The sequence below is a fragment of the Haliotis rubra genome, unplaced genomic scaffold (assembly GCF_003918875.1).
Source record: "Haliotis rubra isolate DU_JTF1 unplaced genomic scaffold, ASM391887v1 Scf627, whole genome shotgun sequence".
Classification (NCBI taxonomy): Eukaryota; Metazoa; Mollusca; class Gastropoda; order Lepetellida; family Haliotidae; genus Haliotis; species Haliotis rubra.
Window position 1 is genome coordinate 396,605 of NW_025767332.1, and position 128,896 is coordinate 525,500.

At 39.9% G+C, this 128,896-nt stretch overlaps 2 protein-coding genes across 2 annotated transcripts; both read left to right on the plus strand.

The window, feature by feature from the left end:
* The first annotated feature begins 7,804 nt into the window (after window positions 1–7,804).
* LOC124256394 (reversion-inducing cysteine-rich protein with Kazal motifs-like) lies at window positions 7,805–90,682 on the plus strand. The gene is made up of 9 exons (XM_046690400.1): window positions 7,805–7,942; window positions 10,162–10,220; window positions 32,199–32,273; window positions 37,266–37,302; window positions 70,490–70,572; window positions 87,022–87,106; window positions 89,312–89,392; window positions 89,592–89,786; window positions 90,621–90,682. The coding sequence occupies exons 1-9, from the start codon at window positions 7,888–7,890 to the stop codon at window positions 90,680–90,682; spliced, it is 732 nt and encodes a 243-aa protein (XP_046546356.1). The 5' UTR covers window positions 7,805–7,887.
* On the plus strand, window positions 90,621–114,377 carry LOC124256398 (reversion-inducing cysteine-rich protein with Kazal motifs-like). The gene is made up of 16 exons (XM_046690402.1): window positions 90,621–90,752; window positions 98,474–98,611; window positions 98,932–99,040; window positions 99,900–100,076; window positions 101,463–101,559; window positions 101,699–101,835; window positions 101,969–102,109; window positions 102,421–102,618; window positions 103,712–103,828; window positions 104,715–104,796; window positions 106,388–106,536; window positions 107,302–107,435; window positions 108,054–108,183; window positions 108,788–108,892; window positions 109,559–109,767; window positions 110,955–114,377. Exons 1-16 carry the CDS (start codon window positions 90,747–90,749, stop codon window positions 111,174–111,176), a joined length of 2,151 nt encoding a protein of 716 aa, XP_046546358.1. The 5' UTR covers window positions 90,621–90,746; the 3' UTR covers window positions 111,177–114,377.
* Window positions 114,378–128,896: the final 14,519 nt, after the last annotated feature.

Here is a 128,896-nt window from a genome sequence, read left to right on the forward strand (position 1 = left end):
ATATGTGATATTGTTGATTACAGATCGTTGTGATATAACTGTGATATTGCTGACTACAGATCGTCGTGATATAACTGTGATATTGCTGACTATCGTCGTGATATAAGATCGATATAACTGTGATGATAATCTCGTGATATTGCTGACTACAGATCGTCGTGATATAACTGTGATATTGCTGACTACAGATCGTCGTGATATAACTGTGATATTGCTGACTACAGATCGTCGTGATATAACTGTGATATTGTTGATTAAAGATCGTCGTGATATAACTGTGATATTGCTGACTACAGATCGTCGTGATATAACTGTGATATTGCTGACTACTGGATGTCGTGATATAACTGTGATATTGCTGACTACAGATCGTCGTGATATAACTGTGATATTGCTGACTACAGATCGTCGTGATATAACTGTGATATTGCTGACTACAGATCGTCGTGATGTAACTGTGATATTGCTGACTACTGGATGTCGTGATATAATTGTGATATTGCTGACTACTGGATGTCGTGATATAATTGTGATATTGCTGACTACAGATCGTCGTGATATAACTGTGGTATTGCTGACTACTGGATGTCGTGATATAATTGTGATATTGCTGACTACAGATCGTCGTGATATAACTGTGATATTGCTGACTACAGATCGTCGTGATATAACTGTGATATTGCTGACTACTGGATGTCGTGATATAATTGTGATATTGCTGACTACAGACCGCTGTTATTTAAAGTGATATTGCTGGCTAGATACTGTCATTATATAACTGGTTTCTCATCGTGACCTTTGTGGTAATATCTATGCACGGACACGAACCAGCACTTGATTCTACCAAGCTCTCTGAACAATATCATCCTGTTCAAATAGCATCCACAAAATTTATTCAGCGTCCTGGAAATGTTATCGGACTTGAATTTCGCCTTTAATTCCCAGTCTCCCAACGCTGTCTTTGTTATCGTGTCCTGTCCTTGATGTGTCTGAACTGTAATATACTCACCAAATGTCTCACTGCCGTAGTCAGGACATTGTTTGTAGGCGTTTGTCTCTACAAACAAACAAACAATGGGACGAAAAGGAGTGATTTGCTACAATTAACGCGCGTGTGCGATCACCGAGGTCAACACGTCAGTAAGCGGTATTGGTCCCACAGGGATAGCTAACAGTAGGAAGCCAGTGTTCTATTTGTTGAGAGCGATAGTATAAAAATGTCATATTTGCTTTCGATTTAAATAAATCCTTTGCTCAGTCAGTTAAACTAATTAATCTCCACATAAACATGTCTTACTGCAGAATGAATGTACAACGGGGCCGAAAGAGAGGAAAATCAACACATTTATCACGGCGATTTAAACTAACCGTTATTCATCCCACGGTGGAAATTCCTCCGACACTTTTTAAACAATTTTTCACAATCATTTCGAGATTAGATATCGAATATCCATTAAACTTTCCAGTTAGTCTTGATCCGCCTCATAATATCGTCACCACGTACTCGATGCCTCGAAGGGCGGCTTGGATCAGTGACGGTCCAGCATCAATAAATCAGATAACTCCACAGAGCAACGGGATGGCTGGAAGAGCAGGTGTTACTGGGCAGAGGGCACGGTCCGGAATGGGGGAGTATATACATGTATATATTTATTTTTATTATTTTATTTATTTTATTTTTTCGGGGGGTGTGGGGGAACACAAAAAACTTTGACTGACTGAGTGGTCATTGGGCTGGTCTGTGCAGTGGGGAAATATGATACGTGTTGAGAAACACTAAAGCCTAAATATTGATTTATCCTGTAGCCTTTATCTGTTAGTCTCTGTCGTGTTTAGATATACATGATGTATCATAGTCGTAGAGGTAGACAGGAGACACGCCACGTGTTTAGATATACATGGTGTATCATAGTCGTAGAGGTAGACAGGAGACACGCCACGTGGTTAGATATACATGATGTATCATAGTCGTAGAGGTAGACAGGAGACACGCCACGTGTTTAGATATACATGATGTATCATAGTCGTAGAGGTAGACAGGAGACACGCCACGTGTTTAGATATACATGATGTATCATAGTCGTAGAGGTAGACAGGAGACACGCCACGTGTTTTTTTTATATATACATGATGTATCATAGTCGTAGAGGTAGACAGGAGACACGCCACGTTGTTAGATATACATGATGTATCATAGTCGTAGAGGTAGACAGGAGACACGCCACGTGTTAGTCAAACAGGTAGACACACCATGTGTAAGACAGACAGACGGACAGACACATGCGCACGCACGCACGCACGCACGCACGCGCGCACACATATACATAGACTAACATCTAGTCTTTGAAACGAACATATTTTACAGGAAAAAATGTTCCTAAATAATACCAATAAAATATAATAAAAAGGCGCCCAGAGACTTTCTCCATTTTCTGAATCCCAAACTGTGGAAATCTAGACTTGCCACATACTCTTGACTTACATGGGTTCTCTTAGATATATTTGTTTCAAACCAACACACACACGCACGCACGCACGCGCGCGGGCGTCACACCACGTGTCCGTAGATACTTAGACGGAGCTCACACCTAGACAAACGCTTAGTCTCTGAATACATATAGTTTTGACAGTAACACATACATCTATTTCAACTGAAAAGGAGCTCCAGTAATATTCAGAGGAAATCTAGACTTGCTGCATCTAGGGCTTTAACATTGCAGGGAGGGCTAAGCAGTAGATATATAGGGAAAATAATGTGGTTCAGGGACTGTGAGACAGACTTCACTCGCACCATGAGACAGTCAAACCATTAGACGGGCGTTTACGTTTCTTACAGAGTGAAATCAGTTTCGGTCGCGCGTTTTACGTCAACCACAAAATAAGCCTCAGATTCGCCCGTGCCTATGTTTAATGTGCTCATCGTCTTTTACTGAATGTACACAGGATTACAGATCCCAAACATGACCGGTGGGCCTGGACACCTCATCGGACTGGTTTCTACCGAAGGTTATGGGTGCGTTATCATTTCCGATCAAACAGCGTTTCGTTTCATTTAAGAAATTCCATTATCCGCACATCAACTAATTATTAGTTTAGTTCACAGTTCACTTAATCTGCGGAGTGTAAGTTGTTGTTTTTCTCAATTATTGTATAGGAAAATATTTAATTTTGGGGAACATTTTAGTTTTAAACCTGGTGTCTGACTGGTACGAAGCGACCTTGCCGCTTTGTTTAATATGTGATCAGGCTCGCTGACTTCATTGACGTATTCCAATTGCTCAGATCGATGCTTATGATGCTGATCACCGGATTGTCTGGTCCAGACTCGAATATTTACAGACCGCCGCCATATAGCTGGGACATTGCTGAGTGCGGCGTTAAACAACAAACAAACAAAGGTAAGAGGCGACTAACAGGATCGGGTGGTCAGGCACGCTGACTTGGTTGACACATGTCATCGTATCCCAATTGCGCAGATCGATGCTCATGCTTTTGATCACTGGATTGTCTGGTCCAGACTCGATTATTTACAGACCGCCGCCATATAGCTGGAATATTGCTGAGTGCGGCGTTAAACAAGTATCAAATAAACAAAACTATAAAAAAATGTTTATGAAAAATGCGATATAAACCAGAATTGAAACAAAAGTATTTAAAAAACACGTTGTGATGATGAGCACGTATAACACGAGTGCGTTACCTGTTAATTGCCGCTCAAACCAACATGTCTGACAGATAACTTACTTAATAAATTCCTCGATCCGGTATTAATTACTACGGTAATGTTATACCGTAGTAAGTAATATATTACTACGGTAATTAACCAATACACATTCAAGGGTATTGTAAACTCGCAGACAGCTTCCTGACCTTCTCTCTCACCACGCAATGCATACTTGTCAAATTCACGAAGCGGGATATTGCACAAGCGAACCCGCGCTAGATGGTCCGATGATGATCAGGTGAAAAATGTCCCTGTCACTTGTCAATTTCATTAGCGTGTTGAAGCATCTCACGGGTGCTGTGGCTGTTTACAGTTAGGGTGGACGGTGAGACAATTAGAAGTAAACACAAACAAACACACACACAATAACACGTTTAATAGAAAACTGGTCTAATTCTCGGCCGGTGCAAACATATTGACTTCAAGCAGCTCGTTACGCAAATGTTTGCCGGTGTAGGTAAATACACCCTATAACCTTGGCGGAAAAGCGTTATCATTCGGGTGTTGATTTAGGAAAAAATCGCGATAAAACTCAACATGTGGTGTTAAATATGAGCATGGCGTGGTTATGAAAATAGCCATTCTTTCAGCAAAAATCCTTGACATTCCAGCCATATGAAAAAACAAATCTTGCAATATCTGAGGCCTATCGATAATTTTCAAAACTGTGTGAGGGTGTTGGCCATGACATGAGGTAGTGTGTATTTGGAATGTTGAAATACAAATTGAATCATGTTTTACATATAGTCGAATGTTTCTAAATTCACTCGCCAACTTCAAGAATGCCGATCCAATATTTAGAGTGAATGTTGTCTTCTTACTAAAACAGACGGGTAGACTAACATCTAGTCTCTGAAATGACAGAAAAGAAAACGGTTCATAAATAATAATCATAAAATATAATGAAAAGGAGCCCTGAAACTTTCTACATTTTCAGAAACTGTGGAAATCTAGACATTGATACCCAGGCGAGTCTGGGGTTAGAGCCCCACCGTCCACCCCTCCTCTTTCAACGTCTCCCATCTACACGCCCACCCACCCTATACCCAGGCGAGACTGGGGGGTTAGAGCCCCATCGTCCATGCACCCCTCGTCTTTTAACGTCCCCCATCTAGACAGGCGAGTACGGATCAGAGTCCCCTCGTCCACCCCTCGTCTTTTAACGTCATCCATCTAGACATCCACCCTCCCCACCCAGGCGAGTCGGATCAGAGCCCCCTCGTCCACCCCTCGTCTTTTAACGTCACCCATCTAGACACCCACCCTCCCTACCCAGGCGAGTCCGGGAGACTCGGCTGTACCGAGGAGTGTCAGTCAAGTGAAGAATAGAGCCGAGAGCTGTATAATGAGACCCTTTTAGTACAATGGTGATAAAATGTGTCCACGCCGTACTCTCAGCTCGACTCACATACACAGCACAAATTCAACTCTGAAACGAATGATTACCCTGCACTTACACAGGCACTCGAGCGGCCAACACCCGCTTGTCAGTTGTGGTCGTATTTATCTAAGTTTTTAATTCTGTAGTCTCAAACCTCTAATTGCCCCTTCCATAGCGGAAAGTGGTTGGCGTGTGAGAATAATAACACTTTTGATATCAATTTATAGTGGAATAGTGTAGTGTGTTTCCAATACAAGGGACACTGTCCGGCCCTTACAATCAGGGATATTTCAACTTGGCTTAAATCAAGACAAGAATACATGATAGGGGCACTAGACTAACATATACATAGCCCCGAATGTATGCATACATAGTTATGTGTAAATAAATTGGAACGGTGCTAAAGAAACCCTTGAGTATTCAAGAACCCTCAAGTCTCTTAATTTTCGGCGATTGGATGAATACAGATAGGGGTGGAATTCGGGTGATTGGTTAATTAGATATAACCTCTATGTCTCCTAGGCCCTGGAGAATGAAGTAAGGACTGTCCTTAGTGCCATCTGGATTTTGCAGATATATACTTTTAAATAAGATAATTATATTTCTGGGATTAAATGTCAGCCTGCGCTCGGGTCTGTAACAGAGTTTGTTATACTGCTTCGGCGATAACAACTGTTTCACTTTGATGAATTATATACCTTATTTGTACCAGGATCCGATGAGCGTTGTTAGAATCCAATATAAGGTTCGGACCATACTTGTGATACTACAATATATTGACGTTGGTAGTAATCATTTGGACACCAGTTACGGAATTATTGGGGTTAAAAATATAGTTCGGTGAGTTGTGTACCTTGTCGCACCAGGATTCGGAGATAGTGGGTTCGAATAAAATAGATTCACGTGGAGACCGGCGTGTTCGGAATACAGTAGTGATACTACAATATACTCGTCAACGTTTGCTACGGATATTACACGTGTCCCTCGAAGGGACTAAATGGATGGTTGTTTAAGGTTGTATATAATATTCTATGTTGCTATGGAAACGACGAATTTCAATAGATGTGGAATTAAAGAATATGTTTTTCAATATTTTGTTGTCATTAGAGTTTTGTAACAGTTTTTCCCGTTATGGTTCTCAGATATAATTAGTCCCCGCGATGTTAGATGTGTCATCCCGCAGTTAAATATACTATTAAAATAATTATAGAACATCCTATTCTAACGTAGCCTAATACTATAGTTAATCTGATGTGACATATTGGCTACAGCCATACATAAATTTCTTTGGAGATGTATAGTTGGTAGTAACATAGATTGAAGACTGTCGGTCGTTTCACTCACTCGTACAAGTACGACACATAGTAGTATATTGGAATTGTTATTTGCTATTTGCATTAGGAAAATTATTCCGGAAATCTGGACAAATAAATCTGTCTGTGGTTTTACAACAAAATATGGCCACTGGACGTATTCGATTCCAGAATTTAAAAAAAATAATAATTCAGAAATAATTTCACAAATGTGCACAATGGCAGATTGCAGTCATCAATATTAGAGAGGAACTCATGAAGATCCGGGTGAGAATTGTTTTCAGCAACCCAGGCGTATGGGGGGGATACGGGATCTCATTGGATTGTCGAATGCAGAATCGGATGTCCACAGACCACCGTCAAACATCGTTGAGTGCAGCGTTTAACATCAATCAATTTGAGAGAGAGAGAGAGAGAGAGAGAGAGAGAGAGACAGAGAGAGAGAGAGAGAGAGAGAGAGAGAGAGAGAGAGAGAGAGAGAGAGAGAGAGAGAGAGAGAGAGAGAGAGAGAGAGATTTACGCCGCTCTTAGCAATATAGTGCACGAAAGATTGGACCGTTAAGCGAGTAAAGTGTGATATAAAACAGTAAGCGAGTTGGTGGTGTGTGTGTGTGTGTGTGTGTGTGTTTGTGTGTGTGTGTGTGTGTGTGTGTGTGTGTGTGCGCACTGCAGTACTTCCACAGACAGAGTGGGTACAGGGATGTGGGGACGATGGGAGGGTAAACACTAGCCCTGGAGTAGCTCGTTAGGCCACACTTGGTTCTGTCACGGCCGGATTCAAAACGACGACCAGAGAGAAAACTGCTTAATGAATCAACAGAGATCTACAACATAGAGCCAGGCCTGAACAAACAGACACAGGCCACTGGAAGCTGTATTTGAAAAAAAATTCCCAACGGATACCATAGGCTGGTACTAGTTTCTCAGGGTGGAGGAATGGAAATCGTGTAATAAAACTACATTAAAAATGCACTTTTCTGCACTGGGTAATTTGAAAATTGTAAGAAAATCGCGCTGCCATTTGCTTAATGCGAAATGTTAAGCCCAAAAGACAAATCACATCAGGCTGATGATATTAATGAGAAGTGTCTAGCCCGGCGAATTGATTTAGAAGTAAACAGAAACTGGAGAAAAGTACATGTTTTGTAATTTGGCCTCCCCCTATTCGTCTAACTGGCGTGCTTTCCACCTCAAGCGAGCTAATGACAAAGGGCCAGTGAGATCTACCAATAAAATTCCATTTCCATCTGTCTGTCAAGTTTACATAGCGAGAAACAGCGAATTCCTATTGCAAGAAAAGTTCCGAGGGAGGAAAATAGACCAGCCTGGGAAGCCGGTGTGTGGTTAGCGGAGGAGGAGAATGGAACAGCCTATTGTTGTGTAGGATGTAGGCGCTGGTCGGGTCTAGTGTGAGAAGTCAGTGTTTCAATCATGTCCACGGATGTACTAGGACGTACTTTTACTCCAACATGAATTTACTCTATTTTTCTGTGCTTCTACTTGTTGCCTGCGCCGATTCCGAAGGTAAGGTCAGATGTTGGTACCCTCAACACACGCTTTCTTTGGACTCCCTTTGCTCGCGAAGCGCTTCGGCGTTTTTGTAATGGCGGATTTGTTTATCATTGACGGCGCATTATATAGAAGGATATGTTCGCTTTGTTGCTAGTAATCCCCGTCGCCTGAATTGAATCGGGGACGTCACATTTGTGGTTCCTTTCTGTGACATTTTGTTGGCCTGAACTGTAGTTTCTGCACCTGTTACGACCCGTTGGCAACCCTGTATCGGGACGACTGTTGTAGCCCTAACACTCGGTTCCTGCAACCCTTCATGCAGTGCCGATGTCTTTTTCTCATCAAACTTGTCAATTTCCACTACCACAATCGACTGACTGGCCGACTTCCGCCGATCGTGTCCCTCTCAACGGCCTGGTATGTTTACTTCCGCGAATTGCGATCAAAATTGTCTTTTCCCAACACAACAATTTCAACGTGATTTCGGCTTGACATTACAGAGTGTGTGTGTAGAAGAGCATGGCACCATAACACAAACGCTCACACGTATACCGGTGCCTCAACAACGCCTTACCTCTACCTCACGGTCACAATGCCGAGATTGTTCTTCGATATACTATCCAATTAACATTCATTAGTGAGCAAGACAACCACCAGTCACCTCGTACACTGACAGTACAGTACTTCGATAAACAGGCCAATTAACGTTCATTAGCAAGCATCACTACGTATCGTTTCTTAATCAATCAAGCAAACAAACCCTCTTCAGATACATACTAAATAATCTTCATTAGTAAATGATGCTACTGTTTTCCTTTTCATCAATTAAATGACATGCCTAGTCTTTCAATATACAGATAGTTGGCATTCATTAGCTGACAATGCAACCAGTGATTTCCCCGTTCAATGCTGAATCAGATAACTCTGTTTCAATACGCTCTCAAATTTATTAGTTTAATATATTGCGTGACATGTCCGCTAATTAATTTTGTAATCCAGTATTTTGATGATTCAGATAATGTTTTACCAGATAGTAGTAGGGATGTGATATTTGCATCAAATTTCACTTTTTTAATTCAGAGTGTCAAGGATTTTTAGTTATGTTAATATATGTCATTCGATTCAAGTTATAGGAATTGTATTTGACATGCATATTTTAAAATATTGATAACTTCATTCATATGACATCCAAGAAAAACTGGGATAGAAGCCACATGTATTGCTATTTCAGTATCCAACACCACTCTCCAAATTCTTTAGCAATCATGATTTCTGATGACTTAATAATCTCGTGATGAAACAAAAATGTCCTCATTGTTTTGAAAAAATTACAACAAAATACTAAAGAGAAAGTGTAGTCCTAAGGGTCCGCTCAGAATTTATGGCTAGAGGGGTGATGATGATTTTAAGGGGGTGTGTCACCCATTTTGTTCTGGGGAGGTAGGGGGTTTCATCAATTTTGTACACATGTACCTGGGGGTCATCAATTTTGTACATAAATATAATTAAAAATTATGCATGAAAAATATCTGAAGGGGGAAGGGGGTCATTGATTTTGTACATGACAAGCAGGGGGGTCACTTTGTGCATAAATTTTAGGGGGGTTCATTCACATTGTACATGCTTCTCCATAAAAATCATCATCACCCCCCCTAGCCATAAATTATGAACGGTCCCTAACTAAATTTATGTCATATTGTATGCTCATGAAAGTTGCGTTTTTAAAAAACCCAACTTATTCTAAGCTGAGATATATTCCTTCCAAAAATTATACAAATGTTCATTTCTCTTAAAATAGTTGTGATTTATTGACAGTTTTCGAATGTACTTCAGTATTGTGTCCACATTACCGGTCTACCATCAGGACAGGAAGAATGTTTTAAACTGACCATAAATTAGAAATTAACTTACTCTCATAGCAGAAGAATCCAATAAAAAATCATTTTAAGGCCCCTTAGTTGTTATATGGGGCATATTGTTTACTCTACCATGCTGATATGTGTTTTTCGGTTTGTGGTCGGACTTACAAAATGATCATACCCAAATGTCAGTCACCTGGCAATGTACATACATCTCCCAATGTGAACAAACTTGTGGGCCACTCTCCTAAGTAATATAAATGGTTGCGAGGGCCGTATGACCCTAAGCCTGTAATGGGGAATTGACACGAGGCTGTTTATGGCCGTGTAACTAGGAGAGAGACTTAGACCTGCTGTTTTATTGTTTTTTAGCACCGGTGTGCTGCTCGAACCTGGGACGTCACACAACATGCAAGTACTATTGTCAGCAGGTAAGATTTCTCGTCTTTTTACTGTTACAACAATCGGGCGATTCCCAGGGATGTTTGCGATGCTCAATGAAGCCCGAGAGTTTAATGCTTTGATTTATGGGTTATGAGCCCGTGTATCTCTCCTATCTAACACCAGCTTTGCGAATCAATTATAGCCTTATGCTGTTGATATGAATCAATTTCTGATTGCGAGTTGCCCTTGCGGCCACAAGACAAAGACAATGTCAGCTGACTAGCCTTGAGGCAGTCCCTGTAGATCGAGGCTGTGGCTGACACTGTATATATGATTTACTGCCGACATTGGTAACACGTACACCTGAATACCGACCTTTATGGCAGTTGAAAATGCTCTTGTTTCCTTCGTCTATTGTGGGGAGTTGTGTTCGGCAGTGTGTGGGAATTTAATGTAGTCATACTTCTCTGAGAGGTTTTTGAAAATCCATGGTATTATTTCTGTTGGGATTGTGTTTTATTCCCACATTGAACTCTCAGTGGTTTTACTACATGTTGGTCAAGCTTGTGGTCATGACCCTTGGGTTAAAATTTCTAACTTATCACTTTTGTATTTTTCATTAAAAAATATATTGTGGAGGAAAACAATTTTTTATTTTTTTTAATTTCAATTTTGTATACTTTTTTTCCTACATATTTTTCATATCCCTATCCTAAAAAAATTTGCTCAAAAGGGAAAGAAATATCTGTCATGCCTAGAACCCTCTTGTCATCAGGTGTTTCAGCTCTTTAATCTTGTATGGTTCAAAGAAAGAAGACAAAATACCCTTTCAAGTTAAATATCTGTAAAATATCATTACTTTGACTGGTCTGAAAGGATGCCTCCATAAATATGAGCCCTTTTGCGGACACAGTTATATTTTCCCACAAGAACACGTTGTTTAAAACTGTCATTCCAGTTTGACATTTCTAGAGCTGGTTATTAAGTTGTCTGTTTGAAAATCGGATCTTCGTGTTTCGATGAATGAAAGATTTAACATAACCATTGAGAAACTAAGTTCGAGTTTAGATGCATTTAAACAGGAGTGATAATTTAATTAAAATTCTTTATTAGATAGTATGTATAAATCTTTGTAATTTTAATTAAATTTTGGAAAATTTTATGAAATGAAATTTATATGTACATTTTATGAAACATAATTTATAACTAACCTTATTTAGTTTATAATCTTTAACAGTGGTGTTATGGTGTTAGATGCAGTAGTTTTATATTTGTTTAAATAAATTCATTTCATCTCTGTGTATTTTCTGGAAGTTTAAAAATAATTTTTCATGTTTAGAATGTACAAATATAGACACAGAAACAGAGCAGAATCAACAAATGATGTTTACACATCTGGTTCACTGATAAGCATCCTTGCAAGAGACGCATGTTGTTATATTTTATACTCTCTAAGGCATATTCTAATCACTTTTCATGAACTGGAACTTGCCATTGCTTCTAGAAAAGAGAAATCAGGAATATCATAATTAATTTCCTGGCTATTATAACAGAGGAATTCATACATCTACAATAAATTTAAACATGAAAATATCTTAAAGGATATTATTGCTTTTGGTTTTATTGTGGATTGAAGTTTTTACTCGAAAATGCTAGGGTAGAGAGTGTATGTGGTATTTCTCACTTAGCATGTTTAGGCCACAAGAAAATTATTACATAGTTAGATCTGCATCAAATTTTGAGGCAGAGGGTGTTCGATTTTTTAATGTTTTAAACAAGCATTTAATCTATCTGTGTATATCTATTGTGTACTGGGATGTTTGACATGTAGAATTATGTTTGGTAGTTATTGGGATGTATTTCATCAAACAAAGAAGGAAACACATGCAAAAAATTAATTCGTTTAGATAATACAGTGTAGTATGGTGTGATGGTGGCTGTATGGTAGTGGGGCGGTTGGGTAGCCTAGTGGGTAAAGCGTTTGCTCGTCACGCCGAAGGCCCGAGTTCGATTCCTCACGTGGGTAAAATGTGCGAAGCCCATTTCTGGTGTCCCCCGCTGTAATATTGCTGGAATGTTGCTAAAAGCGGCATAAAATCAAACTCACTCACTCACTCACTGTATGGTAGCCTTGCTCCAAGGCTGTACTGAATGCTGAGCCCATGGATGTATAGTAACTCAGTCCTCCAGAGGCAAGTCTAGATAAGAGGACAGTCTGTTAGAGGAATATTTATAATTTTTAGAAATTATCATTTAAATAATTATTACCTTAGAGACTTGTGCAAGTCTAGTTGTAGACGTGGTGGAGAGAGTTGAAAAACTGAATATTTTTACACTGCTGTTTTTTTGTAATTTCACAGAAAAATACATGTGCAGCAGTGATAAAACTGTGGGATGTCTACTATATTTAGGGTAGCATGTATGGACCTTGTATTTTCTTATCTATCCTAAAACAGTGGGCAGGCACATGAACTGGAATTATATTTTATCTCCATTTTTTAACGTGTTAGTTTTGTCAGTGAAATCTGATTGGTCAGATAAATCCGAAGAGAATCAGTTATGTCAACCTCAACTTTATGAAGGTCCTAGATAAGATTGATATCCTGTCTCCCACTTTTTAATGGATTCAATACACACAGATAATATGCAACAATGAATAATTTCTGATTTGTGTAAAATATGCAAACTAAACCCATTATCCACTTATTTGGTTTGGATAACTTCTTTGAGTGGCATTCTAGAAGTTGGGAAGTACAATACTGACAAATTTATGGATTATAAGGGACCATTCATAATTCATGGCTAGGGAGGGTGATGATGATTTTAATGGAGCAGCATGTACAATGTGAATGACCCCCCTAAAATTTATGCACAAAGTAAGTGACCCCCCTGCATGTCATGTACAAAGTCAATGACCCCCCCCCTTCAGATATTTTTCATGCATAATTTTCAAATATATTTATGTACAAAATTGATGACCCCCTAGTACATGTGTACAAAATTGATGAAACCCCCTACCTCCCCAGAACAAAATGGGTGACACCCCCCCTTAAAATCATCATCACCCCTCTAGCCATAAATTATGAACGGACCCTTAGGACTACACTTTCTCTTTAGTATTTTGTTGTAATCTTTTCAAAACGATGAGGACATTTTTGTTTCATCACGATATTATTAAGTCATCAGAAATCATGATTGCTAAAGAATTTGGAGAGTGGTGTTTGATACTGAAATAGCAATATCTCTGGCTTCTATCCCAGTTTTTGTGAATGATCCCCTAAATTTATGCACAAAGTAAGTGACCCCCTGCATGTCATGTACAAAGTCAATGACCCCCCTCCTTCTTTCCATATTTTTAAAGCGTAATTTTTAAATATTTTTATGTACAAAATTGCTGACCCCCCTAGAAACATGTGTACAAAATTTATGACTCCCCTACCTTCCCAGAACCAAATGGGTGACCCCCCTTAAAATCATCATCACCCCTCTAGCCATAAATTATGAACGGTCCCTAACTTCCTTTATTTTGTGACTGTGATGACAACCATACAAGAATCTGTACTGAAATGTGGCCCTCACAAAATAGAAGAAGTTGTTATCCATAAATTTCTAAGTATTATTTGGATTTGAAAAATATTGAGCATAATCAGGCCATGTACGTAATGCAAAATTTAATTTTTGCTCGATGTAATAATTTCAGCTTACATGCCTGTATTTCTCAATAGATCCTTATTAACTGATCGAATGTGCTCATCACATGCATGAGCACTACTATATTGAATAAAGAACAAAAGCACGACATCGCCTTATTGTTACGTAGAAATATACAACAAGCGCTAGCACATTATCTGATGTAAATTACACTTCACATGAAACAGGTAAGCAGAATAAATAAAGGCCTCATTGTTCTATAAACAGATAAAATAATTTTTTTGATACCTAAATGAAAATTGTCAGTACTCAATGAGAATAACAACGTGAGCAAATACTCAATAGTTTGAATAAATTTCTGGAGCCCTGGTCGAGTGCCGTGGTATGTGTTTAGTATTTGATAATGGTCAGAGCTATTTAATAGTTACATGAGTGAGTGAGTGAGTGAGTTTGGTTTTACACCGCACTCAGCAATATCCCAGCTATATGGGGGCAGGCTGTTAATAATCGAGTCTGGACCAGACAATCCAGTGATGAACAGCATGAGCATCGATATGCGTAATTGGGAACCGATGACATGTGTCAACCAAGTCAGCGAAACTGACCACCCGATCCCGTTAGTCGCCTCTTACGACAAGCATAGTCGCCTTTTATGGCAAGCACATGGGTTGCTGAAGACCTATTCTACCCCGGATCTTCACGGGTCTTTTAATAGTTACGAACGAATGCCGTTAAAATTAGTCAGCTGTGTAGTAAGATCAGGATTAATTTAGTGGCATTGTTGTGCATTTCCTACAAATTTCCCCCAAATAATCAGGAATAACAGTAAGTGCTTATTAAAATGATAGTGAGTGAGTGAGTTGGGTTTTATACTGCTTTTAGTAATATTCCAGCAATATCATGGTTGGGGGCACCAGAAATGGGCTTGTACCCATTTTGGGAATCAAACCTGGGCCTTCGGTGTGACAACCGAACACTTTAACCACTGGGCTACACCACCACTCCTATTAAAATGATAGCTATGGTAAGCATGGAAGAATATTTTGTCTAGAAATAATGTACAGTGGATAGGAAGGTGGAACCCATTTTAAAATTTTGGTTCTTTGGCAAGGGGTACGAAATGTTGACAGCAGTACCATATAATCATTGTTGATGGGGATGGTGCGTTGTTTGGCAGCGTCAACATTCTTCTGAAGTTGTTTGGGACCCAGAATTCAAATAATCCCAGAGCAGCTTTCAAAGATGTGTTTGGGATGTCTTCTGTAAGACCTTCATCAGGGTACTGCCCAGTAAGCATCACAACCAATTTTCTCAGCACTTTCTCTGACAGAATACTTCAGTGATGATGAACATATAAGATAAGACTGTTTGTTTTTTGTTTGGAAAGAGTTCATCAAAAAGTCCCAATCTACGTCTGGAGATGTTTACGTCTGACTTGCTCAAGATGAAGTCAAGTTAATAACTTGGTGTTCTCGGAAAAAACGTCCTGATGTTCTGTTTGTCTTTGAGGATAAAACATTCCCTATGGTAGTGATGTGTGATGTGTTTTGTCAAAGGATCGGGAAGTCATCTGATATGAAGCAGAGGATGTGTACTCATACACCAGACCAGTTCCCATCACGCAGTTGTCATTTTGTAGTATACGAGACATTTTTTTCTAATTCGTGCAGTTACATGGTAATTTGAGAGGCAGTGCAAACAAGTGAATAATGGCCATGTTGAGTTCCCCTTGAAGATGAATGTCATCACTTGGGGGCCTTAGTCTGGCTATCTGCAACTGTGAAACGTCCAGCATTCTTTCAGACTTAGATCAAATCTGTTTACAACCGAAGCTTAGTGGTGTGTATTCTTGGAGACGTAGTGACTATGAGAGCTATGTCTACAAGATGGCTGAACGAGCTGTATTCCAGGTGACTTTACAAACATATTCTTATGTATCAGGACACTATAGCATGAAAGTTATACACTAAGAGGCTTTAAGAGCTGTAGTCCAGGTGACTTCATGAACGTATTCTCATATACCACTTAACTAAAATATGAAAGTTATTTGCCAAGTGGCTCCAAGAGCTATACTCCAGGTGACTTTATGAACGTATTCTCATATACCACTTAACTAAAATATGAAAGTTATTTGCCAAGTGGCTCCAAGAGCTATACTCCAGGTGACTTTATGAACATATTCTCATATACCACTTAACTAAAGTATGAAAGTTATATGCCAAGTGGCTCCAAGAGCTATACTCCAGGTGACTTTATGAACATATTCTCATATACCACTTAACTAAAGTATGAAAGTTAAATGCCAAGTGGCTCCAAGAGCTATACTCCAAGTGACTTTATGAACATATTCTCATATACCACTTGACTAAAGTATGAAAGTTATATGCCAAGTGGCTCCAAGAGCTATACTCCAAGTGACTTTATGACTGTCTGGTGCAGACTCGATATTTCCAGACCGCTGTCATGTGCAGGATACAGCTGGAATATTGTTGAGTGCTGTGTTAAACAACAAACCAAGCAGGTGACTTTATAAACCATATTCTTATATACCTGGGCCCCGTTTCACAAAGATCTCGTAGCACTAAGACTATCGTAAGTCAATGTTACAGTGTGGGAGGTACGAATGCTACGAGAAAAGTTACGAGATCTTAGGCTTATGAGAGCGTTGTGAAATGGGGCCCAGGACTATATGGTATGAAAGCTATATGCCAAGTGGCTTTAAGAGCTATATGCCAAGTGGCTTTAAGAGCTATATGCCAGGTGACTTTCAGTGAGTGAGTAATTCATGCCTAACGCCGCATCAGCAATTTTGTAGCTATTCGCTGCGATGAGACTTTATGAATCATATTCTTATGTACCACTATAGTATGAAAGCTATATGACAAGTGGCTTTAAGAGCTATACTCCAGGTGACTTTCCGAACCATATTTTCAGGTAGTATATGCATTCTGAGATAGTGATATCTACATATAGTCACTATAACAGGTTGTATATGCATTCTGAGATAGTGACATCTACATATAGTCACTATAGCAGGTAGTATATGCATTCTGAGATAGTGACATCTACATATAGTCACTATAACAGGTTGTATATGCATTCTGAGATAGTGACATCTACATATAGTCACTATAGCAGGTAATATATGCATTCTGAGATAGTGACATCTACATATAGTCACTATAACAGGTTGTATATGCATTCTGAGATAGTGACATTCAAATATAGTCACTATAACAGGTTGTATATGCATTCTGAGATAGTGACATCTACATATAGTCACTATAACAGGTAGTATATGCATTCTGAGATAGTGATATCTACATATAGTCACTATAACAGGTTGTATATGCATTCTGAGATAGTGACATCTACATATAGTCACTATAGCAGGTAGTAAAGGCATTCTGAGATAGTGACATTCAAATATAGTCACTATAACAGGTTGTATATGCATTCTGAGATAGTGACATCTACATATAGTCACTATAACAGGTAGTAAAGGCGTTCTGAGATAGTGACATTCAAATATAGTCACTATAGCAGGTAGTTTATGCATTCTGAGATAGTGATATCTACATATAGTCACTATAACAGGTTGTATATGCATTCTGAGATAGTGACATCTACATATAGTCACAATAGCAGGTAGTATATGCATTCTGAGATAGTGACATCTACATATAGTCACTATAGCAGGTAATATATGCATTCTGAGATAGTGACATCTACATATAGTCACTATAACAGGTAGTATATGCATTCTGAGATAGTGACATCTACATATAGTCACTATAGCAGGTAGTTTATGCATTCTGAGATAGTGACATCTACATATAGTCACTATAGCAGGTAGTTTATGCATTCTGAGATAGTGACATCTACATATACTCACTATAACAGGCAGTATATGCATTCTGAGTCTTTGACAAGTATATGTAACTATTATAACAGTTAGTATAATCACGTTGCGTTTATAATGGCTTGTATGGAGATAACAGGAAGTATGTGAAAACTAAGATTGGGTAGGAGGGATGCCGATTTCCGTACCCAGTGACTTAAAGGGGTCATTCAGGCCATGATGTGCCTGACTCATTACGAGTTAGGGGACCCATCTGGTGCGAGATTACAAGGACGCCACGATGGAGGAGACGGTGAAGTCTCATTCTATCCCAGAATCAAAGACTCCCATCAAGTTGGGAATCAATCACAGGGATTGGAATATATGATTGCTCATTAGACAGACGCTCTGTGAATGTCAGTTGTGCAACTTGAAATTCTATCGGTAACTGAGCCATGGTTGGATGTAGGAACAGGCATTGGAACATCTGACATTGTTGTCACATTCCCAGGAGAGTTTGATTTCATTCATTTTTGTATCAATTGCAGTGTCGACTGGCCCCCGTAGGATTAAGATGTTAGGCATGAAAACAATAAATTAGAGATGGATATTGGCCTTACTTAATTTTGCTGTATATTTATCGTTGTACCACGACATATTGCATGTGTCCTCTTACCTGTAATTTGTTATGAAGCTGAATAAAATTTGACCCATACATATTTTGGCCCAGTGATTCCAAGTGAGGAAATTTAGTGTGTAGAGTTTCCTCCCTTGTGTGTTCCAGAATCCTATGATAATGAGTTTGAACATGTTTCAAGGCTTGTGACAGCACCAAAGGGGTCAGTGGATAACACTTACATCACTTCATTCCTTACTCACTCACTCACTCACTCACTCACTCACTCACTCAAAAACACATTTCGTTTCTTATTGGACTGATGCTTTGAAACGTGAAGCATGGCCCTAATTTTTCTTGGTTCTTCAACTTTTTGTATTTAACAAATCAAAACACACTTTTATAGGAGCTTGAAACAGTACACCCTGTTAAAATGGTCAAAGATGTCCAATTTCATGTGAGAGCTGGTGTTAAGAGTACACAAAATTGAATTTGAATTTTCGTTTTGCATTGCTCAATTGAACGTTTGACAAACACGGTCTTGCATCTGGTAAATTCTTGCCGAGGATGATGTACGAGTTGTAAGTCTGACTGTAAGACACATCAAACATGGCGTCCTCATTGTAGCAACCATGGAAACACGTTCCTGATGTTTTAACATTTTCTGGATTTCGGACGAGTTTTTATTCCATCTCGTTATTTACAGGTTTTGTAGTGCAGACTGACAGGTTGAGGACTTGTAAGGAAATCTCGCCTCATAAATTATCTTTAAGTGTGAAACTACATAGACAGGGTATAAATATATACCAATAATTTGTAGTTCAAGTTGGACAAGGATTCGGAGAATGTTCTCACATCCTTTATGAGTTGTGTGATAGTTTATATGAGGGAAGACGTAGTTTATCTGAAGCGACAGTGAACTGGAGCATTCATCTGTGGCACTCACGGAAATGTAGATTTCATCTTTTCGCTGCCTGTCAGTTCAAGGGCATCGGGTAGGTGAGTCGTGGAAGTGTAAGGTTGCTATGCTGAAGAAATGGTTTCAAATCTCCTTGTGCGTTAAAATCTTTGAAGCCCTTCTTGTTGGTCTCGTCTGTCATATTGCTGGAATTTTACTAAAACTGATGTGTATCCAAGGACGAGACTCACATTAAAGGGTGAGTGAGAGAGTGAATGTTATTTTACGCCAGTCAGCAATGTCACATCTGCTTGAAATAAACGAGTATCGTCCACACAAACCAGTGATTGACAGCCTGAGTAACAATTCACACATTATTTGTGATCCACCTGGCCTGTGTTTTTTTTCCAAAGCAAGGGATACCGACTTGGATTTCGACAGGTAGACAAGCATGGGCTGCTGGGAATTTTATCTTTTTCCTTTATACTGTCAAAGCAGTCTTTAATGTATAAAAAGCCTTATTCTCATTAGTTTATTTTCAATCTTTTAGTTTGCAGATCCACATTCCAAACACAAACGGGGCGGTGGGGTAGCCTAATGGTTAAAGCGTTGGCTCGTCACGCCGAAGACCCGGGTTCGAATCCCCACATGGGCACAATGTGTGAAGCCCATTTCTGGTGCCCCCACCGTGATGTTGCTGGAATATTGCTAAAGCAGAGTAAAACTAAACTCAGTCAGTCAGTCCAAACACAAACACTGGTATATAGACTTATTCTGTCACCGATTCCCAAGTGAATCAGATAGTCCAGACTGCATGAGCTCCAGACTGAAATTAAGAACTGTTCAGGATTTCTTTTGGATTCTATTTATTTGTTGACTTTTAGATTGATATTTCAAATAAGATCATTTTATTTCTGGGACTGTATGTCAGTCTAGGCCAGACTATATCTTGGGATAAAGCCATAAGTCTCTAAGATTTTCACATGATCTTGTGGCCATGTTTCTTGAAGATGAGGTTCAACCATGTTGAGATAAGACACAATAGAGGTGTTTGATAAGCTAATATTGCCGCTATTCCTTCAAGAAGAAAAGACATTTGTTTCGATGCCCTTCATCCGCAAGTCACTGTTCCCCAGTGGGCTGTTCCATCCCATACTTGTTACAGCAATATAGAAAATACATATTGATTAATAACATTTTCATTCAACAAATACCGCAAGATAACGCATAATTTCAGTGTTGACAAATCTTAAGTAAACGAACGAGTGTCAATCAAGAGCGTCATTCTTCAAACTGAGCCTAGGCTGACATCTTAATGAGATTTGGCCCGTGACAAACGGGAATCTTCCTTGGTTAGAAAGGCATCCTGATTGGCCAGAGCACAATGGGATAAAATGCAGTATTGCAACTTACGATATTAGCATTACTGAGAGTCATTATCACTCGTCATCCGCCTTTGAAGGAATCCATATCGGAAAAGAATAGAAAAGATGGGACAGAGGAGGTTGAATATGGCAGATAACCACTGACACCAGAGGGCGTACGTGTCACTTTTCATTATTACAGATATGTTCGGTATTAATCAGTTGCCGCAGGACGAAATGAAAAATTTAATAATCTCTGGCGTCCACCGATTTTTACATGGTCGTGAATTCCTTTAGTGATGGCATGTGCATGTTACGACCTCGATGAGATCTGAAGGACATGTTCTCTTCCACGGGTTGGTTGGGTATGTGTGTGGAGGTTGTGGGGTGGGTGGGTGTGTGTAGGTGTGTGTAGGTGTGGGTGTATCTTGGTGGTGGGTATAGGGTGGAGGGGTGTCATCTTAAGATTGTAGTAACACGTACACAGTTGCCTTTGCTGTTGTTGGGAGGAGAGGAGACAGGGAAAGAAATTTTTCAAAATTTTCCACTAGACCAGTGAGTGGACAATAATTAGTCGTCCTGTCTATACTTCACTGGTCCAACATAACATTGGTAGATTTACTTAACTATCAATGCAAAATCACTAGCCACCAGGACCACTGCAAACTTACCATTTAGTGGTCCTGATGAATTTTTACTAGCCACGGACCACAGGGCCAGCATAAATTTGGCACACTGGGAGAGGGTCAGCTTCAGGGTTGTGTGAAGGTGTACAAAGTTGCCTTTTCTTGAGAGGCATTGGTGTTGGCTTTGGAGTCATGTTAAGGTAGCCAAGGCCGTCTTCTGTAGCGGTTAGGGTGGGCTGGTGTCAGCTTTAGGGTTAGGGTGGGCTGGTGTCAGCTTTAGGGTTAGGGTAGGGTGGTGTCAGCTTTAGGGTTAGGGTGGGCTGGTGTCAGCTTTAGGGTTAGGGTGGGCTGGTGTCAGCTTTAGGGTGGTGTGAAGATACGTAGACAGTGCTAATGATAGTTTTTGTCCTTGGCCATTGTGACAGAAAGATACAATAAGGTCACAGATCACATGATTAGATTTCATAATGCAGGCGGAGTTCCCTGCCCCTGGTTCTATCATGTCTTTTGAAATTGTCCAAATTCTTCCGTTTGGATCATACTTCAGAAACCTTTGTTTTTTGACAAATCGGCAGTTTAATTTCAGTATGAAACAATCTATGACCAACCCACCTCAACAATGAGTGATCTTAGTGCCTAGTTCCATTAGTGCTATTATGTGAAACTGAGACGAAATAATTTCAGGATATCCATGTATTGACAGATCAGTGTACATCACCCAGTTTGAAGTATCATATAAATGGATGGTTTAGTGTTCTGGAGCACCTATTGATGCTCATGCTGTTGATCACTGGATTGTCTGGTCCAGACTCGATTATTTACAGACTGCTGCCATATAGCTGGAATATTGCTGAGTGTGGCGTAAAACTAAACTCACTCACTCACTCACTCTGAAGCACCTGAATCATATTACCTGTGACTGCCAAATTCCTTGAGCAAAGCCCCCCTTTAAGACCATCGCTGTTGTTGAATATAGATAACATGTTGAGGGACTTTCTAGTACATCATTATCATTAATGGGACACATCATGTTATTGAGCCAGGATGCTTATTACTGGAAGTCAGACACTGTGTCATTGGTTAATCTTGTGATAATGAAGCAGCAGCAACAACAGCAGCAGCAACAGCAACAACAGCAGCAGCATTATGTATTCCATCTGTTGTCATCAGTATTTTGTTACTGACTGAGTTAACACGAGAGGGGAAGAATATCTCTTCATTATGCAATGTGCGTTGGGTTTGGAGAGTATTTCAGTTATGATGTCAAGGCCTGTTAATCTTACTTTGGACAGAACACTGAGTGCAGGTCACGTGTTCACTGATAATTCAGAAAAACGTATTTTGAGAGAAATTTCGATTTTTCCTCATTTAGAAATTTCAAAGACATTGTGTATTTTCAAGAATCTCAAAAGCTGAGATCAAGATAATATGAAATGACAATATGTATTTTTATGAATGAGAATTTTCAAGAACAGACGAGATTATTCAGAACATAATTGTGTTTTCAATTTAATTAATCAGAGAAATTTTAATTTGTAACTGTTTAAGACATGAAAAGGGGCGTGGGGTAGCCTAATGGTTAAAGCGTTGGCTTGTCACGCCGAAGACCGGGTTCGAATCCCCACATGGGTACAATGTGTGAAGCCCATTTCTGGTGTCCCCCGCCGTGATGTTGCTGGAATATTGCTGAAAGCGGCGTAAAACCAAACTCAGTCAGTCAGTAAGACATGAAAATATGCCTGATATTTTTTTGTTTCCAGGAATAAAAAATTGTATTTTCATGAACTGTTCAAGAAATCCAGGTCATGTTATAAGTTTGAAAAGTAGGATCAGGACATATTTTCCATTAGCTGAAGGGATTATATTTTCCCAAGCCGGACACCGCGCTATTTATAATGAAGGTGAGGACGTCCTAGGCGTTCTGACAGAAGCATACAAGAGGCTCTGGTGCTGCTCTGTGTCAAATCAGTAGGTGCCCTTGTTACAGTTTACTGTCCTGAGAAAACTCTGGCCAAAGACTAATTGGCAGGTATTGATTCGACTTTTTGTCCCAGTGAGAGGCATTGTGCTGGCCATGTACCCTGTAGACTCGGGCAGGGCCGGCTTTTGATGGTGGATTACCACGTGTCGCTTTTCACAACTCCGTGCCCAGGTGCCTTGTGCTAGCAAAACCTTCAGCATTGTGGTTTGAAAACACTGAAAGCTTGTTTCTGTAACCTGTCCAGTAATATATAGCACATTGGTTATAGTTTGTTTCAGTAACCTGTCCAAAATGTATTGGTCATATCTTGTTTCTGTAACCTGTCCAAAAGGAATATAGTTCAGAGGAACAGATAAGCTGCGTATCTGCGTAAATTATGCAAATATTCATGTGAAAACTCAATTCCTATAACGTCTATTGCGTACATGTACGCTTGATTTTTTGTAAATATTCAATACATTTGATCTTACATGCGTACACACAAAAATGTTAAGGTATATTGAGAGGTTCTATTTCAGCACATGAACTCGGCAACTTGCAGTCTTTCTTATCGTTTCTCAAATTACTGTTCAAATATAAACAACAAACACCTAAACCAACATTTAAACTATGTTATATTTTTACAATTAATGGCAAATGACAAAATACCCGATTGAGTTTGAGTGAGGTGGGTACAATGTATTTGGTTACTCAAAGGAAAATTAGGATACCCAATTGAGATGAACACAAGCGAGTACATAACTCAATGACAGTGACCCAAAATGTTATCTGTAGCTCTGATAGTTTATATCTTGTTTCTATAACCTGTCTATGGGGTAGCCTAATGGTCAAAGCACATTGTGTGAAGCCCATTTCTGGTGTGCCCTTCTATGATATTGCTGGAATATTGTTAAAAGTGGCATAAAACCTTACTCACTCACTCGTTCATTCGCTAGCTCACTCACTCACTCACTGTAACCTGTCCAGTCATATATAGTACATATAGGTTATATCTTGGTTCTGTAACCTGTCTAATCATATATAGTACATATAGGTTATATCTTGGTTCTGTAACCTGTCTAATCATATATAGTACATATAGGTTATATCTTGGTTCTGTAACCTGTCTAATCATATATAGTACATATAGGTTATATCTTGGTTCTGTAACCTGTCTAATCATATATAGTACATATAGGTTATATATTGGGTTACCTATCTAATGTTATATAGTACATATAGGTTATATCTTGGTTCTGTACCTGTCTAATCATATATAGTACATATAGGTTATATCTTGGTTCTGTAACCTGTCTAATCATATATAGTACATATAGGTTATATCTTGGTTCTGTAACCTGTCTAATCATATATAGTACATATAGGTTATATCTTGGTTCTGTAACCTGTCTAATCATATATAGTACATATAGGTTATATCTTGGTTCTGTAACCTGTCTAATCATATATAAAAGGATAAGAATATAGGTACCAGCAACCAATACTCGTTGTAAGAGGTCACCAAATGGATCAGATGGTCAGACTGCGTCACAGTTGCACCGATCAGTGCTCATGATATTGGTCACTGGATTATCTGGTCTAGACTGGATCATACACAGACTTCCATCATGAGTTTTATTTGAAATAAAAAAGACACGGGCATATGACCTAAAACATATCTTTGTCGGTTGTCAGAATTTATGGTTGAGTATGAAAATTACTGAAGTTTTATTGAACCATTTTCAGTTTTGGAATAGGCCATGGAATGTAGTTTTAACTTATGTTTCAACAAGATGAGATGTTGACCTTATCTAGTTGACAGGGAAACCACACTTAGAGATTGGCCCAACCCATGAAGAACTGTTTTGTTTTGTATATTCTAAGTCCCAATCATATAGTAATTAAGAAACAAACTTCTCATATTCTAAGCTAAAGAGCACCTCACATTCACATTATGGGCACATTTGGAACAAAACATGTTAAGCTGTTTGCAGAACTGGATACTATTTTCCCCTCAACAAATATCAGGTAGACTTTACCACATGGGGAGCATCTGTTGAATGAGTTACGTATTGTACGTCCATGTATTTCAGCCCCGACTGCGGAAAGATTTCCGATATCTCCGAGTACTAATGTTTATTCCAAATGGCAGTTCTTTGCAGTCTCCTGGGATATGAACTAACAATTGTAAGATGTGAACTATACTGTTTCTCTTGATAGATTTATATTCTATGAGACTCACGTTGAGCGTTAAACATGTCCAGTCATCAAAACACCCAGGTCGGCTTCCAGACCATCCATTCTTGCAACTGATGAATATCCAAAACTTGTTCCTGTTTATGCTAGTACATAAGGGTTATAAAAACTAGCTGCACGACTTAGATTTAAGAGATGCAGCATACATCAAGGCAATCTATCTCAATAAGATAAATGCTTACATGTTTTTGACGTCAGAATGAGCAAAAACTTTAATCTGTTTGCATTATTTGTTGTGTCAGTTTCTCTGTAAAGTGGAGGAATATTGTCTTTCAAATTTAAAAATTGTTTTGAGCATGGTACATTTTTTATCTATTGTCCTTGTATAACTATGTTTGAAAATTTTGTTTTTGAAAGCTAAGCATAGTTTATAGGAAGAGTGCTCGTTTTAAAACATAATTTCTACTGCAGTTTTTCTTTTTACAGTTTTGAAATTCACACTGTTTTTTTTAGATAAACCTTTTTCAGTGTACGTCTCATGTAGAACATTTTAATAATTATGAGTAGAAAATATGAATGTTTTATTCCTACTCACACCGTACTTGAATCCAGCACATACTGACCCATTTTTTTAATGTTAATAGATAAATGGACTGAAAGTCTATATTTTCTTTGAAGTTTCATCGACTTCTAAAACAAAGGCAATTTGATACCCTTGATCAGAAAGGGGAAAAAAGAGTTGTTGGATAAAGTCAAGGTAGGCCAACCACATAAACCTCTTTGTATCACTGAGACTAAAATAATATATACAAAGGTTTGGATTTCCTTTCTACTGTCAATTTGTATGAAGACCTTACAGTATTGTTGACCTTTCTTGTGAAATGCTAATGAAGGGGTCATTTTCACAATGAAATGCCCTTTTCATTTCTAACCAATGAAAATGTTTTATCTTCTTTTTTTATGTACTTTTGTTGTTTTTCTGGTTTAAATTTCTTTCCCTCATTTTGTTTAAAAATCATAAAAAAATATTTTATTTTATAAAGAGTACTCCTATTTAGTGCAAGATCACACCACTAAATTTTCTGATTTGATTATTTTCTTAATTCCAAGAAAGGAATGAAAATCGAAGTTAAAGGATTATTCAATTTTTAAACCTTTTGCCGAGCCGTGAAGTTCATGATTGTGTCGTAATCGCTCCAATTATAGGGCTGAGCTGCCTGATCTTCGGAGAATCATGCCGATCATCGGTTGTTTCTTTCAGGATGCGAGGGAATTCTGGGAGTATCTTCTGACACCAAGTGTGACTGTTGTGACTGCTAGTCAGATTACGCTGGCGGGTAACCTCGCACCCGGAACCCCGCCACCAATATCTTAGCTGTTGCCATGTAATTTGATCCCCACCAAGGTCATGTGATCCATATCAAGGTCACATGATCAATTGCCTTTTGGTCTTGAAGTGTTGGGAAGAATACATTAGATGTTATCCCTTGCATCAGTGTAGCCCTTTGTTCAACACAACACTGTGCTCGGTAAAATATTGTGGGACCTTTCGGATATGGCTTTTCTCAACAATGTCGGGTCTAAGATGTGGAGATCTGGACGGAATTAATGTGGTGTGTGAGAGACAGTGCCATGAATCAAGACACGAAAGAGTGATGGCATTTGAACGACCAAACATGACTGATCGAATATTGTTTTAAAATTATGAGTCAGCACATCAGGGATTTGTGTGCCTCCTATTAAGGGGTAGAAATATGATAGACAGACTACCCCAAGAGGTTATATGAACTCAGCCAAGAGCTTGAGGTGGCACAAGGGGCACAGTTGTTGTAGACCCTGTAGCTGAAGGTTTCATCACTTAGGTGTGACAGACTTTTACTTGGGTTCGAATCCCAGATTCACGATGATTTGCCTGAATCTGTCCTCAACAGGATTTAATGATGCTTTGAATCCCAGATTAACTTGAAACCTCAACCTTTACATGATCTAACATAATAGCAAGGTCAAGGTTGTTTGGGGGATGAGTGAGTGAGTTTAGTTTTATGTTGCTTTAAGCAATATTCCAGCAATATCACGGCAGGGGACACCAGAAATGGGCTTCACACATTGTACCCATGTTGGGAATCAAACCCGGGTCTTCGGAGTGACGAGCTAATCCTTTAAACACTAGGCTACCCCACCGTCTCCTTGGATGATGAACATTACTTGATGTCAGTTTGAGGGCTGGGAGGTGTCTAGTTGGGTTTGTAAATAGTTTATATGTAGATGAGCTGGTTTAGAAGTGTTTCTCACAGCCTCAGACTAACATCTAGTCTCTGAAATGAACATAGTTTACAGACAAAATGGTTCCTAAATCAGAGGCCCAGATAAGCTGCGTATCCAGGTAAAATATGTATAGAAAATTTTCAATTATGCATTGAAATATAATTGTTGCGTACCAATTACGCATTTAAAATGTTAGATACGAAAAAAGTTTAAAACAAATGCGTACAGAATATATTTATAAAAATCGCTTGCGTAATGAAAAAGACATCGATTGCTATGAAGTTGTACTGTTAGTATAGGAATAGTGTTGTACTGTCAGTATAGGATGAGTGATTTTTTATGGAATCATTTCCATTATATTTAAGTTGGTTTTGATTAGGTTTGACATCAGGCAGAACATACCTGCTTAGTAAACTTACCCAATGACATAATACTTAGGTGAGTAAAATGACTGAAATACGCACATGTTTGAAAGCAGTGGGTAACGGAAAATGAAATACCAACTCAACATTCATAATACCCACTCCAAAAAAATATAGTGGGTACAGTACCCACATGAGCTAAATCTTATCGGGAGCTCTGCCTAAATTAAAATCATAAAAAATGATGAAAAGGAGACAAGAGACTTACTTTGTGTTAATCTGGACTTAATTCTTGACTTGCATGGGCTGTATTGGGTATATTTGTTTCCGGGTTTGTAAGACAGGGACATTAACATACTGTTTTCTTCCTTACAGGTGTTTATGACACCTGTTGTACTGATGTTTCTCATTTAGACTTGACAAGAAAATGTGACATTTAGAAGATGTAACTACTTTGTAAGGGATTTACCCAGGGCTCTAAACGATGGACCACTGTCAGACAATTTGAAATGATGTCCAAATTTGGAATTTTTTAATGTTCATATTTTCCCAAAATTTACTGCAGTGAAACTGAGCAAAAGGTGTCCTCTGTATTTGTCCTGGTGTCAGGAAATACAAATTACCTGTATAAAAACATAGCATTAGGTAAAACGTTATTAATATGAAATAGAAAGGTTTTTTTAAAGACATTTTACTGGCAGTTTTTGTAGACTTAAGAATGAAATTTTTAGTATCTGAGCAGGTCTAAGTAAGACCTTCTCCTGCCTTGGCTTGTAGTGGCCCATTGCATCTAACATTACCTGGAGAATGTGTGTAGGTGACTTATACACACCTACTTTAAACAAATAACTGATTAACTACAGAAGAATATAGTCCCTAACAGCCATAAATATAGGTACAAGTGGAATACCAGCAGCCACTCGTGGTTTTATGGTCTTCCCGTTCGTATTCCCTGGTCATGGCGTTTGTAGCTTGAGGGTAGAGAACGTCAAACAATTCTGTTGGTTTGTTAGCTAAGTCTTGGTATAGACATCGATCAAGATAAAACTGTGTGATGTTGACTCTCGAAGGACATTTGTGGCTGGTGTATCAGATTACAAGAAATCAATTGTGTAAGTTTAAGACTCTACTTATCATATTTCGTCTCAGTCACCTGTGAACTCGGATCAAAATGATTTATTTGCGGAGGCCGTGGCGAGCTGTAAACATCCGCGATTGATGTTTATTAATGAAATGTGTGATTTTAGAAGCATTCATCCATGCTGATAAGACCCTCGTTTCATGTTTGAAATTAAGGATGAATATTCCAGTTATTCAAAGCATTGTGTCACTGTATAGTTATACAACCACAATACAACAAAAGAAAATTATCCAATTTATTGCAAAACTGGTACTTTTTTGACAAAATCAAGTTTCTTGTATTTCCAGTTTGAAATTCCAAACTGGAATATTCATAACGTTCCCATAATTGTGTTACACTATTTCCACATTAACCTGCTAACCCTTGTAATGGATTTCCAGACTTTGTGATCAAAGATAGGCCGGCTCCACCATAGGAATCAAGGGGATGAAAGGGTTAAGTTTCTTTGCCCCACCAGACTCAATCTTAGGAGAGGCATTTCACCCTACTTGCAATTCTAATTGATCCGCAGTGACCCCTGGTGGCAGTTTTTCAGTGTCTTATCTTGGGGCCAGGATTTGGTGATAATAATTAATACAGGCTAGCACAGTCTGCAAGCCCTATCATTTCTTAATGATGATAAATGAAAGTAGAGAAGCCACTTCAAAGAGCTTGAAGCCTGGAACGAAACAACCATTTCTGTCCCAGTTGTTGGGGGTTGTCGCAAGGTGCCCCCTCAATATAACACAGAATTCGGTAACTGTATATTCTTAGATAGGCTCTTGTTGTTGAAACTGTCCACCTGTCAAGACATTCATAAGATATGAGTCCAGGGTTTAAGTTCATTTATTTGTGGCTGAAACCATTTTTAAATCTTTTTATGTTGATTGGCTTTATAGTGAGGAGATTAAGAAAGTTGTGGCTGAGATGTATGGGTATGTTGTTAGAAGAAGACAGGTGGAGATCTACCTGAGGTGTTAGTAACTGAACAAAATCAGGCTTTGATATATAAGTTGGTTTGTGATGTGGGAGTCGGCATTGTTGCAGACATCTACCAGCCTCGGTGTTACTCGCAACTTCGTTTACGATATCCTGTGTCAGGCGCTTCCTCTTGCCCATAGATTTGGCCATTGTTATTCTTGGCTGGGGGTTTTTGTTACAAAAGAAGAAAGTGAAAGGTAATTACTAGTGGAACAAAATGCATCTTGATGTTTGCTAGGGACTTTAAAAAAACAGACAATTTTCTGATGGGGGTCGGAGATGTGCGCACTGGTGGATCAATATCAGTTTGTGCAGTATTTATTTACTATGTTTATATTTTTATATCAGACTATATACCAGTATATATACTACTAAACTAAAGTTTAGACTTACTTGGAAAAATGTAGCCACTTACTTCAGTCAACAGTTCTAAACTAGATTTTGCAAGATATTCCATAGTGTTTAAAGCTACTGTTTACACATGAACTGATGTATTGTGAAACAAATTTGTAACGTTGAAGGATTGTTGTCATGAGTTCAATAAATGATGGAAATTGGTGAATTCTTAATAAAAATTTACACCAAAATGCAGCTGTTCACATGCACGATATTTGCACATGCTTTTCAGCAATTTGATGCATGATCCTCGTGCAATTCATCTGCATAAGGTTTGCAGTTGGTTCCCCCAAGTTAGTGGAGAAATTAGTCTTCGATGTAACCATATAGACATAACATATAGTGAGTGCTTAAAGTGAGTATAAACTGTTGATGGGTAGTAATTTACCTTCAGCGACAACAATTTTGTAATAATTTGGGTATAGTCACAGCATCATAGATGATACATGGTATAAAAACTGTCTCATATCGTCATGAAAACTGAGGCAGTGAGGTAGCTTAGTGGTTAAATTGTTTGCTTGTCTCAAAGACCTGTGTTAGATTCTCCACATGGGTACGACATGTGAAGCCCATTTCTGGTGTCTCCAACATGATATTGCTTGGATATTGCTAAAATCTACGGAAAACAACTCATTCACTTACTTAATGAAAACCATTTTTGTGACTAAAAGACTTTTATCATCTGATCATCACCTTTCCCTCGAGCTAGGAAAGGTATGACATTCCATGGCTGATGAATGGTTTGAGAAAAATAATGAATGATTGAATGAATGTATGGCAATTGTTTTAAAGTCGTGTCAGTCTGAGAAAATAAAGAAAAAAGAAAATTGAAATATGACAAGTCGAGAACTACTTCCCTCACAACTGACCTTTGAAGTATTTTTGTCATTCCTGAAATTAGTTAACAGGTTTGATGGAGGGAGAGGAAAAAAAGAGTTCTGATTGAAGTAATTTCAGTTCCCATTTGTGAAATTTTGGTAAGGGTCCTGTTATCCATGTTGAGTAGTGAAATCATTAAAACAGATTTTTTCATTGAAATGACAGTCAGTGTAACATTTTACAATCGTTCATCATCAGTAACATGAATTACATTGTTGAACTGTTAGATATGGATTATTTATGAATATAATGCTTACAAAATTGGAGGTTAAAAAAAAATCATAATGTGAGTGAGTAAGTTTGGTTTTACGCCACTTTTAGAAATATTCCAGCAATATCACGGCAGGGGACACCAGAAATGGGCATCACACATTGTACCCATGTGGGGAATTGAACCCGGGTTTGCGGCATGACGAGCGAACGCTTTAACCATTAGGCTACAACCCCCCCAAAAAACAAACAAACACACACACAAACACTCACTCACTCACTCACTCACTCACTCACTCACTCACTCACTCACTCACTCACTCACTCACTCACTCACTCACTCACTCACTCACTCACTCACTCACTCACTCACTCACTCACTCACTCACTCACTCACTATTGACACTCACTCACTCACTCACTCACTCTATAGTTTAGGACACCCGTAAAGGTTCGGGTTGGAATATTGACCCGTAACCCAGTAACTGCTGAGTGCTGTGTAAAACTAAACTCACTCACTCACTCACTCACTATTATTAAGGAACTGCAGAGACTAGCTGTTACTTAGTCAATATATAATTTTGTCAAATCAACTTTTCCTGGTGGTGGAAGATGAATGGCATGTGTGTTTTAGTGCTGATTTTGTGCTTCTTGTTGCAGTTGCGGAGGGAGGGGACGTATGTCCAGCAGATGAAGCAGGTGTTGACGGCGGCGGAGCACTGTCCCTATGACCTGGTGAGTGGGGGTGGGATCTCAGGGGTAGGAGGGGTGTCAGGAGCCAGATCTTGTGGTGGGAAGATTGTACTTTCTGGGGTGGGATCTTGTGGGTGGATGACTTTCTGGGGTGGGATCTTGTGGGTGGATGACTTTCTAGGGTGGGATCTTGTGGGTGGATGACTTTCTGGGGTGGGATCTTGTGGGTGGATGACTTTCTAGGGTGGGATCTTGTGGGTGGATGACTTTAGGGGGTGGGATCTTGTGGGTGGGGATGACTTTCTAGGGTGGGATCTTGTGGGTGGATGACTTTCTGGGTGGGATTTTGTGGGTGGATGACTTTCTGGGCTTGCTGGATCTTAGAGGACTTTCTGGGGTGGGATCTTGTGGGTAGAGGACTTTCTGGGGTAGGATCTTGTGGGTAGAGGACTTTCTGGGGTAGGATCTTGTGGGTAGAGGACTTTCTGGGGTAGGATCTTGTGGGTAGAGGACTTTCTGGGGTAGGATCTTGTGGGTGGGAGGATATAATGCGATGGGGGGCGGTGGGGTAGCCTAGTGGTTAAAGCGTCTGCTCGTGACGCTGAAGACCCGGGTTCGAATCCCCACATGGGTACAATGTGTGAAGCCTATTTCAGGTGTCCCCCGCCGTGATGATGCTGGAATATTGCTAAAAGCGGCGTAAAACTAAACTCAGTCAGTCAGTCAGTCTTGCGATGGATCTTTTGAGGGTGAAGAGGATGCATGGCGACACTAAGCCCTGTATCTTCAGATCTGAAAATGTTGGAATATAGATTAGAACATTGTTTAAATCAGGACATTCAGGAATAAATTCAATATTTTATATTCAAAGATGTTCTAAGCTTATAATCTTTTAACTGCAAGAATCAAAATGGTGGTTGGCTGATTCAAAGACACTGACCGTTATGGCGGAACAGTTTTATTGACCCAAGTTGTCTGCATCCTGATTGGTCACACCTCCCTGATTAGCAGTAAGCCGACTTGATCCCTTCTATTGATTGGTCAATATCATTCAGAGCTCCTCACTCTTGTAGCTCCTCGAGAAGTTGCTTGTTACTCGGAGTTATCTCGAGATACATCTGCCGTTTAGGGTAATTGTTAAATGGAAATGGGTTTCTACCATTATTGGTGCCAGGGGAGCGCCGTTCCTGGGGGCTCAAGTCTATGTCCAGCTGCTAGCCAATCTAGCATGTTTCTTGTGCATTCACCTAACTTCATTTACGCGATACAATTACTTCTGTGTACATTTCCCATCTAATTCTGCGTCAGTTTAAAGTAGTTTGTATGTTAAGAGGTTTGAATTAAGATCGTCACGTTTTCTATGTAGATGGATTTTGTAGTGCCTCTTGTTGCATGGTTGAGAGGGTACATGTGAAGTAAATAATGATTGATGGCTGCATTCCGTTAGCTGATTAAAAGACATAATCATAAGGGATTTATTTGTACTTGAGTATGTGATTTGAAATCACCAAAATTGGTTACGCTTGAGCTGTCATTAATATTTCTGTCAAGGTCTTTGCAATGTTCCATTAGGCCTACAGCCAGAGGGATTTTGAAGCTAGTTTGTAATTGTATAATTCTATTAGGAGGATTCTATTCAGAGATGAATGCTCAGCCGGGGGTTTTGTAACTGGTATCATGAAAGCATTTTCGATCAGCCAACAATAGAAAAAAAGGTCTAAAATCATGGCGATTAATTCAAAAAGGTTAAAAGCTTGTAAGTCCATATTGTATGGGGTATTGTTCCAGTATATAGCATATTTATCATTAAATGTTTTAATAGCTAAATAATAATAATAAATACAGTGTACTGAATGGCAGTAAATACCATATTTATTTGGGTATTATATTTATATTGACATATAGATATTGTCGTGGTTGTATACATGCGATTGACGTATAGGGTCTGGGTAAGACTTGGTTTTCAAGCCGTGTTCTGATAACGCAACTGACGAGATCTGGTGAGAACATTTATCATATCCCAGTTGCATGCTCATGGTGTCAGTTAGTCGATTGTCTGGTCCAGCTTATGGCTGGAATATTGTAGAAAGTGGTTTTAAATAACAAACAAATGAATAATCGAAATTCGAGTAAACTGTTGAATGACTCGAAAAGGCAATTGTTTGTTTGCTTGGTTAGCGCTGCACTCAGCACTATTCCAGCTATATAATGGCAGTCTGTAAGTAATCTAGTCTGGACCAGACAATCCAGTGATCAAACAAACATTTCCCTTCTGGAGTCACACACCGGGGATTCAAGGGATACAGACAGTGTATCATTTATTGGATTATTATGGAGTATTAATTCATACAAAAATTCATTATTCATTATTACCACTACAAGCGATATATATGTCAGGGTAGAGACTCTGATTCTACCAGTAGAGATTGCGATCGGAGTCTCTACCAGTAGAGATTGCGATCGGAGTCTCTACTGGTAGAATCTCTGATCCAACTAGTAGAGATTGCAATCGTAGTCTCTACTGGTAGAGACTACGATTATATGGAATAACCTATGCAAGCAAGTGCAAGCTTATGCAAGCAAGTATAATAAGTGGGGATAATGTTTTCCTATTATTTGCCAGTTATATTTGAACTTATTTATTGTTATCTTGTTAACTTTATTTGTTAAGTCTGTTTTGGAGTAAGGTATTTTGTTTATGTTTTTTGAGTGGAGTCCAAATTTGGCAGCTTGGTCTCATGATGTAAATACAGTGCTACAAACCATTTGTATTTTTTATTTTGATATTGTTTACAGTGAGGTGTTTTAAATGTTTGTTATCAAAGTCTCAGTTAAAAGTAGGAAGTTCATTCAGATGTATTTCAAAACTTATGATCAGTAATTGTTATAAAAAACACTGCTTTCCAAAGAGGTGGGGAAATGACCAGGTGGGGATATGGCAGATGGGGTAATGACCTGGTGGGGAATTTATAAGCTCGCGTCATTGTTGAGGCAATGCTCGACCTTTACTTTAGTTTAAGTTTGAGTACATATTGTAATTTATTGTTGTTTAAAACTACTAAGTTTAATGTTTGCCAGTTAACTGCTTAATATATATGTAGAAGTGGAAACAGTCTAGTGTTATATCTGAATAAAATGCATAGTACTGTTCAGAAAAGGTGTCTTTGTTGTTTACCCACAGATCACTCGAGTTTCTACCAGTTGAAGACGATTGCAGCCTCTACTAGTAGGATCAGAGTTTCTACCAGTAGAATGGGAAAATGTACTGGTAGAATCTCCGATTCAACCAGTAGAGACTACGATCACAATCTCTACTAGTAGGATCGAGATTCTACCAGTAGAGACTCCGATCGCAATCTCTACTGGTAGAGACTCCGATCGCAATCTCTACTGGTAGAATCTCCGATTCTACCAGATCGCAGTCTCTACCCTGACATATATATTATTATTCAAATATTAGGAAAATATAAATACAGAATATTAGTTTCATCATGATCAGTAACAGCTTTGAGGAAGACACCAGTTTAAAGTAATCAAAATTCTTTTCACAGACGTAAAGGTATAAGTTACAACTGCATAGTTAAATGATTATCCAAGATCTGTTTCACATGATGCACTTTTCATGCAGCATAAGCTTAGTTATTGTTATGTTGATATAGTTTTACTGTTATATTCAGCATCGTTATTGGGAAAGCGAGGTTTTATGTTTATGTTGCTATTTCCACGCTTAATGTGGGCGGGGTGGTGGGGTAGCCTAGTGGTTAAGGCGTTCGCTCGTCACGCAGAAGGCCCGGGTTCGATTCCCCACATGGGTACAATGTGTTAAGCCCATTTCTGGTGTCCCCAGCCGTGATATTGCTGGAATATTGCTAAAAGCGGCGTAAAACCAAACTCACTCACTCACTCACTTAATGTGGGCTTTTCTGCATTTTTCTACACAGTGGCAAAGTTTTCTTTGGTAGGCCTGGTGACTGTTTCTTGTCATGCACTGCACTGATGAGAATGGGTTAAACCATTCCAGGGTTTTACCTCGACTCACAAACATGGGGGTCCCAGAGACCCCCAGTTATTAGTTTTAAGGGTCCTTGCAGGCAATGTAAGGGTCCTGTGAAGTTACAGTGTAGAGATAATTTTGATAATTTCTTTAGAGCCTGGGATAAATCATTGATCATGTGGACTGGTGGGTGAAATGATGCATGTAACTGCTCTGAAAGAAACAACCAAATACTTAGCAAAGTCAAAGATGTGTTGTGAGTACAGTGAATAATGTTGTGTGTCCCTCTGGACTGGACGCACATTTGCGCATCGCATAAAACCCTGCCATTGGTTGGACGCACATTTGCGCATCGCATAAAACCCTGCCATTGGTTGGACGCACATTTGCGCATCGCATAAAACCCTGCCATTGGTTGGACTCACATTTGCGCATCGCATAAAACCCTGCCATTGGTTGGACGCACATTTGCGCATCGCATAAAACCCTGCCATTGGTTTGGATCACATTTGCGCAGCGCATAAAACCCTGCCATTGGTTGGACGCACATTTGCGCATCGCATAAAACCCTGCCATTGGTTGGACGCACATTTGCGCATCGCATAAAACCCTGCCATTGGTTGGACGCACATTTGCGCATCGCATAAAACCCTGCCATTGGTTGGACGCACATTTGCGCATCGCATAAAACCCTGCCATTGGTTGGACGCACATTTGCGCATCGCATAAAACCCTGCCATTGGTTGGACGCTACATTTGCGCATCGCATAAAACCCTGCCTTTGGATTTCTTCGGATGTGTGTTAAGAGTAGCTCTCTTCATAACCTTGTTTTTAATAGTCCTTTTTCCAAGTACACATAAAAGCATTCAGCGAGAGTTACAAAAGCAAAAACATGATTTTAACTGTTAATCACATTGTCAGCAGGCTCGGACCTCCCGATGTATGTTCATGTTTCAACAATGGTGATTATATAATTATGGACGAACATATACTTGATGTATTTGGGGGTTTTACTCAAGTTTTAATTTGTTGCTTTCAGGATGAGTTTTGGCAGTGTGTGAACATCAGTGTACCAGGTAAGTGAATTTATTTGATGATTTATTTGACATTTCCATCTGCACGGACAAATGTCAAAGACTTGACTGAAGAAATCAATAAGTCCAAATACCATCTCTGAATTTCTTGCTTTGTAAACCACTAATGTAGGTTCTACCTTGAAGCAGTACTGACAACCATCTTCGTCCTCGACCCACTTTCATGTCACCTGGAAGTCCGGTCTAAATCCCATAATGTTCGAGTCGTCGCCTGACTCTGATAGACTAATGCTTAGTCTCTGAATATATATAATTTTGATAGAAACAAACAATTCCTTTTTAATTGAAAAGGAGCCCCAGGGAGATGGGACCTGAACCTGAGGAAATCTAGACTTGCTTCACTTAGGGCATGAGCATTGCAGAACGCTACCAGAAGAGAAAATAATGTGGTACAGGGATTGAGAGACAGACTAGGCAGTAGGGAAAATAATGTGGTACAGGGATTGAGAGACAGACTAGGCAGTAGGGAAAATAATGTGGTTCAGGGATTGAGAGACAGACTAGGCAATGTGGTTCAGGAATTGTGAGACAGACTAGGCAGGGGGAAAATAATGTGGTTCAGGGATTGAGAGACAGACTAGGCAGGGGGAAAATAATGTGGTTCAGGGATTGTGAGACAGACTACATATCTGACTATAATGGTGATCAGAAGCATGTTTCGTGTTCGTGGTTTGGTTACAGAATATTGGTAAATTTACTTTGATGCGAGCATGAGTAGGTACTGTTAGGCAATTACAGCACACGAGGCTAATATTCCACAGTATCTTTCATATGTTGACCCTGTTATTCAAAGCTATCACAGCACAAAGACTTTCCTTACCCTGGAATAAGGTATGGGACAATGTCTCAGCACCAAGATCTCTTTGGAACGGTCCCTGGGAGAGTTTCTACATCTATATAGTAGCAAACAAGGAATGGTACAAGATGTCAACACACATTCAGCTACAACTAATTTGTTTATCCAATCTGTCCAATATTCGGGTTCCTTACTGGTGCAACCTTCACAACACTTTGTATGGTACAAGGTTTGAGTGAGTGGGGTCAACTGTAGTAGCACAATTCAAATACCCTTCAAGAATGTCTCTTGTGGAGACTTTAAGAAGTCTTGCCTTGTGATACTTGTCACTTAAGAACCAGCGCCTAACAAAGTGGAATGTCCGGCTTAGAAACTGTACACATGGATTTAGATACAGTACACAATGAACATTTGAGTGGATTCAAGTAGCCAGCTAACTTAGCGTCCTTTCATTTAGTATTTCCGTCAAAACACAGAGTTTTAAGTACGTGCTTGACATTGTATTATAACTGTAGGCATTTAGCTGAATTCAAAGAGAACTCAGATGTTTAATGTAAGGTTTATGTTTGTACCATTTGTCAAAGGAAGCAATTAATATTCTGTTCAGGAATATTATTAATGTTCGTTGTCTTGGATATGACAGGAATTCCGTTTGAAGAGACAGTGCTTAAGGAAACAATTAAAACAATCATTCTCAGTTAGCCTCTTTAATTACTGTCGTTGAGAAATAGCTCATGTAAAGTATGGGAAGGTGTATCAGGGAGCTACGACATTTATTCCGCGTGTGCTGCGACTTCATGATATATGATGACCCAATTGTATATTATTCATGGGGCTTCAAAGAGGAAACAACTGACTCAAGACTGTTGACTAGCATTAGGTTAAAGAAAATATAGTCTTATTTAAAAACATATTTCAAAGAAATATATTCTTATCTCAATTTATTAGAACTGAGGAAATGTAGACTAGCAAAATCATTCCTGACTTTGATTCCTGAGTTGGATTCATATATTTATTGATTTTTATTTCCAAAGGTCTGAGAGACAGACTATCAAAAATGTTTCAACCTTTATTTCTCCTTATAACTCACCTTTGATGTAGGTTATTTGGTGGCTTTGACATTTAGAAACAACATTTAGATCCAACATTTCTTCCATGGTTGGGGGCGGTGGGGTAGCCCAATGGTTGAAATGTTCAATCATCTCGCCGAAGACCCAGGTTCGATTCCCCACATAGGTACAATGTGTGAAGGCCATTTCTGGTGTTCCCTGCCGTAATATTGCTGGAATATTGCTAAAAGCGGCATAAAACTAAAACTCACTCACTCACTCTTACATGGGTGATGACTGTGGTATTGCACTCAAGTGTTGTTTATCTTGCGGCATCCTCGATAACAACAGATTTTCTCTAAACAGTGTTTCAAACTGTTATACCCACAGTAAGTGTTGGGAACTGGTTAAAATCTAATAATTGATGATTGGTCCATTACAACCGATCAATCATCGAAAATAATTGGTTAGCGTCATTTATCAAATGTTCCTGTTATTTTTGTTAATGCACAAAAAAATAAAGAAAAAACGTAGTAATTTGGTGGGTTTTTTGCAAATTGCATAAAGTCCATTTGCAAATTTTGCATATTTAAATGATGATTAGTATGTTAGGAACACATATTTCCTGGATTCTTTAAGATAAATTCAATCATGACTTGGAACGAGCTTGTACATGTAGTGCTTATGAAATGTAAATTTAATGACACAGACAAAACCAGCCTTGTGAAAAATATTGTTAATGCAAACAAGTGTTCCAAGATTGGTCGTGTTCGATTATGAGAAAACATGTTCGATTGCTTGGTCGTTTAGTCACTGCGACCAATCTTTGATTATTTCAATTAATCGGACCACCACTACTGTGAGTAACTGATGGTGATGTGACTTGATACATCTTGGGAGCATGGCATGTGTCAGTGTGCTTCTATACCAGTGTTTGCCGAGTAAGTTACTGGCTTTTTTGTCCACTGTGATGTATGTGCATATGGCAGAACATCGTCTTCTTCGTGTTCTCTATAATGCATCTGGTGTACCTGTCAGTTGAAAGGAAGGAGAAAATGTTTTTAATCCATCCTGTTGACAATGTCCATTTTTCAAAGTTGCCTTGAAATTTTTATAAACCTCTATCGAAAGAGAGGTTTAGTTGTCCCTGTGGTCCATTGTGGTGTAGTTGTTTCCTTTTGTGCTGCAGGATCTGCTGGTATGAGTTCAGATCCCTGAATCACTTTAATAAGAATCTTCAGTCGAATGTGTGCGTGATTATGTGTTTGACCTGCATTTCTTAAGGAATTCGGGGCGGTGGGGTAGCCTAGTGGTTTAAGCATTCGCTCTTCACGCTGAAAGCCTGAGTTCGATGCCCCACGTGGGTACAATATGTGAAGCCCATTTCTGCTGTCCTCCGCCATGATATTGCTAAAAAATTGCTACAAGTGGCATAAAACCAAACTCACACTTTCACTCTTATGGAATTCCTTCCTCTTTATCTGACATGCTGTTATATGACTAAAATAATGTTTAAAGTAACTGCAAACTCAACCGAGTTAGATCCCAATGTTAAAGCGAGTTTGAAGAAAGTGTTTCCCAGGTGTAAAATGCTCCTTTAACCATGCCACTCTGAGTGGTTTTCAAGAAAACACTCAGGATTGCTGCGACTGTCAAAACCTATGTTTAAAGGAAGGAGTTTTGACAGCTGGAGAGATGAGTGCATTTTTGGAAACAGGGCTTTTAACAAAGTGTTCCAGCTATGAACACTGATTGGAAGAAGTCTCTGGGCTGAATTATGTTTACACTATCTTCCGACAGGTGTATCTGTGATGGCCATCAGCCCCATGTCTGTCAGTCATGTCAGTCTGAGTGTATGTGTACCTGCTGCCATGGTTTACTAACACAGGGGGCAGTGTTCGGCCATCTTGTTGTCTGTCTGTGTGTCTTGTCATCATCCATCTTGTCTGTCTGTGTGTCTTGTTGTCATCCATCTTGTCTGTCGGAGTGTCTTGTTGTCATCCATCTTGTGCCATGCAGACTGTGAGTGAGTGGCACATATGTGCATTGACAAATGGAGACACTTCCAAACATAGCAAAAAACAAATTGAAGCTTTTGTAACATGTCATGTTCCCACTTTTTTTAAATGTATTGGCTTTGATTTGAGGGGCATATAATTAGGACACTGTTTAAAAAGTATGTAGAATTTGTAGTTTACCTTTCTGCTGACAATTACTTCAACTCATATTGAAGTATGAAGTATTACTGTGCATGAAAACATAATTGTTCATTTTCTCACCAAAATATATGTTACAAATTATACTTTGAAATTCTGTTTTTTGATGCCAATGACATTGCCAAAATAACCTCTGAAGAATTTAATCATGATATGATCTTCAAAAATATTAATGAAACATTTTCTGTACTTCATGTAAGTAGTGTAAAAAAAAAGTGACTGATGGAAATTATTGGTATGTATCACTTATGTGCCGGGTTGATATTGATAAGAAATCTGTTTCATTGGTTATGTTGCTCATGATTTCACTCACTCCTCTGTGTCTCTAGCCTCAATAAAATGATTGATAAAGACTATCATTATGTGCTATGTGCTAGAATGGTCAAGACTTTTTATTCACAAGCCAAGATGATATATACCACTCCAAATAACTGTGAACACCTGATTCTTTGATATTATTTTAGCTAATATGTGGTTTCATGATTCCTTCACACTGTCATAGTTCATCTTTCATGCCAGGATGTATGAACTATACTGATATGAAAGTTGTTGAGTTGTTGAGTTGAGTTGAGTTGAGTTTTACATCACATCAGCATTATTTCAGCCATATAGCGACGAAACCAAGTCCGCAAACATGGACTTTCTGATATGAACGAATCGGGTAGTCTCTAAGTTCTTTTGGGCATAATAGATGGAATTTTGTGGACTACGACACCAGCTCGCTCACTCACTCACTCACTCACTCACTCACTCACTCACTCACTCACTCACTCACTCACTCACTCACTCACTCACTCACTCACTCACTCACTCACTCACTCACTCACTCACTCACTCACTCACTCACTCACTCACTCACTCACTCACTCACTCATGGAAGGTCATTGTGAGGAGATTCCTCTTCTGTACATTTCTTTTTATCCTCTCATGAATCTGCCATAGAGAAGACAAACGAGTTAGCTTTTCCCTGACTTGTAGATATTTGTTGGTTGACACATGTTTGGTGGTATTGTTTCTCAGTTGGGTTTGTGTGTGATAGGGAACGCGAGACGACTGGTCCGACCCGACAGATCTCTAACAAATGTCACCTTACTGTTGAGGAAAACAGCCCTATGTTGTTCCCTGATGTTGAAAAACCTCACAGAATGTGTGTTGATCATTCACAACAAAGTGTGAAATTCTGGTTTTGAAAAACGTTTTGACTGATGTCCTTGCGTTTTTTAGTTTGTAGCTGGTAGGGTTTCGATATGTTCTGAATCATTCTGTTAGTAGCTTTGTGAATTTTTTTTTTTAATCTTTAATGGACTGACTTTTCCCACCTGCCATTGTTTTGTATTCTGAACAAATACTGGGAAAATGTGTTAGTTCAAAAAAGTTGTGCCATTAGAATAACTTGCCTGTAACCATTTTGTGAAATGGACGAGGGAGGTGGGACTTTTGAAATACTGATTTTCTCCAGAAAAAAACAACTAGAAAAAGATAATTAGTCTTCATGTTTTGCCCCAAGAAAAAACTCTCATTTCTCATGATTTTTTTCATTAAAAAAGGATGGGGGTAGCCTAGTGGTTAAAGCGTTCGTTTGTCAAAAACCTGGGTTCGAATCCCCACATGGGTACATTGTGTGAAGCCCATTTCTGGTGTCCCCAGATTATATTGCTATAAGTGACATAAAGCCACTTAATGAAAAAAATGTTTTTCAGATTTAAAAAATTGTCAGGTCATCCCTTCATAGAATTTTTTGTATGTTATGAATTGTGGACTTAATAAATTCTCTGTCTGGTGGGTAACTATGACAGAAGAAAAATCTCAAATCCTAGATTGGAATTAATTTAGAAAATGCAGAATGCAAAATCCGGGCATGTCAGTATTTTCCCTGTATATATTCACAGCTATTATAACTAGGAGGAACCTGCTGGTTAAGAAACCAGTTTAGTCTCAATAAATATCACCCACAAAGTAGAAACACACATCGTTTGTCGAGTATTGTGGAGGTTCTGATAGCTACCTGTCTGCAGGTTTACTCGGTAGATTGAACTTACCCCACAACTAATCTCCTGTACAATACAGTCTGGAGCTGAAATCCCTGAGCTACTGAGCACGTTAAACGGCGGTTAAAGTGTGTTGTCACAGCAGTGAACGATGCCTCTCCTGTTCTGCACGCCTGTTGACAATGTTTTCATATCGCACGATCAAATTTCCACAAATCCAAATGCAAACAGGTCTAATTGAGACCACTAATCGCAGCTTAAGAGGTCCGCCTTCTGTTTGTAAAAGTTTAAAATGGCTGACTACAGTAACATGAGGAAAGTAGCGTTGTGGGGGATTACGACTGTGTTAGATGACCACTGTGTGTGAACACTGGCTTTTTACTGGCCGATTGTCCAGTGTCCGGGTCACGTGACCCCAGGTGAAGATGTTCGGTGTTTACTTAAAGCATTGCTACACCTTTGACTTCCCTAGAAGTGTGGTAGGCTTTGGAGTGCTTGTGTCGCTATCGCTAGCTTGTCTGTGTAAGAGACTTGGTTTTTTCGGGATAAGAGGGTAATTTTGTGTCTGAACTGCTCTTATTTTGTAAGTTTAAATCAATTCTTGAACAGTTAAAAGTTTCAGATCTAGCATTCTACAGTATGTGATTGTAGCGAGTGTACAATGCATATACTACAGTATGTAGCAATGTACTGAGTAAATACTACAGTATGTAGCAGGTGTACTATGTAAATACTACAGTGTGTCGGTGTAGCAGTTTTGGAGCAGATAAATAGGACAGTCTGTGGGTGATATTCACTGAGGCTGAATCTCACTAAATAATGTCGCCATCAATCATGTCTGACAGCAGTGGCTTGTTGGAATACTCAACTTGTGTCTAGCACTGTCCTGGCTCTCAACTACATTATGTATACTACATATATATCTTAAATGCTGTATGTATACACCATATATACACCATATGTCATACACCACATATACACCATATGTCATACACCACATATAAACCATATGTCATACACCACATATACACCATATGTCATACACCACATATACACCACATGTCATACACCACATACAAACCACATGTCATACACCACATATACACTATATGTCATACACCACCTATACACCATATGTCATACACCACCTATACACCATATGTCATACACCACCTATACACCATATGTCATACACCACATATACACCATATGTCATACACCACATATACACCATACGTCATACACCATATGTCATCCACTTCCTGTATACCGTACATCATACACCACATATACACCATATGTCATACACCATATGTACACCACCACTACATAAATGGAATATTGATGAGTGCAGCGTTAAACAACAAACCACATATATACTTTGTCATACACATAATATACACCATGTCATACACCACCTATACACTATGTCATACATCATATATGCACCATATGTCATACACCACATGTACACCATATGCAAATCATACAGCATATATAGCATGTTATACACCACATGTACATCATATGTTATATACCTATAAACTACAAGTCACATGCACACATGTCAAACACAATACATACACTCCATACACCATATATTATACACCACATTTATGACATCATACACCACATGTACACATATCCCAATGGCAGATTGATGCTTATGATGTTAATCACTGGATTGTCAGCTCTAGACCAGATTATTTACAAACTGCCATCATAAGGCTGTATGAGTGAGGCGTTGAACAACAATCAAAATCACAAATATGTCATACACCATATATAAACCATATGTCATATGCCACAGTCACCATATGTCATACGTGATATATATACATTACATATGCTGTATGTCAAACACCAGATATACACCATATGTCATACATGATATATATACTACATATGCTGTATGTCAAATACCAGATATACACCATATGTCATACATGATATATACACTACATATGCTGTATGTCAAACACCAGATATACACCACATGTCATACATGATATATACACTACATATGCTGTATGTCAAACACCAGATATACACCATATGTCATACATGATATATACACTACATATGCTCATCACATGATATACACCACATGTCATAATGCGGATATATACACTACATATGCTGTATGTCAAATACCAGATATACATGCATGATATATCACTACATGCTGTATGTCAAACACCAGATATGCATATGTATGTCAAATACCAGATATATACCATATGTCACATGATATATATGATATATACACTACATATGCTGTATGTCAAACACCAGATATACACCACATGTCATACATGATATATACACTACATATGCTGTATGTCAAACACCAGATATACACCACATGTCATACATGATATATACACTACATACATACAAACATATCAGATACATTGATATATAAACTACATACATCATATGTCATCATATGCTACATACATCATATGTCATAACATTGATATATATATACTACATCATCATCATGCGTGATATATATACTACATACATCATATGTCACGTGATATATATACTACATACATCATGTCATACATGTCACATCATGATATATCACTACATACATCATATGTCATCGTGATATATATACTACATACATCATATGTCATACGTGATATATAAACTACATACATGTCATATGTCATACGTGATATATATGCTACATACATCATATGTCATACATGATATATATACTACATACATCATATGTCATCATTGATATATATATACTACATGCATCATATGTCATAATGTGATAATATATACTACATACATCATATGTCATCATTGATATATATACTACATACATCATACGGATCGATATATATATAAACTATCCATCATATGTCATACGTGATATATATACTACATACATCATATGTCATACGTGATATATAAACTACATACATCATATGTCATACGTGATATATATACTACATACATCATATGTCATACGTGATATATATACTACATACATCATATGTCATACGTGATATATATACTACATCACTACATGTCACATGATATATATGCTACATACATCATATATGATATATATACTACATACATCATATGTCATACGTGATATATATACTACATACATCATATGTCATACGTGATATATATACTACATACATCATATGTCATACGTGATATATATACTACATACATCATATGTCATACGTGATATATATACTACATACATCATATGTCATACGTGATATATAAACTACATACATCATATGTCATACGTGATATATATGCTACATACATATGTCATGCATTGATATATATGCTACATACATCATATGTCATACGTGATATATATACTACATACATCATATGTCATACGTGATATATATACTACATACATCATATGTCATACGTGATATATATACTACATACATCATATGTCATACGTGATATATATGCTACATACACTGTTTGTCAAACCCCAGATCTATACACTGAGACTGGAATACAGTACAGAGACTTTGATATCAACCATCTGTGCTGATCTAGGAACATGTTTGACCAGTGTCTTATTAATGGATTACATTACACCACATGGACCTTCCCGAGGGACCCATACAGGATACAAACATATGATACAGGATACAAACATATGTCATCACCCTCCAGACCCTGCAGACAAACATCTGCGACGTTTACAAGTCCTTTATACACCAAGGGGCTGGCCCAGTGGTCAAAGTTTGCTTGTAAAACCTGGAGCCTCATGCCACACAACAATCTTAGACCTGAGGCGATTGTAACTTGATATTTCAATGACTTTTAACAGAAATACAGCTAAGATCAGTTTTTCAAATCGGCTCGGGTACACTTGCTCAAAACCATCTTAACATTCTGACTCTCATAAGTGTGTGTTTGAATGTGAGACTATTGATTGTTGCAACACTAAGATAGCTTTGTTGAAGAGACCTAAGGTCCGCTTGCTCAAAGAGATAGTAGGCTGGGGTAGCCTAGTGGTTAATGCGCCGCTTGCGACACGCTGAAGACCCGGGTTCGATTCCCCACATGGGTACTATGTGTGAAGCCCATTTATGGTGTCCTCCACCGTGATATTGCTGGAATATTGCCCAAAGGGGCGTAAAACCAAACTCACTCACTCACTCAAAGTGATAGTACGTCTGGTTTTCGTTAGGCTGTGTTAGAGTTATGAGAGATATGAATGTTATAGCGCTAAGATCAGTTGGTGGAACAAGACCTTGGGCCCACACGTGTGAAACGATCTTAACATTATGAACATTGCAAGTGAGTGTTAGAATATGTGAGTTTTGATTGCTGTAGCACTAAAATTGCTTTGTGGAAACAGCCCTTGGTGCCGTTGTTCGAGGAAACCTTAGAGCTATGAATGTCATGAGCCTATGTTAAGGTATGGGAGATAGAATAACCTTAGTGTAAGATTGCTTTTCATAACGAGACCTTGGGCTTACTTTTACAAAGTGATCTTAGTGCAAAGATTGTATACCAACTGCGTAGATCGATGCTCATGCTGTTGATCACTGGATTGTCTGGTCCAGACTCGATTGTTTACAGACCGCCGCCATATAGCTGGAATATTGCTGATTGCTGCGTAAAACAAAACTCACTCACTCGCACCCTGGTGGTTAGATTATTGTAAATCTGTTTTGGGGGAATAAGAGTTTGTCATGCTAAGATCCTTAAGTGATGGATTTCCCAGTTGTCACCGCTAAGTGAAGCCATTCATGGTGTCTTCTGCGATATTGTCAGAAAATTACTGACTTGCACGGAACAGAATTACTTTATTAATGTTGTTCATCTTAATTACAGTTTGCATGAATAGAAATCCAATCTTAAGAATATACATGAGATTGTGCAAGATTCATCAAGCCACCCAATAGTGTGATAATAATTATATGACGAAAAACTCTGACGTTGACGTATAAGTATCTGTTTTTATGAGATGTATTATATAGATTGAAGTACTGTGTGATGGATGGTGGTTGTCTGTTCCAATGTGCTGCTTGTGAAGATGATTAATAGCCTAATTAGTGGTGATGAATGACGACGTACGTAGTAGCAATGATGAATCTCAGATCAGTGATTGTACATGGCTTTATTGCATTATTTCATCACATGACATGACGTTTATATGTATTTGGCCATGATATAGCGTAATAGATGTTTTTCCATCAGAAATAGATTTCGGCAAAGGAATTAATTATTTTTTGTTGTTCAGTTGTGTGAAAAAAACAAGGGATCGTAATGTTTTTATATAAAATTTTTTGTAATAAATAAAGCACACAATTTCAGAAACAAATTCCGAAAATTATTTTCTTTATTATATCGAGATAAAAATATAGAATAATTGTTTTTGAAAATGTTAGTTTTGAAATAAAATCTATCTTAAGGTATGATTTGGAATGTAGAATTGTTATGCGTCCAAACTAGATACAGATGCAGCCCAGTATTACTTTTGTTTTAAATCAGAAGCAGTGATTGGACGAGGATGATCTAATAAGCACCATCCCCAAGAATTTATTGAAACAGTGATCCTGTAATAAGGATGTTGTTGCTAATTGTTCTAATTACAGAGTGTCACGGATATAAACTCCCCTTATCATAGGTCAGAGAGATCATATGACACCGTGTGTATGCTTGATAGCGCCACCTCTTGAGAAAAATAGCAAACTTTGGCAGAAGCAAATTTTGGTTTGTTATTGGATGTTGGATAAAGGTTAAACATGGCTGCAAAGGGCTTCCAAAATGGAAGACTCTTGTTATCAAGCTGTGCTAATGTTATCCTGCATGGAAATTCTAGCTTCCATCAGAGTGAAGCTGTTCACTTCAGCTGACAAATGTTCGTAAATTCGGCAGCCGCCTGGTGAAAATTGCCTCCATCACTGTCAAACTTTATCGTGTCAGTTTTTTTATTAAGGGCAAACAGATTTGTAAGAATTGAAAACTCATGATTTGAAAAAGCTTCCAAGACTGCAGTATGATGCAATAAAAAACAAGTTGGTAGTGTTTTTTTGTTTCAGTTGACAAGGATTTGATTGTGACACATCAGTCCCTGGTGAACCGTTTTCTTTTATCTTAAGTCATAAAACTGTGATTCTTTGAAGGTCTCAGGTTCAGTCTCCAATAAAAATATTTCAAGTGAATCCGTATGATTTGATTGGTTAGCAATGCTGTTTTTGTTTTTAGGCTTGTGTTAAAAAAATCATACGTGTTGTATCAGCTGACTACAGTTTGGTGATTGGATTTGGATAGATTCGTCTTATTATGCTAAGTTTGGTTATGTGTTCATGGTTAAAAAAGTGTCTTTGATAGTTTAAAATAGTAACAAATATTAAAACCAGTTTACAAACAGTATGTAAGTCTGATTTTCACACAGCATATTTATTCTGATTTCATTCTTATTTTGTTTTGTTTGTTTGTACCGTGAGTTTCATCTTACTGGAAAACATCGAAGACTTGATGACTTTCTTCTGCCATATTAGCCTCCCATGCCTTGGTAGTGGGGTGGCCCAGTAGACCAAGGTGCTACAGAAACCTTTGGTTGTGGGTTCACCTCTCAATGTTTCTAGGTTTGTCAGCTCCATACCCATGTTGGTGGCTTCACGTAAGTGGTAAATGTTGAGACCTTCAGCGCTGCAGGCTTTCCATGTTGACAACACCTCATATTTTATTGGAATACTGTTCAAAGTGGCCTTAAACCCAAACTCACTCACTCACTTCGCTAGATCACTCACTCCCTTGCTCAGCCCTAAACCCAAACTAACTCGAATGAACACTCACTCACTCACTCACTCACTCACTCACTCACTCACTCACTCACTCACTCACTCACTCACTCACTCACTCACTCATAAATTGAAGAAATGTTGGAACTTTAAGAAGCAGTCCACCTCTGACATTTCTTCGCTCGCAGTTTACTTATGACATTTTAAGCATTCGTGAAAAATACTGTGTACCTTGACAGTTTACTCAAACATTTTTGTACCACTACATATTCTTGAAACGAAATAGAACCGACAGATTCAAATCATTCGCCTCCAGATTGAAATCGCCAAATGGTAGTTCTGGCACCAGGTGGCAGCAAGGGACTTGGGGAGGTGTTGCTTGGCCTGTTTGTGAGTTTTGGTGGTAGTGTTAACACACTGACAAGCAACATGGCCGACATGTCAGGCCCTCTGACCTTTGTCAGCATCCAAGAAGCTGTGAGAGGGGGGCTTTCTTCACCAGGTGTGTATGGAGGAGAAAAGCACTGATTAAATCGGTCGTCAATTAACCTTTGCTTGAAATCGTGTGAGGGGGGGTCTGTTTAGGCAGTGGAGAGAAAAATAGATCCTCGATGGAATTTCCCTGTAGGCAGAGCTTCCCTGTGTTAGTGTCTGCAACAAAATAGGCTTGATCAGCGGCGGGATATGTCGAGGGGTGCCGGCAGAGGAGGGATTGATGCCGGCATCCGTAGGAACTGGAGCAGTAAAGAGAACTCTGAATGTTTGGAATGAAATTAATATCGTATTAAGTGATTTCATGTAGTAGACTTCTTGTTTGTTTCTTCTCTTCTTTCTGTGGGGATTGAAAAGTGACGTGTGGATTTTCATGTATTTAATTCATGTGTATGAATATCACTGTAACACTGTAACTGTAGTGTTAGTATTGTTACATATTTAGAAGATCAGAACCCTCTCAATTGTGGTTAGGGCTGGTGGGGTAGGCTGATGGCCAAAGCATTTGCTCATTATGCTGAAAACCCGGGTTCGATTCCCCACATGGTTACAATTAGCCTATTTCTGGTGTGCCCCGCCATGATATTGCTGGAATATTGTTAAAAGCGGAGAAAAAGCATACTCCATATTGCTGGAATGTTGCTAAAAGAGGAGTAAAACCATACTCACTCACTCACTCACTCACTCACTCACTCACTCTCAATTATGGTCTCTTATAGACATGGGTGATTATGTATTCCTAAGGGAGCTGAGAATGAAATTAAAAAAGCACACTTATCTGTGTCCACAGTAATATAATGTCATACTCGGTCACTATTTATTGGAACAAGAAAGTATTATAAAGTTGCCTGTGTGGTTACTAGTGTCAAGCAAGGATACATATAACATTATGAAACCTGATTCAAGCCTTTTACATCCATAGAGGGGACGTAGGGTAGTGGTTAAGGTGTTGGGTTGTCTCATCCAACACTGGGGTTTGATTCCCAGCATGGTTCCATGTATGAAGACCATTTCTGTTTTTCTGTGTAGGGATGGAATTTGTCTAAAAGCAGTGTAAACACCACCATCACCACCAGCAACTCAGGCACTTACATTCCCAGTCACGTGTATGCAGTCACTCACTCACGCACGCAGGCACTCACTCACTCACCCACTCACTCACATCACTCACATCACTCACTCACTCACTCAGTGGGTATTGGCCACCGTCTGTTGGAGTGACAAGACACCATATTAGAATACCAATCACAGGTATATTTTTAATCCACTCCAAACCTCAAGATCTGTAATATCGTGATGAAAAACAAAATTTACTCAATCAAATTTTGATGGTTTAAATTCAAAGCATGCAAAGTAATAAAAATGACATTCACAAGTTTAATATGCGATCACATTCAAAATTAGAAATAAAAAAAAAACCAGGTCTAAATTGATTACAAACTAGAAGTCCTGGGTTATGTATCAGAGTGTACCCTTCACCATGGGAGGCAGGTCGTAGTTCATGGTCTGAGAAGGCAGGCACGAGTGATGCTATGTAGAGAATTTTCACTTGTTAGAAAAACAATCACCAACATCACCCAACTTGTCAATCTCCATGGAAACCAGAACTGGCACTTACCAGGGGTATCAGTTGGCAAACTTGTTCCATTTCGATGTAAAAAAAAAAATGCAATAACAGCACCATAAACATGGAAGATGATTACCATTTTTTATCTTCAAGGTTAGGTAAATACAGGTTAGTTATCTTTTAAGTAGATACTGAAAGCGAATTCATTTTGTAAAATTGCATTTTAAAAGTTAAAAATATACTTTTTGTAGAATTGTTATGATTCAATTTTATATTTTTTCAGCAAAATTTCAATAACATGGTGACGAGTTTAGAAAAAGGTTATGGTCAAGCTGAAACATATTTACGCAACTGCCAATGGGATGTTTTTTCTCACTGCAGAGAAAATACCGTTTGTGGGCTGTTCAGGTATTTAATGAGAAATCAGACATTTTTTTCTTCAAGACATTCAGATATATATGCCTTTTTTATGCAGTTGTTAATTGGTAATTAAATGTTTCGCCAGCTGCGGGGATATTAAACCGCCGAGTGATTAAAACATCTTGATTTGAATGGGATTTGTTCATCAGTTCATGCAATTGTTAATTGGTAATTAACGTCTTGGCCAGGTGTGAAGGTTAAAACCTAACGGATGTGATGTAATGTTTTGCCGACGATCTTGGTTGATCTGCTGTACAGCTGAACAACATGGGGGGTCCTAGACTCTTATTTTCTTTGTTTTTTTGGTTCCTCATTCGGCAACACACTTTCCCCATCTGAAAATTGGCTGAAGTGACTGAGTGACATTTTACACCTGTCAAACAACTGCCACTGATAACCTTCTTGGCATTTGCATCATAATTGAACACTTTTGACCCTGATCGCAACCAATTTTGAAATTATCATCCCAATAACAGACAGCCTATGGTAAAACACATGCTTGCTCAGATTCAATTAGTCTAGTCTGTCACTTTTTTCGGGCAGTGGGGTAGTCTGATGGGTAAAGCATTCGTTCGTCACGCTGAAGACCCGGGTTCCATTCTCCACATAGGCACGCACAATGTGTGAAGCTCATTTCTGGTGTCCCCCACCGTGATATTGCTGAAATATTGCGTAAAATCTTACTCACTCACCACATTTATAATAATTTCCCCTTCACCCAAGCCCTCTCTGCAATACTAAAGCCCTAACCGGGTAGAATAGGTCTTCAGGAACCCATGTGCTTGCCATAAAAGGCGACTATGCTTGTCGTAAGAGGCGACTAACGGGATCGGGTGGTCAGGCTCGCTGACTTGGTTGACACATGTCATCAGTTCCCAATGCGCAGATCGATGCTCATGCTGTTGATCACTGGATTGTCTGGTCCAGACTCGATTATTTACAGACCGCCGCCATATAGCTGGAATATTGCTGAGTGCGGCGTAAAACTAAACTCACTCACTCACTCACTCACTCACTAAAGCCCTAAATGAAGCAAGTCTAGATTTCCTCAGGCCCAGGAATATCTTGTCTCCCTGGGGCTCATTTTCAATTTAAATGGGTTTCTTTGTTACTATCAACATTATATATATTCAGAGACTAAACGTTAGTCTAGGATTCAACTCTCAGTTCGTGCTGAGAGTTTTTTTAATCCGTCTTTCTCAAACGATCTGTGCAGTAGGTTCATTTTTGGGTTGCTATTTTTGAAGCCAAGTATGTGTTCAACTTTTACAGACTCGGAGATTGGATTGCGATTGTTTGTTATTGCAGTGGTTCGGTACAGGTAATCTACAAGAGCCTAGCATAACTCATTGGCCTATGACGGAAACAAGACAACTTTCCTGAATACTATACACATGTTTTTCAATGCCTAGAGATGTCTTCAAATACCATTGAGAATTGTGGCTGTTTTTTCTTCTGTATAAACACTTTTTCAACTAAAACATGTACGAGAGTGATACATGTCTATATATATCAGATTGACATGGCCTTTCTCAAAGCAGGATCTGATGTACTACTGCTTTCAAAATTCATGCTGGTCTGCTAGCCCGTGACTACTGATTGTGCTGAGGTCAAGTGAAAATCTGATAGTGGTGATCCTGATTGAGGAGCTATTTGAGGGCTATTACTCTTATGGTTAAGTCGCAATGGTTAAGTTTTCATGTCAATTAGAAGTGAATAAAACTGACAGGAAGTGTAGGAATCGTAACATTTTTGTCTTGTTCAAATGCTGAGAATTTGTGAAATGAGATTTACATCTTTATTACTTGTCTTTAATTCAGAAGCAGATTTCTGTGGCTTAATTCTGAGGAATTTATAAGTTAATTAGAAACAGTCATTGCTTATTTGTGGGGTAAGAGCAATAGGAAAACGTGTTATGTCATTATAAGGTCAGTGTAAATTATGACTTCTTCCTCCTCCTCCAATACCAAACTACCAATGTTTTTTATGCTCCAGTTGTTGTTTTTGTAGCCTGATCTATGACAGCTTCTGTAAACAGAAAATTTAGTTACATTATTTTGGTAAATCAGCAAAACTGCAAAATTTTGTATATTTCAACTTAATTTGTGTTTGATTTTTAATCCTGAGATTAAAATGATTTCATTAGATCTTTGTGACCATGGATAGTTGATTTCAGGCCTAGAAAGACTTTATTAATTTAAATGCATTAAACGTCTTGACGCATTCCGCCCTGAAGTTTAGTTTTTATATTACCGAACTGTAGAAAAGCCTTGTTGTAGCATAGGTAATCTAAAATGAGTTATATTAAAAGTTGCTCAGTGCTCCGATAAGCAGAATGCATTCTTCCGCCAGTACAGGCGGAGCGCCATGAATAATAGCCTCACACATTACACCCATTTTACCCCACATCTGTCCAAAAACTGGCTTTTTGCACAATGCATGTTTTTCATATCTACCAGAGTTAAGGAACAGGAGAAGTTTTGATTAGAATGTTTATTTTCAAAGTGAAAGCACAAACAAACAGCTGGCAGTAAGGAATTCACTCTGTATTTCACCAAATGCTAAAAAACTGCCTGAACAATCAACAAAATAGCTGGATTTATTTGCAAATCTGGATTTCATTTCGCCAAGGCGGTGGGCTGACGTGAGGTATTAAAAGCATATATGTGCCATATTTTGAGATTGGCTGAAACCTTATGGTAGTCAGCTCGCAGGGAAAACAAATTAAGCAATGGACGAATTAGACCGGGGTGGGAACTTCCTCCCGTAATGCTTGTTGTTTTGACACGGGGTGCAATCTCATTGTAATTTCACTTCATTCTAAGTTTATAATACTGTATTAATATTTTGTAAAAAAATTGCTGACTGCCATATTTGAGACGTTGCCCACTCCCACACTTTGACGTATCGCTGCTTGAATCTGATAGGCTGGTTGGGGAGTCATGTGATGGTGTGACTTACGAAGGTTAGAGTGTTCGGGGTAAATAGTTACACGTTGTTTCCTTGAGTCATGGGTCAGATCCGTACTGTATAAACAGGTTCAGGTTTTGTGGTTTCTTTTGGGTGAAGGTGGTATTTTTCACCCAGAAATGTTTCTTTCAGTCATATATGGGAACTAATTTGACCCTTATTGTGCGATTTTTGAGTTTTTGAGGTGGTCTGTTGATGATGGTTGAACACCTCCTGGACCTATAGGGGCGGTAGGGTAGCCCAGTGGTTAAAGCGTTTGCTCACCACGCCGAAGACCCAGGTTCGATTCCCCACATGGCTACAATGTGTGAAACCCAGTGTCCCCCTCCGTCCCCTAATCGCCAGCACATAAAGTCAGACGCCTAGACTGCTCAGCCACCGCGGCTTCCACAAAAATGGAAGTCGGACAACTGGTAGTCTAGCCTGCGGATTTTATGTACTCCTCTGATAAGTGTTTATTGATAATCCAGCGATTAACATCATGAACATCTATCTACGCAAATGGGATACGATGACATGTGTCAACCAAGTCAGCGAGCCTGACCACCCAATCCTGTGAGTCACTTCTTACGACAAGCATGGGTTACTGAAGACCAGTTCTAACCCGGATCTGATAGTTGTGACGAGTGAGTTAATAGTGAGATGAAACCGGTAGGGTCCAGGATGGCAGGATGATGACGCGATGGTACGATGATATTAGTTGGTGATAAATTATGGCGATAAACTTGATTTAGATTAATGGCAGTCCACCATGGTGATGGTAGTGATAGTGCTTTGTACAATGATGAGATTGAAGACATCATCTCTTTGTTCATGCCAGGCTTCATTATAGTGATTCCGGATGAGTTCTCTTGAGAATATTGCAATACTCTGATACTGACTACTGCACAACAGTGATCCCAGCTATTGTGTTATTACGCAATAAGAGCTAATTATTTTATAACACAAGGAGTGTTGATATTCATACTAATAAATAACAGACCCTCCGATATGCTGTTACATGTCATGGTCGATTTAAACAAAATACAGCTGAGCGGATGCATGAGCGAAACATGCACGTGAACGTGCTAGCGTTCGTCGTCTTCATCGTCCACACTCTGCTGCACTTGTACAAATCAAACGGCAGACGGGTTGGCACATTGGAAGCAGTTGAGAGGAAAATAGCTTTGATAAATGATGCAGTCACACGATGGGCTCAGAGGCCAAGATTTGATGGATAGGAAAATGTTGATATGCATGTATGATGGAGATGGTCATGCGGAAAAAGACGGGAATATAATGTGATATGACAGACAAAGTGATCAAGACAGATTGAAATTGCATGGAAATTGTTATCAATGGGGCATGTGGAATATGCTTACAGTTAAATCCTGCATCTGGTAATTGTTGATCAAATTAGTCATGTGGAAAGTAATATCAGAACAAGTGAAACATGGGGAACATTGTGCGTGTCAGAAAGTGAAATTGCCTAGAAATATCGCCAGAGAGATTGAAGGGATAGAGGCAAGGTTTTCAGTGTGAGAGTGAAGACGGAGGACCAATCCCTGAAGTGTTGGGTTACAGGGCACTGGGACGGGACTAGAAGGCAATGTTACGGATATAAGCGGATGTTTTAGAGATTTAATGATGTGTAAACTCAATACCATGTTACACAGTGAACTATGAATAAAACCATGAATGGAGGCTTATAATACAGCAATTGTAGCATGCCATAAAACCTGTCATGTGGAAAGTAGCATCAGCGAAGAGAAAGCCAGCAGTAACCTGTGTGTGACATCGCCATGCTTGAACAAGGTTGAATAGAAAAGAAGAAATGGGCAAAATATGTGGAAAATGACTCTGAACTGAAAATTGTTTTGCTAGATCACCTTCCTTTGGCTGTGATGTTTTCATAAGTCATCCGATAGATCCAGTGTATTAGCACCGATGTTCACTCGGACTAAACCAGTGCAAGTCTTCCGTTCCTACGTCATAATCACTGACAGAAAACTTTTGTCCTTTTGTACATTTAGGGAAGATGATTAGGCACTCATTCGTGAAAATCTCTTTCACGCTGAAAGTCCTTTCATGTCCTTTATGTTAGTTATAAAACATTACTGCCTTCGTAATGGACCATGGGCCTACACTTGTTCGTAAAACAAGTACCTGCGTGGAGAATTTACCAGCGTAATTGTCTTGTAATTGATGTACGTCCGTTCTGACGGCAATAACATCAGATTAAATTCAAACGTGCAGTTTGTAGTTGTCAGTGTGATTAGTGCTTCCAGACATTCATATCCTGTAGAGTAGGGAAAAAGAAACGCACTTGGTGAACCGTTTCTAATCCCATATTACGAGGTAGCTTGTTGGATAAAAATTGATTGAAAAATCTTGCTTTACTGTTGTGATCATTTCCAAGTGTTCTCTCACGAACACCCTACAGCGCCATGCAGTTACTGCCATGTGGTGCAAAATCGGTAAATTCTTAAAAAATTCAAAAAATGCTTTTTAATGGATAAACTTGCGGGTGTGAACTTTGCTTCAGACCTGTTCTGTTATTGCTATGCGATTCTAGGTTGCATTGTTAATTTATGTGAAGCTCTGATTCGGTCAGATTTACAGAATTTCGTTCAGGAATTGCTCAATATGAAGCAGTCGACTGTCGTACTGAGTTGGGACATTTGTGAAGTCGTTTCCAAGACGATTATAGTCGGTCATTATGCTTCATGGGATGTGCTTCCTGTCTGTTACGGCACATGTCTGTATTTTCACTTACTTGGGGCTATGTGTAGTTGAGGAGATTGTTAGAAAAACCTGACTCAACTTCGTGGAACAAAATCAGCTTAATTTGAAATATACTGCTTTGATGATCGCCTCAAGAAGTGGGTTGCAAGAGAATTAAGGCTGAACATGTCAATCAATTATCTTAGCATGGTCACAATTGAGAATGTACTCGCACGCTCACTCCACTTTGACTCAAATATATAAATTGAGAAATTGGTGGAAGTAGGGCTGCTTTTGATGCCAAAGAAACTTTGTCACGTAGAGTTGGTAAAAATATTGCAGTTTAGGCAGGAATAATAATGTGATTTTTTTTGTTTCATCAGCTTCTTCATGGTTGGGTTTAGGAACAAATTACAGCAATTGGTTGTTGATTGAAACCATAAACATAAGTTTTTTGTAAGGGGTGGTTCAACTTTGGGGATTGGGTGGGCATGCTTGTAAGAGGCAACTTTCGGGGCAGGTGGTCAAGCTTGCTGACTTGGTTGACACATGTCACTATCCACACATGTCACTATCCCATTTGCAAAGATGGATGCGTGGTTTAAACATATCTTATTGTCCAAAAGACAACAGGATTAGGCACAAGTGCGCCACTTATGGTCGCCTTCTCCCTAATGGATGCTTATGACATCAATCACTGGATTGTCTGGTCCAGACTTTTTACAGACCTCTGTCATATGGCTGGAATATCACTGAGTGCAGCTTTGAACAGCACAGACAAACCAAAAATATACAAACATTGATCCAATATAAAAATATGAATTATTATTTCTTAGTTTTAAGATGATTGAGCAAATAAGTCTGGTTACTCTACTTTTAGCTATATATAAGCAGTATCATTGTGGTGGAGGCTAGGAGAAGGCTTCACACTTTGCGCCCATGTGGGGAATCAAACCCAAGACGTATGCATGATGGGAGGACTCTTTCACCACTTGACTACCTTACCCCCCTTGGTTATCATGCAAAGAATCCGTGACAGTCTGGGTTAGAATGAACATTCAGTAACCCATGCTTGTCGTAAGAGGCGACTAATGGGATCGGGTGGTCATGCTCGCTGGCTTGGTTGACACATGTCATCGGTTCCCAATTGCGCAGATCGATGCTCATGCTGTTGATCACTGGACCAGACTCGATTATTGCAGACCGCTGCCATGTAGCTGGAATATTGCTGAGTGCAGCGTAAAACTAAACTCACTCATTATCATGCAAACCATGAGTTTATCAATATAATCAGTTTCCATCTTAATTGTAGTTATTCAGATGAAGAATCTCCTATTGCATGTAAATTATTCATTCAGCAATTATTTTCAAGACGTCAAAAATCTAAATCATCAAATTGCATTGAAGCATAGAGTCTTTGTGAAACAATGAGAAAGGATAATTAATATTTCTAAATTAGATTTTAGCAGCATTACTGTTGCCATGGTTTTCCGATATTCTGACTGTAATCCCACAATGCCTTTCTACTTGACTCGGATCCCTTCCCTCTAGCGGCAGTGAGATGTTGGACGACATGTGTTCGTACCCAACGGCTTGTGCAGGAAAGCACTAGAGCCCTCTGTGAATGCAGCATATGATGGTGGGAGGCATTGTGTGAGCCCTGGGGTTGCACAACATCAACTGTTGAGATGTAATAACTAGAAAAAGCCAACCCTTTTTATTCTTGGAACCATTCATCGCATTGTTGTTGTAGAACCTGCCCTATTTTTCAACACACTTATAAATATTGTCAGATCATGGCTCTAAAGATTCTCCAGTTGGTGACTTCAATGAGTTTAATCAAGACTGTGACTATCAGAAACAATCAGTTTGCTTGGTGGGTTTGTTGTTTAACGCCGCTCTCAGCAATATTCAAGTTTGGACCAGACAATTCAGTGATCAGCATCATAATTGGAATACGATGACAGGTGTCTACTAAGTCAGCGAGTCCGACCACCCGATTCCGTTAGTCTTACGACAAGCATGGGTTACAGAAGTAGCAGTATTAAAAATCCTCTTGTACTTCACATTAGTGTTGGGAATAGGTTGAAATCTCACAATTGATGAGACTCGTGAAGATCTGGGGTAGAATAGGTCTTCAGCAACCCATGCTTGCCACAAAAGGCGACTGTGCTTGTCATAAGAGGCGACTAACGGGATCGGGTGGTCAAGCTCGCTGACTTGGTTGACACATGTCATCAGTTCCCAATTGCGCATATTGATGGTCATGCTGTTGATCACTGGATTGTCTGGTCCAGACTCGATTATTTACAGACCACCGCCATATAGCTGGAATATTGCTGAGTGCGGCGTAAAACTAAACTCACTCACTCACTCACTCACTCACTCACAATTGATGATTGGTTCATTACCAGCGACCAATCATCGAAAACAAATTGGTTAGCGTCATTTTCAGATTTTCCTATTCAGGCTGTTATTGCAGTTAGGCATAATGTGGTTCTCTGTTGTTTTTTGTTGTTTTCTGGTGCAAAAAAGACGCAACTTGCTACTTTAAAGCGATGGACTAATATATCATGAACATAAACTTCCTGGAGTCTTCAAGAAATATTCAGTCATGACTTTTCAGTATTTGAAGTGAGTTTTCTAAGAATTAAACACATTTTCAGTACTTCTAAGATATGTTCCATCGTCAAGTGTTTCAAACACTGAAACACTAGTGAGTTCCAAAATCGTTTGTGTTCGATTATGAGAAAATGTGATCGATCGGTTTGGTCACTGAGACCAATCTTCGATTATTTCATTTAATCGGTACACAACTACTTAACATCACAATTAAGTACATTATGGTGGAAAAAATTATTGCTAATTTCTCTTTCCTGATTTTGAGTATGTACTGGATCCTAGGACTGTACGTGAATATACCTGTTGTTTCGTGATTATTTAGCGAGTCTTCGTGTAGAGGTTTTACTGTCATCATCATTGACATTCTCTAATAAGGAGGCAGGAAGATGTTGGCCAGCAATTTCCATGGACTGACCTTCTCCAGGTAGACGCTAAGGGTCTTGGATCCAATCTGTGAAGTTCATCCTTCTGTACAATGAGATTTACAGCTCTGTCTATAAAGAAGAGCACATTTGATATTCTTGGTGAAGGTTTTAATTTTATTTACAAATGTTCCAGAAAATCTGAAACTAATTTTTTTAATGTTTCAGATTTAACATTCAAGTAAATGTTTTGCTGAATATGGTGTTTGTCCTGATTAAAATGTGTTGTAAAATTAGTTTTATGCAGAGTAGGCAGTGTTTGTTTTGTAAAAGTTAGGGAAATTGATCTCATTTACATCAAAGCCTGTAACTGATCTACCATGATTCGAAGGTTGGGGTGGTGGGGTAGCCTAGTGTTCGCTCGTCACGCCGAAGACCTGGGTTCGATTCTCCACATAGGCACAATGTGTGAAGCCCATTTCTGGTGTCCTCAACCGTGATACTGATGGAATATTGCTAACAGCAGCGTAAAAGTAAACTCAATCACTCACCTGAAAGGTTGGGAGATATTGGGAATCAGGGACATCTTCTATGAGTTCGTATTGTATTGTCTTCATCAGTTAAAATGTTGTAGATTTACATACTAGTTGTACATCTAATTCTCACTCACTCACTCACTCACTCACTCACTCACTCACTCACTCACTCACTCACTCACTCACTCACTCACTCACTCACTCACTCACTCACTCACTCACTCACTCACTCACTCACTCACTCACTCACTCACTCACTCCTCACTCCCTATACCCCTATCCAGGATTTTCAGGGGACACACATAGACTCTAGGATTATACGGTACCCAAGAGTGGCGGTAGGTTAGCCTAGTGGTTAAAGCGTTTGTTCGTCACGCTGAAGACCCAGGTTCGATTCCCTACACATGGGTACAATGTGTGAAGCTTATTTCTGGTGTCCCCTGCCATGATGTTGCTGGAATATTGCTAAAAGCGGCATAAAACTAAACTAGACTCACTCACTGTACCCAAGAATTCCTTGGTGAAGTTCAAGGGGTCTGGGGATGTAGCCTCTGCAGAGACTGTCCCCATTGTTATACGTAGAATTAATCCCGAGTACATTCAACTTTACCTTCAGCGTCTTGTTGAGGAAGGCACCGAGTCAATAAAATCTTGAAACTTCAGCTGTAAATAACATTTTACATTCGTTTTAACAGTTATTTTATATGTTAATCTTCATCAGCACCACTTCAGTAGTTTTAATGTTTATATTTAATCAACATCTTTGATGGTTGATATTTGTTATGGTTATTATGTTTATCAAAGCATGGATTTGACATTTTGAATTCTGGATGTAGTTTTCGCTTCACCTGTCGATGAGGATTAATTAATGTGTTACCGTAGTGTCCGCCCACTGGCAGTCGTTCGCCAAGACCAATTGAAGTATTTGGTATTGACACAGGGATGTCATCGTGTACAAAACTCCACGATCTTGCGCCACTGTACCGATTATTTGTGTTTGTTTTCAACATTTGCTAACTTTTTTTGAGCAGACACGCAAAAAGGTTCGTTAAAATTCCTGCAGTCGGTCTCACAAACCAGCCTCTGCTTGTGGACGGCCTGCCGTGGCAAGGCAGTCATGTGACATTGCAAAGCCGTGTTTGTGTAAGGGCGCCGGTGTCGTGTTAAATGCAATCTGAGGGTGGAGCACCAGCCTCCATACACTGACCCTATGTATACGCAGAAGCCTGTTTGCCTTATCCACCTCAGCTAACGGGACAAACGCACTAATACTCTCCCCCACACAACTCTGTTTACTTAGGATTGACAGCATCGTGGCCTTCTACACACTTACTTCAGGAAGAGTGAGAACAATTTTTACAGTCCATCGCTTCTCTGAGACGCAAGTCGCTCATCTTTGTACAAATTGCAGGTTATTATCAGGTATGGGTTTTACCTTAGACGATAACCCTCAACGCGATTATTCCCTGTTTCGAGAGTAGGTAATCAGAGGGGGTTACTGTCATTTGATAGGAGGGATTTTGCGCCAGAACATACAATTGTTGCCATTTCACTAGGATCCCGGTAATAAATCTTGGTAAGATATCCTGCAACATCCGACATCAGTCTGAAAAGGTTTGCTCAAGAAAAAGGGAATCACAATGTTTTTCCTGATGTAGGCCGAAATCAAGCCTACGAAGCATGAACTGGAATCGTGAACCAATATGGGCTGTCATAGGACGGACGTGGATTTTTACGCATTTAGCAAATATAAATTAGGTTGTGGGTATCGAGAGATGCAAATGGAATTCAGCGTGTTTGTAATCTTCGACCTCAGATCAAACATGAGCTATAAAGAATGCACACAACCCTTAGAAAATTGGGCGATACTGGGTCTGCTTCTCACAAAAAGGAATTGCAAATTAAGATCCCACAGAAGCGGGATACAATTTAGTTGCAATTATCTATGATTATACAAGAAAAGTATTCATGCCTTTGATCTGAGTAACAAATGTGATCTTCCTTTTAAGGTAATTGACCTTCTCACAGGCTTTCAGAATTTTGTTCCAAACACGTTTTGATTCTAAATTCTGGTTTGGATTATTTTTATCATTTTTCGCGAACAATTTGAGACAGGCTTAAACTGTGAATAGGATATGGGCAAGGTGTGAATAAATGCAGGTACATGTATCAGAATTTTGTTTCATTATATTTTATGCAAGATATTTAATTAATTGAAAATAGAAATTAAGGCATGAATTTTAATCTTTTTTTAGATAATACAAAATCAAATATTATTCTAAAAATAATATCTGCATTTTCTTAAAAATGAGTATTAGTATATGTGGCTAATTTTTTTTATATGTCTGTGATTGTAGGTGAGTGTTAGGGTGGTGATCACGTGATGTGGAAAGGGTAGAGTGATCAAAGTTGGGGAAGGTGATCAAAGTTTAACAAGGTGATCAAAGTTTAACAAGGTGATCAAAGTTTGGGGAGGTGATCAAAGTTTAACAAGGTGAAGGGAGTCATAGACCAGTGTGTAAACTTATATGTCCTTAAGTTATAGTTATCATTTACAGGCTCTAGCAGAATAAAATATAGTTTTGTATTTATTCCATGACCGATTTCCAATAATGCTAATCTTAAAATTGACCATTCTGTCCTTTAACAGTGAAAATGTCACGGGTGTGAAGAATAACAATTAGAAAGGACAGGTGTTTATTTCACATTATTTGAAATGTCAGGACGGACGATGAGAATTACGAACATTCTACTCTGCGAGGAGATGAGTCAAGTCTCATGAAAGGTCCACGTATGATGTTGTCACGTGAAACAATTACGCCCGTTATGAGCAGATCTCTCAGTGCAGCTCCAAGCGTTCCCACATGGAAGCACAACCTCTTTCTGACGGCTTTATCACTGTTAGAATTGATTTTTTTCATAAAGTTTGATTTTATAGACTGGTTGTACAATTTTCGAAAGAGGCTTCCATCTGTGCAACAGGCCATAAAACAAGGAGGTTCAACTGGGTTCCAAACAATGCATCCTCTCCATTAGTTTTATTGTAATTATTTGTAAGGGAAATGTTACCATTGGATTTATTGCCATTGGTTGTGTAGGAAATGTTACCAGCTACAATATTCCATGAGAAAATTAATGATGTAATTTGGGAACATGTTAGAAACATGCTGTGTGATAACACATGTATTTTTCTGTTTTCTGAGTGAAGCCATTAGACAAAGTAAACAGCTGGGATGAAACATTTCATATCACTCAGGATATTATGTTATGTCGTACTTCACGATAAGGTATCAGAAATTCTTATTTGCATTTCGATTTAAATAAATATATGTGGAGAAAAACATTTCAAATTTTTTTTATCATTTGCTTGATAATAGTGAGTGAATGAGTGAGTATGTTTTTATGCTAATTTCAATATTCCCACAATATCAGGCAGGAGATGCCAGAAATAGGCGTCACACATTGTACCCAGATTCGGAATTAAACGTGTCTTTGGCATGACGGCGAATACTACTAGGCTCCCCCACTGCCCCTGCAGAGCTTTTGAAGATGAAGTGCATATTTAAATGGGTTGTTGTCCACCCCTCTGTTTGATAATATATCAAGTTAAATTTAAATAGAAATTAAAATGAGGAATGAGGAAGAGGAGAGGATGGAGTAGAAGTTTGAGCAGGGTTGTGAGTGAGCGAATGAGTTTTACAGTCCACTGAGATGGGTTTTATGCCACTTAAAGCAATATTCCAGCAATATCAAGGGGGGTGGACACCAGAAATGGGCTTAACATATTGTACCCACATGGACAAGCGAACCCGGACATTTGGTGTGCCGAGGGAACGCTTTAACTGCTTGGCTTCCCCACCATCCCCTTGGGCAGGGAAGGGGGTTGGGGAGTGGTCATCAAGCTTTGGAAGTGGCTTGGTATTGGGTTGGATTTGGTTGAGGGGGGTGACTGGTTGGATTGAAGGTGATTAGGTTTTGGGTAAAAGATAAGGATTACGTGAGGGAAGGGGTGGTTACTGGGTAGGGGGCGGTGGTCAAGATTTAGGACGGGAGCTGGGTGGTTGAAGCGTTACTAGAACACCAGACTACTCATTTCACCAAAGCATCTTTTTCACTTTACATTAATTCAATGAACTGTCAGTGATATATTTTCCAGGAATTTTTCTTGAAAAATGTGTAATTTTCAATCATATTTTCACACCAAATTTGATGTTCACCCTGACATTAACTGCAATGATTTGTATCAATTGAGACACTGTTTGTCACCTTAGTTGTCGTGATATTAATGTGTTGCTAATGAATTTCCTCCATATCTGCCCATGGCCGTGCCCTGAGGTAGTCCTACATGCCGTCATGGCCATCAATCAGCGATAACTGACGAGATACTTAACGATTGTGAGACGCTAACGATAAGCTTTTCAGCTGGTGGGGCTAGGTGCTCCGGAGTGAAATTATAGACAATCTGAGAGAAAGTAAATAGAACGGAAATATATGACTTACAACTACTGTTAAGATGAATGTACCAGGTTTAATAACTCATTAGCTGCATTGCCATTTCAACATTCTGATTATTTATCGCAGTTTAACACAGAATATTTTAGAAAGAATTTTTGGCTTGTGTTTTCATTACACCTCGTTTTATGTCTAGGGGGATAACTCCTAATTTGTGATTATTTGTAATTTTTATGAGGGGTGAATACACCGTTATTACCTGTATGAGACGGTTAATGTGTGAGTTATTATTCAGTTTTACCAACTAACCACAGCGTCAATATTATAATGACTGAGCAAATTCTGAAATGTGACTCTCTGTTCAAGAGTGCTTGGATGTAATCAGTTTTAACAGGCAGTCGAAGCACTGACTGGGGCTTGATTTGACAATTGACAGAGAAAATCGTTATAAATTGTTATGAAAACGTATAAAATTATCATGCCTAACTCCTAGCACAAACTCCCCTGGGATATGAAAGGGGAATCTTTCTTTTGCTCAGCTGACACAATCATATTACTGATAATAATTCTGTTGGTGGAAAGTTTTCAATTTGGGTAATTCGATTATGAAGAGCAGTTCCGTGCTGATGCTATAGTTGCTGTTTCAATGTAAAGTAGGAATAGAATGATAGAAGGAGAGTGATACAGAGATGGAGAGAAAGAGTAACAGATGGTAGAAAGAGTGAGATAGTGAAGAATAGAAAAAGTAAGGTAGGATAGAAAGGAGATGGAGAGAGGGACAAAGAAAAGGATAGAAAGAATGACAGATGGAAAGAAAGAGTGATAAATAGAGTGAGAGTGGAGGATAGAAAGAGTAGGGTAGGATAGAAGGGGAGAACAGCATGAGAGGATGGAGAGAGGGGCAAAGAGAAGGATAGAAAGAGTCACAGATGGAAAGAAAGAGTAACATGATAGATGGAGTGAGAAAGTGAAGAAAGAAAGGTAGGTAAAGGGAGAACAGCATGGAAGGCAGGATGGAAAGAGGGACAAAGAGAAGGGTGGAAAGAGGGACATTCGAAATGACAGGAGGGAGGGAGAACGAGGAACACAGAAGGAAGTCAAAGTGCAGTATTAGAAGAGTTTCATGCTTTGCCTTACACGGTTATTAAGAGCTGAACAGAATTATGTGATGACAAATACATGTTTTTGCTTAAATAAGAAATTTCTGTGATTTAGTTGAAATTAACCAACCTTTGTTTTTGAGATCATAATTGCTGACTTGGCTGACACATGTCATCGTATCCAAATTGCGCAGATTGATGCTCATGATGTTGATCACTGGATTGTCTGATCCAGACTCGTTACATACTGTTTGTTATTGCAATGCAAAGGGTTTTATCAGACTGTTAAATACCAGTTAATATCTCTGCACACTAGCTTCGGTGGAGTGTTGATATTTCAGACACCACTTGTCTCAAAAGTCCATTATAGTCTCTTTGTTTAGGATGTTAACACAACACAACTATAGTCCAGCTTCATGTGAGTGGTAAATAATTACTCTGGCTCAGACGGACAGTGATTTACATCACCAACATCATGGTTGCATCATGTTCTAATCAACAAAATCACAAAAACTTACGGGGCGGTGGGGTAGCCTAGTGGTTAAAGCGTTTGCTCATCACGCCAAAGACCCAGGATCTATTCCCAACATGGGTACAATGTGTGAAGCCCATTTCTGGTGTCCACAACCGTGATATTGCTGGAATATTGCTGAAAGCAGCGTAAAACCATACTCACTCACAAATTCTTCCACCATTTTACGACAACACGGCTTGCCGGAGACTAGTTTTCTTAACTGAACATAACAATCTGAAGTTGACATTCAACCCGTCTTTGAAGCAGACCTACAAAGGCAGTAAAACCATCAATTTACAGAAGGTTACAGGGTTAATAAAACAAGATTAGGGGATGGATTATTGTATATGTGTAAAGGTATTCAAGTGAACCCAGCTGGCATCAAGTACTCAGTAACAGCAATAATATAAGAAAAGGTATTTTTAAACATTCAATAAAATAACAACATACCCCATAACAATTTGCGAACAAAACGCCATTTCTACAGGAACAGGTTTTCAATAAAGATGATGATTTAGTAGTAGGAGGAAGCGACGCCAAGTTTGGAGAGGGGAACAGGGTAATTGACAGATGTGTAATAAAGATGTGGATCTTGTATTCAGTGTAAGCTTGCGGGCACAGCTATGAGACTCAGTGGGTTGGGGGACAGGAACTCACTGAGCCGTGGAGGGATTGGTTCTGCTCAATGATTGCCCTAGGATGCACAACACGCAGTGTTGAGAAGGTCTTTGTACGGTTTAACCACCGCTTGGAGACGGGGTATAGCTCATTAGATTTTGTGTGCTATGAAGTAGATACTAGCGTCATAAAACTGGCTACAAGGTGGCTGGCTCTTGGCTTGGAGAACAGCAAGGTGCTTCACTGATGAAGCCAGCTCTGCTCGTTACAGCTCGATCCATGCTGGTGCCATAACATGGCGTTATGGTGATTTGGCTTGTACAAGCACCAGCCTGGATATAAAGTGCCGTGATATCATTGTATGGCACATGTAAGACACTACGATGAACTATTCCAGTTCTGACAAATTCGAACATTACCTGTGACTCTGACTGATGAACATCAATGATAAATTATAATGAATAAAGAACAGTTAGTGTTAGAACAGTCCATATGAATATTAGTTTGTTTGAAGTACATGATATATTTTGTTTGACTGGCATTTTTAAGTTGACTGGCATTTTTAAGTTGACAAGTTACATGAAAGGTGATATACTTCATGGATAGCAACATAATATATGGCGGCGTGTGGTCCTGTGCACAGAGCGCAGGTCAGCGAATCAGTTGAAGTTAAGCAACAGAGAGCTCGGACAGTCCATGGATGGGTGTCCGTGTTTGACAGCTTGACTCCTGAGAGTTTCTAGGACTTCCGTCCTGCCCCACAACGAAGCACACGTGATACATGTGGTCTCACCTTAGGCAAGTGAGTTTGTTCAAAATTGCCTCTGTTCACCCAGCAGAAAATGGGTACCCGGTTGGATAAAGTCATGTGACTATAACCTTCTAGCGCCTAACATGTCGCTTGGGTTGTCCGGGGTAATCATAATCGGGGTGTTAGCGCTTTGAGCATGCGTGTTGCGTGGAGATTAGCGCATTATAAGACTTCTCATTATTATTATTATTATTATATTAGAGAAGATGTCATCCAGAGTAGTACCTTGACTCACAAACATTTATTAGTTTTAAGGGTCCTTGCAGACAATATGAGGGTCCTGTGAGGTATCGGTGTTGAAGTAACCGTATTTAGAGCCTGGGATAAATCATTGATCATGTGGACTGGTGGATGAAATGATGCATGTAACTGCTCTGAAAGAAACAACCAAACACTTAGCAAAGTCAAAGATGTGTTGTGGGTACAGTGAATAATATTGTGCGTCCCTCTGGATGGAGTGATTTTTTCTGCGTCCATTCTCTACATTTGTGCGTATTGGACACAATAGCACGTCTTATAAAACCCTGGTCTTACCTTCTTGTTACACCATATATTGAAAAGAAAACTTAAACAGGAGATACACAAAAATTGTATTAATTCAAAAAAATTGTAAAAATATATCAGGGATGTGATGGTAAGATCAGTTAGAAGTTCATGACGTCAGTATCCTCTGCATAATGTTTTTTTAAATATGGGGGGATCAAAGTTAACCTGAACATAAAGTTGCAGCTGATCCGCCATGTGTATCAAATTATTTTCAGAACTACATTCTTGTTAGTATGTTATTTTGTTCCAGGCGCATAAAGTATGGTATTACGATGTTGTTGATTGCGTGCAGTAAGAAAGATAATTCCTTGGATTTAAATTACAGTACTTTCAGTTCATAACGATCCTGCTGCCAGATAATTTGGGAATAATTGTTCGGTATATCGACAAAGTCTGTGGGTATTAATGAGTTTCAAGTTAGGGTGATAAATCACTTGTTATTATATTCTTAATTAGTGCGATCCAATACTCTCATTGACGGTACGAGAGCTGTACGGAATTAAATTTTCAACACCTGTGGTGTATAAAGAACCTACAGAAATAATATGCAGAGATCAACTCGTAATCGTTTCTCAACCATAATTAGTAAGCATTTCCTGTTTCACATATTTCAAGATTTTTTACATTTTTCTATTTTTTTCAGTCATGAGACAGCTGGAGCAGTGGTCGGGACGACCTTGTTGTGACCTTGCGATGACCTCCGCTTGCAAACAGACATGTCAGAGGGTAGGTAACAGTGTTGCATCATGGATAATTATTATGTAAAAAATTGAGATGCTGTGTTACATGCAGGAAGAGTTGGGTTAAAATCAACAAACTTCATGGAAATGGTTGGAGTAATTCCCGTTGGATGATTAGCTCAACATTGCATTCCTGTTGTGATCTTTATCAGAACCCTCATATGTGAGGGGTTAAGTGACAACAAGTCAGATACAGTAGCAATCATAGTATTTCTGTCGTAAAGGGTCCCCAAGTTTTCAATCTTTATCAGAACCCTCATATGTGAGGGGTTAAGTGACAACTAGTAAGATACAGTAGCAATCATAGCATTTCTGTTGTAAAGGGTCCCCAAGTTTTCAGTTTGTATCAGAACCCTCACATATGAGGGGTTATGTGGCAACAAGTAAGACACAGTAGCAATCATAGTATTTCTGCCGCAAAGGGTCCCCAAGTTTTCAGTTTGTATCAGAACCCTCACATATGAGGGGTTAAGTGACACCAAATAAGATACAGTAGCAATCTTTGCATTTCTGTTGTAATGGCTCCCCAAGTTTTCAGTTTGTATCAGAAGCCTCACATTTGAGGGTTTAAGTAGCAAGTAAGATACAGTGGCTACTATTGCAGCCTGGTGTAATGACTCCCCAAGTTTTGAATTTTAAGTGATAAAAATACATTCCTGTATGGGAATTCAGTATGTGAATGTTTGGGATATTTCAGACAAATATTTACTATTTTCTTTCAAGGTAGGCAGTGACTATTTTCGGTGACATACAGAATCTTACAGGGTAGCGCAATAACTGAGTTTCCGTATGACTTGCGTGTGTTCAGTTGTGTCATAGAGCATCCGATATGACACAGGATGGTGCATCAACGATCGCGTAAAATAACATATTGTATTACTGCTCGTCAAATACAACGAAGGACACACAGACCGACGCTGACCTGGTTGAGAATTTTACAATTTGAACAAGATTTCTACAAATATGTCCAGCACAGGAATTTAATCGGGTCCATGCAACAGCAACTGGATGTTACCACGCAACATTTGAACAATGTTCTCTTCAAATTTGAAGACAACAGAGCAGTAATCATGTTCATTCCCTGAAGAACTTGTTGAAATTTGGCAACAATTAAGTAAAACTTTTGTGGAAGAGCAAAGAACGTTGCAGTGGGACTGGTAAATACACCGGTTGATTGTAAAAGCATCTGAGCTGGCCGTCCTATTAAACAGGCAAACATATTGCTAGGTCTTAATCATTCAGAATATACTACTGTTTACTGAGCGTTCCCCAGCAGCAAGAGAACGCCAAAGCTATTTACATGTGATGCTTCAAAATTTAGACTAAGGGCCACAAAATTTAGACAGGTGGGGGGTATACTCTTTCTTAAGTGGCATTTGTTTATGCAAATAGGTGCTTTGAATTATGGGTAGACAGGAAGATGGGCTGTATGCTCCTTCAGTTGAAGAGTTCTCCAAGGGAAGGTGGGAAGGCTTTCATATCTGGTTGTCTTGGAAATCTTGATGGAACATTTGTCAGAGCGCTACCAATTATATCTTCCAACTTCTGACTATGGTTCCTGAAGCTGTTGTCGAATGTCAAAACATTCGAAAAAGAGCAAGAAAAAGTTGGAACCTTATTGGTCGAGGGTTTTTAAATTTTGATAAGCAGAATCAGATGACGCCATAATTTAGTTTTTGGGAGTGCCCTTGACAAGATCATGTTGAAACTTGGAATAAGATATCTGCCTTTTTCAGGTTATAATTGGCAGCTTTGTAATAAAATTTGGTGTGTTTATTCGGAACATGCAGAGATTCGTGAACATGGGGCATTCTTGGGAGGTGTCTGAGCTTGATACAACATGGCCGTGTTTGTTGTTTAAAAATTTATTGAATATATTTGGTTAAAAAAACAGGGAGTGTTTTTATGTTGCATTTTTTGCAACCTTAATCTTGGCATAATGTCAAATGTATGAAGCGTGATCCTATTTGTGGAGTTTGTTTCTTTCGATATGAAATTTGGCCCAGGAAAATTAGAACATGAAATATCCCAGCTGGAATTGGTATTACCTTCCAGGAAACTGTTTCAAAGTAATAAATACTTTTTAACCACTTCACATAATTGTCAGTCAAGGATGGATGTTTTCAGTGCAGTGTTAATTTTTATGCGGGGAAAATTATTTTTGTTATGGCTTTAGTGCTTCCGTCAGATTGTGAAAAGATAATATTTGGAGTTATCCCATGGTTTAACATTTAAAATAAACGAAGATGTTGTCGCTAGATCTGAAAGGCACATTTCATAATTGAGCAAAACTAGACCAGACTTTCAACAATGCTTGCTTTCATCCCACAAATCCTTCCATTTTTGGCGATCTTTTCAAAATTTCAAATAAAAAACACAATTTGGAATTCACAAAAGCTATATTGTGTGTTTTCAGAGGAAAAGTTAGTTTGTTTGAAATGTTTATTGAAAGATGGCTCTTTAAGGAATAAGTCATCTTTTGTATCGGGAGACTTGTTTGAAATCGGAAGCTTCACCGAGCATGGAAGAGTTGGCTCTTTTTTCAAAAGTCCACAACAGGTAGCTAGCTATACAATAGTTGTACCAGGCAGCTCAGGGCCTGATTGGCCGGTGATAACATTCACACAGCTAGGCATGATGGGAAATATTACAGATTGAAAGTTTAATGCAAATACGTGAACACAACGTGAGATGAGCTGTCAGATTTAGACAGCAAGTTTTACTTTAGTAAAAAATGTTGATTTCGTACCTGCGTGAGAGTTGCTCTTAAAGGGGCTCTGTCAGGGATTTGTAATGTGTATAGATTCTATATACTGCTTCCCTGCCCACTACTGACTTACAGCTTGTGTGGGTCGTAGTACTGTGTTGTCTGTTTAAGTTGTTTACAATAGCATTCTGGGTGAGCAGGCTTGGACCAGTAGCTTCAAACTGCTCTGAAGAGTGACTTCCCTTGGGTGTTCAAGTATCTGCTGAAATCACATTTTGATTCTCTACAGTTTTTATCAGTGGTGTGCTAACATTGTAGCAATGCTTCTGCTTTTAACTTGAAGTATTAACTTTCTTCCTATCTTATATAGTTAGGTGAGTGAGTGATTATGGTTCTATGTTGCTTTTAGCAAGATTCCAGCAATATCACGGCGAGGGACACCAGAAATGGGCTTCATGCATTGTACCCATATGGGGAATCAAACCTGAGTCTTCAGTATGAAGAGTGAATGCTTTAACCATTAGGCTTTCTTTCTCTCTCTCTCTCTCTCTCTCTCTCTCTCTCTCTCTCTCTCTCTCTCTCTCTCTCTCTCTCTCTCTCTCTCTCTCTCTCTCTCTCTCTCTCTCTCTCTCTCTCTCTCTCTCTTCTCTCTCTCTCTCTCTCTCTCTCTCTCTCTCTCTCTCTCTCGATCTTGATGGTGTGATGTTTAAAACATATCACAAACCAGGGTGACTCAGCTGCCTTTGCCTTGCCTACTTTGAAGTCGACACCTTGTCAGTGCCACCACGTCAAGTTTGACGGAATCTCAGAGATGAGGAAAACACATGTAATGATCAAACACATTTCAGCTTCACCTCAGTTCCACCTTTTCAACAATACCTGTTCTTTGTTGAAGTCAAGGTCAGTGATCTAAGCGGTGGCTGAGTGGGTTAGATCGCTGACTTTGTGTGCTGGCAATTAGGTGCTTCACTCTGAGATTGTGGTTCGAATCCCAGATGTGGCTCAGCCATTAAGTACTAGAATGTATATTTTATTGAGTGAGTAAGTGAGTGAGTATGGTTTAACGCCGCTTTTAGCAATATTCCAGCAATATCATGGTGGGGGACACCAGAAATGGGCGTCACACATTGTACCCTTGTAGGAATCAAACCCTGCCTTCGGTGTGACGAGCCAACACTTTAGCCACTAGGCTACCCCGTCGCCCCCTGTACTTTATTGAGAAAGTGTAATCACAAATAAAACATATTTGGCATTTGAGCACTTTCCAAAAGGCATTGTGTGTTCTCAGAGAAGGAGTAGGACTTGCACAGCAAATGATGCCCAGCCAAAGATGATCACGTTTTTAGACAATAGATTTTTAAAAATACACTGATGTATTATTGTTTATTAATTTGATAAACAAAATTTGATCAGTGCTGAGTGATCTTACTTGGAGTTCTTGAGAGGCATATGGAAATTGTTATTCAAGTATAAGACAGATATTAATGATGTCAACTTATTCTTTATTGTATTCACGTTTCTGGGCTTTTCCTTGTCCCTTCGTGAGGCGAGGCAAGGAAAACCCCAGAAACATGTATGCAATAGTGAAGAAGTTCACATACGTAATATTTTGTCTTATGCTTGGTCCACCTTGGATTTGTACATACCCTTACATGAAGGGCTGTGCATGGTGATTTAAAAATCAGTGTTGGACCTGAAGAAAACATTGAGATATTGTTGTATGAGAAGTCCCACATGCGGGACTGGAGCCAACAAAGCAACAGGCTCCTGCTGCTGACGAGGATGATGTGGTATGCGATGGGCGCGGGACGATGTGGAGGGTGGTTGTGAAAGCCGAACATGCCTGCTGTGAATATAATAACGGGAGTAGGATCTCGGCAAGACGAGGGACCGCTGGTCCAACCCCTAAAGAGTTCTCATTTGCGGACAGGTTTTCAAAAGATTAGGTAGAAAGAAGCTTGTAGCTGATGATTACTATGATTATGTGGTTTGTTCAAAAGCGAAATGTTGAACGGAGTGCGATTTGGGAATCTCCACAGGAGAGTTCTTGAAGGAACTTACTGAGCAGAACTGGGAAAGCTCCTCAAAGGGCTGTTTGTTTAGGAAGAAGAAAGGGGATTATGTTTTGAGGGGGGATGAGATAAGATTGGCATGCTGTCGGTCCAGATAGACCACAGGGATCATGATGGGTGTATTTTGATTTGTCAGAAACTATTTGTGTCAAATATGCCATGCTTTGTGAAAGATGAAGTGAAGCATGACAGAAGTTAGGGCTGCTTCTTGAGATTATAGGTCACAGGTTTTCAACCCAAGCAGATTAATTAACTTCTAATTTCTCAAACCAAACTGTTGTGGGAACACAAGTGTGATGATACTGTGCTAAAGATAGTAAATTTGTTTACTTAATTTATTTGTACCATTTTTGCAAATTGTTGATGTATTAATTTCGCCATTTTAGAAAACTAGTCTGGATCCTTATTTTATCACATATTAAATTTCATTTATATCCTGATGCGTGTACAGTGAATATGTGAATTGTTCGTATAATCTTGTTTTGTGACAACTCTTTGACTGTTATATATTGATGAGTATGTTTTTGTTTTCATGCTGACAGTAAGCAAAAACATAAACCATGCATACAAAAACATGTTTAGTTATGAAGTGGTTTTGTAAACATGTTTTTGTACATTTCTGTGAGTATTTGCTTTATTGGTAATTAAGGGGAGGTAGGGTAGCCTAGTGGTTAAAGCGTTCAATCATCATGCCACAGACTCAGGTTTGGTTTACAGACTGGGTAAAGCACATATCTAGTGAACCCTGCCATGGTATTACTGGAATATTGCTAAAGGTGGTGTGAAAACAGCTTGCTCACTCACTCACTCGGGCGGTGGGGTACCCAGTGGTTAAAGCATTCGCTCATCATGCAGAAGGCCTGAGTTGGATTCCTCACATGGGTACAATGTGGGAAGACCATTCCTTGTTTCCCCAGCGCCGTGATATTGCTGGAAATTGCTAAAAGTGACGTCAAACCACTCACTCACTCACTCACTCACTCACTCACTCACTCACTCACTCACTCACTCACTCACTCACTCACTCACTCACTCACTCACTCACTCACTCACTCACTCACTCACTCACTCACTCACTCACTCACTCACTTCACACACACTCACTCACTCACTCTGCAAACATTTTACAAAAATAAATGACATTGTTAAAAATATTCCTGCATTAATGTCAGTTCCAGAAATGATCATATCGTTCAGTTCTTTCCCCTTCTTTGAGCCCACAAAATATCACCCCGTTCAAATGCTCAATTGGGCCTCAGCTACTTCTGAAAATGAGTATCTCAGCTTCACTATCTGTGTGGAATCACCAGACCCTCTCAAGAAAAATAAACTGAAAACCTTCATTTTATCCAGCATATGTTCAGTGTTTTGCACTGCCTGTCTGTCATCTTCCTCACACAGATGTGACCTCTGACCCTCACAGGTCGCGCTACAGCTTCATCTTCATAACCTTTGCTTTTGTGGATATGACCTGTGACCTCTAGCCCCATTGGTAATGTTTTTGATGGTGGAGTTTCTGGACAGTCTGTCTGCTTGTGTTTTGGAGATTGGGTCGGATAGTGTTGAGTTGTTGCAGTGAAAAGATTATTCCTCTGGTTTCTGTCATAGATGAAGATGAGGGAGATGAAGATGTTTCTTGTCCATGAACAGTGGTACAAGGTTAGATATACTTATATAGGAATAAAGTCTCATATATACAAAGTCACAGAAACAAGGATGTGTGGTTTATAGGGTTTTGTGTCGAGTTTTTCATTGCTTTTGTGGGGCGGTGGTGTAGCCTTGTGGTTAACACATTCACTAGTCACGCTGAAGACCTGGCTTCGATTCCCTACATGGGTACAATGTGTGACGTCCATTTCTGATCGTGATATTGCTGGAATGTTGCTAAAAGAGGCGTAAAAGATACTCACTCACTTTCCAAAATGATACGTTTATCAGGATACATCAACGACCAGTTCTTGTTTTTGATATTCTGGGTCAGGATATTGCCAGGACAGCTCCAGGTGCCAAATCGGATATTTTTTAATTAAAACTATGGCCTATAGTCTGTTTGCAGTGAAAATGTACCGATGAATTTCACTTTAAACAAAAAACTAAACCAAATAAAGTGAAATTAAGATTGCGAGTCCTCATAATTTTACCTTGCCAATTGGAAATTTAAGTCTCAGAATTGTATTTAACTTAGGATAAAAGTTGTTTAACAAACTATCATAGATTGAAATCGTTATTATTGGTTTGTATTACAGGGGGGTAAGCGCAGTAGTTGGAACAGTGAAACAAATGCACGTGCGGTACGTGATGAGTGTTAACTTAGACCAACCCTACTTGTTATCGGTGTTTCATTTAATGTGCATACCCCCTTGTAATACAAACAAATAAAGCGATTTGAAACTATGATCGTTTGTTTAACAACTTTTATCCTAAGTTTAATAAAATTCTGAGATTTAAATGTTCAATTGGCGATGTAAAATTATGAGGATTTGCAATCTTATTTTCACTTTATTTGATTTACATTTTTGTTTAAGGTGAAATTCATCGGTACCTATTCTCTGCAAACAGAATTTTAATAAGGTTTTGTTTACATAAAAAGAACTTTATGTATTTTTTATCACGGACAGGCCTTCTCTTAAGTCTTTAGCATAATTATTTTTAATTATTCTAGGGGATCAAAGTCCAAGCTACACCCACTGCCCCAACCCAGCCCCCTCTTTTGATTATCAAATGATCAGTCCCATGTGTTTAACTTTCCAAAGTGGCAGTGTCCTTTCATGCTAACCACGAGTTAAATTTTGTATTGGTATTTTTTGGTATGGGAGCGGTGGGGTAGCCCCATTTTTAAAGCGTTCACTCATCACGCCGAAGACCTGAGTTTGAGTCCCCACATAGGTACAAAGTATGAAGCCCATTTCTGGTGTCCCCTACCGTGATATTGCTGGAATATTACTAAAAGCGGGTAAAACTAAACTCACTCACTTTTTGTTTTGGTATGGAGTAGTTTTATTACTCTGTGTGTGTATTAAATGCAACGAAATCATTGTGGCTGGCAACATTTTGTTAGATTTCCATGCCGGGTAATTTTAAGGGATAGTCTTCATAATGAGTAGAGAATAGGGTAAATTTTTGTGTTGGGTATTGCAATTTTTGATCACTATAGGTTGTTTTACTGTGAATGAGTATGGTTTTATGCCACTTTTAACAATATTCACTGAAGGGTACACCATAAATGGGCTTCACACACTGTACCCATGTGGGGAGTCGAACCCAGGTCTTTGGTGTGACAAGCTAACACTTTAACCACTAGGCTACCCCACCAACGTTTTTTTTAAAGACCTTTTATTACAAGTTTGAACCCAAACCACTAGGGTACTCCACTAATGTTTTTTGAAAACTTTTATTACAAGCACATTTACATGTTTTGACAACTGGGACTTTTTTAACACAAACAGGTAACTGACCCCTGATATTTTGTCAACCCATAAAGTGACTTGTATTGCCTTGAATGTTTGTCTACTGAGTCAAGCTCTGTGTTTTAATAACTTGACTCATGCTTTAAGTTACATAACTCATCAAGGGAGGGGCTCTGGTAACAAGTTAATCACAAGTTTTCAGTCAGGCCAGAAAAATTTTCCTTTTTGGAATATAATTCCTGCCCTTTATATTACTGTTTTATTTATTATTTTTTTGTCTTTTCTTTGTGATTGTTAAGATGGCTTTTTGTAAATGTAAGTTCAATTTTAATTTCTTTACTAAAATCATAAATGGGTGAAAAATATGAAAGCGTTTGTCTAATCATAAAAAGGGAAGTAAAAAAGAGTAGTTTCATGCTAATTTTTTTATTGAATGTAGTATATAAACTTTGCACATATATTTGGCTGCATATGCCTTTAATTAAGCACATGGTTCTATTTTAAAGTTCTATTTTGAAGAAACATGCGCTTGTAAAGATGTTTATTCAGCTGGGAGAGGGCACTCTGCTCATAGTTCACAAAAGTTCATGTTATTTCAGATAAAATAAGTAAACTGTATGTAAAAATACTTCAAAATATTATTTTACAATGCAAACATCTATTTATCGATTAATCAAATAACGATAATTTTCTTTTAGTGTAAGATAGATGAGTATTTTTTCAAAGTTGTAAATAATTTCGCTTTGATGCTTTAAACTAAAAAATGACTTCATATTTGGGAAGAAATGTTAATCAAGAATTAAATCAGGATTTTAAAATTTCTTTTTAATTATCGTACAGAAAGCGGGATTATAAATTTCTCTTAAATTATTGTATAAATGGGACCACCAGTGTCTGGTGGTATGTTTGCACGGTAGATGCTTTTCACCACTCGTTACGGCCCCTTTAATTGCTGTGTAGGCAGATGACAATTTAATACATATCGGTTCTGATATTTAGGAGCTATCAGTAAGCCAGTTTGCCTGCATGCTTGCCCTTGTGCAAACTCAGTGAATTCACTAAAGCATTTATGACAAGATGATTTTCTTCCTAAACAATCAATAAAGACTGGTTTCCTGGCCTTAGGCAAGACTCTCAGGAAACGTATTACAGGGCTAGGAGAGATGGAAAAATAGTGCGCGTGAGGTGCCTGGAAGGATGTAAAAAGGTCCTCAATTACCAAGTCGCAGGGACAAAACAAAAGCTTTGTTGTTGACTCGGTGTCGAAAAAATGTTTTAAAAGCTTTGCTTTTTATGTAATTCAAAGCATTAATGGACAGGGTGCGCAAGCCAGCTTGGAAGACTTAACTCCATAGGAGCTGCCCTGCCTTGTACAGACCAGCTTGAAGAAACAAATGTAGTTTTGGCAAAGTGCTGAACCAGTTGTTAGGAAAACAGTAGGTCTTTCCCTGGAAGCAGTTGTAAGGTAAACGTCCCATAGAGCCATAACACCCTGGTAGAATTCCTGCTGTTGATGGATACTTGAATTAACTTTCTGGATGCAGACTGGAGAAAAAGCTGTTGCTATCAGCACCGAGACATGTTTAATGGCTTAAGTCTGTCTGCAAAAGTACAAATGAAATTACCATGGCTCAAATTTTACTGCTTACTGTTTATTTCTTTGCAAAATCTTTATTGCAACACTAACAAATCTATTTTCTGTGAAAATTATTATTATTCATTCAAGAATTTTCTTAAACATGTTTAAGGAATCGGTAGCAATCACCATAAATATTAGCCTGAAGATTTACAAAGTTGAGATCTTTATCGTAATGGTTTCTCGGTACCATGATAAGTTTCATGCAACATATATTTAGTATAGTTCATCTAGAAAAAAGGGAAGTACTTAATTTATTCTGAGGGACCAATATTTTTTATGGATGTTTGAAATTAGCGTTTTTATCACACATGCAATTTCTTTTCACAGTTTTTGTTTAACATGCGTAATGCATTAAGATATGATCATGCAGTTAGTTTATTATTTACTCATTTTCAGTTCACCTGGAATAATTCTTCTTCACAAATATCCCTCATTCCCTGAAGATAAAATGCTTAGCGCTTCACCTTAGTGCTTCACCTTAGTGCTTCACCTTAGTGCTGAGAGTCAAATAACTCTTCATACAGGGCATTTGTAACTGTTGGTTGGAACTTGTATTAAAGTTTGTGGTATTTTTTGTATTAAATCAAGTCCTCAGCGTACGGCTCTTTACTAAAACCAAAACAGTGTCCTGAAGTGGTTTGTCTCTGCATAAACATACCAATGTTATCCCCAACTTCTAAATACCTGTATTTTTTCCCATGACACTTAAGTGTCCAGCTGTTTCTCCTGTAAGTATTTCAGATTTTTTTGTTATTTTATTTTCATGAGGAAATTGCTTGTTTAAATTATACAAAGATCGGGATCACCTTGCAGGAGTCCCCTTTGTCGTTTTCTTCAAACTGCTTTATAAAAACAACGCACGAAAATGTCTTAATATGTAGTACTTCCACCCTGAGAGCTCTTTTGAAGATCACAAGGTAATCTTTACTTTATACAAAACAACAAGCAAGGAAACATGATCTATTATACTAGATAAACCGAGGTTGCACAGATTTTCAAATATTCGTTCAGCTGTGGAAGGTTTTGTTTTGCTTCCATTTCACAACAAGCCATTAGCACTATATAGCAGAATGGGACAGAGAGGCAGATCTAAATACGCCACTTGATTTCTTCTCCGAGTTTATGTAAGTCTCGGCTCCTTGGGAGAGCATAGAAGAATTTAAACAAGCGGAGCAAGTGCTTTTTAAAGTTTATGATATTAACTGTAAATTCCCATGCTGTTCCTGGTGAAGAGTTTACAGCTCAACAAATTCTGAGTATTTCAAATTCTGAGTCGTTACTTAAATATCATGTTTCCTTGTTTTAAGGCCTTTGTCATATTTTGATAGGCTTTTATGATTAATTTTTGCAAAGAACCACCGCAACAGTTTGGAAGGAATTTGTTCAGACGTCACAGAAATGATGTGATAAGATTTTGTGTGGATATTTGAGAAAAAGCTGTCGTTAGATATTGCATTATATTATTGTGAACTTTTCATTTGAAGATTAGTGCATGATTATTTATTTGAAGTAAGTTTCTATTACATTTATTCTCATCTTTTTCCTCTTTTGTGGGGTAGTGTTTTTCACAGAACAGAGTGACCTTTGTTTGAGTATTAAATGTCTTTTTTACTGTATTAGATTGCTCTATCTAGTGATTGGCAGATTAGAAATATGCTAGCTCATGGCTTTGGTTGATATACATCAGTGCAAAAGTTTTAAGGGCTAGTGGTGTAGTGGTTGATGTGTTTTCTCATCAGGATGAAGACTTGGGTTCAATTCCCAATATTGGTACAATGTGTGAAGCCCAAGTTTCATCCCTTTAAGGTCGGGTGTCAGATAGAGTAACATCAAGTACCATATTTTAATATCTTTTTGTGTGATACAATAGATACTGAACACCAACCTCCCTTTCTATTCAGGATTGGGGTGGTGGGTTAACCAACTGTCTAGGTTCATCATGCCGAATACTTGGGTTCAATTCTCAACATTTGTACAATGTGTGAAGCCCAAGACTTTCATCCCTTTAACGTCGGGAGTCAGACAGGGTAACATCAAGTACCATATTATATTATCTTTTTGTGTGATACAGTAGATATTGAACACCAACCTTCTTTTCAACTGGGTAATGTTCATCATGCTGAATACCTGGGTTCAATTCCCAACGTTGGCACAACGTGTAAAGCCAATTTCTGGTGTCCCATGCCATGAATATAGCTAAAAGCAGCATAAAACTATACTCACTCACTCACTCACTGTTCAGTGCGGGCGGTGGTGTAGCCTAGTGGTTAAAGCGTTAGCTCGTCACGCCGAAGACCCGGGTTCGATTCCCCACATGGGCACAATGTGTGAAGCCCATTTCTGGTGTTCCCCGCCGTGATATTGCTGGAATATTGCTAAAATCGGCATAAAACTAAACTCAGTCAGTCAGTCACTGTTCAGTGCTGTCTGTACAACTGTATTAATGGCTGACCTATATAAACTGAGCGTAATAGATCAGTCGTTTAAAACATTACCTCTTCTGTTTTATGGAATAAACGTACCAGGGTTCTACCATTGCTACACTAACTATCCGATATTTCCCAACCACACCAATACTTGATGTTGGCATAAATCCTCTGACAACAGAAATAAAACCGTGCCCTTATCACTGAATGTAGTTTTCAAGCATATCTTTCATTGTCAATGCATACATTCCAGGGTGATATGTTTGAAGGCAGATCATTTGCGTCTTTGAATTACTTTACCACCTTCAAGCAAAAGCATGATAACTAGTTGTCCAGAAACTATCATCCGTAGCAGTGATAGTCTGTGTCCCAGAATCCAGAGAATGAATAAAAAAATGAGTCCAACTCTAGTCTAAAATGATTGGGTAAGTCAAGATTGCCTCGGCTCTTAATTGTTCTGCGGTCCTTTTGAATTTTATTTCATTGGATTTTTTGTGTGTGTGTAAAGAGAGATATTAATAAATAAAATAACTATGTTTCTTGGACTTGATGTCGGAAGTATAGACATCATATTATATCATCAGAAGCATTAGTAATAACTAGTTAAGAAACTATCATCTGAATAAAAAATATAATACCTAGTTGTTCAGAAGCTATCATCATTCCATGATTTCATCAGCAGTCTGGTCCAATCAGACAAAACATGCAGATATTTAATGCAAGATGTGAACTCTCTTGCTGGTGTATTTCATGCAGTGGGGAAACTATCCCAACCAGATGTGAAGGATTTGGTCTGATGTTCCTACATATTGCTGAAGACTGCACTATATAGGCTGCAGCTTAAAATAAAGCCATTTGCACCATTCTGAAATATGGCTTGCCTTGTTTACGGAGGGTACTACTAGCCATGCTAATTCCGTCTCCAGATGTTGAAGGATGCTTATAGGAAGTGTGCTTCCATGTGGTGGTGGGTTCATGGGGGACGAGCTTCGGGTTGGGTGGTGAGCTGGGTGGCGGCTAGGTGGGGAGTAGGGTGGGGTGCAGGGTGGGGCTAGGTGAAGAGGGGTGTGTAGGGTGGGGCTAGGTGTTGGGGAGTGTAGGGTGGGGGCAAGTGTGGAGAGGAGAGTAGCACGTGGCCAGGGAGCCGAGTTGGGAATGGAGAGAAGAGTAGGGTGGGACTAGGTGTAGAGGGATGTGTAGGGTGGGGCCAGGGTGGGGCTAGGTGTAGAGAGGGTGGGGGTGTGTAGGGTGGGGCCAGGGTGGGGGCAGGTGTAGAGGGATGTGTAGGGTGCAGAGCATGTGTGGGGCTAGGTGTAGAAGGGTGTGTAGGGTGGGGCTAGGTGTAGAGGGATGTGTAGGGTGGGACCAGGGTGGTTCTAGGTGTAGAAGGGTGTGTAGGGACCAGGGGGTTCTAGGTGTAGAGGGATGTGTAGGGTGGGACCAGGGTGGTTCTAGGTGTGGGGCTAGGTGTAGAAGGGTGTGTAGGGTGGGGCTAGGTGTAGAGGGATGTGTAGGGTGGGACCAGGGTGGTTCTAGGTGTAGAAGGGTGTGTAGGTTGAGACCAGGGTGGTTCTAGGTGTAGAGCGGTGTGTACGGTGGGGCTAGGTGTAGAGGTTTGTGTAGGGTGGGGGCTAGTGCAGAAGGGAGATTAGTACATGGCCAGGGAGCGAGTTAGGTGTGGGGCCAGGGTGGGTAGAGGGTGGATGTGTTGGGGCAGGGTTGCAAGGTGAAGGTTGAGGGCGGGTCACAGGGTGAAGTGGAAAGCAGGCTAGGTAGAGGGTGGAGGTATTCAGACAGGGTGTCAAGGTGAAGGGTTGGTTCGGGTTGGCTCACAGGGCAGGGTTGGGTCACAGCGGAGGATGGGTAGAGAGCAGTGCAGGAACAGGCCAGGTGAAGTGTAGGTTGGGGGCAGGGATGTTCTAGAAAGCCAGATAGGGTAGACAACAGCATAGCATAGAGATCAGTGTGGCCTTGAGATCAGGATTGGGTGGAGCTAGGGGTGGCTTAGAACAAAGGGTTGGGTAGAGGGCAGAGTGGGGACAGGCCAGGTGAAGTGTAGGTTGGGGGCAGGGATGTTCTAGAAAGCCAGATAGGGTAGACAACAGCATAGCATAGAGATCAGTGTAGCCTTGAGATCAGGATTGGGTGGAACTAGGGGTGGCTTGGAACAAAGGGTTGGGTAGAGGGCAGAGTGGGGACAGGGTGATTTAGAGAGCTTGCAGTACTGTTAGATAACACAGGAATGGCCAAGATAAAATCAGTGTGGTTTGGATAGAGGAGAATCTCTGAAGATGCATCCAATATTTATATTTTTCACTCCCACGAGGAGCAAGGAGCATAACATTATGTCATCATCCTGGCTGCTGCTGCACCGTGGATAGCGTTTATATGGCCAGTGATGGTTTGTGATGAACAATGTCTGATTTATGGTGAAGGAATGCTTGATATTTCATTACCCAGGTACAGCACACAGCAGTTTGCTGATAATGCTGCAATATGAGGAGAAGGAAGCATTTTTATGAGGGAAATACAGTGATATATGTTAAATCATCAGTGATAAAGCTTCAATATATTTGTCTTATCACGTGGCATGTTTATATGGAGTATAGTCAAGCAGTTATCCCCCTTGGCAAACCAATAAATTTAAATTATACATACTTAAATAGCAAAATGTCACAAAAAAACTAACCACCTAACAAGGATGAACTGATAAATACAAAATGTCATCTCTGGAAAAAATGTTAATGTTCGAGGATTGAGGGTGGTGGGGGAAGGGAGAAGTATTTGGTGTGGAAGGTTTCATTGACATTTTTTGGCATCAGCATTTTGTCAGAATGAAAAACATTGTGTTACTGCTTGATCATGGTATTGTAGCACTATCACTGCCAGTTTCGCCGAGAAGGAGGTTTTCTACATCATCAGAATTATCTGTGCGGAGTTATGTCCCCTTAGGCAATGAAGCGCTAATGATGACATGTTTGTGTTCCAGTTTTGTCTAGATTATGTTTCTACGTTTATCAGTGGTAAATGTCAAAGATCTAGACCTCGTTCTTAAAGTGCTCCTAGCAGTACGACTATAGTTAGCCTGTGTTAAAATAAGGAGTTACGAACACGGTGCACTGCTTCTCTCAGGGTACTTGCCATTCGCCATTGGCATGCCGTGATGCACCGACTGGATACTGTTTGAAACATCCAGTTCACTCACTCCTCCTAAGAAGGGATGCCTCTCATTGTACCTATGTCGAGTATTGTCTCCTATAGTTTCAGTATAATCTAGAGCATGACCCACTCAACTACCCAACTACATATTAGGTTGATCACTATTAGATATCTTGGCGAAAGTGATAATGTGATATTAACGTAGGTGTACATGTAATTCGTGCTCAGTGTATCATGAAAACAGGTGCTTGATTGGGGACAACCCCTTGTTGCTACTAGGTTGTTTAGTCATAGATCCCAATACTGTTGTCATACAAAAGATAAAACAGGTGCTTGATGGATGACAACCCCTTGTTGCTACTAGGTTGTTTAGTCATAGATCCCAATACTGTTGTCATACAAAACATACACACTGTTGTCCTCCCTTGACAGATCATAGTACAACTTGCCTAAACTGTATATGGGGGTAATCAGACAAAAGATGGCTACTTACTCCAAATTGAAGTGTCAATAAAATATTCATGTTTTTTTCTGTAATATCTCCCAATTAAAATTAGATAAAGTTTATTAAAACTATTCTCAGTTTTATTGATATTTTTGTAAAGCTAAAGGTTTAAATGGGCGGTGGGGTAGCCTCATGGTCAAAGCGTTGACTTGTCACGCAGAAGACCTGGGTTCGACTCCTCACATGGGTACTATGTGTGAAGCCCATTTCTGGTGTTCCCCGCCGTGATATTGCTGGAATATTGCTAAAACCAAATTCACTCACTCACCCAAATCATAAATTTGTCAAATTCACAAAATCGATGTACTGTTAAAGCAATAGCCAAATTTCTAAAGTGACAAGAGGATGTTTATCAAAATGTGGCACGACGGCGGTATACAGTACTTCATGCTGATAACGTTAACCATTGAGTATCCTAGGTGATTTTATAAGTCATACGAAGCCGCAACGTCCATCATCACCTCCACCTTCTGACAGACAGTCAGACTGATTTTATTTATTATTGTTTTGTCTTTCACAGGCCTACTCCATGAGGGACATTGACTCCACCCACTGCAATCGGAACACGGAGAAGTCACTGTATAAATGTCTACACAGACACAACGGTAAGAGTGACTCCGGTCTATCCTTGAAAATAGAATACATGTATTAAAGTTGCCATGAATTGTTTCTATATGATGTCTGTGTTCATTTCACAAGAAGAAAAGAATATTTGATAAACTGTCATTATCTGTTAGTGTTCCCCCTAGGATTCAGAAAGGGCAGGGTAACTTCACAGAAAAGGGCACTTCATAATCTAAAAGGGCATTTTGGTGAGGATTATTGAAAAAATAACAATAACAAAATGTATATATATCAATCAGTGTTTGGTCGACATTAAGTCCATTTCTGCCCTTGGTGTTCCACTTAGAACATAATGAACAAATCATCATTCCCTTCTTTTTGTCATCTTCTGAGTACCTCGACCAGGCACGGTTTTGTTGCCACTTTGTGTCAAATGCAGTCTTGTGACCACCATCTTTCTTCTTTGTTGGATTAACTGACTCTGTCTCGTGCCCTTGACTCGCGGCTTGAGTTTTCATAGGAAACTACCTCTGACTCGTCTAAGTCCGGTCTGAAAAAAAATATATACAAAGTTAATATACCATATTCAAAATATTCTTAGATATTAAATTTGCAATCATAATTATTAAAACAAAAATATCACACAATAATACACCTGAACGTAAGTATCTACTGTGGAGAGCTTCGACAAGGGTGAGGGTGTGGTTTCCCATTGTTTGAAATCGTAAAATAGTTTTACTCATTCAAGACTTACTTTTTTATGAAATTGACACTAAACACTAAGAACAAGGCTACCATGTTAAGCTGTTATGCAAGCTGTTTTAACTATTTCATTTCCCAGAACAAACAACAAAATAATTCAAGATCAATTTCACATTGCCGATGGATTCAAAATGGCGGACATTTTCGAGTTTCAGATTTTCACCTAAACAGCACAGTCACATGAATATCGGTCCCCCAAACGTACCAAAATACATCCCATGTAGTTCACACATCGTTGTCTTTAATAAATGAAGGTTTTATTTGAAAGGCATGTAAAAATGGAACAGGGAAATCAACGGCCTAAAACTCACGAACTTAGAGGCACATACCTGTTAGGAGCGAAGAAATCTATTAGTCGGCGACACTTCCTTGCTTCAACCTTCACCGCTTCTTCTCTTTTCCTCTTGATTCTTTCCTTGGTAGGCATTGTGATTTGTAAAGGCGAATTAAACACCTTTGACTTCGCCATGGTTTAAATGCCAATTTCCTAATCATTATCAAAACAATTTTGCGTCTCCCCTAGAAAGGGAGAGAACTCCGTCCTATATAAAATCTCCGGAAAACACACACGGGTTGTTGTAAAATCAAGCACAACTGGAAAAAACTGGGATTGAGGCGAAAAGGGCAGGCGTTAAACAAAAAGGGCAGGGCGCAAAAATCAAAGGGCAGGGCGCAGCGCCCTCCTAAATGTGCCTAGGGGGAACACTATCTGTTCATTATCATTCTGTACCAAGATACCTCATGTGAATCCCAGATGATGATTGTATGGTTTGTTTGTACCATACCAATTTGTTTCACCAAATTGACAACATGTGTTTTAGTGTTCAAATATGCCAGGGAGCAGATGGCCCAGTTGTCCAGGTGCTACAACTATCTGTGTAGAGTTGTGTCCCTTGCATGAGCCAGGAAGCTACAATGCAAATCCCTTGTTGGCATATTTCTTGGCATGTCAGCCCATATGAATGCTTTGATATCACCAAAATTGTATTAAACAGATCTGCATCACATGGGACCCTACATTTGACACTGTGATATTACTGAAATATTAAGAGTTGGGTTAAAACAAACTCACATATTTTATCTGTTCAAATCCTATTCTGGTTCATTTTGATTGTGCAGGTGGTTAGATCTCAGACCGGCATCACTTGGGGCTTTTCTCCCACGTGATGTTGACACACGATATAACTGCAATACTGTTCAAGTCAGTGTTAAACTGTACTGACTCACTCACTCAGCAGGGTGGTCGGTAGCTTACTGGTTAAAGTCACTCACTCATTTCACTCACTCACTGAAGACCTGGGTTCGATTCACTCACACAGGGTACCCACACAACCCATTTCTAGTGTCCCCTGTCTTGATATTGCTGGAATATTGCTAAAAGTGGCGTGAAAACTAAACTCACTCACTCACTCACTCACTCACTCACTCACTCATTCATCACACTGTTGATGGAGCTGACCAATGAGACTCTGTTTGTGTTCCAGTGGGAGACAAGTGCTCACAGTCAGTACGAGACAGCTGCAGCATTGTGTGTCACAGCTTCAGAGCTTTAACCGCGACTCATTGCAAGGGTCCTTCCTCAGCCTCACTCAGTGCTCCTCACTCCACTGCTCAGATCACTCACTCACCACCCACTCAACTCCACTCTGTCTTGATATTGCTGGAATATTGCTAAAAGTGGCGTTAAACTAAAATCACTCACTCACTCACTCATTCATCACACTGTTGATGGAGCTGACCAATGAGACTCTGTTTGTGTTCCAGTGGGAGACAAGTGCTGTCATCAGTCAGTACGAGACAGCTGCAGCATTGTGTGTCACAGCTTCTTCCTGTTGGGGTCGACGACGGCGAGAGCGAACCGCGACGTGGTGTACCGACATTGCAAGGGTGGAAGCCTGCCTGTAGCCAAGTGTGTGCAGAACCAGACCCGCTCGGCCAGAGCCAACATACCACAGGACAGTGAGTACTCACGTGGGGCTTCCCTGCAGTGCTACAGGCTACCTTTCATGATCTTGTTTACGGGATTTGATGGAAAAGGAATAATTAGTCCGGAACCCCAGACAGACAGCGGTGGAGTGTTCAGACCTACCAGTTGCTCAGACATATCCTTTATACTTCTTATTCAGACAGACCCATGAAGATCCGGGTTAGAAAAACTGATCTTCAGTAACCCATGCTTGTCGTAAGAGGCGACTAACGGGATCGGGTGGTCCGACTTGCTGACTTGGTTGACACATGTTATCGGTTCCCACTTGCTAAGAACGATGCTCATGCTTTTGATCACTGGATTGTCTGGTCCAGACTCGATTATTTACAGACCGCCACCATATAGCTGGAATATTGCTGGAGTGCAGCCTAAAACTAAACTCACTCACTCACTCTTATTCAGACATACCCAGTTTTCAGACATACCCTTGTTCAGACATACCCTTTATACCATTTGTTGTAACATACCCATGTTCAGACATATCTGTGTTCAGACATACTCATGTTCTGACATACTCTTATTCAGATATACACCTTGTTTAGACATACCCAGTTTTCAGACATACCCTTGTTCAGACATCCTTGTTCCGGCATATCTTATTTGGAGACATTCCCCTTGTTCATATACGCAGAGAAACAAATGAAGGAACACAGGAAAATTCAAGCATTCCTTTATTATTTTCCAGTTTTCATCATCACAGCGCTATTCAAAGCTGGAGATGAAAACTAGAACATATTAAAGGAACACTTGAATTTTCCTACGTTCCTTTATTTGTTTCTCTTCATATATATATACCCTAATTTCAGACATACCATGCTGTCAGAAGGCCAAGACGCGGGAGTGCCAAGCGAGTGTGAGAGAGTGTTGAAGACGTCCCTGAACGATGACGAGATGGTAGAGGCCCTGATCAAAACCTGCGCGACCCCCCTGACATGAGGGTAGGTAGACACTGTCCCTTACTGACATCCACAATCCTCTCCGACATTAGATCTGTGAAGATCCGGGGTAGAATAGGTCTTCAGCAACCCATGCTTGCCACAAAAGGCGACTATGTTTGTTGTAAGAGGCGACTAACGGGATCGGGTGGTCAGGCTCGCTGACTTGGTTGACACTTGTCATCGGTTCCCAATTGTGCAGATCGGTGCTCGTGCTGTTGATCACTGGATTGTCTGGTCCAGACTCAATTATTTACAGACCACCGCCATATAGCTGGAATATTGTTGAGTGCAGCGTAAAAGTAAACTCACTCACTCGCTCTCCGACATTATCATTAGTTAGTGAAAATCTATGTCCAGTAGCCATCTTGAAAAACAGATGTAAGTCACCTGGCATGTATTAAAATGTCTGATATGACATCAGTATCAATCTTTAAGGGACCCGTGAAGATCCAGGTCAGAATTGGTCTTCAATAACCCATGCTTGTCATAAGAGGCGACTTACGGGATCGGATGGTCTGGCTCGCTGACTTGGTTGTCATCGTTTCCCAGTTGCATAGATCGATGCTCATGCATTCACTCGTAACACCAAAGGTCCAGGTTCGATTTCCGACATGGGTATAATGTGTGGAGCCCATTTCTGGTTTCCCCTGCTGCAATGTTACTGGAATATTGCTAAAAGCGGAGTAAAACCCAACTCACTCGCTCACTCCCAATAATCATGAATACAAAATCTTGTTCGTCACCATTTCACATCACCTCACAAGGGATCTCGTCATTAAACTTTTATACTGAAACATATTTGTCATAGTAGGGCAGTGGGGTAGCCTGATAGTTAAAGCATCCACTCGTCACGCCTAAGTCCCGGGTTTGATTCTCCACATTGGTACAATGTGTGAAGCCCATTTTAGGTGTCCCCCGCCGTGATTTTGCTGGAATATTGCTAAAAGTGGCGTAAAACTAAACTCACTCACTATTAGTCATAGTGCCACTGTCTTTGGGAGACAAAGACTTTCCAAGTTTCACTGTACCCCGTCCTCATGCTGCTTGAAAGCTGAATTTGGTGTTCGTCACTTGGCAGCACAAAAACTGCACACTCGTGTATGATTGGCTGATTCCGACCAAGTGTGTTCCCGTTTCCTTCAAATGGAGAAAATTTAATTTTAAAAAAAAAAATCAGGTGACATCGTGAATTTAGCATTTCCCCTATGAGGAGAGAGTGATTGTCTGCTGATAAATGCACCTTTGAACATGAATGATGTTCCCGAGCTAAAACAATCACTCAGTCTGACAAGTTTCGTTTGACAAAAAAGGGTGCGCATGGCCGAGGTGCTGTTGTATTGATCTGGTGAAAGAATGCGCAGAATTTCAAAGGACTTAATTGGCACTTCTAAAGATAGGATTTAATTTTGACCAATTGCTGCCCAGATGTGTGGAAGCTAGAATTATCGCTAGTAGTCGAGGTCTCCGTAACTGAACAGGAAGTGTCAGTAACTGCCACCACAACGTCAGCATCAGGAGATGGCGAGGGAAAAAGTGTCTCGCGATATTCTAATGCTTTTGTCCAAATAAAGAGTTTCTGAGCTGCTCCTCGGAGTGAAGAGCTCGTGTCGTCGCACAGTGGTGGCTCCATTCGAACATTTTGAAAATGATGTAATATAATAAATCCCAATCACTACTTTAAAAATTCTATTTTTTAAATGCTCATTTATACTACTCAAAACCTATATGAAGTGCGTTTATATTTTTATAATTGGTTACTTTATGGGGTCATCAAATCAGCTGTTTCAAACAGAGGTGCCTTTGTACTTCAGGTTGATAGATCAGAATTGTGTTTTTCTCAAATTCATTCTTTATTTCTTCCTTATATTCCACGTTATGCACATTGTGTTGTTCGGATTGTTTATTGTTCGTTGTTTCTGCCACACTGAGCAATATTCCATATGGCGGCCAAATGTGTGTGAATAATCGAGTCTGGACCAGACAATATGGTGATCAACAGCATGACCATTTAGCCGACCGCCTCCGAGGTGTAGTGGTTAGAGCGTCAGCCCGGAGGGCGGAAGGTCACGGGTTCGATCCCCGACCGCGTCACACCAAAAGACGTTAAAATATTGTACTTGTTGGTCCCTGCCTGGCGCTTGGCATTAATGGGTACAACAAGGTCTGGTCGGCTCGGATCAGTATAATGTGTCTGAGTGGGGTACCCATGCTTCACTGCGGCATGGTATCTCAGTGGGCTAGCACTATAAAACCAGCTTAAGTTTGGGCTAGTACAAACAGCCGCACATACACACACACACGCATGCATGTCGTCATATGAGCGAAATATTCTCAAGCTCGACGTTAAATCCAATTTCACCTCACCTCACCTCAACATTTAGCCCATTTCTGGTGTCCCCAACTGTGATATTGCTGGAATATTGCTAAAAGCAGCGTAAAAAACAACTCTCTCACATTCACCATTTATCTACACAACTGGGATATGATGACGTGTCAACCAAGTCAGCAAGTCTGACCACTCGATCCCGTTAGTCGCCTCTTACTACAAGTATGGGATTAACTGTCGTGTACAGAGAAAGATCCTTCCAAGCTGTTCAGATATTGGAGAGACAGTTTGATATGGTATCACTCACGTCAAATCAGTCCCTGTCATGTCCGATCCCTGTATCTTGTTCCATCCAGAACGTTTATATCATCTTCATCACAGCGATGCACCGTGGGTGAAATTCCACTCTCCTCCATTGAAGTTGGGAAAGTGAACTTTTCCGTAATATACCAAGATCTGTTCACACAGAGAATGTAATGACAGTTTTAATGGTTTCCAATGCTTTAATATTACCAAGAAATAATATTCTGCAGTTTCATATTTCAAAGGTAAATTCATCAATCAGAATTTTAATTTCAATTATTTCCTTGACGTGAGAATCATACTCGAGGGCTGAATAAATTGAAACTCGAATTTCACAGGCAATATATTGGTAGACATGAGCTCAAAGCCATTTGTGCTAAATTATTCATGTGAGATGTGATTTGACAAAGATTGATATCTGGACATGTCTGTAAGAAAATATCTATCTGGTGGAACTAGTTAAAGAGGAATAATCTAAAGAGGAATAGTCTTCAGGCTGACTGAATCATTGCCAGATCTGAGACATTGTCTCTGTTTCATTAGGTTATTATGGAATGTTGCTTAGTCAGAGTGCATTAAAAACTGCATTAGAAATTTAGGGGGACATTTCATTTAATGGATTTTTAGAGCAACTCCTCCTTGAACAAGGCTTATAATGTTGACCATTAACATTTTCTGTCAGTTTTTATCAGTTCAATTTATTGCAAAATGCAAGCTTTGATGACTTGTTCAGAATTGTAATCCTCAAATGCCACTAGTTTGAGACAAACACTGATAACGTTGAAGATCCGTGTTGGTCTTCAGTAACCCATGCTTGTTGTAAGAGACGACTAACATGATCGGGTGGTCAGGCTCGCTGGCATGATTGACACGTCATTGTATCCCAATTGCATAGATCGATGCTCATGATATTAATTACTGGATTGTCTGGCCCAGATTTAATTCATTATGTAATATATCTGAGAAAGTGTAGCACAAAGCAACGAAAAGCAAATGCAAGACTCAATGATTCTAAATCACTTGTTCATCTGGTCCGGACCAGATAAATGTGTTGTGCCATGATTGTTAGCGCTATCGGCATACCTAGTGTGGAGTTTGGCGCTATATAAATGGACACATTATTATTATTATTATTATTGTGTCCCCTGCCGTGATATTGCTAAAAGCGCTGTAAAATTAAACTCACTCACTAATTTAGCTTGATCACTGCTGAGTCAAACCACAAATAAAAAACCCGCATACGAAACAGAAAGGAATGTAGGAAGTGTTATGCAATAATGCCCATTTCTACCACATGTGATGCAAGTTCCAATGCATATCTATATATGTTTATCTTCATGTCTGTATACTTGTATATGTATCTGTATACATGTGCACATATCTGACCCAACTCTGCTGCCTTCTACATTCTTGCTTGTCATATTGCTATTTTTAGTAGAAGTTATAAAGCTGTATTTATCTTAATGCAGATATATATGCGTTATCTCCATCTCACTTAAGGTATATTGTTTATTTATTCCCTGGGGGAAAGGTCTGGTTGGTATGGTTACAGTTCCAATATGTGCTTGGCACCGCTCCAAAGATATTTCTGGTAATCATACAAGAATTGACAATATTCAAAACCTGTCTCTGCATCGTGTGTGAAGACTAATGATGGGGGGGAGGGGTGTGTTTAATATGGAGAAAGAAACATGATGGGGTTGGTCTAGTGGATCGACAGGATGATCTACTGATGGGACCAGGAATCAGTTTCACTGGCGGCATGGAGCGACGCCTGGTGGGAGAGTGATAAGAATGGAGCATTTGTGATAATAAGAGCCATTCTATGGTATTTTTTCTTTGCATGTGTTCTGGTGTCCGTGGTGATGGAGGCGGAGGGGATGCAACATTGGGGCCTTGGTACTCTAAATTATCGCTCGAAGCCAGGACCTTGCTCTCCGACTTGATTAATTCAAGCACAGATCCTTCATTTGGGGTTTATTAAGCTAACAGAACAGCCGTCAGTTACAGATAATTAATTTGAATTTCACACCTCTAATACAAGCACTTGGTTACAGATAAAATTTTATGAATGTTCAAGCTTCAGATGGGTTATATGGAAGGCTTGTGATAAATGTGTTATTTGTGCTGACAATTCTAGTCCTTGTGTTATCAGGACTCTTTTTTTATCTCAATGACATCAATATCCGATGTTCAGATTTTTCTTGTAGTTGTCTTAGTGGTGGGGTAGCGTTGTGGATAAAGCAATCGGACATCTTGCCAAAGACCTGGATTGTATTCCCCACATGGGTACCGTTTGTGAGTGATTTTTAGTTTACGCCGTTTTTAGAAATATTCCATCAGTATCACAGTGGGGGACACAAGAAATGGGCTTCACACATTGTACCCATGTGGGGAATCAAACCCGGGTCTTCGGCGTGACGAGACATCTCTTCAACCGCATGGAATGTAGTTAATTTGTGACAGTTTAAAACATGGTTAGCTTATTGGGAAACAGTTTTTTTATGAGATGGTCCCTGACCATTAATTTGAGATGGTCCCCTTTCAGATGTCCTGCTCTGAGAGGCAAAAACTTTACTTTTTATTTTAAAGAGTCATACATCCAGGTTGACAATTAAATTTCTCTTTCGAACCATCCTGCTGGTGATCGGTGGCCGGGTACCAAGAGGTGAAGTTTAATCATACTTTTTCCACTTTTGGATGTATTTTTGATGGCTGATTCCTGATCCAGTGAATTGCGAATGTTCATGGATAATTCAATCTACCATTGGAAGTGATTACGATGCACAGAGAGGGCGCCACCAACTGGACTTTTTAAATTGCTCTTTTGAAGTGACGCACGTCTGAGTGTGAAGATCAGTGAGGGATTGATAACCCAGTATCACATTGAATCTGTCCTGTATTGATCACTGACTCTCTTTATTACACCATCTCTCCATATTGTGGCCAGACTTCGCCAGCCTAAGCGTTTTGGGGGTTTCGAGCTGTACTTGGGATGAGATACGAGCTGGCCTGATTGATGGGACCTGTGTGATGGGACCTGTGTTAATCTGTGTGTGGTCTTTGATCTGGCTCAATTTTATGGGTTATGAATCTCGGTGGCGAAGATAGGCAACATTGTAGTACAAAGACAATGGAATGGGGTCGCAAGGTGAAGATGATCAATTAGCCTGGTGAAGTCTGAAGTTGCCTGGTCAATGAGCTGTTGGACTCTTTTGATGGTCCTTAGTTTATCTGCAATTTGTCTCTGATGTTTGAGCTAATAAAATCTTTTTGGAGCAATTATTTCTTACAGATAAAGATTAGATTTAAAGTTCATGCCTGCTGTGGTTAAGTATTTGATAGGACTGGGAGTGGTGATTGGATTTGGATAGGAGGTGAAAAGGAGTTGTCCTAGTGTCCGCTATTGCCCTCTTGTGTGATGTATTGAGTACCCAAGTGTCTGCTATTGTGTCGCTCGACACTCCGAAGACCCAGGTTCGATTCCCCACATGTGTGCCATGTTTGAAGCCCATTTCTGGTGTTCCCCACCATAATATTGCTGGAATATTGCTAAAAGCAGCATAAAACTGAACTCACTCACTGTATTGTGTCCCCTGGTACTGAGTACAGCTTTTTGAGAAGTAGGGGGTGGGGGTCGGATGTGTATGCACAGTTCATTTTCATTTAATAAACTTACGGGACAAAAGAGGGGTGCACCACCCCCAACCCCACCCCCAACCCCCTCTGGATCTGTCTATGCCACGTGTCTGCTGTTGTATCCCCTGGTGTCCTGTACAGTGCCCTATATTGTTCTCAACATCCTGTGTGAGATATGGAACACGTTTTTATGGATAACAACTTCTTTATTTCGTGAGTCCGTTGTCAAGCAAAAGTGATACATGAAGTGGAGGAGCTGCATATATGTGCGAAATAAAGAAGTTGTTATCCTTAAAAATGTGTTCCATATTGTACGTCTCAACTTCTAAAAATGCCACTCAAACAAGTTATCCTGTGTGAGGTCCCCTACAGTGTCCCTATGGTTAGAATTGGTCTTCAGTAGCTCATGCTTGTCGTAAAAGGCGACTAATGGGATCGGGTGGTCAGGCTTGATTGACATGTCATCATATCCCAATTGTGTAGATTGATGCTCATGCTGTTGATCACTGGATTGTTTGGTCCAGACTTACAGAATATTTACAGACTGGTGCCATATAGCCTCCAGTATCCCAAGATGTACCTGACAACAAAAATACCCTGTTCAACACAACAACTATTAGTACCAATCCTATACTGATGTTGCAACAGTTCCATGAAACAGAGCGTTTGTATGTTAGATATTCAGACTGCAGCAGAATCGTAGCTAGTGTGATGTCTGCATTATGGATGCTGAGATAGCCACACAGATACACAGAGATGGATCAGTTTCCATATTCATGGTATTGACTTGTTACACAAGGCTGTCCTCATGTGACGCCATCCCTGATATTATCTCGGCATGCTCCGAGTCGGATATTCGTCCCACGTCTTCAGCAGATGCGCGGATAAATTCCTATATGGGAATCCAGATTCCTGGGTCATGTTAATATAGTTATGAATAATGTGTTGCACAGAAAACGGATAATACAGAAAAAACACCAACTTTCTAACTATGTTGGTGTTTTTGTATCCCAGGAGCATTGGTTGATACTCATGACGTCAATCACTGGATTGCTGGTACGGAGCTGATTATGTAAAGACTGTTGTATATAGCAGAAATATTGCCAATGCAGTACAAAACAACAAGAAAAACAAACATTTACTGTGAAAATCCTCCATATGATGTGTTCAGAAGTAGGGCTTTGAAAGTGCAACGGCTACCTTTACAGGTTAGCCATGAGTCCTAGATACAGCATTGAGGTCTTACCAGATCTGTTGTCTTCCGTGTCCTAGATACAGCATTGAGGTCCTACCAGATCTGTTGTATTCCGAGTCCTAGATACAGCATTGAGGTCCTACCAGATCTGTTTAAGTTAAACTAAGTAGGCGCCAGATGATGTCAAAGGAGGGTTTGATCACCCAAATCCCGTCACATTCTAGATTCATTACCGGTACTTACTTCTTAATTTCCCAGGATCCCTTGTGGCAATGTTTCCTGTTTCCCCCGGTTACCAAGAAGAATGAGACGCTGCCTGTCATTGCCTTTGATAGTGCTAGGCTCCAGTGCTGTGCCAAGGCCTCTTCCGACCGCTGTAGGGAGCTTTGCACACATGTGAGTTCACTTCCTGTTCAGGCAATGACAAAATGGCCATGGATTATAACCTTCCTGCAATATAATGTTATTTTTATCTGCATTTGCTTTTGCTAATTTATGAGTTTTACAAAGCTGTGTAAAGTAATTGAGTGTTCTTGATTTCGGGGTTTATGTAGTAGATGAAATGATAATCATGAAAATAATGCTTGTAACTGCTTGTTGATAATGGCAGGGGTTTCTGTAATGATTCTTTATTTCTGTAATCCTCTATTCAGGTCATGGCAACATGTTTTTGGTAATGGGGATATGACTGATATTTCTTTGTGGTTTTGTTATAGACATACACAAAGAGCTGGACAAAGCACGGGTCCGAGTTTGACAAGAGTTGTTCGTTTATCCAGCCTGTGTCTGTTCTGGAGGCTCCCATGCACAACTGTCTGCATGATGGTAGGTGGTGTGGATAGTGCTGTGGATAGAAGGTAGTGCTGTGGATAGAGGATAGTGGTGTGGACAGAGCAAGGTGGTGGGGATAGAGCAAGGTGGTGTGTACAGAGGGTAGTGGTGTGTACAGAGGGTAGTGGTGTGTACAGAGGATAGGGGTGTGAGTGGTGTGGACTGAGGATAGTGGTGTGGATAGTGGTGTGTACAGAGGATAGTGGTGTGTACAGAGGATAGTGGTGTGGACAGAGGATAGTGGTGTGGACAGAGGATAGTGGTGTGGACAGAGGATAGTGGGGTTGATCCCAGATGGAGGGTAGATAGAGTAGAGTGGTGTGGATGGCTGGGCGGAACGAGGATGGCTGGGTGGAACAGGGTTAGTGGGCGTGGATTGAGGATGATGGGAAGGTTTGGCTTAGGATGACAGTAGATGCAGGATGGTGACGTAGATGCCAGTTGTTGGGCTGAATGGATGATAGTGGATGTTTGATAGGGTGGGAAGGGATAGTCGAAGATGATTGGTTGTATGATGGAGGTTGAGGTGGATGAAGGATAGTGGATGTTAGGTGAGGTAGGAAGATGATTGGGTGTCTGAAGGATGTCAGGGTGGATGGAAGAGGATTCGGTGGATAAAGGATGATTGTCTTAATACAGAAAGGTGAGATGGATAAAACAGGGTTCAAGGTGGGGATGGAAGGAAGATGATCAAGAATGTGGGGGAGGCAAATGGTATGGCGGTTGACCATATCTAACTAGATTGCATAGAGGACTTGTAGACGAATGTGAAGGTATATTTTAACCATTCTCTGAAAACTACATAATGACTACTGTCCTCCACCTTCTAAAGCCGGTGTTGTTCCTCCTCCAGTTGATGAACCCTGCAAACTAGGCTGCAGCCAGCTGGAATTCTGCACCAACTTCAACTTCCGTCCAACCGAGCCCTTCAGGTCGTGCACCAGGTCTGCTGACGAGAGCGCGCGAAAAACGATCAAGATCTGGCAGAAGGGGATGATCTCACTGCCCCAGATGACCATCCCAGTCAAAGGTAGGTAACTCTTGTAGGACATCGGTTCCTCCCGCTCGATACACATTACATTTGGAGGTTCAGACTGTAGTGATATTTGTCTAGTCGTTCGGTCTTCAGACTCATTGTACACACATTTGGAGTGCTTATTGTTATATGACTGTAGTAGGGTTTGTTAAATTCAATTGATTTAACATAAAACACAATTGGCAAGAATGTGCATAAACAATTGGCATGACAAGAACTGTAATATACTGAGACTGACTGAGTTTGGTTTTACGCCGCTTTAAGCAATATTCCAGCAACATCACGGCGGGGGACACCAGAAATGGGCTTCACACATTGTACCCATGTGGGGATTCGAACCGGGTCTTCGGCGTGACGAGCCAACGCTTTAACCACTAGGCTACCCCACCGCCCCGTAATATACTGAGAAGAAACCAAGGATCATGTTAAAGTTCGAGTGTTTCTTTATTATTTTCCATCACCACAGCGTTCTTGGAAGCTGGTCATGAAACTGGCCGATACTTGGAAGGAACACTGGAACTTGAACATGATCCTTTGTATGTTTCTCTCAGTATATTTGTCTCTGATGTTTTTCGACATTCCATTCGATGTACATGTGTTTCTGGAGTGAACTAGCTGCATATGATTTTGTCTCAGGACCTCATTCCACAGGTTGTTCTTGCACTACGACTCTAGGTCTATGTTAAAGTATGGGACTTATCTTGGTGCTTCGATCACGGTGTAGGGGCGGTGGGGTAGCCTAATGGTTAAAGCGTTGGCTCGTCACGCCGAAGACCCGGGTTCGAATCCCCACATGGGCACAATGTGTGAAGCCCATTTCTGGTGTCCCCCGCCGTGATGTTGCTGGAATATTGCTAAAAGTGGCGTAAAACCAAACTCAGTCAGTCAGTCAGTCGATCACGGTGTGAAGAAAGGCCCAAACCTTTGATGATGTGTTTGTTGGGCAGTAGTTGGACTTAAATAATATGAAAATACTTCCAACTTTCATTTAATTTCTTTGAGTGATGGGTGGTGGGGTAAAAGCGTCCGCTTGTCCCAGGTTCGATTCCCCACATGGGTATCCCTTGCTGTGATATTGCTGGAATATTGCTGTGATATTGCTGGAATATTGCTGTGATATTGCTGGAATATTGCTAAAAGGCAGTGTAGAACTAAACTCAGTCACTCACTCTTTGAGTGAAATACATCTCCGATGTAATTATCTGTATGTTTTACTTTTAATGTAAATCAACTGTTCCTAATTATTTTGTCTTTTCACATTAATGGTGAATTCAAACATTCCCAATATCAAGTTCTGGTTTGCCTGATCCAGACTTGACTAAATACACACTGCTGACAAAAGGCTCACTGACCACTACATCTGGCTGTGGTATATTTCAGATATCCGTGAGTGTGAACCAGAGCTGTGGAAGGCTATCGCTTGTGCTGTCCAGATCAAACCCTGCCACTCCAAGCCCAGCCCAATCTCAATCTGCCAGTAAGTATCATTGTCCCAGGTGCTGCAACTGTGCGGAGTTGCTTCTCTTTGACATCACTAGATGTCTTGGACAATCATGTTGGAATTCCCGATGTTTCTCAGATATTGTTGTCATTTAATGCTGGTGTTTGTGTCTCAGGGAGGACTGCATCTACATCCTTAACAAGTGCGTGGACTACACACGTCTCACCAGTGATCAGAGTGTACCCCAGCTATGTAACCCACTGCCAAAACTCTCCGACCCTGGGGCTTGTACATCGGTCACCAGATACCTCAGTAAGTCAGGCTGATTTCTAATATCTCATACCTTTTCACTAGGTAGATCAAAATTATGCTGTCATCTCTGGAAAAAAGTTACTTTGATGCCAAAGAAGTTTGTTGTATCAGGAGTTGACTTCTTGTTTTACAGCGGAAAGTGAACATGTGTCGAAGTCGTGGGAGGTGACAAATCCATGTCGCCCCAACCCGTGCCGATCTCGGGAGTTGTGTCATGTCCGCCGCAGGAAGTGTAAACACAAGGACAACTGCAAGCCTTACATATGTAAATCCGGTAAGTTGTAACTGAAGACTCATAGTCTCCTCAATTACAATGCTTGCAATGATCAACAGTAGGCTCCAGTAACGTCCCTGTTCTCTGTCTCTGTTCTCGGTCCCTGTAAACGTCTGCCTCTGTTCTCTCATGCCACCATTTCTGGTGTCCCTCGCCGTGATATTGCTGACATATTGCTAAAAGCGGCATAAACTATACACACTCACTCACACTCAAGCCTCCAGCATTGTCCCCTGTTCCTGTAAGCCTATACCTCCAGTAGCTTCCTCTGTTCCCTCAAGCCTCCGGTAATGTCCTCTGTTTTTCTCCAGCCTGCCTGTTGGGGCATGTATCCAGTTTCCTTGTCCCCCACGGAGCGTATGTGCGGATACCGGACCAGCAGACCAGCACACGTAGCCAGCAGTGCTTCAAGGCATGCCGTTGTGGACACCGCAGGGAGGTCGGCAACTGCTCTCCCCTCACATGTCTACAGAACAAGAACTGCAACATGGGACCAGGACACATCAAAGGTACACCTCACAGCAACTGTCATTATATATCCTACATTCTGCTCTCTGGTTGACACATACAGATAATAGAAGCTAATTCACTTGTGTTGCTCTGTATGTCACTGGTTTCCCGAATAAAGTACTATATAGAGTTCCCATATGTCCTAGAATAATGGGGTAGCACAATGGTTAAAGCATTTGCTCATTGCACCAAAACCCAGGTTCGATTCTCCATGTGTGAAGCCCATTTCTGGTGTTCTCTGCTGTGATATTGCTAACAGCAGCGTTAAACTTACCCATAGTCTAACTCACCCACTCCTGTGTGGTCTATATGCCGTTGACCACCTCTGTTGTGTTGTATCTCTGGAGACTAGAAATTAGGCGGTTCAATACCAAGTCAGACCAAACATGTTGAAGAGTATTATTGTTACCCAGCCTGGCTCTTGACATTAATGGTGAGGTGAGGTGAGGTGAAATTGGGTTTAAGGTCATGCTTGAGAATATTTCGCTCATATGACGACATGCATGCGTGTGTATGTATGTGTGGCTGCTTGTACTAGCCCAGACTGAAGCTGGTTTTATAGTGCTAGCCCACTGAGATACCATGCCGCAGTGAAGCATGGATACCCTACTCAGACACATTATACTGACGCCGAGCCAACCAGTCTTTGATTATATCCATTAATGCCGAGCGCCAGGCAGGGATCAGCAAGTACCATATTTTAACGTTTTTGGGTATGACGCGGTCGGGGATCGAACCCGCGACCTTCTGCTCTCCGGGTGGACGCTCTAACCACTACACCACAGAGGCGGTCCTTGACATTAATGGAATAAAAGAAGCAGTGGGTTGCCCCAATTATTTTGTACCTATGAAAGCAGATATGCTAACAGACATGCCTTGTGGTCCTATGACCATTGCAGTCAAAGGGGGATAACTCTGATCGTCCTTCATAGTCCTGGAAAATCTCTAACACTCAGTGAAGACTTTTGACACTGTTAAGAGTTGATGCAGTTTTTAGTTTTTGCTTACAAGAGTATTTTGTGTTCTTTTCTTCCATTTGTTTCTGGTTGAATATGTCAAATTAATCTGACCCCCCTTTTTTGTATCAATCAGATCATGGCAGCCATTTTGTGGTTGATGGAAGCAACTGTATCTGCAATGCTGGTCACCTGATCTGTGCCCGGCGGACATGCTCAGTGGACCCCAGTCTTACAGCCGGTCACTACACAGGTGAGTCAGACATGCTCAGTGGACCCCAGTCTTACAGCCGGTCACTACACAGGAGAGTCAGACATGCTCAGTGGACCCCGGTCTTACGGCCGGTCACTACACAGGTGAGTCAGACATGCTCAGTGGACCCCAGTCTTACAGCCGGTCACTACACAGGTGAGTCAGACATGCTCAGTGGACCCCGGTCTTACAGCCGGTCACTACACAGGTGAGTCAGACATGCTGGACCCAGTGGACCCCAGTGCTCAGTGGACAGCCGGTCACTACACAGGTGAGTCAGACATGCTCAGTGGACCCCAGTCTTACAGCCGGTCACTACACAGGTGAGTCAGACATGCTCAGTGGACCTCGGTCTTACGGACGGTCACTACACAGGTGAGTCAGACATGCTCAGTGGACCTCGGTCTTACAGCCGGTCACTACACAGGTGAGTCAGACATGCTCAGTGGACCCCGGTCTTACAGCCGGTCACTACACAGGTGAGTCAGACATGCTCCCTCTTTCTGTGTACCACAAAATTTTCACCTAAACCACACAAGTCTATTTTCGCAATGCACAAAATCAGTTTCAGTTTTGTTAGGAAATAAACTGGTAATCTGAGTTCCTTGTGCAAGATGTAGTAAGATTTCTGTGAGGGTACCCGAGGTGTGAGAGATCAGCCTAGTTCCTCCACACTGCTAGGTGTTGTGACAATAGATGTATCATGTAACACTGCTAAGCCTGTACTTGAGTGGTCATGTGAAAACATGAAGTCATATGGACTGGTGTCTTTGCCAGGAATTTGTGACCATGTAATCTCCTTTCTGATCTGAAGTGCAAGACAATAGTGACGGCCTTGTGACAGCGAGTTGTCAGAACCATGTGTTCAGTAGCCTCTGTGTTTCAGGTATGCCTGGGAACTGCCCCGCCACCTACCAGCCCATGTGTGGAGGAAACGGCAAGACTTTCCCCAATGCCTGCCTTGCCAAGTGAGTGACTGTCACAATGACTCTACCAGAGACACATATAGACACGACATCACACAGATATTCATTACACATTACCCTTACATTCATGACACCACATGACACCGATGCCATCAAGACATGACAATGACACCAACAAACATAAAACCACACACTCATCATGACATACAAACATGACACCTTCCCCAAGCATGATGTATCCCCACTTCACAGAGATGACACATGACACAAGCATGACAGCACACATATCCCCACTTCACAGATGACACCACACATGATGTCATGTACCCAAATAGAGATGACACCTACAAGCATGATGATCCCCACTTCACAGAGATGACACCTTACCCAAATATGACATGACACCTACAGAGATGACACATGTATGTCATGTACCCAAACAGAGATGACACATACAAGCATGATGTATCCCCACTTCACAGAGATGACATGTACCCAAAAGCATGATGTATCCCCACATCACTAGACATGTATGTCATGACCCAAATGGATGACACCTACACTTCACATGACACCACACAAGCATGTCATGTACCCAACTTCACAGAGATGACAGATGACACCAGCACATGTATGTCATGTACCCAAATAGACATGACACATGACACAAACACATGATGTCCCCACTTCACAGAGATGACACATGACACAAGCATGATGTATCCCCACTTCACAGAGATGACACATGACACAAGCATGATGTATCCCCACTTCACAGAGATGACACATGACACAAGCATGATGTATCCCCACTTCACAGAGATGACACATGACACAAGCATGACACCACATGTATGTCATGTTTAGCAAATGGACATGACACCTACAGACACATATATGTCATGTACCCAAATAGACATGACACCTACAAAGATGACACCACACATGTATGTCATGTACCCAAATAGACATGACACCTACAAAGATGACACCACACATGTATGTCATGTACCCAAATAGACATGACACCTACAAAGATGACACCACACATGTATGTCATGTACCCAAATAGACATGACACCTACAAAGATGACACCACATGTATGTCATGTACCCAAATAGACCATGACACCACACATGTATGTCATGTACCCAAATAGACATGACACCTACAAAGATGACACCACACATGTATGTCATGTACCCAAATAGACATGACACCTACAAACACATGACACCACACATGTATGTCATGTACCCAAATAGACATTACACCTACAAAGATGACACCACACATGTATGTCATGTACCCAAATAGACATGACACCTACAAACACATGACACCACACATGTATGTTATGTACCCAAATAGACATGACACCTACAAAGATGACACCACACATATATGTCATGTACCCAAATAGACATGACACCTACAAAGATGACACCACACATGTATGTCATGTACCCAAATAGACATGACACCTACAAACACATGACACCACATATGTATGTCATGTACCCAAATAGACATGACACCACACACACAAGACATGGCACCACACAATGTGAAGAATACCTTCTCACACTCCCTCACTCACCCTGTAATAATGACCCTGTTCTCTGTGTCCAGGTGTGCGGGACTCCAGGAGAGTGATCTGCAGATAGGCGTGTGCAGCACCATCAACCCGTGTCACACTGATCCGTGTGGGGAGGGGCTTAGATGTCTTGCTAAGCGACAAGTCTGCATCACCGGGAAGAACTGTCTACAACATGAGTGCAGTAAGTGGCCTAACTCTGTCATTGTGGAACAAGTGGTTTTCATGAAATCAGGGCTACAGATAACTTTTTGAATAACTGAGTTATGTACTCCCTTGTGTTCATCTCAATTGGGTATCCTAATTTTCCTTTGAGTAACCAAATAAATTGTACTCACCTCACTCAAACTCAATTGGGTATTTTGCCATCTTACATTTATTGTTAAAATATGATAAAGTTCAGATGTTGGTTACGTGTTTGTTATTTGTTTGATCTGTAATATGGGAATCGATAAGAAAGACTGCAAGTTGCCAAGTTCATGTGCTGAAATAGAACCTCTCAATATACTTGTTATTTTATCTGTTTTTGTGTGTACGCATGTTAGATCAAATTCATTGAGTATTTACAGAAATTCAAGCGTACTTGTACGCAATGACTTAATAAGAATTGAGTTTTCAAATATATATTTGCATAATTTATGCAGATACGCAGCTTATCTGTACCTCTGCGAAATATTTCACTGTGTCAGCCATCTTTCCGAGCTTGGGTCTGGAAATTACATCCTGACATTTAATTGATGCTCAACATGCAGAGATAATGAGTAAGCACATCAACTCTGAGCTCAATATGGTATGCAGGGAAATATTGTCCTTTGAGTAAGAGAGATCCCCGTGATTATTGGCTTGAATCCAGGATTTGTCCTAATTGTGATTCTCAGTGTATAAGAACAGATTTTAGCGTAAATACTGCTCAAAGTGGCATTGAACTCGCCTTGTTCTTGTGTTTCAGTTCCTGCAACCGATTTCAACAACTGCAACAACCACATCCACGACCCTGTGTGCGACACCCACGGAGAGGAATTCACCAATGCGTGTGTGCTGTACTCCCATGGACGGAAACTGGCCTACAGAGGGCACTGTATGGTAGGTACCAGACTTGATAGCAGTGGTATCCAAAAACATTAAACTAATGCTGGTGATCTCCAGATATACTACAATTACAGTGTCTGGTAGACATAATTGTCTTGATGGTAAAGGTTGTTAAAGACCAACCGGTTCGGGTGGTTGGCTTGCTGACATGTGTCATTATATTTGAAATGCATAGATCAATGCTGATGATGTTGATCACTGTATTGTCTGTTCAAGACTTGATTATTTATCTGTTGTCCTATGGCTATAGTATTGCTGAGTGCAGCATTAAACATCAAGCAGTTGTGATGGATAGAGACCCTGTGTCATTCACTCTTATGTTTGTAATGGGGCAGTGGTGTAGCCTAATGGTTAAAGCGTTTGCTTGTCACACTGAAGACCTGGGTTTGATTCCCCTCATGGGTACAATGTGTGAAGAACATTCATTCACATACAAAATACCCCTGTGGTAGACGACACACATTTTGTAGGTCCCCACTCATTCCTACAACAACCTTAGCACCAGTGTCCATCCCATACACAATCTGTACAAGATGGCCAAGACCTAATGGCTTTCAAAATTTAAATGTGACCTGTTTTTTTATTAAAATTCATTGTCCTGTCCCCCTTCAGACGAACTGTGCAGATTCTGGGACCGTGTGCGGTCACAACGGTGAAACCTACCCCAGCGAATGTGCTGCCCTAGCTGATCGTGTTACTATGGATTACCGTGGAGAGTGCCGCGCCTTTGGGAACCTCACAGGTATAGTAAAACATGCAGTCTGTTACTGCATATCTGTAACAGGATGACTCTGTATTTGGGAACGGTTGACCGTCTCTGGACGCTTCAGTTTTCATCTTAATCCAGATATTATTAAACAGATCAGTGAATCATTGTTTCTTTTATATATGTCCCCCGCCGTGATATTGCTGGAATATTGCTAAAAGCAGCGTAAAACCAAACTCAGTCAGTCAGTCTTTTATATATGTAAAGGATTCTACAAAAATATTCCAAAAATGGGTTTTGGACTGAGGGAATCCAAGCTAGGAGGTTTTACCGTGTTTGAATTAACAGTTGTCAGTTGTGGTTTGGGATGAGCTGAAGAACTTTTGAAATGTAATCAGAAATTCTCTACTCCTATGAACAAAATAAATGTTATGTGTGCAACTCAAAATGGGTTCAACAACATAATTTTGTCATAGGACTACAATTCATCTGTCATGTTAGATTAACTGAAGTTAGGTGACAATTTGGGTTGCAATTTATTTTGTTTCAGTAGCATGTAACCTGCTGTTTTATAGTAGCTCAAGAAACTTCTGGATGAATGGTTTGATGTTTTTCCTTATCGATTTACTGTCCACTTCAGCCAACTCTCCAAAGACAAGCACCTGCGCCCACATCAAGTGTCCTGAGCTTCGACCAAAACACTGCCATGGAGTTACCCCCCCTGGTGCCTGCTGTCCTATATGTGGTGAGTCTAACATAGCCAGTATGAGACATGAGTCAGATAATGTAGTTACGGCTGGACAGAGGTAGTGTTGGGAATCGGAAACCAATCCACTATCGATTATCGGAGGATTGTGGTGAAAGATTAACGATTAAAAATGTATATACTTCAATTATAATGTAATCACCAATTTTAAACAATAAAAGTGGTTAAAATTTTTTTCCAAACTAATGCTGTGAATATGCAATAATTTTTAATCCTTCTTTCGATCGATTTTCGATCATCGAAACATCACTAGACAGAGGGCTGAACTATTTCCATTATTATCCCCCCAGTTTGAGTGAGCGAGTTTAGTTTTCTAACCCGGATCATCACAGGCATTCCCCATTTTAAAAAATTGGGGATTTTAGTGATCATCATGTCCATCAATTCATCTGTACCAAGTCGGTTTTCTGTTTCTGGAGCAGAACTGCAAGGATATGTCTAAGAGGAAGTTGGGGTGGGGGGTGTCTTTTGATTTTCTGGGATATTGAAAAAAAATGTACAGCATTATTTTTTTAATCACTAAACTGAAGATATCCATTGGCAATGAACCATCAAGCTGGGGGAAGGGAGGGTTTATGTAATCTCCTGGTGACTCTTGAGAATACACTAGCTGTTGCTCTGAGCAGTGTCTGTCTGTTTTTTCAGCTGCCGAGCTCCAAGCGCTGTTCGACCCACGTGTGGCGGAGTTTGCTTCCAAGGAGATGGGCGGTGGGCCAATGAGCGTCACCGTCCTCCTCAACATGCTGTCCGACCACCTGATGGTAGCGGAGTGTGATGTGTTTGGGTATCTTGGTGTAGATGGCGCTCTCATCATCCTCATCGCCCCAGTAACACAGGTCCCGACAGAACTACAGGTGAGAGTTGGGTCAAGGTGATACAATATATCAGAACTGAGTGAGTGAGTTTAGTTTTACCCCACACTCAGCAATATTCCAGCTATATGGTGGCGGTCTGATATCAGAACTGAACTGTTGTTCAAAATATGCTTATACTCGGTTCTCTTCCTTGATCCTCAAAATTTATGTGATAGCTGCAACGAATGTGATTCTGTGTATAATAGTAATAATCCACATCCTCCGGAAAGTTCTTGGTGGGTTCAACTAGGGACCGCTTCCTTGGAGCAGTCCCTTTCGCTGTCTGGGCTGCGGGTAGAGTGAGTGAATGAGTTTAGTTTATGCCACACTCAGCAATATTCTAGCTATATGGTGGTAGTCTGTAAATAATCGAGTCTGCACCACACAATCCAGTGATCAACATCATGAACATCGATCTACACAATTGGGAACCGATGACATGTGTCAACCAAGTCAGCGAGCCTGACCACCCGATCCCGTTAGTCGCCTCTTACGGCAAGCATAGTCACCTTTTGTGGCAAGCATGGGTTGCTGAAGACCTATTCTACCCCGGATCTTCACGGGTCGGGCTGCGTGTAGAGGAGGCAAGGGTATCTGAGCTGATGACAAGCCTTACCAGCCTGAATGAACGACCATCTGACACTTCTCTGCTGCATGTTATATTTCAATCCATAATAATAAAGGACATTTATGAAGCACCTGTATCAGCCCAGATAACCCAAGCTGCCTGTGAGGCACTAGAAGGTTAATAGTCACATCACTGCTGAGTGAACAGAGGCAATTTTGACCCAACTTGCTTGCCTATGGACCATGTGTCACATGTCCTCTGTTGTGGGGCAGGACTGAATTCAAGAAGCTCTCAGGAGTCAAGCTGCCAAACACGTCACCCATCCAAGGACTCTCTGTGACTTTGCTTAACTTCAACTGATTTGTGGCCTGGGCTCTATGCACAACATCTTACACACTGATTAGGACCTTTTAATGTCGGAAGGGACACTTTGGAAGCCTAGTGGTTAAACCATTCACTCGTCACGTCAAAGACTGGGTTCGATTCCCCACTTGGGTACAATGTGTGAAGCCCATTTCTGGTGTTCCCCACCGTGATGTTGCTGGAATATTGCTAAAAGCAGAGTATAACTGAACTCGCTAAGTCCCTATTAATGTAGGATGTTTGTTTTTCTTTGCAGGTTGAAGCTTGTATCAGCGTAGCTCGGCGGTTAGAGGATCTCATCAGGACAGGAAGTCCGACACTCATGTCTTACCTGATCTTGACCCCTCTTCTCCTTGCCCCAATGAGAGCTCCACGTCTCGGCCATGTCAATGCTGCAGCCATTTTGTCTCCTGCCTCATTATCAATTCTGGTTGCTATGACGATATTAACATTAATAGTCACACGAACAAAGTTGTGATGACTCTAAGAATCTCAAAAGTTATATTTTTGTTTCCACATTTGAAAAACATTTTTTAAAGTTGTGACCATGATGCCAACAAACAATGTTGCTAAGCAACCGTCAAAAGGACACCTGGTGTTTTTACTGGAGGTGTTTCTCGTTAAGCCTTGTCCTTTCTACGGAGGAATGGGTGATAGAAAAAAATCTGGTCAAAGACAAGTGTGATCTATAGCTGAGGGTCTGTTTGGGAGAAGAATTTACACGAGGAGGAGGAAACAGTTCATCGATTGAGGAAGAACCCTAACAGACCCTCTGAAAAGGTTACCTGAAGGATCTGCACATTTTAATTCAGGGATTAGACTCATGTGAAGCTTGCCACGTCTGAAAATGGTCAGCGATCATATGAAAAACATTCACATTTTACAAAATGTGTTCAGTCACTAAGGGCACTGGTATAAGGGTGATCAGTTTTGTAGCTTTAAGAGGAGAAATACAGCGTTCTTGGAACACCGTAAGAAGTTGTTGTGCCAAAACAGGACATTTCTGGATGTTGTCCTGCTGCGTGGCAAAGTGACAAATCTGCTATCTTCCGCTTGGGACTTGTTAACAAGTTGTCATGCGACATGACTCTACAGTCATGTGAATCATCATGTGATTTGTCATGGGAATATAAATAGTCTTGTTATTACACAAGTGACCACGGCACATTTATGAACTCGGTCATGTGACTTGTCATGTGATGTTTCTGTCTGAAGCGGTTGTTGCAGACGTAGTATGATTGGAAGTGATAGTAGTCGTCAGGAGGCATTATACGGCCTCACTTACCCAACACTGGAGATATAGCAATGTATTGCGATATACCAAAGGTCTCCATAACGAGAAGCTATACTCTAGAGGTAGCTGTTGACCGTCAGTATGTGATATTTAGTGTGTGTGCTCGTTCTGTTTTATGAAATGTACATATGTCATTACTTTCCGTCGTAGATGCATATTTAGTGCTATGAGGAGTTCTCTCCTTCTACCCCACATTGTATTTGAAAAATTATCATATTACAAGAATTATTCATTTTTTTATAAATTGAAGTATATACTTTTAAGATTATCATTTGTTCAAATTCCAATTATTTAACAAAGTGTTGCTACCCTGGGGCAGTGGGATAGCCTAGTGGTTAAAGTGTTCGCTCGTCATGCTGAAGACCAGGGTTTGGTTCCCTACATGGGTACAATGTGTGAGGCCCATTTCTGGTGTCCCCAGCCATGACATGGCTGGAATATTCCTAAAAGCGGCGTAACACTCACTTTACTTGTGCATTAGTGAATTTTTGTAGTTTACAGACATCTTCCCTTTTTGAAGATGAGCAGAAACAATTATAAACATAACATTATCCCCTGGTGTGAAATGGTATAAGGGGAGACAACTCTTCCATGATTTATCTGCCGATGAAAGCAACCCACACCATGCATTGACCTGTCCACATATTGACAGTATCTGTTCAAGAATCAGTATTCCTAAAAACTACTTACCACATATCAGATATATGTCTCGGTCGTCATGTGTTCTCTGAAATACTACTCCCCTAAGGAGTATGCAAGAACAACGAAAATTGCATCTCCCCTTTAACTCTTGTGTAATAATTCAAATCTTCATAAATAATAAATAATTTAACCCTTCTGACTGATGTCAGTGTGTGAGGACTGTGTGTGAATCAGTGCGAGGTTTGCATACATGTGAATGTGTGTTAGAGAGCGATATTCATCATGTATTCACTGTTGCCATGGTTATCACTGTTGCTATGGTTCTTCATTCGTTACCGCAGTGATAAACACTTGCTTTCCATTATTCCAGTCACAGCATCCTATTTTGTTATGAAAACTGAATCAAAATCAACATCTGTATTTCTTCACTGGTGGTATTTCCCTAAGTGATACTTCTTTCTAGTAACCATGGTTACAAGGTCATAGAATTAGTAGACATGTATCAGAGATATATTTTTGTGAATCTCATTAGATTGGTTACCATGTCAACCTGAATAGTGGCCGATTGAACACAATGTATTATTTAGGAGCACAATTATTTCTTATGTATGTCAATTTCACTCAATCAAATTTCCAGGAATACACTGTCCATTCTGAAAAAACTAAATTCTTTAACATTTCTGAAAATACATATTTATTATTATACTATATTGTTTTTTGACAAAAAAGTGTGATGAATTATACTAGCTTCTTGTACATTGATACAAGGACTCGACATCCGAGAATAGTTCTGTTGATGAATGGCATAATTCTATTTCAGTCGACGTACCCACCGAACCCAAGTTTTTGTGTGCTTGTTGCTATAGCAACCATTTTGTTTGTTGCTTTTTATTTATCTCTATCCTGATTTTGTGTTATTGCATAATTTAACCCAAAAAACAGTTCTAGATGTTTGTTATGGTAGTTTTTAAGATTTATACTTTGTTTTTTAATCTGTTTTTGTTTCATCAATTAACGACACCAAATATTGCCAAGACGAATAACATGCTGCCGCCAAATGGAATGTATAGGTAGTGATAAATTAGTGAGTGAGTTTTGAGTTGGACTCTGCTTGTAAATCAGTTAGTTGAACTTTAGTCTGTAACCCCTGCTTCGAAATATTTCCAAATCATAACCCCATTTGAAGTATTAAAAAATCATTTATGTAGATTTAGGCTTAGGTGGCTCAGACCCAGAATAGTTTTAAGCAGGGGTAGGGGCAGAAACGTTTGCAGTCATTTTATTTCTTTACCATGCCAAAGATAACTGTCTTATCATGCTTACTTTTAGATTCTCTGCTTTTGCCTTAATATAAATTCTGAAGGATAAAATATGAAATGATCCTGGTTGATAAGCCACAAGAAAATATAAAACTAGATTCCACTTTGGACGTGCAAGTGATTTACTGTTTCGACTGTTAGATAATGATGATGCTTAATGGAGTTACCTCCCTTAGCTGGAGGTTACCTGCCGTGTGTGGGTATGTTCATGCATTTGTGTGACATTTGACAATGCTGACAAACTGCCACTATTAATTCACTCATTCCTTGAAGCTTTTGTTGTTGAATTTGCGCTACAAAGAAATTTTCGACTAGTGAAAACAGCTGAAAGTATCAACTACCAAGTCTAACATGCACTTCGTAGTGGATACGTTGAGCTTGGCTTTACAACTAGCATAAAACTGGATAACATCTGAAGCGAAAATATTTTGTGAACTTTTACAAATTCTAACAGTTGAATGCATTTTAGCTTTCTAAAAAATGAGACAAATTTATTTATGTTGATATGGTAGCTCCAGGACAAGGACCATGTCAACTAATTATCCACAAAATGTTAATGTAATTTGCAAAACTATTTTGAGCCTTTTTAAAAACTGTAGACCTTCCTTAATGTTGGTTTTTGCTTATGATCCTAACACCTGTTTGGTTTGTCTGTCTCTGAACTGCATACTTCTGCTCATGGTTTCCCTGCTTCCTTTTGGCCTGTTCTAAATTTGATAGCATGTTATATAACATGATAGTATAGTGTATAACATGATAGCATGTTATATAACGTGATAGTATGTTGTATAACAAAATAACCTTGTTGTACAAACCAGTGGTCCTGTTCTACAATTCAATGGCATGTTATACAACTTGATTCGATGTTGTATAACACAAATGACCGTTTTGTACAATCCAATCGTCTGTTCTACAATTCATTGGCATGTTATACAACATAATGTTGTATAATCCAATGGCTGTTTAATACAATCCAATACAATTCAGTGGTATGTTGTATAATACAATGGCCATGTTGTACAATCCAGTGGTCATGTTTTACAATTCAATGGCATGTTATACAACATGATGGTATGTTGTATAATACAATGGCATGTTATACAACATGATGGTATGTTGTATAATACCATGGTCATGTTATACAACATGATGGTATGTTGTATAATACCATGGTCATGTTATACAACATGATGGTATGTTGATAACACAATGGCCATGCTGTACAACATTGTACAATGGCTATTTGTACCATACAATGGCTATATTGTACAACTCAGTGGCTATGTTATAACTTCTGTACAGGTTGGTGTGTACTTAAAGTGCTATTTTGTGGTTGAGTGAGCGTGCTCACTTGGTCTGTGACAATCAGTTGAAATGTAATTAATCAAGATGACAAAAAAACGAGACATTTTTTATCAGCATTTTTGTGTCTTTTTATACATTGTTTTTGTGCTGTTTTTTGTGTGATAATTTATCTTTGTCGCTACAAGATAAAGTAATATTTGTGTTTCATGAATGTACTGTGCAGGGAATTATGGCTGGAAGTGGCATGGAGAATAGGATTACTGGGTGGAAGGGGAAATAATAATGAATTGGAAAATAAAATTATTGTGTGGAAGGGGAAATAACGAAATATTGGAAGATACAATTATTGTGGAAGGGTAAATAATAATGAATTGGAAAATAAAATTATTGTGTGGAAGGGAAATAATAATGAATTGGAAAATAAAATTATTGTGTGGAAGGGAAATAATAATGAATTGGAAAATAAAATTATTGTGTGGAAGGGAAATAATAATGAATTGGAAAATAAAATTATTGTGTGGAAGGGAAATAATAATGAATTGGAAAATAAAATTATTGTGTGGAAGGGAAATAATAATGAATTGGAAAATAAAATTATTGTGTGGAAGGGAAATAATAATGAATTGGAAAATAAAATTATTGTGTGGAAGGGAAATAATAATGAATTGGAAAATAAAATTATTGTGTGGAAGGGAAATAATAATGAATTGGAAAATAAAATTATTGAGTGGAAGGGAAATAATAATGAATTGGAAAATGAAATAATAATGAATTGGAAAATAAAATTATTGTGTGGAAGGGGAAATAACGAAATATTGGAAAATACAATTATTGTGGAAGGGTAAATATTGGGAAATAGGATTGTTGGGGAATAATGTTATGTGGGGAAATGGGATGTCAGGAAGGAAAAATAATACATGGGGAGAATTTTTGGGGAAATAATAACAAATAGAGACATCAGATGATTTGGAAGAACAGGAAGTGATAATGTACCGGGGCGGTAAAGGATTGTGGGAAAGGGAAATGGTATTTAACAGGGAAACAGTTATATGCAGTGAAATCGGATCTTTATTAGGAAGGGGAAATTAATGCATGGATCTCAAAATGTGTCGATCATAAATTTCGGGAAATATGGCTACCTGGCATCCCAGTGTGGGAAGGGGAATTTAGGGACAATGGTTTTGCCTGCATGGAAACATGCTTGCTATTTATACTTTTTTTTGCATTGTGAAATGGAACAAATGGGCATTAATACAATCGGTTGTTTTCATGTTTTGATAGTTTGTTGATGGGGTGGGTGGGTACCTGCTTTGTACGGGGTGGGAGAGCTATATTCAGGTGTAATTTATTGTGTATGATCATGCATACCGAGCAGTATGCATGCGTTTCATAGACGTTGGAGTCACTGTATTTATAAACATGCATGGAATCTTGTTACTGGCGAGACAAATGAAATCGGGTTTCCACTGACTGGTTTATTCTCATTATAGCGTGATGTTTCTCACAAGGTGGACTGGGGTTTGTTCATCGTCATTCATTTGGCTCAGCCTACTTTAACCCTTGTCCAGCTGACAGATGCTGGATGATAGTGTTAATCTCTCGGTGTATAGAGTGTTAACATATGTTCAATAATATTTGTAATACACAAATACACACCGAGCAACTAGTATTACCACAAATTGTATTCACACGGAGGCTGAGAAAAGTGTGCCTGCCATTACAATATCGAGTGATTTTAGGAGTTGAACATGTCAGATATTCTGTTTATCTACATAGACATTCAGTAACCATGGCGACGAGTAATTATGGTGTACAAATAGCCATGTGTTCATATTTGGTACAGATTTTGTCCTGCATTGCTACTTAACGCATTATCCCCCGGAAAGTCAACGTGTATCTACATTATCATCCTTGATGATTGTCTGTAGGCCTTGTGTTCATATATTGTCCAAATTGTGCCAAGGAAATTTAGATTCTTGAACTATCAATGTAACATCAGTGAATTATCATGGTGGAGCGTTATTTTTGAATCCACATGTCAAAAACAGAGACTCAAAGAACAAGCCCTCACCTTGTTTTAAAGACGTTTGAAATGAGACTTCAACAACAAATTGTGTGTATTGTAAATGTATAACAAAGCTGATAGCATCTCGTTTGCATACGTCTTTCGATGAGGGGAGCATATATGTCTGCAGTCCCAGGGTCAAGTTTCAGTGAAACCATCCCAGACAAAAAGCAATATGATTAGATTTTAAAATCCTCTTTAAAAAATAATTTTTAAGAGCCATAAGAACTTTCTTTAACATATCTGTCTTTAAGACTATAGTTTTAACCTTTACCTCTTTGTAAAATGTTCCATGGTGGAAAAAGTAGTTCTGAAAATTATGTAAATGTTAATTTATTGCATGGTTGATATGGAGCATATATTTATGAAATTGAAGTGTTAGTGGTACATTTGTGTTACATCTTAGTGCCACAGCTGTGAAATCTTATTTTACCAAACTGTCCTACTGCTAAGATAGCTTTATGGAACCGGTCCTGCTAAGACAAAATGCGACCTTCATTATTTGAATATGCAAATGAGATGAGATCTTGGAGTGAGTGAGTCGTGGAGTATTATTGTCTATGGTTCATGTTCTAGTCACGAATACTGAGAGTACGGTGTATCGCTATGCAAGTCGTGCGGCACCTCGTGTGTTTGTTGCATTTATACTTGATGATCATTCTACTTGTGTACATAGTCTGTTTATCCTCCAGGTGGCTCCTCACAACTGTACAGTTCTCGTTAAAACAGGAAAATAAAATCCATACAGTTTCTACCTACGTGTTTCAGTTGTGTGTTGCTGGATCTGTGGAGGGGCAGTGTGATGTGTGATGAGTGAGTGAGTGAGTTTAGCTTTACGCCACACTCAGCAATATCCCAGCTATTTGGCGGCAGTCTGTAAATAATCGAGTCTGGACCAGACAATCCAGTGATCAACAGCATGAGCATCGATCTGCACAATTGGGAACCGATGACATGTGTCATTCAAGTCAGCGAAACTGACCACCCGGTCCCGTTAGTCGCCTCTTACGACAAGGATAGTCGCCTTTTATGGCAAGCACATGGGTTGCTGAAGACCTATTCTACCCCGGATCTTCACGGGTCGCAATGTGATGAAAGATAAATGACTAAATACGGCTGAGGCTTTGCTAGTGGTGAAAATGTTTTCAAATGAATATTTAAAGTGGTGAAAAATGCGATGCTTAAAGATGTTGGGTTGCTTAATGCTGCACTCAGCAATATTCCAGCTATATGGCGGCGGTCTGTAAATAGTCGAGTGTGCACCAGACAGTCCAGTGATCAACAGCATGAGCATCGATCTATGCAATTGGGATATGATGGCATGGCATGACATGTGTCAACCAAGCCAGCGAGCCTGACCACCCATCCCGTAAGTTGCCTCTTACGACAAGCATGGCAGGGGTGGAAATAACCCATTGCCCGACGCCCAGTCCAGGTTTTTTTTCTGTCGGGCTAGCAAATTTGTATGTCACGCTGTACCGGTGTCCAGTTGACTTTCCAATGTTAATTATGTTGTTTATTAAAAAAATCAACAAGAAAATCAGCCAGTATAGTGGAAAAATTATCAGGGCAAGTGATTTTACATGTGCCACTGTACCGGAGTACATAAGCAATTTTAAAGTTATTTCCACCCCTGCATGGGTTGCTGAAGACCAATTCTCACTATCTTCACGGGCTGCTTAAAGATGTGAGAAAGGTGGGTTGTATTCTGATAAGTCAAACAAGGAAATTTGCTGATGTGTGTGCAAAGTGTCCCTTAATGAACACCTGTGCTGATGTGTGTAAGGTGTCAACTTAATGAACACCTGTGCTGATGTGTGTAAGGTGTCAACTTAATGAACACCTGTGCTGATGTGTGCAAAGTGTCCCTTAATGAACACCTGTGCTGGTATGTGTGCAAAGTGTCCCTTAATGAACACCTGTGCTGATATGTGTGCAAAGTGTCCTTTAAATTAACACCAGAGCTGATATGTGTGCAAGGTGTCAACATAATGAACACCAGTGCTGATTGTGTAAGGTCAGTGTTCGAAATACCCGCCTGCCCGGGACGGGTTATTTTCAACACGGACTGCAAGATTCTCACAATTACCTGCCCGACGGCCGATTTAAAATTAAGACATGTATATGAAGATATTGATCACATTTCAGGATAATAAATCATTAATTCACTCCTAAAAATAAATGATGAATTCCAATAGGATGATAAACTCAATTTGGCAGGTAAGTTTTGGTCAGGGCTGGCAAGTTTTACATCTAACTAGTCCTGTGGTCTGGCTTAAATTTTTGGGAGTTTCATACCCAGGTAAGGTGTCAACTTATTGAACACCAATGCTGATTGTGTAAGGTGTCAATGAACACCAGTGCTGATGTGTGTGTAAGGTGTCAATGAACACCGGTGCTGATATGTGTGTAAGGTGTCAATGAACTCCAGTGCTGATGTGTGTGTAAGGTGCCAATGAACACCAGTGCTGATATGTGTGTAAGGTGTCAATGAACACCAGTGTTGATGTGTGTAAGGTATCAATGAACACCAGTGCTGATGTGTGTAAGGTACCAATGAACACCAGTGCTGATGTGTGTAAGGTGTCAATGAACACCAGTGCTGATGTGTGTAAGGTGTCAATGAACACCAGTGCTGATATGTGTGATGTGTGAACACCAGTGCTAAGGTAAGGTGTCAATGAACACCAGTGCTGATATGTGTGTAAGGTGTCAATGAACACCCTGATATGTGTAAGGTGTCTGAACACCAGTGCTGATATGTGTAAGGTGTCAATGAACACCAGTGCTGATGTGTGTAAGATGTCAATGAACACCAGTGCTGATGTGTGTAAGATGTCAATGAACACCAGTGCTGATGTGTGTAAGATGTCAATGAACACCAGTGCTGATGTGTGTAAGGTGTCAATGAACACCAGTGCTGATATGTGTGTAAGGTGTCAATGAACACCAGTGCTGATATGTGTGTAAGATGTCAATGAACACCAGTGCTGATTTGTGTGTAAGATGTCAATGAACACCAGTGCTGATATGTGTGTAAGATGTCAATGAACACCAGTGCTGATGTGTGTGTGAGGTGTCAATGAACACTAGTGCTGATATGTGTAAGGTGTCAATGAACGCCAGTGCTGATAACCGTTCAATGTGCCAGCTTTCAATAAACACCTTTGTTGAAATATATGAAGGTGTCCACTAAGTAGGCACCATTACTGATGTGTGTTTAAGGTGTCGGATTTGTATACCACACAACATTTGACAGGGATAACGAATTACTTGACATTAATGACATAACATATACTCCTCACAAAAAATTAAGCAACAAGTGTATTTTTGGTCAGTACATATGCCTTTACTCATGATCATTACAACTGAATCAAACATAACAAAGATAAAGCATATCCACACACTTTTCCAACAAAGAAATCAAAATTCATTGAACAATAACTGACTTGCAAATCATCAAAAACAGTGTCACTGAAAAAGCCGTGCAAAATGTGTTGCATCAGGGTATGAAAATGTCTGAAAACACTTTTACTGTCAGTTTTGAGCACTGATCCAAAGTTTAATAACGTATGGCCACCATTGACCTGAATACACGCTTCAAGACGTCTAGGCATTGACCAGATGAGTCTGTCTAGAGTCTGTTGTGGAATGTTCTGCCATTCTCTCCGCAATGCCTGTTCAAGCTGATCCAGAGTCTGAGGATCTAACGTGGAGGCCGCATTACACGCCGCCTTCGAGGATGTCCCAAGCATGTTCAATAGGATTCAGGTCAGGGAGACCTTGCAGGCCAGTCCATATGGGTGATGTTGTTGGTCTGAAGAACATCAGTGACAACTCTTGCTCGATGTGGACGGGCATTGTCATCCATGAAGATGAAGTTAGGACCTCCGCTTGCTGAGCCCACGGAATGATCACAGGTGTGACAATTTCGCCTCGCACCTCACACCTGTCATGGTACCTCGCCTGATGACCACAAGATCAGTTCGTCGTCCAACTTGGATTCCTGCCCAGATCATCAAACTCCCACCTCCATACTGATCATGTTCAGCAATCGTACAGTTGGCGATCGCTCGTTACGGTTTCTCCACACACACGCAGCCCTACCATCATTGAAGTCCAGACAGAATCTTGACTCATCTGTGAAGAGAACATTACGCCAGCGATTGACTCTCCAGTTACGCCGCTGGTTAGCCCAATTCAGTCTCTGTTGACGATGGTGTGCAGGCAGTGGGATACGTTGCACTGGTCTTCGACCTGAGACCTTCAGCATGGAGTCTGTTCCTCACTGTCTGTGTGGAGATTCTGTTCCCAGCAACTCTCTGGAGGTCATTCTGGAGAGATCTGGCTGTGGTGAACCTGTTCCACGGGCTAGGGTGGCCAAGCATCGGTCCTCTCTGGGAGTTGTCACCCTTGGACGACCTGAGCTGGTCTCTCAGTCATCAATCCGGTCTGTTGGTGACGAGTGATCGCTTCTGGAGATGACGCTCGATGAACATTGAAATGGTTGGCAACAGCACTCTGGGTCTGACCCCCTGCACCATTCCAACAATTTGAGCAACTTCAATTGGTGTCAAGTGACGCCTAGCCATTTCTCAAATGTTACTGTCAACAATTTGTCGCTGCTGGCAGTTTTAACGTTAATCAGAACGCATGTGCGACGTGTATAGCACATGTTTTCCATGCATTTTGCATGTGAGTTTTGAGGGTGGTTGCGTTCAGGCGGTGCTAACAATGTTATCAGAAAAACAATATGGGAAATGCTTTAAGTTCATCAATCGTAAAGGGTTCTCCTGCATGGCTTATATGCCAAGTAATAACTTCATATACCCATGAAGAAAATATGTGGAAAAAAATACTTGTTGCTTAACTTTTTGTGAGGAGTATAGTCACAGTGCCTGAACCGGCCACATTATTTTCCCTACGATCTAGCCCTTTCTGCAATGCTGAAGCCCTAAATCAATCGCACGCACGCGCGCGCGCACACACACACACACACAGAGACTAAACGTTAGCCCAGCGTACGATCATGAGGGGAAGTCAAAATACAGAAAGACTTCCGCCCGTAACCCCCGTTTTATTATCATTATAAGCTTAAGATTTATAGTAAGAAATTATGTTTTTTATAGAAAGCCTATCCTAACCCTAACCCTAAACCTAACATAATGCTGAATCTAAACCCTAAACCCTTGAAATAATCATAATAATTAGAATACTTTTCAAGCGGGGGTTACGGGCGGAACTCTTACCGAAATTTTTCCTCATCGTTAAAACCTAGGGGGGATACGGGCGGAAGTCTTACCTCTGAGGATACTGAAAGACATATCAAGCTTCTAAAAATGACATCCTCTTTGTTCAAATTTAGGGGATACGGGTGGAAGTCTTACCACCTAACGTTGCATATTTCTAGCAATACCAGACACCAGAAATGGGCTTCACACATTGTACCCATGTGGTAAATCGGCCCCGAGACTTTGGTGTGACTGATCGGTCTTTCCTTTTTGTCGGGCGTCTGATAGGTGGAATATGGGTGATTGCCGCCTTAAACAACAAACAAATGGAACCAAACATTCAAGAGCGGTAACAACATGGATGTGGGTACATTCCACTTCAAGTCAGTCAACATTTCTACTCACCACGTCACTGCAGAAGTCTGTGTGGTTGCACCGTGTTCACAGCGTTTCACTAACTCTGAATTCTGCGTCACGGATTTCACGAGCATGCGCTGCAGTCGCCAGTGACATATATACTGCTCGTGCAATTCGTGAATGGATGATGGCTTGAAGATTATACAAGGAATCCGCTTTGAACGAATATTACATGCTATTGAATGCCTCTAACATGGCGATTGCCTCTCATTATGACTGACTACGGTAACGCCCGTGAAGATACGGATTAGACTTAAAAAATGATTTAAGTTCCAAATAAAAACTTAAGTTTTGACCTAGCTCAGTCGATTTTTAAAAACTTAAGACAAAACTTAAGAAAAATCTTAGACTTTTTAGAATACCGCGCTTGATCCTCAACATCCCATGCTTGTCTTATATATTAAAAGATGTTCTGACTCACTGACTATGTTGACACGTCATAGTATCCCCCAAAATTATTGCGTAAATCTATGGTCTTGCTGTTGATCACTGGATTGTCCATAATTATTTATATGAAGTAAGGTTTATTTTTATAACATTTATTCCTTTCTATTTCTTCTTTTGTGATGGGTACAATGTGTGAATGCCACTTCTAGTGTCCCCCGCCGTGATATAGCTGGAATATTGATAAAAGCGGCGTCAAACTATACTCACGCACTACTTTTGTTGGGTGGTGTATATTAACGTGTAGCCTCAATTTCATCTGGATTAAAATCTTCACCAACCATGCTTGTTATGAGATGGCTAACAGGATCTGGTGGTCAAGCTCGCTGACTTGATACATGTCATCGTATCCCAATTGTGCAGATCGAGATCATGCTGGTGATCACTGGATTGTCCGGTCCAGACTCGATTATTCACAAACCGTCTCAATATAGCAGGAATATTGCGTCAACAACAAACACACTTGGTAAGTCAATGGTAAGTTACACGCGTGTCACAGGAATTCACCTTCATCTGTGTGTTTTTTAGAGTGTTTAATAAATGTGTTTTGATCTTTTCTAATGTGTATGATGACAGTGTGATAGTTCACAGATATGTAGGAAACGTGTTTGTGGAGGGTCACTCTTGGATATAGTTGTAAGCACAGATAAGGTCACAAACGAACGTTTGTTATGAACTAATGACCCACTACCACTGTGATCATAAACATATTAAGGCGGCAGGGTAGCCAAGTGGTTAAAGGTTCGCTCGTCACACCGAAGACAGACCAGGTGTCGATTTCCCACATAGGTATACGTGTGAAGCCCATTTCTGGTTTCTCCCTCGTGGTATAGCTGGAATATTGCTAAAAGCGGCGTAACTAAACTCACTTACACACTAAGAATAGGGGGGAAAAAGGATATTCGAAGCTAAATGGTGCGCAATTTTCTATGTGCAAGAAGCGGAAGTCTGTTATATTGCGTTTATCTGTCAGACACTCTTTTATTACCCATATGGTGAAACATAACCAGTGTCATATATATCATATTTGCACATGTGTATATATCACTTTTGCCTAGCAACCATTGTTTCAGTATTTCGTCGTCTGTGACGTCATTAAACAATTGAGCGCGACGTCAATGAAGTCGGTCGTCACACTTGCTTACCGTGTTTTACTGCACAAATGTACATGAATAAAATGAATAATAAAGAAATTATTACACTCGAGCAGGTGTATCATATGACTTATACGAAACTCGTGCAAAATTATGTATTGCATTCGCTCTTGCTCGGTCAAATAAAAATTTCACACTCGTTTCTTGTAAATCGTATGACACACTTGCTCGTGTAATAATCTCTATGTATGATCATTCTAAATTTGCTTCCAATTACCAGTGACGTCATCGTTACGATGACGTCACAACCAAGAGTAGACACAAAGGTAATCTGTCTCTTTTTAAAAGGACCTGATTATTAGTGTTTTGTTTGATTACAGGATTGCCCTAGTAAATAACACCAAATTAACGATGACGTCACTTGGAGGCAGGTTACCAGAGTATCGCTTCACGGGACAACCAGACTATAATCAGATATTATGTGTGTTTAACTTGTGATATAACTTGGTGGAATCAGGTTCATCCGAATCGTCCAGGGTTTCCAAATCGGTCACGAACCTGTCGTTGTTTTCATTTAAGATAAGGGAGATAACTCCAAAGACGTTTTTTTTCACCAAGTTGCATTTTTTCCCTGTAAATCCCAAACTAATACTTCAAATCAACGACACTATTTTCCCTCAGACACTTACACTCGACATCAATTTACTTAAACACGCATTCAGCTTGAACAGTAACGTCGATAGAATATTTTAGAAACGCTTCAGACAATATTTCTTGTTCCTTTTTTTTTCAATTTAATTGTCAAATATGCATTATTATAATTAACAAACACATATATTTTACATCACAAATATTCTTACATTTATAATTATTTGATCAAGTAAGTAAAATGAATAGATTTCTATTTTTATTTTTAAACATGCTATTTAACATTATATGCAAAGTATATCAACTTAATTGTAGTCAGTTTGAAGAATGTTTGGTTGGTAGATACCAGTTTTAAGAGGTTAGATGGATAACGGACGACATGCCAATATGTAGTATTAACCCTATTTAGGGTTTTACAGATTTGTGGTACCCCTATCGAGGGGTAAATTGAATAGAAATAGCAATGATATCCCGGGAATTGAGAAACGGGGGTTTAAATACAGTCAGGAAAAAGGGCGGCGCGTGTGTCAAAAGGAGAGACATACGCGACACTGTATGTATCACAATCACTCTTTCAACAAAAGAAAATAAAGATTTTTGTAAACAGTAATAACTAAAACGCTTAAGTGTACAAATTATGGCTAGCCAGAGTGATAAGGTAAGGTTAAGTGAAAACTTTTAATGTTAAAGAATGTCTGTTCTTCTATAAGGCTCTTCACCGACAGCAAACACCATTTGAACTGAAAAATCCTGTATATCTATAACATGTAACATAGTGTCTATATTCCATTGTCTTCCAGGTTGTTGGGACATAAATACATTGGAGCACGTAACAAAACGTGGTGCGACTCAAGGGTGGTAACTCTGTAACTCCTAACCCACCAGACTACTAGTCAATAGGGGCTCGCATGCATCTTCTTCCATTGTGAATACTAATATCGTCACTGTGTTTGAATGTATGTTACACGTGAGCTATCAAGAGATTTGCCACTTTAAACATCCGCGTGCCATTTGAGTCAACAAAAGATGTTTTAGCTCAAAAGGCCATCATCTGAAGCAGGACGATATTTCCATCTTGAGATCTTGTTGACGTCCTAAAGCGACGTCTGACAACATGAGACATGGGGTAGTGTTTGCTTTATGTCACCACAACCAGGACATAGATTTTCGAAGCTCTCTTAGCGTTAAGTGAGTGAATGAATATGGTTTTACGCCGCTTTTAGCAATATTCCAGCAATATTCCAGACACCAGAAATAGGCTTCACACATTGTATCTTAGCGTTAAGACAGTCGTAAGTTCCATACATTAACATTAACTTACGACTATCTTAGCACTTAGAGAGCTTCGAAAATCTAGGCGTAGCTCTCAGACAGCTGTCTCTAAATATAACTGAGTTTGGGTCCCACAATTCCAGTCACTGATATTATGAGATGAGGTGAGGTGATATTGGGTTTAACGTCGTGCTTGAGAATATTTTGCTCATATGACATGCATTCGTGTGTATGTGTATGTGCGGCTGCTTGTACTAGCCCAGACTTAAGCTGGTTTTATAGTGCTAGCCCACTGAGATACCATGCCGCAGTGAAGCATGAATACCCCACTCAGACACATTATACTGACTCCGAGCCGACCAGTCCTTGTTGTACCCATTAATGCCGAGCGCCAGGCAGGGACCAACAAGCACCATCTTTTAACGTCTTTTGGTATGACGAGGTCGGGGATCGAACCCGCGACCTTCCGCTCTCCGGGCGGACGCTCTAACCACTACACCACGGAGGCGGTCACTGATAGTATGAACAACGCAACCCACCTGAAAAGTGTGTCAGTAAGACATGTCCCAGATATTCCGGTATATATAATCTACTCAGTCAGTTCAAGATATTCAGACCAAGACCCGGGGCGTAGAAAATGCATACCAATGTTAAATGGTGAAATGGTGGCTAAAACGAAAAAAGACTTTACTTTACATGAATGTATGAGTTATTATTTATCTAAGAAAACACTCGTCTATGCAGCACACTCATGGATTATACAACTGTATGGCCCTGGCATTAAGGACAACATGTGGAAACTTCTCTATCAAAGTTACAGCAACAGTTGCGTATATGTTACCTTATCGTGAAACATGTAGATTACCTGTATAACAGGGTGTCAGGCAAGGACGGGTGTTGTCTTCTTGGCTCTTCCTTGTTCATAACGATAATCTGATACTGATCTGAGAACCGTGGTCTTATTGTATATGGATTCAAGTTATGTTCGCTGTTGACGCTGCAGTCACGCCGACAAGGTGCTTCTAACACAGTTACACTGTATGCATACGATACATGTACAAGGCCACTAAAAGCCACACTCGGTGCCAGCGTACTTGGGAAAGTATCATTATATTATGTAAATGTCATAAATTTGAAAAATGAATTGGATTACCTCTCCTTACATCTGTTGTATCGCAATAGCCTTCATTTGTGTACATGGCTTAAATGGAATATATACTTGTATAGCTTGTGTATGTACCTTTATGTTAATACTAGCACCATGTTTTTTCTGTGAATAACATCAGAGATACTGTAAATCTTCGGATACAAATTCTGGAGGAAATAACTTTTTTTTTTCACTCATGCAGGAATCACTGCGTTTCAATCCTCTTGAGTTGGAGTTTGGATGTGCAGTTTGAGAACCATATACGTTCAAATGGAGGTGGCTTGGCGAGTACATGGAAATTAGTCTGCCAGATTACGTTATAAACTTTAAAGAAGTAGGCTAAAGTTTATTAAGGCTTTTAATATTGCAAAACAAAACTTGCAGGTTAGCAATGAGAAGATGAAAACCTGGTACGATGAAGAGTTGAACAGAGGGAGTTTGCAGTAGGTGGCAGTCTCATTTTTCAACCAATACCTAGAAACTATTGTCCTTGCATTGTACACATGAAGATACAGATTGTGTGATAGACTCAAGATTGGAGAAAGATCAAAAGAGGTTCATGCCACCATGATGAAAGCTTACTATGATGAGTGTGCCACAAACGGTGAGTACTTGGATGGGTGACCCTGTTTGGCAGCTTGACTAGGGGGTTTCTAGGACTCCTGTCCTGCCCTACAACGAAGCACACGTGGTCTCACCGTAGGCAAGTGAGTTTGTTCCGAAGTTGCCTGTGTTCACCCAGCAGAATCTGGGTACCCTGTAGGATGTCATATGACTCTTATCCTTCAAGCACCTCACAAGCAGCTCAGGTTATCCGGGGTAATAACGTCCATCATGTTGTATGCGCGTAGAGCATGTCCCTGCGGTGTGGAGTTCAGCGCTAAATACGTGGCCATATTATATCTATTATTACCATCTTGGACTGATTGTATGGATGTAGCCGACGCAACTCATGTCAAGCAACATGTTTATTTTGTGAACCGTATCAAATTAGTTCAGTGAAGAAGATTCAATACATATTGGGCAATATCATTGAACCCGGCGGTAGTGCTTGGAGTACCCCACGTGTACGCATGCCCAAGACTGGCGGAGGTACTTGACTATATAGTAATTACAGACAAGTCAATGCCCTTTCCAAATCAGACTCTTACTCAAGAGCCGAGTGTAATTCTAGGTATGTGAGAAAATGCTACGTATGCAAGCAAGTTTGTGAAGCTTGTGAAACCTGTACAGGTCAAAGTAGAAGCTGTGAAAATGTTTCCAGAACCTATACACGGAAAGGAACTGATGAGATTCTTTGGAAGTCTTGAAATTACTCGT

What these genes read in the sequence shown, in the direction of transcription:
- LOC124256394 (XM_046690400.1), top strand. Translation starts at nt 7,888, where the DNA reads ATGAATTTACTCTATTTTTCTGTGCTTCTACTTGTTGCCTGCGCCGAT. An exon ending in AGCACTGTCCCTATGACCTG is followed by an intron (nt 32,274 to 37,265) that starts GTGAGTGGGGGT and finishes TGTTGCTTTCAG; the next exon opens with GATGAGTTTTGGCAGTGTGT. An exon ending in GCAAACAGACATGTCAGAGG is followed by an intron (nt 70,573 to 87,021) that starts GTAGGTAACAGT and finishes TGTCTTTCACAG; the next exon opens with GCCTACTCCATGAGGGACAT.
- LOC124256398 (XM_046690402.1), top strand. An exon ending in GTAGGGAGCTTTGCACACAT is followed by an intron (nt 98,612 to 98,931) that starts GTGAGTTCACTT and finishes GTTTTGTTATAG; the next exon opens with ACATACACAAAGAGCTGGAC. An exon ending in CGCCTTTGGGAACCTCACAG is followed by an intron (nt 108,184 to 108,787) that starts GTATAGTAAAAC and finishes TGTCCACTTCAG; the next exon opens with CCAACTCTCCAAAGACAAGC.